The sequence below is a fragment of the Rattus rattus genome, chromosome 2, assembly GCF_011064425.1.
Source record: "Rattus rattus isolate New Zealand chromosome 2, Rrattus_CSIRO_v1, whole genome shotgun sequence".
Taxonomy (NCBI): Eukaryota; Metazoa; Chordata; class Mammalia; order Rodentia; family Muridae; genus Rattus; species Rattus rattus.
In genome coordinates this window covers 97,639,032-97,780,657 of record NC_046155.1, presented here as the reverse complement: position 1 = coordinate 97,780,657, position 141,626 = coordinate 97,639,032, and the positions used below count along the sequence as shown (strand labels likewise).

At 50.1% G+C, this 141,626-nt stretch overlaps 3 protein-coding genes, 2 non-coding genes and 1 pseudogene across 10 annotated transcripts; 4 read left to right on the top strand and 2 right to left on the bottom strand.

Annotated features, from left to right (window-relative positions):
* The first annotated feature begins 6,125 nt into the window (after positions 1-6,125).
* LOC116893149 lies at positions 6,126-6,787 on the top strand (annotated as a pseudogene).
* An 18,953-nt stretch (positions 6,788-25,740) lies between these two features.
* Rps3 (ribosomal protein S3) lies at positions 25,741-31,042 on the top strand. The gene is made up of 7 exons (XM_032893020.1): positions 25,741-25,817; positions 26,745-26,875; positions 27,087-27,180; positions 27,666-27,760; positions 29,832-30,019; positions 30,426-30,622; positions 30,966-31,042. The coding sequence occupies exons 1-6, from the start codon at positions 25,788-25,790 to the stop codon at positions 30,617-30,619; spliced, it is 732 nt and encodes a 243-aa protein (XP_032748911.1). The 5' UTR covers positions 25,741-25,787; the 3' UTR covers positions 30,620-30,622; positions 30,966-31,042.
* LOC116894921 lies at positions 26,502-26,649 on the top strand. Its single transcript, XR_004387120.1, has one exon. It is a non-coding gene; the product is annotated as a small nucleolar RNA SNORD15 (small nucleolar RNA).
* Positions 30,187-30,331, top strand: LOC116894919. The gene has a single exon (XR_004387119.1). It is a non-coding gene; the product is annotated as a small nucleolar RNA SNORD15 (small nucleolar RNA).
* Positions 31,043-35,656: 4,614 nt separating the features above from the next.
* Positions 35,657-41,576, bottom strand: Klhl35 (kelch like family member 35). 2 transcript variants are annotated; one of them, XM_032893018.1, is made up of 7 exons: positions 41,364-41,576; positions 40,393-41,250; positions 39,138-39,322; positions 38,477-38,595; positions 37,631-37,819; positions 36,687-36,875; positions 35,657-35,966 (listed from the first exon to the last, which is right to left on the bottom strand). In XM_032893018.1, exons 1-7 carry the CDS (start codon positions 41,408-41,410, stop codon positions 35,778-35,780), a joined length of 1,776 nt encoding a protein of 591 aa, XP_032748909.1. In that variant the 5' UTR covers positions 41,411-41,576; the 3' UTR covers positions 35,657-35,777. The 2 variants fall into 2 exon arrangements, with proteins under 2 accessions (XP_032748909.1, XP_032748908.1); XM_032893017.1 differs by having other exon boundaries at positions 40,393-41,576.
* A 6,964-nt stretch (positions 41,577-48,540) lies between these two features.
* On the bottom strand, positions 48,541-129,709 carry Gdpd5 (glycerophosphodiester phosphodiesterase domain containing 5). Of its 5 annotated transcripts, XM_032893013.1 has the most exons (19): positions 128,931-129,709; positions 123,818-123,903; positions 98,674-98,755; positions 85,545-85,721; positions 72,079-72,182; positions 68,738-68,831; positions 68,051-68,110; positions 61,728-61,826; positions 61,366-61,459; positions 60,865-61,010; positions 58,176-58,258; positions 56,662-56,812; positions 55,815-56,033; positions 55,184-55,341; positions 54,747-54,894; positions 52,904-52,986; positions 52,433-52,447; positions 50,576-50,688; positions 48,541-49,488 (listed from the first exon to the last, which is right to left on the bottom strand). In XM_032893013.1, the coding sequence occupies exons 4-19, from the start codon at positions 85,659-85,661 to the stop codon at positions 49,340-49,342; spliced, it is 1,833 nt and encodes a 610-aa protein (XP_032748904.1). In that variant the 5' UTR covers positions 85,662-85,721; positions 98,674-98,755; positions 123,818-123,903; positions 128,931-129,709; the 3' UTR covers positions 48,541-49,339. The 5 variants fall into 5 exon arrangements, with proteins under 5 accessions (XP_032748904.1, XP_032748907.1, XP_032748903.1 ...); XM_032893016.1 differs by lacking the exon at positions 52,433-52,447; XM_032893012.1 differs by lacking the exon at positions 123,818-123,903.
* Between the last annotated feature and the right edge of the window lie 11,917 nt (positions 129,710-141,626).

Here is a 141,626-nt window from a genome sequence, read left to right as displayed (position 1 = left end):
AGGTATGAGTTTGAGGCCAGCATGGTCTACATAGCATGTTCCAGGCCAACAGGGGCTATATGGTAAGAGTATGTGTGTTTGTGTTGAGTGTGTTTATGTGTACATTGTGGGTGGATATGTTGTGTTGTGTTGTGTATGGTGTGTGGGTGTTATGTGTGTGTTGTGTATATGTTTGTATGGTATGGTGTACGTACATTCATGTGTGTGTGTGCGTGTGTGTGTGTAGTGTATAGATGTGTTGCTGAGTGGGGTGTGTGTATGTGTGTGTTGTATATAGATGTATTGTTGAGTGTGTATGTGGTGTGTGTGTGTGTGTGTGTGTGTGTGTGTGGTGTATAGATGTGTTGCTAAGTGGGGTGTGTGTGCACGTGTATGTTATATATAGATGTATTGTTGAGTGTGTATGTGTGTATGTGTGTGTGTGTGCATGTGTGTCTGTGTGTGTGTGTATGTGCATGTGTGATGTTATTGGGGATACAGCTTAGTATCAGAGCATTTGCCTAATGCGTGATGCCTTGCGTTCAACCTGTAGTACCAGAAGGAAAAAAAAGCACAATGTAAGAGCCTTGCTTGGTGGTCTGTGCCTTTAATCCAACACTTAGGAAGTAAAGGCAGAAAGCTCAGGGACTCAAGGTCATCCTCAGATACATAGCTGTTGGGGTACATTGTGTGAAGGTGTGTCTCAATTGTTAATTCTGTAACAACACGGAGCTAATGTGGGCAGGATCTTAGTACATTCATCCTTTCCCACTAGCCTAGAGGCAATCTAGAAGTATATGGTTGTCTGTAATAAATGAAGAGCTAATGGCCAATGGCTGGGCAGGAAGTGGAAGTCAGAAGTTACCGGTGTGGGAGAAGGAGAGAGAGGCAGAGACAGAGAGACAGAGACAGAGACTGAGAGATGCTAAGAGAAGAAGTCAGACACGGGTGATTTTCCAGTGGGCGGGGACATGAACAGACAGACCGAAGCAGAGCAAAGAGGTTGAGCTAGTCACACTGTGGGTTGTAGGCTAGTCAGTCAGGTTAAGCTAGATAGCTTGCTGGGAGACTGCCCCAGCTAAAAGGCCTAAGCTTTAAAATATTTAAAGGTCTCTGTGTCACTACTTATACCATTGGTGGGTCCGAGATAGCCCCTTTATATTTAGTATATCCGCGTTGGGCACACAAATTTCAAGCTTCTGTAGGAGAGATTCAGGTTTGGGGCCTGGAAAGAGTACCCAGGCATGGAAGCAGCAGGCAGGGGACAGTTTCCTAGCAACAGTATGCTGCTCTGTGGCTGCTGCAGAGAATGCTCTGTGAGCGGCAGGGCTGAAGCTCTGCTGGCCCCGAGAACTGCCAAGGGGTGGGCGGTGAAGCTGAGAGGCGGCTACAGCTGAGCCACTGGCACAGCTGGGCAGCGGCTGGCTGGTTCTCACGGGCAAACGGGGCTTTAGAGGCTCGGCACTCACAGCTTTTGGAAGTACTGCCCTACAGCTGGCCACGTGGACTAGCAGACAGCAGCTTTGGCCCAGAGCTGGGCAGAAGGCAGAGCCAATGTGAGCATTCACCCCAACCGTGAGCCAAGAGGGCAGAGCCCACCACCATCCCCTGTTAGCCTGAGGAACCCCTGCCACCATGCAGAAAGAGTTTCTTCCCACAGCCACGTGTGACTGAGAAGTCATCATAATCAATGCTTGAAGATAGCAGTCCCTAAAACACAGAGTTAGAGAAACTTAGATACAGTGATAAATATATAAGTTGGGAAGTAGAAAAAGAGAGATAAATAAAAATGTTTTGACATGTGCTTAGGTGCTGAAGAAGGGAAAGAAATTGAGTGTATGAAAAAATATTAAGTTTAAAAATAATAAAGTGAGTCTCCAAACGAAGGAAAGAGAATGAAAAATAGGGTAAAATATGGTGTGTGCGTGTGCGTGTGCGTGTGTGTGTGTGTGTGTAAGAAACTGAATGTAGACAGTCATAGAAAGAAATATGAAAATAATAAATGGAGTCTCCCAAGGGTAGAGAAAGAAAAACAGGTAGAATTGTTTTATAAGTGTGCATAGTCACTGAAAAGGGAAACAAAGTATAAGCAGTCATAGAAACAATATCATGTTAAATAATAAAGTGAAGTCTCTAAAGGAAGGAGCAAGTTAGAGATGAAAAAACTATTATCTGTGTTAAACTATGGAAAACGCCGGGCAGAGGGCGCTTTGACTCCTACAGTTTATCAACCTTGAAATAATTATAATTTGTTTGGTAACAATTATACCTTTCCATGTCCTCTCTAAGATCAGAGTAAAGCACCCTTAGACAAGGAGAGAATGGAGAGATGGAATGTTAATTGTAAGCAGTAGGAAGAGAGGAAGGAAAAGGGCTCTGCCTAATAGAAGGCAAAAGGAAAAAAAAATTGATGGCAGCTGGCGCTCAGAGCTCTGGCTGCAAGATGCCTGTCAGCTCCTTCTGCTAAGGGCCCACCAGCACAGAGCAGCAACGTCTGAATTCCAAGGATGAAGGGTGGGCAGGGGTTTGCTGCTGCAGCATGAGAGAACACAACCGGCCCAGAACTTGAGATTTCCATGTTTCATTGTGTTGGGCCTTGCCTCCGAAGGTAGAAGTCTTCCATGTCTGGACAGCTCTCTTGATTTCAGTACAAGATGGAGGACTCCCTTTTCTTACCTGAGGCTTCCTCTTCTCTGCCCGATCTGGGGAGCCTGACCCCATGTCCTATAACCTTAGTGAAATTACAGATTTGACTTCCTCTCTCCCAATAAGAACCTATCCAGCAAGCATCTGTAATTCCTAGAATGCAAATGAGGCACTCCTCATACCCAAACTCCAGACAGTGGTACACACCAAGCCTGGAACTTCTATCCCCTTCCCCAAAACTAGATAGCCCTTGATTGAGCTGCCCCTCTAAAGCTGATCCTTGATGTCTATTTCCCCCATACTCACAGGCTGTCCAAACATTGCTCTCTTCATTTATCCTCACAGACCAACGGCCCCCAGGGAGAAGGGAGGTCTGCATCTTTGCTTGACTTTTGTTTGAATGGTTTTTGTTTTTTCTAATAGTAGGAATAAGTCAATATCAAAGGTCCCTTCATGGGCGAAAAATTCAGGGTGAGCTAACTTCTAGAACAAAACCAAACACAAACAAGGCATAAAGTACTTAGCCAATGTTGTTTAAATTTCCAGAAGTATTAGTCTGTCTTGGGGTTTCCATTGCTGTGAACAGACACCATGACCAAGGCAACTCTTATAAGAACAACATTTTATTGGGGCTGGCTTACAGGTTCAGAGGGTCAGTCCATTATCATCCAGGCAGACCATGAGGCTGGAGGAGCCAAAAGTTCTACATCTTGATCCAAAGGTAGACAGGAGAAGACTGGCTCCCACATAGCTGGGAGGAGGGTCTCAAAGCCAATCTCCACAGTGACACACTTCCCAAAGCCACACCTACTCCAACAAGGCCACACCTCCTAATAGTGCCACTTCTTGGGCCAAATATATACAAACCACAACATAAGAGTTGTTTTAGCTAGAGAAACTGCTAAATTATAGCAGCCTACATACTTTAAGGATTTATTGACCTCATAATGGAGGTCAGAAAATGTGCTGCATTGGAGAAGAGGATTTGCTCTTGTTTCAACAGGAAGCAAAAAGCTGTGGATTCCTTCGAAGTTAATGAAGATTAAATTTCATCAGGGCAGACCTCCTGAAAATCTTGGCTGCTGATGTGGAAGAAGAGACCCAGAAAAGCAATGAACAGGTGGCATGAATACTGATCCCCTTACCTAAGCAGCAGCCAATGAATATTTTTTGGCTACCTAATCCTCCTGACTTATTATTTTATGCCATCCTTTCATAATGCATGAATGGAGATTTATATTTACAGGTTGGTTATGCAGTCCAAACAAACATAGAGCAAAGAATCATCGTTAGCTGATTTGTGTGCACCCCACATTCCGCATATGTGCTAATGCTGCAATTTCCCTGTGCTATTACCTTTAAAGGTTTGTGCTATTTCAGAGCAAAAGGATCAGATGCCAATGAAGAATAAACAAGTAGCCCATGTGGTCCAACATCACAAACTGCCTCAATTTCTGTTTTTGAAGTGAAAGTTTCTGGAAAGGGGAATAACAATCGAAATGTAAATAAGAAATACTCAAGTTAATAAATATGGGGGGGAAAAAAGAAAGTTTCTGGTTGTCTCATATGAGGCAGACTTAATGGTGCTTTGCTCAGGCAAGACCTGTGGGAGGACTCATGATGTTTGGAGAGATTAGAAATAGGTCTCAATGGAGTATAATGGGGCACTTGCATAGCTAGCCTTGCAATGCTTCCTTGGTCTTGAGTCTTTGCTGATCTTCACTTCATTGAGAGAGGCACGGCAGAGAACTTCTCCTGGCATCCTGGCTGGTTCTGGTCCCTCCCATTGACTTGTGCTAATTTGGTGGAGGCCTGGTGGTTTCTGCTGGATCATGCTGCTGCTGCTTGGTGTCTGGTGACACTTTGGAACTGGACTGCTGGTATCCTGACAAACAGAAATTGGAATTTCCCCAAAGAACTCCTTCTAAACAGGTCCACATCCCCTTGTCCTACTTACCATCTTTTCTCTCCCATCTGGATGGTGGGCTATAAGGGGGTGGGGGTGGGGCAAAGCATTTGATAAAACTTATTAAAGTAGGTTTTTAAAAAATCTAAGCCTGTATGTTTCCTCAAAAAATGCATCCAGGACAACTTCAAAGCAGCTAGCTCAGATGATCCAGCCTCACAGACTGCTTCAGTCAGCTCTGCACTTTACTATTCCATGGAGCTTGGACAGTGGAAACAGCTAGTTCTCCCAGGACATGACCATTATCCCTATATGTCTCCAAAAGATGCCTTCAGCTCCAGATAGCAGAAAAGAGTCTGAAGAACACAACACACTCATTCCCGAGAGGTGGGGTAGGTGGGTTTTGGTCATTTGGTGGGTTATGGGTGTTTGACATTGTGTAGGGAGATCGGTTACAAGTTGTTGTTGGGGGTTGGGGATTTAGCTCAGTGGTAGAGCGCTTGCCTGGGAAGCGCAAGGCCCTGGGTTCGGTCCCCAGCTCCAAAAAAAAAAAAAAAAAAAAAAAAAACAAGTTGTTGGTCATGGTGTTGGGGAGGGATGACAAACTAAAGAAGGTTAGATTCAGGGTTTTCTCTTCCTCTTTCTCCTCTCTATCCTTCTTTCCTATTTAGTGTTAGGAGGAAAGGGGAATGAAGGGGCAAAAGAGGGGATGAAGGGATGATAGCAAAAAGAAATGTGGATAGTTGTATATTTCTTAGACTAAAAAAAGCACCTAGTTTCAAATATTTTATGGGGTTAAGGATTTTTAAATATTAGTAGGAATTTTGCCAAGAACCAGCCTCAGTCTGCAGAGGAGCTCTAAGGGAAGGGATTTCTGAGACTAGTGAAAACAAATGACTCCAAGTCAAATTATGGGTCCAAGTTGGTGGTGACCCATGCTCTGCTCAAGACTGCTTTCCAGGCTGCTTTCTCCCTGATCTGCTTTCTTTGGAGATCTCCAAACAGCTTTCTCTCTATGTTCTGCTCAAGACAGTTCTCCAAACAGTTCTCTCTCGCTATTCTAAAAAATTCTCTGGATAGCTCATTGCAGATCATAAGCCCAGTCTTTAATTTTACATATCAATGCAGTCATTTACTCCTGGTTCCCTTTTGATTATGCTATGAATCAGCATCCCATGACCCAGCCCTTTTATTCTTAGGAGACAGCAAGCACAAAGGTCTTTTTGTTTGTTTGTTTGTTTGTTTGGTTGGTTGGTTTGGTTTGGTTTTAACATTGCAAAAGAATTCAGAGATCTGCCTGCCTCTGCTAGGCAAGGTAGCAGCTAGTGTTCTCATGCTAACTGTGCTACCCAAAAAATCCTGTTTACAATGTCCAGCATGTAGGCTAGGGAAGCCTGCCCCGAGTTGCCTCTGATTGGGAAATAAAGTTGCCAATGGCCAATGGCTGGGCACCATGAAAGAGGCAGGACTTTTAGGATGCCCAGGTGGGCAAGGAACATGGGGAGAGGAAGAAGGGATTCCACCATGAGAGGGGTGTAGGATGGATTGCTCCACGACCGGGAAGCAGAGAGATCAGAATTAAAGGCCCACTGACATGTATGGATCCAGGGAAGCAGCCCCAGGGGCCAGTCCTCGCTTGGGTCTGGAGAACCAAAACTCCATATCTCTTTCCAGTGCCTGCAGTGAAGATGCCCACCAATCCCCAGCAGCCAAGCCCTCCAATGCCAAGAACCCACGAGTCTTCTTTGACATGGACATCGGTGGGGAGTGAGTTAGAAGAACTGATTTAGAATTGTTTGCAGACATTGTTCCCAAAACTGCAGAAAAATTTCATGCACTGTGAAAATTTTGAGAAAAGGCACTGGATCCACAACTGGGAGACCTCTCCATTTTAAAGGATGTCCTTTCTACCAAATTATTAAGAAGTTTATGATTCAGGGTGGGGTGGAAACTTCTCAAATCAGAATGAGACAGGTGGAGAAAATATTTATGGGGAACAATTTGAAGATGAGAACTTTCATCGTAAGCATGACCAGGAGGGTTTGCTGAGCATGGCAAATGCAGGCCCCAATTCAAATGGTTCTCAGCTCTTCATCACCACAGTGACAACTCCTCATGTGGATGGGAAACGTGTGGTATTTGGTCAAGTAATAAAAGGACAAGGTGTGGCAAGGATGCTTGAAAATGTAGAAGTGGATGGTGAGAAACCTGCCAAACTCTGTTCTTGCAGAATGTGGAGATGAAAGAAGGGGATGACTGGGGAAGATTCCCCAAAGATGGCTCTGGGGACAGTCATCCAGATTTCCCCAAGGATGCAGACACAGATTTAGAATTGTTTACAATGCTCCAAACCAACCAACCAACCAACCAAACAAACAAAAAGACCGTTGTGCTTGCTGTCTCCCTAAGAATAAAAAGGGGCTGGGGCTGGGGATTTAGCTCAGTGGTAGGCGCTTACCTAGGAAGCATAAGGCCCTGGGTTCAGTCCCCAGCTCGGAAAAAAAAAAAAAAAAAAAAAAAAAAAGAACCAAAAAAAAAAAAAAAAAAAAAAAAAAAAAGAATAAAGGGCTGGGTCATGGGATGCTGATTCATAGCATAATCAAAAGGGAACCAGGAGTAAATGACTGCATTGATATGTAAAATTAAAGACTGGGCTTATGATCTGCATTGTTTACATAGTAGTGCTGACATAAAATAAAATTTTATTAATGTCCTAAGACTTAAAAAACCATTGGAAATACTTTTTTCAAGTCCTAGGACTAGGAGGTGGCTATTAAAAAATATGAGAAGGTTTTAAGGTTTTAAGGATAGTTCAAAGGCTGTTATTGAGAAAGCAGATCTATCCAGATTGCAACCTATAGACTTAAGTCGTGTGCTGAATATTGGTGCTTGAAAATTGAAGATGTCAAGTTGTCAGGGGGCAATTGACAGTAGCTTGGAGGCCCTTGCAATGGACGCTTCAAATACTAAAGCACTACAGGGAAAAGCACAAGGACGCAAGGATTAAAAGAATGTGAACGGGGTTGGGGATTTAGCTCAGTGGTAGAGCGCTTGCCTAGGAAGCGCAAGGCCCTGGGTTCAGTCCCCAGCTCCGGAAAAAACAAAAAACAAAACAAAAAAAACCCCAAAAGAATGTGAACAAGCAGTGGGTAATCTTAAGAAGGTGCAGGAGAGGGGGCTGGAGAGATGGCTCAGCAGTTAAGAGCACGGACTGCTCTTCCAGAGGTCATGAGTTCAAATCCCAGCAACTACATGGTGGCTCACAACCATCTGTAACGAGATCCGATGCCCTCTTCTGGTGTGTCTGAAGACAGTGACAGTGTACTCATCATATATAAAATGAATAAATAAAATCTTTAAAAAAAAAACAAAAAGAAGGTGCAGGAGATAACCCAGGAGATAAAGCTATCTAGGCAGAATTGCTTAAAGCTAAACAAATGATAAAGACACAGAAAGATAAAGAGAAGGCAGGGTATGCAAATTAATAAGGATTAAAGTTTCCTTATCTATTATACATTGATTATATAAAGGACAATGCATATTACGGTCTACATGATCCCTGATGTGTTTCCCTTGATCTTTGTCATTGTTTACATAGTAGTGCTGACATAGGTTCCTTCTTCTTCTTCTTTTTTTTTTTTCTTTTTTTTTCGGAGCTGGGGACCGAACCCAGGGCCTTGCGCTTGCTAGGCAAGCGCTCTACCACTGAGCTAAATCCCCAACCCCATAGGTTCCTTCTTAATAAAGTGTTATGAAATACAGCGAATCTCGTTTGAAAATGTTTCTGTCTGCATTTTTACCAAGAGTAGTATCTGGTCAATGTTTGAACTCTAAGTCTCACTAAATTTTAGGTTTTGTGGACCATTTAGACCAGTAGTTCTCAACCTGTGGGTCCATTGGTAAATATATTTTTTTTAAAAATTATTTATTTATCATATATAAGTACACTGTAGCTGTCTTCAGACACACCAGAAGAGGGCATCAGATCCCATTACATATGGTTGTGAGCCACCATGTGGCTGCTGGGATCTGAACTCAGGACCTTTGGAAGAGCAGTCAGTGCTCTTAACCACTGAGCCATCTCTCCAGCCCCAGATATTTTTACATTACGTTTGGAAAAGTAACAAAATTACAGTTACAAAGTAGCAACAAAAATAAATTAATGTTTGGGGTCACCACATGAAGAACTGTACTAAAAGGTTGTAGCCCTAGGAAGGTTGAGAACCACTGATGTAACATGTCACAAGTATATGTATAAACCAGGGGGCCTGGCTATGTCTCAATAAAACTGTAAGCGTTGAAAACAAATATATAGATTTAGAAGATGTTAACTCAGGAGTACTGGAGAGGAGTGTATGTTGCCTGTGGGGAGGTTTAGAAGTGCCTAGCCATTGAGCTGGTTAGGCATGTTAAAAATTAAGCTGACGTATGTGTGTGTGTTTCATTAGTGAATCCAGAGAGCTCTAGCAGGTAGCTAGAAGCTTGATCAGCCAACAGGAGCTCTAAGTAAATTAACCATTCACTGCTACAAAGCACAGAGGATAAACTACCTGGTAGGACCTTGCCCTGAAATTACCATTTCAACCATACCTAAGCCTAGCCTTGCTCTGTCCCAGGCTGACCCTGAACTCAGGAACCTGCCTGCCCTTGGAGGCATAAACAAAAAATTTAGCTGGGTGGGATCTCCCTCAATCCCTACTCCTTAAATCTCTTTAATTTCCTTCCTTATGATCTTTCTGACAAACTTGCTCCTAGTGCACCTACCTATGTTTCTTTAGATCTGTGAAGTTCCTTACACAATTCATATTGCATCTTTATCATTTGAATAGTTGAGAAATTATATATATATTTTTTAACTCAGGTTTTCAGAGTTCTTTTCAACAGCCTTAAGGGTTGTCCTCAAGGTCCCAGCATTTACCATTTTGCTGAGACATCAGCCATACCTATGCCTCCCCAACTCTTGCCATCTCTGATTATCATGAAGTCATTAACATTAACAGGGAGGACATTCCTTGGAGGAAGACTGTGGAAATATCCACACTATCATACAAACAAGCCTTATGCCCACAGCAGCCATTGTGGAAGCCCATGCTCTATTTGCCTTATCCCAGGGGTGGGAGTCATGCCATTCCACCACTACAAAGACCATGCTGGACTCCGCAAAATTTAAGGTCATATGTATGTCTATACATATATATGTTTCAACTCTTTTTTTTAAGGTATTGTACTTATGCAACTCATTTAAAATTTTAATGCAAAGTTCCAGTCCTATGAGAGTTACTTCTGTAAACTGTTTAGATTAATTTAAAAAATGCAATTAGTAGTCAGTCACCTATAAATAATTAAACTTGTAGTACTGTGAGGTACTATTTTAGTTAATTACAGAAATAAGCTTTATTTAGCTTCTTGTATATGTTTTCAAAACAGGAAATAAACAGTTACAAACAAGCAACATTTGTCTATTTAGATATACTTTAGACAGACAGATGGTCCTCAAACACTTCAGAGATCTGAAGAATATGGCATTTAAGATGTTTTAATAATAAACGCCTTTTCTGACAGAGAGACATATCAGCTCCTGGCAGCACCCCTAATCTACTCTGAAGAAGATTATGGGCACTGAAGAACCTCCACCTGGAGTTTGCTTCAATTGTGGCAAGGCAGGACACTGAGCAAAATAAACATTAGCCTTACCTTGATTGCTGACAGCAGGCTGTCCAAGTTGTGGACTAGCAGGACACTGGGAAGTTGATTGAACCACTTTGCAGAGACAAGGTAAGGCAGTCCCCTAAAATTACCGCTTTGCAGATAAGTCTATCAAATCTTCTGGGCCTGATGGCCAAAGATGGATGCCCCACAAATCGAGAGGAATCTTGAGTGACTATCCAGGCAGCCAGTAGTCATTCCTTAGTTTTGGAAGCTGTTTGCTCTGCTCTTCCTGTTTACTCAGGTAATTTTTATCCTTCTCAGGTCTCTGACGGGGTTGAGGACTAGGTAGTTAAAGTCTTACAGTTTTCCTTGTTATCAGGTGCAAGACAGAAAACTCACAAAAGTGTAGGTTTGTAAATACATAAAAGCTTAAGTTGTGAAGGATCTATGAAAGTGTTTTAGGGGTAAGAAGATAGTTTAAAGGTGGTAAATGCAAGTTACAAAGGTGGAAGAAAGTGAAAGTTTAAGTTATAAGAAGATGCTTCAAGGCTAATGAAGGTTGGAAGTCTAAGAAGGTGTTTTAAGGATGGCAAACGCAAATTGTGAAAGTTAGAGGATGTGGAAGCTTGAATGATGACAGAAAGTGATTTAAACTTTGTTCTCACCGAGATGGGGTAAATAGTAGATACTTTCTCCAAGGTTGCCAGATACAAATGGACTGGACTCTGTGAACGTAACTCTTACCTGATAGTACTCATACCTGTTCTCATTGTGTATAGCTTGTTGGTGTCAGAGATAAAGCTATTGCTTGGATTAAAAGGGGGAGATGTAGGGGTGTAGTGTGCGAAGGTGTGTCTCTACGCAGTCAATTATTAATTCTATAACAACAGAGAGCTAAATGTCGGCAGAATCTTGGCATAGCCTAGGGGTGATCTGGAATTGTATCTGATTGTCTGTGATAAAGATCTGAAGGCAATAGCTGAGCAGGAAGTGGAGGGTGGAATGACAGAGAGAGAGAGAAAGAGAGAGAGAGAGAGAGAGAGAGAGAGAGAGAGAGAGAGAGAGAGAGAGAGAGACTGAGTTTCACATCAGCAGACACAGAGATGAACCAATGGATCAGACCAGAGAAGGGGGTAGAGCTAGCCAGGTGGTGGGTTGTGGCCTAGTCAGGAAGGTATAAGCTAGAAAATATTAAAAGCCAAGCCCCTGTGTCATTATTTAGACTGATCCCAGGTCTGAGATTAGTCCCACTATCCCCAGCAAGTTCAAGACCTTCTTGGGTTATAGGACCCCTATTCCAAGCAAACAAACAAACCCAACAGAGTCAGGAATGGTGGCATATGTCTGGAATCCTGATGCTCTGGATACTAAGGCAGGAGGCACTTGATCATGAGGCCGGAGCTGCGGGCAGTGATGTCGCAGTGGATACCTTTTTCTAATTTCCTTACTTTTCTTTTCTTTCCCTATATTTCCTAAGAACCGGTTTTTTTTTTTTTTTTTATTTTTTTTTTTTTTTTTTTTTTTCGGAGCTGGGGACCGAACCCAGGGCCTTGTGCTTCCTAGGCAAGCACTCTACCACTGATCTAAATCCCCAACCCCAAGAACCCGTTTTTAAGTACATCTAAGTTTGCAAGCCTGTAAGTATACAAACAATAAATGCATATGTTTGTGTTGTGTAACTAATAAGTGTGTGTTTAAAAATTAAAGAGACTGGAAGTGAGAGACCAGCGTCAATGTTACAGCACTTAACATTTCTGTTGAATATAGTTCTGACCCATTACTCAGACTCCCAGACTCCACCCACCTGCGCCTCCCAAGTACTGTGATGAAAGGCTTGTGCCACTGTACTCAGCTGTTGTATTTACCTCAGTATGAGTGTGTGGGAGGCTCCTGGAATCCTCACAAGACCTCTCTCCACAGCAAATACACCTAATAGTTCTTACCTGATTCCCACTCGGGGCTCTAGGCCTTCCTTCCTCTTCACTCTCGGCTGTGGCAAGAGACAGCCTCAGTCAGGCTTTTCAACCTTTCTCCTGCTTTCAGGACCGCGCTGAGGCTTCTGCCCTGTGCTCTGCTGCCCCCAAGCGGCTGCTCTTCCATCAACCCTCCAATGACAGCTATCCTCGTTAGTGGGGTTGTACCCAATTCTTGAAACACTTTGAGGTCCCAAACCATCGATCCTAGCTCTTTCCAATCCTTTGATTTTGCTTGATTCGGAGTGTAGAGACTGTGGTACCCTCCTGCCATCGCAGCACGTCCGAGGTGGAAGTAAGCAGATGAGGAGTTCAAGGTCATCCTCCGCTACACCGAGAGTTTGAGGCCAAAACAAGACAAAAATTCAGTCTACAGAAGGAACCTAGGTCATTTCTTGGTCCCTGCTTACTGTCCTTTTGCTTATTGCTGGCATGATTAAGATGCATGCATCTTTTAAATTTCTCTATCATGGTTTCTGGTTGATGGAAAGTTATTATTTACATCTGAATTTATGGAGTTAGAACTTGGGTCCTGGAAGGTAATTTCCTGTTTTTGGCAATGTTATACTATTACCATGTTATGTTCATAGCATGGTAACAGGTTTGATCTCACCACAAAGACATAATGGAGGTTGTATATGAGAATTACAACCTTCTTTGTGCCAGCACTGAGAATCAAACCTCCATCCTCACAGATTAGTGCTCTACCACTGAGTTACATCCACAATTCTTGGATTATAGAATGTCTACCACATATTTAGCACAGGGCCCAGTACATTGCAAACTCCCAATAAACTGTAGCCATTACTCTGTGAAACTGTTACTTGCATAGGCATCATTTGAGGGTGCTCTTCATCCCGTGCTAGGACTCTGTGTCAGAAGCTTCACGTTAGTCAACAAATGGAGTAGAATGAACTAAATTTCAATCTGTCCGTGGCTGGGAATATGCCCAGCTGGTTGGGAATCTTCCTGGAAATTTGCCAAACCTGGGTGAACTCAGCCAACCAGGGCAATGGGAGCAAATGGGACAGGTCATGGATCAACTCTACGGGGACCCCCAACTTTCCAAGAATACATGAAGATATCCCCAGGGCTGTGTGGAAATATAGATGAGGTGACATAAAACGGCCAGCTCTTTAAGGAAAATGGATCTGTATATTTTAAGTACATTACGATCAGTATCAAATTCCAACAGCATTATTATTCGTGTGGATACGGGGTATTTAAAAGAGTGTCCGATGGCGCTACTTTATGCTGAGAAGTATAGCCTTTGCAGATTTATTTAAACTTATGGTGAAAAGCTGTATGTAGCTTGGGCACAAGAGTCGAAAGTCCTCTCGGGGTATGGTGGCACACATCTTTAGTCCCAGCACTCATGAGACACAGGCAAGTGGATCTCTGAGAGTTTGAGGCCAACCTGGTCTACATAGTGAGTTCTAGGCCAGTGAGGGCTACCTAGTGAGACCTTGTCTTCAAAGGAGGAAATAGTAGTAGTAGTAGTAGTAGTAGTAGTAGTAGTAGTAGTAGTAGTAGTAATAGTAGTAGTAGTAGTAAAATTTCCAGCCCTCACCTTTTTGTAGAGAGAATGTGAACAGAACTTTTTGAGGGTAGAACTACATGCTGTCCCCCCAAGAGGGGAATTGGTGGGTTGCAGGTACAACCTGTTCCTCCCAAATATCAAGGTTTCTGAGGCGTGAAACTGCTCAGTGAGTAGAGGTGCCTCCCACTATAGTTCCAAGGAAGTGTACGTATGTGAACCCCAAAAGACCACCCCAGGGTCTTTATTCCAGCTAGCTTGGGCTTAACTCACCACTGACCTGCAGGACGGTTCCGGTGGAGAAAGCCCTGAACATTCATCGAGACGAGGTTTTATAGAAAGCAGAAAGTGAGGAGTGAGTGTTTCTAGCCTGGCAAACATCTAATTGCAGTGCTATTGTGGCCTTTAGCATAATTGGCTGGTGCTGGGAACCAAACCATAACCTTAACTTCTGATTTTTTCCTAATGGGTGACTGTAGGGCAGGGGTAGGCTTGTAACCTAGAGGTACAGATTTGTTGGGGGAAATAACCTGGAGACTGGTGCTAGACGAAGGTTTGTTGAGGGAGATTAACCTGGAAACACAGGTCTTGTTGGGGCTAGCCTAGGAACAGGAGCTATGCTTGGGTTTTGTTGGAAACTAATGCTAGGTTCTGGCCCTGAGTTCAAACTTAGGTCAGGTTCTCCAAGATAGAGTCTGAACCCACCATTTGGTCTCTCACCACCAACCCTCACGACCTCAATCCCATGAATCCAACATGGTAGAGATGAAGAACGGATTCTCGAAGGTTGGCCTGAGCATGAAGCTGGCATGCACATACACATGTGCACACGCAATAATAGATACGTAAGTAGTATTTTAAAAAGCTTTCCAAGGCCCGTGTGTCACCTTACAATCCCTCCAGAATAAGTGAGGATTGTTGCAATGCATTTGCAAAAGTAGTGATGGAACTTCATTCAAAGCAAAGCGACGGAACATGTCAGGTACAGGGCCAAAGTGACAGTTGACCCATGAGTGAGAACACCCAAGGGCTTAGGTCATTTTCTGAGGCTTCTTTTAATGAAGTCTAAAGAAGGTGTGGTAGTGGCAGTCTGCTGTTTCACAAGGCCAACAAGCCCATCATCCGTCTCTCCAGTGGAGTCCAAGGCCGGGTGGATGTTCCTCGGAGGCAGGATTTTCAAGACTGAGGGGTCAGTCTGGAGAATCCAATTCTGTGGTCCTAATGGCATCTCTCTAAGAAAGAGCCCTCTGCCTGCACCAGGCCAGCGCCTATCCTTTCCATGACTTGGTTCCCCTTGGAGTCCTAGGTCTGATCCCCTGAAACTAGAGCTACACAAGGTTAAGAAGCTTGACAGGGGTGCTGGGAACTGAACCTTGGTTCTCTTCAAGAGCAGCGCATGCTCTTAACAACCAAGGTGTCACCCAGCCCCTGTTCTTTTTCATGGGCATATTTTATTGTTTTGAATGAGAGAAGGAGAGCTACTTCACTGCTCAGAGTATCTGTCCCTTTGCTCTTCTTCATCCTGCTCATCCTGCCCATGTTCCCTGACTGTGTTCTCACAGATATGCCTCCTCTGGGCTTCAGCTGAAGGATCAGATCCTGTGACATTTTTTAAAGGTTTATTAATTTATTTGTTTGTTTTTTTTTCAGGACAAGGTTTCTCTGTGTAACAGGCCTGGCTATCCTGGAACTCGTTTTGTAGACCTGGCTGGCCTTGGGCTCACAGAGATCCACCTGCCTCCTCTGCCTCTGCCTCTTGAGTGCTGGAATTAAAGGTGTGTGCTACCATGCTTGGCTCTAAAGGTTTGTGTGCGTGTGCTGTGCGTGTGCATGCCAGCTCATACACAAGGACCAGCCTTGGCTTGGACAGGAGTTCCTGAGAGGAGTGTTTGAGAACTTCAGAAAATGACTGGAAGTCAATTAGGGGTACAAGCTGTGTTCTGCTTGAGACAGCTTTCTCTGGAGATCTTCAGACAGCTCATTCAGATAGCTTAGTTCTGGCAGACTAAAGTCCAGTCTTATTTACACATCAATTCAGTCTTTACTCCAGGTTCCCTTTTGATTATCCCATGAATCAGCATTCCATGACTATAGCCCCTTGATTCTTAGAAAGAGACAGCATTTTATTTTATTTTATTTTATTTTATTTATTTTGGCATTGGAAATGAATTCAGAGATCTGCTTGCCTGTGTAAGCACAAACAATAAGCTAACTGAATAGGATCCTGTCCTGAGATCACCATTCTTACCACACCTGGGCCCAAAGTAGCTCTGGCCCAGGCTGACCTTGAACTCAGGAATCTGTCTGCCTTTGTATCTTTTTGACAAGCTGGCTCATTAGAAGCCCCTCATACAATTCATATTGCATCCTTATATTTTGCATAGTTGAGAAATTATATATTTTTCATGAACTCATGTTTTCAGAGTTCTTTCCACAGCTTTAAAGGCTGTCCTGAAGGTCACGGCACTTACCATTTTCTGTTCCCTAAGGAGGAACAGAAGTTTACATATACATATACATGTACATACTCGTGTGTGTGTGTGTGTGTGTGTGTGTGTGTGCCTGTATGTGTATTATACGAACAAGCCTCATACCCAGCAACCATCAATGCTTGTGAAGACCCATGCCCTGCTGGCTCTGCTCCAGGGGCAGGAAACTGTATCATGCCATCCCTTCCAGGCAATGCAGGACTTACATTATGTAGGTATGTGGACCCTCTGAGGCCAGAGGAGGGTGGATGTTGGGTCGGCTCAAGCTGGAATTACATGAAGTTGTGGGCTACCTGATATAAGCATATCATGGGGATGAATTCAGGTCCTCTAGAAGAGCAGTATGAGTCCTTAACTGCTGAGGCTGGGCTGTCGTTCCAGCCCCTGTAACAACTTTTTGATGTACCCTTAGAGTCATATTGTCTTTATGGTGTCACTTGGGATGCTTACCACACTTATTTACATATCTCCCCAGCAACAGATCCTGGAAGGCAGAGGCTGTGTGTGGTTAACCACTGATCCCAGTACCTATCTCAAATAGAAATAATAATTCTAACTAATGTCCTAAACTATTACTACATTCCATATGCTAAGCAACTAGCTTGTATTAATTCATGCAATCTCACAATGATGTGTGATATCACATCAACACTGTCATCTGATTTTCTGGTTGAGGAGACTGAGGCAGAGGAAACTCATGACACAGAACTGGAGCCAGAAGTACATGTAAATGTGTCTGTTAGGACTTGGGTAAGCAAAAGAAGCTAGAGTTTCTCAAAAGTCCTTCTCAAAATAAATATTATTATTAACATTTTAAGAATGTCATCAAATTTGGATATTATCATCCCATTCCCAATGCCCAACTCTCTCTCTCTCTCTCTCTCTCTCTCTCTCTCTCTCTCTCTCTCTCTCTCTCTCTCCCCCCTCCTTCCCTCCCTCCTCCTCCTCCCCCTCCTCCTCCCTCCCTCCCTCACTTACTCCTTCCCCCCTAGCCAATCTTTGTTGTTCTAATTCTCTTGGTTATGTGGCCTGCCCTGGTCCATGGCTCACCTACCAGAGGTGAAAGAAATAGCATCCTCCTTCATGCTGGTGAGGTTGTTGTATGACTTGAGCTTATGTAGGCCTTCCACATGTGTGACACCCCTATTCACATGTGTAGCTGCTCTGCTGTGCCTGGAAAACACTGTTTCTGGATGAAAAAGGAGGGAGAGAGAGAGAGAGAGAGAGAGAGAGAGAGAGAGAGAGAGAGAGAGAGGAGAGAGAGAGAGAAATGGGACAGTGGACTGTGCCAGGAAACTTGGTAAGGTTGGGAGGGTTCAGAGTCCCCAGCACCCAGGCACCTACCTACTCGAGATGGTAGGAGGCTCCCTGCTCCTGTTCCCTACCAGATTCCTGGCCTGGAACACAGGGCACACTTTCCACATAGGAAACGCTACCTGTAATCACGTAGATCAGAACGGAGTTCTCCATGCTAATGAGGTACCTAGAGGCCCTGAGGGTTTAGCCAATAATCACCCCTTCTTGGATACTCTTCCCTACAAAAAGCATTTAATCTCTGGTCCACCCTAAGGAGGTGGTATGCACCCATTTTTTTTATGATGAACAATCAATAAACAGTTTGGAAACAAGAACTGTCTCTTTGATCAAGAACCACCGTGGGGAGCATGGGAAAAGTCTTCACCTACAGAGCTGCACCATCTCAATCTCCCATAGAAGGCCCCTCTGTACTCCCAGACAACTGCCACTAAGCTAAGGACTTGCCAAGCCTGAGCTACCACTGAGTGTCCCTCACTCTCCCCGATGCCCCCACTCCACCCCGGGCTCCTCCTCAGCCCGTGAGCCTCCTCTGTTCTCTGCTCCTCAGAGACTTAAGAGACTTACAAAGATGGCTGGATGTCCAGGAGTCCGAGAAGCCCAGCCTCTGTTCCTCATCACAGGCTCTTGGACCCCGCCCCTCTGTTTCCAACTCCTCCTCGGTTTCCAGCAGCCACTGGATGCCTGGGAGTCAGGGAACCCCAGCTTTGACCTCCCGCATCTTAGGCTGCGTTTTCTCACCCCTGAGCAGTGTACAGAGCTTTCCCCAAGCCCAGCCCCCACAGTGGTTCAGGATAAATGTACTCTAGCATCTCCACATCCTGCCTGCCCACAGCCATTCCCACCCCCCAGCGGTAGGACAGAATGCAAAACCACAGAAGAAAAGGACTGAGTGTTCCCAGGTATGGTGGAAGACAAAGTTTATTGTAGATAAAAGGGAGAGCATAGGAAGAGACAGGGACATTTGGGAGAGTTCATAGTGGACATGACCCTGTCTGAGCTGGGCCATGTGAGAAGAGCGGGGAGGGAAAAGAAGAGGGAAGAGGAGGACTAGGTATAGTGGCCAAGAATGCAAAAGTACAAGGATTTGAGACCTGGTAGTTATCTATCACCTCCAGTCTTACACCTCACCCCCACCTCTTCTGATGTGTGTGTGTGTGTGTGTGTGTGTGTGTGTGTGTGTGTGTGAGGGTACTGGGATTATAGCCATGTGTCACCTAGTCCTTTGGAAGGCATTCTAGATGGCCCCAGGCAAGGTTTAAATCCATATCCATTAAACCAAATCTATTTAAATCCAAGGATTTAAATTGACTGTGTGCCCTGGCTTCCTGCCAATTTGGTTCTGAAAACTGAACAAGGCCAAGGGACTGACATCACTGAATTTACCTTTACTTATTCACTGGGTTGGCCAAACTTCAATTCATAAAAGAGAAGAGGAGTGGGTATGGGGAAGGGCTCTGGTAGTCTCATCTCTCCAACTCCAAGGCTCAGTGAATGGTCCTGGATTCCCCTTAGTCAGCTTCCGTTTCTTCTACAGTGGCTTGTCTGGACCAAGGCGAGATCCCAGGAATTCAACCAAGCAAAAAACTCAGTTTTCCATATGGTGTAAACAAGATTGATATTTTTAACTTTATTGTGGTTGTTGTTGTTAGTGGTGGTGGTAGTGTGTGTGTGTGTGTGTGTGTGTGTGTGTGTGTGTGAGAGAGAGAGAGAGAGAGAGAGAGAGAGAGAGAGAGAGAGAGAGAGAGGGAGAGAGAGGATGATGTCACAGGTGAGGCAGGCACAAGATAGAAGGAGGCCTGTCATTGGCTGAGAAAGAAGGATGGGCGGGAGAGAAGTTTGAAGGAAGAGGGGGAGACTGGGACAGAGAGGTAGAGACAGGAGAGAGGAAGGAGAGGGAGAAGCCGTGGCAGGACGATGGAGGCTGACGTAAAGATCTTGCTCTGTGTATTTACAGGTTGTTATTAATGGTCTCAAGGAATGGATGGTACCGGGCTTTGTATGTTTAAGTGGGCAATTATATCTTACCAATTGGGTCAAATATTATTGTGTTGTGTGTTCTTTTATGTGACGGTTTGAGTGTATGAAAGTGTGTGGCGGCAAGAGACACTGGGCCGCTGAGGAGTTGGGATGTGTTTCCACCAAGATATCTAGCAGACATCTTGGGACACATGAAAGGACCAAGTAAGGTAAAAGACAACCCATTTTTTTATTTTTATATTTTTACAACAACAGAGAGAGGGAGAGAGAGAGAGAGAGAGAGAGAGAGAGAGAGAGAGAGAGAGGGAGGAGGAGGAGGAGGAGGAGGAGGAGGAGGAGGAGGAGGAGGAGGAGGAGGAGGAGGAGGAGGAGAGTTTTGTTGAGGCAATTCTTTTCTCCCATGTTTCTGTAGGCTCCAGGGTTTGAACCCAGGTTCTAAGGACTGTGCTGTAAGTGCCTTTACTAGCTGAGCCATCTTGCCAACTGCACATGACTGGTTTCTGCTATTATTGTTTGGTTCGGTTTTGATGTTCCTCAGAGCCAGGCTTGGTGGTGTTTGTCAATAATCCCTGCACTGGAGAGATGGAAGTAAAAGGCTCACGAGAGAGAAAACCAGGATGTATGTACTTAGTTGGGCTAAAAGGCATCGAAGGGCTACATTTCTGTGAATACTCTCAGTCTTCCCTGCAAAGAGGCAACAACGATTTACACCCCACTGACAGCATGAGCAAGTCCCTTCCCTCACTCTTGCCCACCCCAGAGCTTAGTTTTACCATAAGTAAGGAACTCAGAAGTGTCAGTCTTTTAGCAACGATAAACACAATATCTTTTACATTTATTCCATGGTCTTCTTTTATTCATGTGCAGAGACTCAAATTGAGACTCTGAGCAAGTGACGATCAATTTTAGTGTAATCAATGATTATCTATGATGTCATGATGTCTGGTTGTGGTATTAGGTGCTCTCCTGGGGACAGATGATCCTTCCATGATTCAGGTCTTCCTCCAGGTTAGGCAAACACCCCTGGTTCTTTAGTTGAACCTCAGATAAAATAGTGCATTTCTCAGGGTTCTCTAGAGTCATAGAACTTATGGAAGGTCTCTATATATTAAGGGAATTTATTGGACTAACTTACAGACTGAAGTCCAGCTAACCCAACAGGTACCTGTCAATAGGAAGTTTAAAAACCTAGTAGTTTTGCAGTTCCACGAAGCTAGGTGTTTCAGCTGCTTTTCTTTATAAGCTGGAATCCTGGAGAAGTTCCAACAGATGTGCTGGTAAGTATGTTCAGGCAGGTGAGGAAGAAAGAGCCTCCTTCTTCCTTTGTCCTTATGCAGGCCTCAAGCAGAATGTATGACTCAGATTAAAGGTGTGTACTACCTTTCCTGGTCCTAAGCTTTTCATGGCCACTATGCCTCAAGATCTGGATCACAGGTGTGCCCTCCATATTTGGATTGTAGTTCATTCCAGATGTAGTCAAGTTGACAACCAGGGACAGCCAACACAAGTAGTTCGCTTATTCAGGAGTCTTGCACAGAGCAATGCAGGAGCAAAACACGTTTGAACACTGTCTGGGCTGGTCTTATGCCAACTCGGCACACAAACCAGAGTTTTCTGAAAGGAGGGGACCTCAATTGAGAAGATGCCTCCATAAGATCCAGGCTGTAAAACATTTTTAAAAATTAGTGATCGATGTGGGAGGGCCCATCCCTGGGCTGGTGATCCTTGGTTCTATGAGCAATCCATGAGAAGCAAGCATCATGGCCTCTGCATTAGCTCCAGCCTCCAGGAGCTCCTGGTCTGGTTGAGTTCTGGCCCTGAAAGTGTAAGCAAATAAAGCTTTCCCTCCCCTACTCGCTTTTGGTCATGGTGTTTCATCACACTGATAGAAACCTTAAGACAAACACTTAGTTCTGCTCTGGTCACCTCATGAAAGCTCCAGTGGTAGGATGAGGCCACACAGGATGCTGCAGAAACATCTAGAAGAGGCACAGACTAGAAAAGGGTGTGTCATGGTGATCATGGGAGCAATGAGGGAGAAAAGCCAGAATGAGGGAAGATCCCCATAGGGTGAGAGAGAATGAGAGAAGAGCAAGTCCTCAAGAAACAGTGGACACGAGCCAGAACACAGAAGAGAGGTTGTTCTTGCCTGGATCATCTATTTGGGAAGGGGACAAGGGACTAATTAGGAAGGAGGTTGGCTGCTAAGAATAAGGAGTGAGTATTTGGGGTTCAAGTCTGTCTGTCTGTCTTCTTCTTCTTCTTCTTCTTCTTCTTCTTCTTCTTCTTCTTCTTCCTCTTCCTCTTCCTCCTCCTCCTCCTCCTCCTCTTCCTCCTCTTCTTCCTCTCTCTCTCTTCTCTCTCTCTCTCTCAATGTATATGAGTATACTGTAGCTGTCTTCATACACATCAGAATAGGGCATCCAATCCCATTACAGATGGTTGTGAGCCACCATGTGGTTGCTGGGAATTGAAATCAGGACCTCTGGAAGAACAGTCAGTGCTCTTAACCGCTGAGCCATTTCTCCAGCCTCCCGCCTCCTCTATTGTTTTGTTTTATTTTGTTTTTGAGGCAATGTCTCATGCAGTCCTGTCTGGCCTTGAATTCAACAGGTAGCCAAGGATGATCTTGAACTCCTGGCTTCACCGCCCAAATGTTAAATTGTTGTGGGGAATTTTTCTGGGATAAGCCCCCTGACACCAATGAGAGCGGAAGAGAGAGGCCACCAGATGGACAGAAGCCAGGAGAGATCCTGAAAGGCTTTGGTTCCCAGGTCCACTTTGCATTCTCCTTTTATACCTTAAAACACAAGGTCTTTACAACACAAGGTGGGGGCAGGAACGCAAGCAAGATTTCACAGAAGCGTACTTGACAGTTAGCAAGTGAAGCACAATGACCAATTGCTTCACCTGTTCCTCCACATCATTCCGTTCCAAGTTGCAAGTGAAGTCATGCTCAGCAAATAGACAGTGCAAGCAGTGCTCTAAGTAAGTCACTAAGTAAATCTCTAAACACATATCTAATAACGGGTCTTTTCTACCTTATGCTACTTCAAGATTACAGGCATGATCTACCTTGCCCAGTTCAGAGGTTCAACTTTCGACCAGGATTATATTAGAGGGCTCCACTTTGCCTCCTGTCAGTCAGAAGGTGGGCAAGCCCCTCCCACATTCTCCTGCCACTGTAGTGTCCTGTTCAAAAAATGGAGCACTCATATAAAATGGGCCACACAAGACTGTTACCTCAGCATCAGAGGTGGAGACAGGCAGGTCTTAGAAGATTGATGGCCAGTCGGCCCAACTGAAATGAAGAGCCTACATTTGGTGGTACATGCTTTTAATCACAGCAATCAGGAGGCCAACAGAGGTGGGTCACAGTTGAGTTCAACTCCAGCCTCCACCTACATACTGAGGCCCTGTCCCAAATAATGATTGTACTAATAACGTGGAGTACAGTAGAGGAAAGCATTGGTGCCTCCACATGTGCACACACCTGCAGACACTCATGCACATACACCCTCCCACTGTACATAAACAAGTGAGTTATAAAGATTAGGCTAAGGTTGTTTTGGGTTTCTGGGACCATTGCAGGTGTGAATAAAGGAAGAGTGTATCAGACCGTGAACCCCTGGAATTTACCTAGGACTGAAACCGGCCACTGTGGCCTCAGCACGCAAGGTCAGGTGGCCTCCAGCAGTATTGACATCCAGAGTATCAACGGAGAAGTCACACTAGCCATCAGCAGAGTCATTTTTAAATTTTTATTTACTTTTATTTCATGCACGCTGGTGTTTTGCTTGCATGTATGGGTGTGTAAGGGTGTCAGGTCACCTGAAAATGGAGTTACAGTTGTAAGCTGACATGTAAGACTGGGAATCGAACCTGGGTCCTTTGGTAGACAAGCCAGTGTTCCTAACCACTAAGCCATCTCTCCAGCCCTGGGTCTTCAGTGAGAGGTATCATTGAATTTTCTGAGCTGGAAGGACAGATGTTTGAGGAACATAGAGAAATGGCAAACAGGAAGAAGAAGATCTCCACAAGGGTGTTCACAGGCACCCACCAACTCCAGACGTCTTCAATTCCACTCAACCTCAATTTTGTTGTCACAATTAGGACCCTGACTCTCTTGTCTCTTTGGCTCTTCTATTTTTCCTCCTCCTCTCTGGTCTCTTTGCTCAGCTCTCACAGAACATTCATTTTTCAACAATTTTTTTTTTTTTTGGTTTTTTTTTTCCGGAGCTGGGGACCCGGAACCCAGGGCCTTTGCGCTTCCTAGGCAAGCGCTCTATCACTGAGCTAAATCCCCAACCCCATTTTTCAACAATTTTATTTTACTTTTTTTTTCCCTCTGTTGGCAGCACTGTGATGTGAGGAGCTCATGGTCATGCCTAGAGCACTACCATCAGGGCAGCTGGTACAGGTCTTCAGACACAAGGAGATAGTTATATAAGAAGACAGCCATAGCTGTGGTGCACTACAAATGGAGAAACATCTTCGTCAGGTGACAGAACAACTTGACTCCATCCTATGATTAGAAGCCCTCTTGTAACAAGGTCAAAATAAGTTCATTCCTGTTTTTTGTAAAACTTGGGTTTGACCCTGTCGTCAACCCATTTTCTGGAATTTGACATGTTCCATACTCTATACCCTGATTCCACCCTGATAAGATGTTCTGCTAAGTTCCTGCGTAGCCAACATTCCTCTAGGAAATGACACCTAGTCTTGCAAATTTTGAACTATATAAATTCCACTTCTATGTTTGATGCTATTCTTTAAAACCCCACTTTAGGGAGCAGCCCTGTCTAATAGAAAATAAAGCTTGCTTGTCTCAAAGAATTTAATTAATGGTTTTTACTTTTGTTCGGTGGGATTAATACAGGGTGAATCAGAGTCCTCTGGAGATGACTGAGCCACAAACACTGTAGTACAAGTTACACCGGCAGGTTCTGCTTCTGGGCAATGAACGATTTGCTAATGTGGACATCAGGGTTCGTGTGAAGGGGAGGTCCTGTGGCTTAGGTTTATACTATTCAACAGTCTGTCCCTGAAGCCCTGCTGGTTTATTACTTTGACAGGTCCCTGCTGGTATCCCACCCTGTTGCGAGTCCAAAACGTTCATAGGTCCGAGTGGACGTGCTCACTACCAGAAACCCTACAAAAAACCCATCTCATGGATCAGGGTTTACCTTTGTAATAAAGATCGTAGGATTTTAATATTTTATTTTATTTATTTATTTATTTATTTATTTATTTATTTATTTATTTATTTTTTGGTTCTTTTTTTCAGAGCTGGGGACCGAACCCAGGGCCTTGCGCTTCCTAGGCAAGTGCTCTACCACTGAGCTAAATCCCCAACCCCGGATTTTAATATTTTAAAAAAGACATGTGTGTAAGCTGGAGAGATGGCTCAGTGGTTAAGAGCACCGACTGCTCTTCCAGAGGTTCTGAGTTCAATTCCCAGCAACCACATGGTGGCTCACAACCATCTGTAATGAGATCTGATGCCCTCTTCTGGTGTGTGTGAAGACAGTAGTGTACTTATATATAATAAACAAATCTAAAAAAAAATATTGAAAAAAAAAGACGTATGTGTGTGTGTGTGTGTGTGTGTGTATGCGCGCGTACGCGTGTGTGTTATGCTTATATATACGAATATACGTCCATGGTTTTTGACAGTCTGTAACTTACTGTGCCATCCCCTAAATACATTTCAATGAAAGTTTTCATTAGCATGGATGTGAAGGCAGCTAAAATCTGTTATATTTGTTAGTGTGTGCTTATGCTTGTGGTTTGCATCTCTAGTCTCAAGGTTTTTCTGTTCAAAGTTTTTTTATTTATTTACATATTTATTTTTGAGTCGAAAGCTCTTACAGCCCAAGCTGGGCTCGAATTCGCTACATATAGTCAATGATGACTTTAAACTTGTTGTGAGGGTTGGGGATTTAGCTCAGTGGTAGAGCGCTTGCCTAGCAAGTGCAAGGCCCTGGGTTCGGTCCTCAGCTCCGGAAAAAAAAAAAAAACTTGTTGTGATCCTCTACCTCTTTAGTGCTGGAATCACAGGTGTGCTCCACCATTCTACGTACATTGATCATTTCCAGACCAGAATTAAATATGCACTTCCCGTTCGGCCCACATTACAGGTTGCTAGGTTACACTTTTTTCCTTCCTTTACGACTCTGTAGACGCAAAACTTCACTTCCCAGGAACACTTGCAAGTGTGTCCGTCGCGTAGCGTCGCGTCATTGTTCCCGCCCTATATACCTACTTCCGCCCGCGAGCCACTTCCTTTCCTTTCAGCGGCGCGCGGCAGCAAGATGGCGGTGCAGATTTCCAAGAAGAGGAAGGTAAGCGTCTGGGTTCTGTCCGGGAATCCGCCGCGTGTTCTAAAGGTGCCCGGGAGGCCCATGGCTCCGTGGTCGGTCCTGAGGAGCGGCTGGGCCCTTCGGTCTCTGCGAGCCGCGGATGGCCGTAGATTGTGTGCTGGGCCGGAGCCGGGCGAGTGCAGTGTGTCTGGGGAAGGGAGGGACAAACTCGAGTTCTGGACCGACACGAATACCGGGCGTCTCCAGTTCCGGACTAGACAGCTTTGAGCGTTTCTTGGTCTGCATAACTAGTGATCCTGTGGCACAATTAGAGGGCCTGCGCCATCAGATCTAATCCAGTTTCTTTGGTAAGTGAAGTTTAGCAGTCCCTTGTTCTCTTATCCTTGTCATCCTGCAAGTGGCCATAGTTGAAAGCCTATTGACTTGGCTTGTTCACTCGGGACCTGAAGCAGCAACGTCCCCTGGCTTTTTCGTTTTTTAAAATCATTCCATGGGGGGAAAAATGCACAAATTGTCAGGTTTAGAAGTAGATGGCCTGTCGTGTTTGTACTTAAGCACACAAATGGTAAAGCTGTTGTCCACAGTGTTGTTTGGAGTTAGGATTCCCAGGTACAACTTACACAGCCCCAGCTGTGCAGAAAGAACTGTAAATGTGCTACTTGGGGACAGAGTTTGTCTTTTGCGTGTAGATTATGCGGTAAAGCCCTTCGATGAAGAGGTGATGACGAGTCTGACTAGGAGGTATTTTTCTTTGCCCAGGATGCCTCACTGCACTGCGTTCTGTGGCACAGTTGAGAGCACTGTGGTCAAAGAAACTTCCTAAAGATGACCAAGAGGCATTTGTCTGAGAAGGGTTGCTGCACTCCTGCAGGGCCATTGGGCTTGCTCTGGCTAATGAGAACTCTGAGCCCTGTTTAACTTCAGAGTTAACTTGTTTCTTTGGTTTAGTTTGTAGCTGATGGCATCTTCAAAGCTGAACTGAATGAGTTTCTCACTCGGGAGCTGGCTGAAGATGGCTACTCTGGAGTTGAAGTCCGAGTTACGCCGACCAGAACAGAAATCATTATTTTAGCCACCAGGTAAAAATACCATTGACTGGTTATCCCCTGTAAGTACTGTATGTATTAAGATGCTATGTAGACCAGGGCCAACCAAGTAGTAAACAGTGTCTTGGTGAGTGTAGCTACTTTTTAAAAATTGCATTTGAAAAGATTTCCATTTAATGTGTGTACTGATCTTGTAGTAGATGGCAGGTGGGATTTTGAGTAAATTATAACTTCCCGTCTACAGAACACAGAATGTTCTTGGGGAGAAGGGTCGTCGGATCAGAGAGCTGACTGCAGTTGTCCAGAAGCGGTTTGGCTTCCCTGAAGGCAGCGTAGAGGTGAGTTCCCCTGCTTTATTTACCGGGATTTTAGACTGAAGATGTGGCTTCTGCTATAGATTGGTACTTCTGAGAACCTGACATAGAGCTCACACACAAAGAAAACCTGACATGGCAGGTGGATTGGTGCTCAGCCAGTTTCCTTAAAAGCAGAGTGGTTGCCATGCGTGGCGGGGGCACATCTTTATCCTGGCACGCAGAAGGCAGGATGAGGGTAGTGCAGAGCTAGTCAGGGCTGCCCTGTGAGACCCTGTCTTAAACCAGAGACAGTATGATTAAGCGCGTGGGGATATTCTGGTGAAGTATTTTACATTCCATTTGGGTGCACAGGTGGGTTTGCTGTCCTTACTGTGTTGTGGGGAGCCAGCATAGAAGGGCAACTCAGCTGCCTTGTGTGGGGAGTGGGAATACTTTAGTATCTAAGGGATATCGCAGTGGCTTAACTGAAGATTGGTGAGTGATGGAAATGTACTTTTTCTTTAAAGCTCTATGCAGAAAAAGTGGCCACAAGAGGTCTGTGTGCCATTGCCCAGGCAGAGTCTCTACGCTACAAACTCTTAGGAGGGCTTGCAGTTCGAAGGTAAGTGTCCTGAGACTTGGTGGCCATGCCCTTTTGTGGATCAGTGTGTGTCTGACATTTTTGTTGGCAAATAACTTCATTGACAGAGTCATCTTTTTGCTGGTGTAATAGGGTAGTCCATGGACTGGAGGGATGGCTCAGCGGTTAAGAGCACTGACTGCTCTTCCAGAGGTCCTGAGTTCAATTCCCAGCAACCACATGGTGGCTCACAACCATCTGTAATGGGATCTGATGCTCTCTTCTGCTGTATCTGAAGAGAGTGACAGGGTACTCACTTATATAAAGTAAATCTTTTAAAAAAAAAAGACGAATTTTAAAAATAATAGGGTAGTCCATGCCCCCACTGAACCGCTAGGCTAACTAGACTGGTAGGCTGGTGACACATGTATCTATGCTAAAGTTGGAAGACTTTGATTTGGGAGGACCAGCCTGGGCTACAGGATAGACCCCTAAAGAATGGTCAGTGCTATGATGGGATACTTTGGATATGTTGAGAATGAAAGAATAAATAGAATCCTACAGGGAGGGACATCTGCTTTTTGAGGTTTAGCGAGGACTCTGGATGGGTGAGCAGTAAAGCCTCCTTCCTCTCTGCCTGTGAGGGAGGACATCTGGGTGCAGCTTTAGTGCTTCCGGACAGCACAGGTTTCCAAACAAGCTAGAAGTCATGTGACTCTGGTAGTGCGTCCACGGTGGGGACTTTAAAGAGCCGTTCTGATGGGAAAGCCTCCAAACGAGACAGTTATATCAGTGATTGGCTAGGTGCCATTGCCTACCCCTACTCAGTGCTGAGGGTGGAAAGTCAGCAACTCAAATAGAGGCTAGTCTGGGGGGAAGCTTTGTCTCAAAAAACAAAACAACTTTTCCTGTAAGTTGTATAACACTGAGGAATGATGCAAAGATCGTCTAAGGGTTGGGACCCCTGCCTCAACTGTAAGGTTATGTTTTTAAAAATTATACAGTCAGGTTGGAGAGATGGCTCAGTGGTTAAGAGCACAGACTGCTCTTCCAGAGGTCCTAGTTCAATTCCCAGCAACCACATGGTGGCTCACAACCATCTGTAATGGGATCTGATGCCCTCTCCTATCTGAAGACAGCTACAGTGTACTTGTATATAATATATCTTTAAAAAATCATACAATCTTTGCTTTGGTTATAAGGATTAGATGTTGAAAAGGCCAATTTGCTTCTTTGTCATTGAGTCAGGATTTCACTATAGTCCTAGATGATGGCCTCCAAATCAGAGATTGCCTGCTGAAATGTCTGCCACTACCATACCTCCTGGTTCTAACAGTATTGTGTTTCTCTGTATGACTTGCCCTTGAACTCAGATCCTCCTTCCTCTGCCTCCCTAGTGCTGGGATTAAAGGTGTGGGCCATCGCGCCTAGCTTTCTAGTGTTTCATAGGCTAAAGGATTTTTTGGAGGTGGTGGTGCACTATTAGTGCTTAATTTGCTGGTGGGATGGATTCTGGAGTCAGAGGAACATTTCCATGACCTGCACTGAGGGGCTTTTCGTGTGCTTCAAAACTAAGGTGGTACCTGGTTGCCCACTCCTGCCAAGTGTGGCATATGATATTGCACACTCTTAATCCAGGACTCCAAGACAGGCTGGTGGATCTCTGCAAGTTCCAGACCAGCCAGGACTATGTAGTGAGACCTCGTCTTCAAAAAACCTATTCTGACAGCCTGAGTTTAGGTCTGTAAGAAGGGAACATGGCTCCACAGTTGTCTTCTGGCCTCTGTGCACTCACACATCCCGTGCATACTGCATGGTAATAGATTAACTAATATGAGCTGTGGAAACATACTTATGTTGGAGCTTGGCCAGCGCAGATAACTGACTTGGAGAAGGACCTGGGCATGGGGGTGTAAAAAAATTTAGAGGTGATTCTAATGTGCAGGTCAAGGCTGAAAGTTATGTGGTCAGTGGACTGCGTTTTGGTATAACTTGTGGTTTCTTCTGTCTACCATTGGAGAGTTATTACTGTGAAAACCAAACCTGGGGGTGGGGTGGGGTTGGTAGACAGGTTGTGTTCTTGGTAATAACAGATGAATCCCTTCTTCCAAAGGGCCTGCTATGGTGTGCTTCGGTTCATTATGGAAAGTGGGGCCAAGGGCTGTGAGGTTGTGGTGTCTGGGAAGCTCCGAGGACAGAGGGCCAAGTCCATGAAGTTTGTGGATGGTCTGATGATTCACAGCGGAGACCCTGTTAACTACTATGTTGACACTGCTGTGCGCCATGTGCTCCTCAGACAGGGTAAGTAGCTGTGCACGGAAGGGGTCCGGGTAGCTAAGAATGCCTAGGGCAGAGATTAGCATTTCTACAGACTTTCCTTCAGTTAACGCTACTGTGGAAGGAGTTATGTATGGATTGGCTTCTGGAGCAGGGAAAAGTTGCATTCTTAAGCCGTAGCCTTCTGTGCCCTTCGGTGATGACACGATGACGAGTCAGAAAGGCCACGTCTTGCTCTTGGGCCCTTTCAGTGCCATGTTCTGTGGTGCTGTAAGTGCGTCCCTTGGCAAAAGTGTCCTGCATACTGATTGATTTAGAGGCATTTGTCTGAGAAGGGAACAGAGCTCAGTGCTTTTGAACAGATGCTGCTCTCCCCGCTGTCCTCTTGTGGGGGAAAGCCCAGTTCAGTCCTAACCCTGGTGTCTTTTAGGCGTGCTGGGCATCAAAGTGAAGATCATGCTGCCCTGGGACCCAAGTGGTAAGATTGGTCCCAAGAAGCCTCTGCCTGATCATGTGAGCATTGTGGAACCTAAAGATGAAGTCTTGCCCACCACCCCCATCTCAGAACAGAAGGGTGGGAAGCCAGAGCCACCCGCCATGCCTCAGCCAGTGCCTACGGCATGACAGGTACGTCTGCAGAGACCTTCCTGGGCCAGACTTTTTACTGGGTTTCCTCTGATGTTTCAGTGTGTAAATAGGGTTCTTTTAACTTAATGTGGGAGAATGCAAGTTGGGATGTGGTATCTGACCCACAAGTCTGTCAGTGGGCAAACACCCACTTGCTTCATTGCCTTTGCTCAAGAGTTTCCAGCTCCTCTTCTGGGCATTCTGCCCTTCAGCAGCCTTATAAAGGTATCAGGCCTTCATGCTGGTTTCTGTTAAAGGCAAACTGAGGGGGGGTGTGGCCATGTAGTAAATGAAGGTGCTCAGATGCGTTTTTCTTACCATTGTTTATTTTATTTGGTTTCAGGGTCTTGGCAGCTGCATCTGGAGGCTGGATGTTGTCTTGTAAAGACGTTTAATAAAATCTTGAACAAAGACACAAGGCCTGACTGGATTGTGTCCAGTGTTCAGCTGACTCTGTTATGGTGGCCTGTGGAGCAGTGCTTGTTCTGTTGGTTTAAGCTGTAGGGCTTGAGCAGAGCTGACCAGAGAAGTCATGGGTCCATGAAGTTGGTGGCTACAGGGCAGCATCCTGACCGTGTTGAACAACCGAGGGTTAGAAGAACAGTTTGGTTTGGTGCTCGTAATGGAACCCAGGTCCTTGGACATAGTACATATTTATAAGTAAGATGGCTATGTCTCCGACCTGGAGTGGTCTTTTTTTCTAAAATGAAAGAAGATAGCTTAGGGTAAAAGGTACTTTCTATGAAAGCCTGTGTACTGTCGCATTATACCCTGCACGTAGGGAGTAAATTGGCCTCTGTTTTGCCATGCTATCCTGTTTTAGTCTCAGCATCCCAAAATAAAAAGGGAATTTCTGATGCCATTTGAGTTTGGAAGTTTGAGATGTAAAACCTGTTGTTAGGATCCATATATTCTAAATCCGATACTTAGATATTGTTTTGGAAAATTCAGAAATCTGTGGCTTGTTTGCTGTTATGTGTTTTGTGGGAAATTAATGTTAATGTGGGAATCCTGTGTTGTTTGAGAGCATTAATGAAGCTGTCAAGGGCCGGGGTATAGCCTGGCTGGTGCCCAAAGGCCAGCCTTCATGAGCCACCGATGCTCTTTATTTCACTGTCTTTACCAGTGTAGCTCTGCATGGGGTAAGGGCTTAAGTTATTCATGTTGGGTGCACCCTGACTATGTCCACAACCCATTAGCCAACTCGTTACAGATGTGTCTTTTTTAGATTTGTCTATAAGTACACTGTAGCTGTCTTCACACACACCAGAAGAGGGCATCAGGTACCATTACAGATGGTTGTGAGCCACCATGTGGTTGCTGGGACCTCAGGGCCTCTGGAAGAGCAGTCAGTGCTCTTAAAGGCTGAGCCATCTCTCCAGCCCCAGATGTACCTTTAAAAAAAAAAAAAAGTTGTACTATGTAGCTCTGGCTGGCTTCTGCTTCAGGTATTGTGAATAGGGTGTCCAAACCATAAACCATTCATGAATATTTGGCCAATTACTGACATCTGAGGTCTCTAGTTATTTTTACTGGGCTCTGGCTAAGTGCTTGAGAGACCTCATGAGAACAATTGGTTGCTCTTCCAGAGGACCCAGGTTGGATCCCCACACATCTGTTAACTCCTAGGACTGAAAGCTCTAGTCTCTGGTTCTGACAGCCTCTTCTGACTTCAGCAGACACACAGACAATGCAATCATAAACTTAGAGCAGAGGGAGGCTGCAAGCAACTCCTCAGGGCCAGTCTGTCCAGGACGCAGAGTGGCACAGTGACTAGTGTCCACGGGGTGTCAGCTTCTGAAACTGTTAGCCCCACTCTTCCTTTTAGGCCACAAAAGCAAGGCCTTTTGAACTGATGGTCTGGTACATCAGTCGTATGTATTCTGTGCTGCTCTCCCAGTAGGTGGCACTGTATACCAGCATTGCTGTAGAGCACCAAGGAAGATCTTAGTGGATTTGCCCCTCTGGCCAACAGGAATCTCAGGGCTGGGAAGGAAAAACCAAAAACAGGACTTGAACTTGGAAATAAGGTTGCTGGCAGCATGAGCTCAATACTGAAGTGTTTTAGGCACTTTGTTAGAGGTGGTGCTGGTGAGGCTTTTGGTTTGGAGATAGGATTACATTCCTGGCTGGTCCAGAACTCAACACCTACCTGTGATTGTTTCTTAGGACTATTAGGATTTGATGGTAAAATCAGCTTATCTGATTTTCACCAAAGCCATAGTCTGAATGAGGTGGCATTGTAACCCTAGGTCACAAATAATATTGAGTATCTCTATAACAGACAATTCCATCCTCTCTGTCTAAGGGGATGTACTGAGGGTTTACCACAAAATCTTCATTTCCAGGCAGAGAATTAGCATCGGACCCAAGGCTGGGAATGTCTTTGCTGCTCTCAAGCCCTCCCTTGTAATTACAAATAAAACTGCAGTGGTAGCTATGAAACACGAACATCTTGGCTGTTTAAACTGGGGCAACTGTCCATTGGGGTTGGAGGGGACACGGCTATAATGGATATATCCTGGCTTCTGGTAAGCTACCAGTGCTTCTAACAGCCCTCTGTGTAGATAAGGGTATGGCTGTTGCCTGGGATACCTCAGCATCCTGCCTCATGAATACGGAGGATTTTCTTTTTGTCCATTTCCCCCACCAACCTACCAGGAAAAAATAACACTGGGTGCAGTGAACAAACCCTCATCCCCTCACTGGTTTTTGTTGGGTGCCTTGAGGCGGGCTCTGCATGGTTCAGGTTTGCCCGGGTCTCACTACATAGTCTAGAACTAATGTCCTAAGTGAGCAGCACTCATGCAATTAAATGCTCATGAGCTGGACAATAGGTTCCAGATTTCAAGTCTGCAATAGGCTCTTAGCCCCATGGCTCTCAGCCTGTGGGGTCATGACCTTGGGAACAAACAATCCTTTCACGGGGATTGTGTATCAGATATCTACAGTAGGGTTCATAAGGGTAGAAACGCTAAAGTTTCATAAAATAGTTTTATGGATGGGGTCACCATGAGCTCAAAGCGTTAGGGTTGAGAACCAGACTTCTAGCTGCCTGCTCTGCTTTGGAACTCATTAGTTGTGGAAAACATTGGTAGCTCCTAACTTCGTCAAAGACTTTGTTCTACAATTGAAACATAAGTTTGTAAACATCAGTTACAATTACTATAGCTTTACGAATTCTGCACCTCAGTGATAAAGGATGCCACTTTCGCATCCTTGAGGTCCTGGCTTCCGTCTCTAGTAAAAATAGTGCCAGAAGCTTAATTCCCTCCAGTCACCTCTTTGCAGAGGACAAGGGTCTCAGGTTGTCAGGTGGCAGTACATCTTTACCCACTAAGCCATCCTGGGTTTTCTTTGTCTTAAATTGTTCTTACCTACTGAAGACCTTGCCAGTGTGATTCATTTGGCTAGCATGGGGCTGAAGTGCTGCTCTTTTCCCCTACATTCGTTTTATCTGATAGATGAGTGAGATTTCCTGTCAGTTTTCCTGCTACAGTGGGTAAAAAGATTGTGAATCCCACCCGATGTATCCAGGTTAATGAAGGATGTGCAATCCTGAGAAATGAAGCAGGGAAGAGGCAGGGTGCTGTGATGGCCTCATTGTTCATATCCTAGGCTGTCCCAGTCTTGCATGTTGTTGTCTCACTTGCCTGTGTCCAGGCAGACACAGTATGCACAGAATCGTATCACAGAGTGAGTGGAAACGGGGTGACTGCTTGGTCCTCAGGAGGTGTCTATCCAGGGGAGACATCCACATCCTTTAGAAGAGCTTACACCCTGGATGGGCTCCTATTGTTTCTGGGTAGACATGTGATAGGTGCCAGTGCTTTGTCCTGTGTCCTCTTGGGTTGGGAACAGGCAGGATTTGTTCCCCCACTCCCCATCCCACCGCTCCTCTGCTGTCATTATCAGCTGTGTCCAGATGGTCACAGTTCCCTAATCCATGCTATTGGGAGCTCAGCTGGGACCATAGCCTTTGTGCCTGGCTGTGACAGGGCAACCCCAGCTGGAGAGACCCTGCAGACATGACCCTCGGGCACTGAGGATGGGAGAGACTGGAAAACAAACAGGCTCTTCAAAAGGCAATCTGAGTGCAAATGAGTGTCTGCAGCTGGGGCTGGCCATCACCCAGGAGGACTGCAGCCTCAGCGTCTCCAGTGTTTCCCCTTTCTCCCATCCAGCAGTCTCTGTTCTGGAGGCCAGGGCCATGTGGAGTGTATTGTGGCATCAGAGTTGTGCCTCACATTGATGCTGGGGATCTAGCCAATCCAGGTACACCCCGGCCTGTGGCTGTGGTGCTTTCTAACCTGAAACTGCTGAACCTGGAGGGGTGGCTCAGTGGCTAAAGGCTCTTGCTGCTAATCCTGATGATTTGGGTTCAGTCCCTGGATCCCACATGTTAGGAAAGAACTAATTACCACAATTTGTTCTCTGACCTCCACACAGGTACCATGACACAAGTTTTATTATCTACAGTAACAAAAGTAAACGGGGTAATAGGTGTGCTAAAGGTTGAATGTAAGTGTTCCTCCAAAATCAATGTTAGGACCTAATATCCAGTGTCAGCACTGAAATGGGGGCTGGTGACACGGCTCAGCTGGAGTGTTTGCCATGCCTGCCTAATCCCCAGAGCTTACGTAAAGGTGGAAGGAGAAAACTGACTCCACAAAGTTGTCCTCTGACCTCTGTATGTACTTCATAGCACATGTGCACACACATAGAAATGGGACCCTTGGGGAGATGAATAAGTCACCTTATGGTCCTTAAGTCCTTTTGGGAGGTTGAAGGAAATGTCTTCTGCCAAGTGAGAATAAAGGAAAATTCTACTTCTAAAGCAGAGCCTTCTCCAGACAGAATCTGATGGCACCTTGCTCTTGGCCTCTCCAATGTCTAGAACTGTTCATATAGTCATATAGTGGTCTAAGGTGAGTATGGCTGCTTGAGTGGCCTAGGAGTCCTGGCAAGCTGCAAAAGCAGGGAGAGGAAGCTGGGGATCCTTCTCTGGGCAAAGCAGGCATGAGCTGGATCACACAGCTTTTGAAAAAGGTTTTATTTCTGTAAGAGGGGAAATAAGTTAAAGGGCTGTTCACATGGAGGTTCCAGCAGGGGGGGCAAGTGCCATGCCTCCTGGCTGAGGCTGTCCCAGTCTGAGTCATCTGCTCAGGCTCTGGACGATGGTGACACAGCCATGAGAGCTGGTGCAGCGCTGCAGGGACGGCTGGGCCTCCACCTGCCCACTGCCAGGGTCAAAGGTGAAGACACTATTGGTGCTTTCTCCATGTTCGTCGCGCCCACCAAGGATGTGGACCTTCCCATCACACACCGTCACGCCACAGCTCTCCTGAGTAACAGACAGACAGTTAACTGGGATGCACCAGGGACTTCTGCTATGTGGCTGAGCCTTGCCCTACACACTGACCAGGCAATCTGGATGGCAGGGAGACAAGTCGACTGCTTTATGTCTCATCTGTGCAGTTTGGAGAGTAACTGCCCTCTGGTGAATATGGCATACCCTGTATTTGGTCTTAGCCAGAAAGCTAAAGCTATGCTTGGAGATCATACCCATTCCTGGAAGACTGAATACACGGGAACAGTACCACCATCCTACAGTCTTCAGGGAAGCTGGAAACATCAGCTTTGAATCATCCAGGGCCCAAACTGACAGGAACCACCAATTACACCTAATACATAGTTTCTTTGGAGTCCTGGGGCAACAGGTGGGTGCAGGGGCTGTGGGAGTCACTGAAGTCACTTAGCAAGTCCCTTGCCCACTCTTTGCTAATTGATACCTTTGGGACAGACTCCCCTACTCAGTTGCAGCATTTGAATTCTACGAACTGTCTTACTACAACTCAATTGATGGCCCTGGGCCAACCTCTTTAAGGCCATTCTCATCTGAAATGACAGGTGTTTGTCACTGGGAGGACAACCAAGGGGATTAAGTGAAACCATTTACAGTGGAGGCACACAGGACTTCAAACCTGGGAGCTCCAGAGCCTTGGGAGTGGGTCTGTACCCCTGACTGGGCCAGTGCAGGAGCTTGCCAGGGAGCCCCACTTACCACAGGGCTGGGCAGGTCAGCTGCCTCTCTCCAGACATCCGAGCCAGGGTCATAGGTGAAAATTTTGCTCATGAGGCCTCCCACCACATAAATGGTGTCTCCCAGGGAGACAGCCTCAAGACACCGCTGCAAGAAAGGTGCCGGTGACCGCAGACTCCACTGGTCCTCCTTGGGGTCAAAGCACTGCACCTGCAGGAGGGAAGACAGTGGTGAAGGAGCCTCACCCGAACTTCCTGCTTCTTGGCACAGCACCCTAATTTTTATCCTGCTACGATCGGCTTATACAGTGCTGAGGATCAAACCCAGAGCTTCCTACCTTCTACCACCCCAGCTTTTAATAGATCATCATCTTTCTAATAGAGGAAAAGCTTTTTAACTAGGTCTACCTCTTCCTAATATTTAAAAAATATTGTTTTTGTGTTTCTGTGTGTCTAAAGGGTGACTGCCGAGGCCAGAAGAACCTGGAGCTAAGTGAGAGGCAGTTGTGAGCCACTTGACACGAGTGCTCTCGTCCTTTGCAAGAGCAGCCAGCACTCTTAACCGCTGAGCCACCCCTGCAGCCCTGATCTTTTCGTTTTTAAAATCTATGAAACCCATATGTATGGTACTGATCGAAAGAGTCCAGGCGTTCTGCAGACTCGCTGAGTAACCTAAGAGTGCTCCTCCCTCTCCCGGTTTTTTTGAGACAGGGTTTCTCTGTGTGGTGGCTGCCCTGGAAATTTGCTCTGTAGGCAAGGCTGGCCTCGAACTCACATTCACCTGCTTCTGCCTCCCCAGTGACAGGATTAAAGGTATGTGCTTGGCTGAGGTGAAAATTCCTCGAGTGCTGACAGGATTTAGAAAATAGATCTGCTCACACCAGTGCCCAGATCTAGCCTGCACACAGTAGGCTACGTTGTTTCCTGCAGCCTCTCCTGTCCCCTAACCACAAAGCCTGAGCCCACCTTGTCAGTATTGACACCGTCCTGCCCGGCGCCTCCAATCACGTAGAGCTGGCCAGCGCAGGGCGCCACGGCTGCAGAGCTCACGGCCTCCGGCAGGGGCGCTGTGGCCGCCCAGGTGTTGGAGAACGGGTCATAGCGCTCCACGCTGCGCAGGCGTCTCAGGCCATCGAAGCCACCCACTGCAAAGAGCTGAGGGCGAGGACAGAGGCCAGAGCCCCTCGTTCAGGGCTACAGACGACTCCAACACCCCCACTGCTTCAGTCTGTGAGCCCACCAAGGGCGTCCCAGCACAGCTACTGCCTGGCTACTTCCTCTCTCCCTAGTTCAGGAGCCCTTCCCAGTTCAATGCAGGTGACAGGAAGCTGGCGTCTGAAGGAAGAGGATTTCAGCTGCAAATGATGCTTAGTGACAACCCGAGTGGTTACTAAGGGTTCACCATCGATCACTTCCTGTTTTTGAATGCAGAATGATATTTACAAAGATAATGATATTTACAATGATGTTTATTTTGTGGGAGAGTCAAGATTCAAAACCTTGTCTGTTTGGTACCTACGCTTAACTAAACTTTTTGACACTGTATTCCTCAGTGTTGGTTATTTTTCTGGTAGGGGTGGTGATGTCGAGACAGGGTCTTGCTCTGTAGCCCTGACTGGCCTAAAACTCATGACCCTCTTGCCTCAGCCTCCCAAGTACTGAGATTATAGGTGATAAGCCCATCTGCAGTGATGATGTTAACCCTATTATGGGATCCTAAGCAAGTCTTTACCCTTTGGGATCCTCCAATCCCTCCTACCCCAGACCCTCTCTGCCTTGGATCCTAGAGCAGCAGCCACAGCATGTGCCTACCTGTCCCTGCAGGGCCACCATCTTGTGCCTCCACCTGCCCTTGTGCATTGAGGCAACCTTGATCCAGGTGTTCAGATGGGAGCTAAACATCCAGACATCACGGCTGTTGATGTGACCTCCTATGGAGAAAGCGGCAGCTGTCCTTCCCTTGCCCTCTTACTAACACCCAATGCCCCCAAAGAACCATAAACACTCCTGAATCCAAAGGACAGGTCTGAGATCCAGGGAGGGGGAGGTAATGTTCATCAGGTGCCTGGCTGTGATACACCTTGTGTTCAGGGAAGCAAAGAAGCAGTGTCACCAAGACAGCCATTGTGGATGTGTGCTGGGCCAAAGAAAGCAGAATGTGCACAGTTACGGAGTGGAAGGGGGCCCAGCCATCTTCCTTTCCTAAAGCTTTACTCATTCCCATCCCATCTCTCTGAGGTCTTGGATTATTATACTGTCTCCATATAGGGAAAGAATGGTCCACTGAATACCAGGTGACCTTCTGTCAGAGCAAAGACTAAGGCCTCTGGCCTTAGCATCAACACTCCCATCGTGACTAGGCTTTGCTGGACCACACAGTTTTAGCCACTAACCAGCCCCCATCTCCTCATTGGAGGGACAAATGAGGAGGTGGGTGGGAAAGTAGAGGCTGCTATCTCACTTGTACACTCACCAGAAACGTAAATGTCATTTCGAAGTGCACAGGAGGCAAATTCTGAGCGCGTATAGCCAGGCAGGCTAGGCAGTGGGGTCCAGCGCTGACTTTCTGGGTGGTAAGCATCCGCAAAAGGCAGTTTCAGGAGCCCCTTTCGGTCACACCCGCCAATGACCACGATCACTTCAGCTAAGTCCATGAACCTGGGGTGGGGATAAACCCAATACCGCTAGATCCACACCTACGCTGCTGCTCTCATGCGTCCCCCCACCGTGCCCCCCAAACAAACGGTGCTGGGGTACTGAACTGGAGTGCTAGTGCGCTTTGCCTCTAAGCTATATCCCTAGCACATGGGTATGTTTTTGTTTTTGTTTTTGTTTTTCCTGTAGCCTCTGTTCTTAAATTCCCTATCCTGTTTCTGCTTACTCAGTACTGGATTTACAGGCCTCCTGCACCAAGCCCAGTTCCTTTATGCTGTTTTGATCACAGCAGACAATGCTGCTGCTTTTCTGCCCACTGCGGCAGCTGCTACTGGATCTCACCACTTCCATCCCGACTCTGGTTACTGATAGGAAGAAGTCACTAAATCTTACCCCACTCTGCTTGCCTCTAAGTTAGTTGGGGGGGGGGCTTTTCCTTTCCTTCAGATGGTTGTTAGGATTATTGTCCCTTTTACAGAGGAGAAAACTGAGGCTTATGGATTATGGCCTCTCAAAGTCATGCTTAGTTTTGAATATGAATCCTCTGTCCCCAGCGGCTAATGTACTGTATCCTTTCCCTAGCCACCTCCTAATAGGGAATTGCAATGAGCAAGATAAGGCAGGCTTTCGCCAAAGCTCTCCACCACTGACCCTTTGGGCTCCTGGCCCCATCAGGTTATCCAAACTCTCTGGCTAGTGCTTTCCTAATCCATCTTGTGTGTCCGACCTCATACTCAGCATTAGAGACAGCACAGTCCCTATCTTCAGTCCTTTGGGTACGAAGGGCCATTGTAGACTATAGTCTCTGGGTCTGGCATCGCACGGGTGGAGTGGGTGTTTCATATGACTTTGTATGTTTAGTTGTCTTACTAGCCTGTGGGTCCCCAGAGAACAGATCCCTACAGGACCTGTTTGTGAGACTGGCAGATGGGGCATGGAATGGAATGCATTCCTCCTTCACAGGCGCCGGGTCTTATGAAGCGGCGACATTTCAAGATGGGTAGTGAAGGAACCAGTGCTGGGAAGACACGAGGCCTCGTTGGGGCGCAATGCAAGCAATCAGGAGGCCATACCTCCGCGGCCGGGCCCGCAGAGCGCCTGCCTCGGGGCCCAGGATGAAGCAGGCACGGGCCTCAAGCAGCAGTGGGCGGCAGTCGCCGCAGGCCTGCAGCAGCTCATCCGCCTCCACCTTCTCCAGGAAGTAGGCGGGCGCCAGCAGCGGCAGGCGCACGTGCTCCAGGAGGCGACGAAGCTGCCCGCGGCGGGCCGGCGCATCGTGGCGCACCCAGCGCATGGCCGCTTCGAACACGGCCTCCTCGCGTGCCACGCGCAGCGCGGGGTCGGCCAGCAGCGCCGCTACCTCGTCGGGCGCGAGCTCCAAGAAGTCGGCATGGCGCGTCACCTCCACGAAGGCCTGGCGCAGCACGCGGCCGCAGCGCTCGGCCAGGGAGGCAAGGGAGAAAGCGGCGGCGACTCGGCGAAGGGACAGGCTGTTAGCGGCGCGCAGGCGGCCCTCGAGGAAGCGCGCGCACGCCTCGCGCAGCCCGGCCACGCCCAGCCGCTCGGCCAGCGCAAGCACGGCGGCCGCCTCGTCCTCGGCGCGCAGCCGCACGCCCGCGCCGTACACGTAGTCGAGCACCACAGCCAGTGCTGCCGCCGTCCCCGGCGTCTCCGGCCCTACCGGGACCACGGCCGCCGCGCGCTCTGGCAGGCCGGCCGCGAACAGGCCGCGGAAGTGGGCGCTGGCCGCGCTGAGCGCCGCGCGGTGGCACGGGAAGTCGCGGCCTCCGGCGCGCAACACCACATCGGTGAGGGTGCCGCTCCGGCGGTACGCGTTGAGCGTCTGCAGGATGCGCTGCGCGTGGCAGGACGCGGTACACGGGGCCTCCATGCCCGCCTCCGACTCCTCGCGCCCCGGGGACTCCCTCATCCTGCGGGGAGAGAACACAGACAGCCTGTGAAGATGGGCCTGCTGGTGGACATCCCGAACATTTAGGCTTTCCCTAACTAGTTCATTCACCATTCACTTCCGGTGCACTCACACCATGCACCTACCAACCCCACCACCCCATCTAGACTCCTGATGGCCATGAGCCAGCCCTGCCTTCTGTGTCCAGTCTTCCTCTCCAATAGAAGCCATATTGCCTTTTTCTGTTCAAGTTTGGTAAGCTTTTTCCTGCCAGGCTCTGCAGGAAACAGATGGCAGACTCAAGATAATTTGAGTAGAGTTAAAGAGAGGGGGTGGAATGATTTATACAAATCTAGACTATGCAGTGTTTAGGGATGCCAACAAGGATTGAGTAGTGTCACACGGCTACCACCGACAGGAAGACTACTCCCAAATTCTGAATGGGGAACTTCAGGAAGTTGGCTGGAACCTGGGCAAAATGTCTGTAGAGAGATGGTTTCTTTGCACGAGCTGTAGTCTCTGATTAAGGGATTCAGGGTACCCTAGACGTGTGTGTGTGTGTGTGTGTGTGTGTGTGTGTGTGTGTGTGTGTGTGTGTGTGTGTGTGTGTGTGTGTGTTTTCCTCTCACTTAAGTGTTACCTTTAGATCTCCTGTAGGTACTTCCCCTTGACCAAACTCTGTTCTATTTAGACAGCACAGTAGTATACCAATACTTACTCAAGGTCCAGTGCATGTGTTACTTAAACTGGTGTTTATTAAAATTGGTGTGTGTGTGTGTGTGTGTGTGTGTGTGTGTGTGTGTGTGTGTGTGTGTGTGTCCTGAACAGTCATAATCCCTGCCTTTCTGGAGCTCAGAGCTTGGGCAGAGGTCCTTTGAGAGAACTCAGGAGAATTGGGGGGAGCTCAGAAAGAATAGTAAACACAGTTGGAAAGAGATTCCTAGATGGGCAGTATTAGCTGTGTAAAAGCAAGAGAGTGAGACATGTTTCTAGTTTCCAGTGGAAAGATCCAGGCTCTAGGGACCACGTGGGCTATAATCCTCCTTTAGTCTGGAGTGATCTCACCAGGGCAAGTCACTGGCTCCAATTCTTAAAAAATCATAATACCTAGCCACAGAACTGTAACTATTAGATGGGGCATGTAAAAGTGCTGGGTTTGTAGTATGTCCCAGTCATTTGCTTACCTTTTCACAGCATGGGGTGTGGGTAAGTTGACCCCCAGAGGAGTTTGTTGTGAGGAGGCAGTCTGGAGGGAGCCTGCCCCTCAGATGTTTGCTGTGAGGGTCAATGAGATTGCAGGCCATTCACCCTGGTTAGGATTTGGTCCTTCCTTAAGAACACAGAGCCATGTGTGTTCTTGTGTTGGCATGTTCTGAAGATTGGCCGTGCTCTCCTTCCTGTGGGAACTTACTCCGAGGCTCATCTCTGTCTCTGCCTCGTTCCTCTCCCTACATTGTCCCATCTGCAGATCAGCCTGCCTTTCATAGCTTATGCAGGACCATGCAGTGCACCCCCTGCCTCAGAGTCACAAGAAATTAGCTCCCAGTGGACAATGATTGTTGCCCATAAAGAGGTTACCAGCCCCAACTGACCATGCACTGGGCTATTAAGTCTCTCCTCTCTGTAGCTCTCACCAGGGGGGAGGTGTTTCCTCAGGGAACACAGGGATCTACAGAGGGGAACGAGACAGGCCATCAGAGTGCAGCAGGGTTGTCCTTAGCTAGCACAGGACACAGCTACTCTCTAGGCTGAGCCCTGAGAAGGTAGGTCTCAGCATAAGGAATCTGCCTGCTAGTGTGATCCTTAAGTTCACCTCCTAGCAACTGCCGATACTTGCTCATTCTACTGCCACCTTTTCTGTCCCAGGCTGAGGGAACTGTGGGCACACGGTAGTGGAGACTCAGTTTCCACCATGGAGTCCTATAGTCTGGGAGCCCAAGGACACACGGGAAGTCAGGGATTCCGTCAGCATTCTCCCATCTCACAGAGTCACGGACTGAGATTCAGCCTGGGAAGCTGTCCCAGTGAGCACGATCCTGCACCTCCTCCCGACACACGCACACACCTCCACCCCCACATACACATTGACAGCACAGGCTCACACTTCGGGGGGATGCTCCCCAGAGCAAGACAGCCCTTTTGCCAAACCCTAAGGTACTTGGCTCTTACCTGGCCACACCCTCTTCCTGGGACTGGGAACTGCTGCTCTGGCGGAGACAGGAGACCGCTCCTGCCTGTGCCCACCGCTTACTTGCTGGCTTTGCCCGCTAGCCTAGCAGCCCGAGCTGATTTTATTCTTGCTTGCCTAGACTCCCACTTGGGCTCAGCTGTGGGAGGACAAAGGGTCTGTCTGGACGCCAGGGGGGAGGGGAGGAGAGGGAGCCGGAGGAGATGGGCACTGGGCTTTTGTTTCACTCTTGGGCCAGTCTTGGAAGGGAGGAGTGTGGATAAGCATGGAATTGACTGCGTGTTGTGGTGGGCTGGGGTGTTTTGAGGACTGGGGGTGACTGGCGAGGGTTTCTATGGTCTGTGTATGGGGTATCTGCCTCGGGTAGATGGGGTGGTCGTCAGTGTGTAGGTGTTTCTAGAACTTGTATGCGTGTGAGTACGTGGAACACAGTAACTGTAGTCCTGGGATGCTTAGGCTCTGTGGACATGTGACTACGTGACTTCGGATGTAACCAAGAATGTGGCTGCCATTGCTGTGGATTCGGTTTTCCCTCCTGCCTCTTTGTGATCAGCTCATACATGTTCCTGCCTCACAGCATGCCTGTCATTGTATCTGTGACTGGTCATTTACATGCCAGGAGCGTGTGCGCGCGCGCGCGCGCGCGCGTGTGTGTGTGTGTGTGTGTGTGTGTGTGTGTGTGTGTAATGAGTATAAGGCGCCTGTGTGAGAAGATACTCATGCAGATGTGACCAGGATCATTGTGCTGTTGTGGGGTCGGAGTGGAGTAGTGTGGGCCTCACGGAAAGGACACCGTGGAAGGACATTTTGGCACTGAGCAGATTGAGTTGGATGGAAAAGAGAATGATGGGACAGCTCTGAGTCCACCTGACTTTCCGGAGCTGGACGACATTTGGAGGTTGGCGTGTCGCTGCCTCTGGGAAGGACTGCAGGGCTTGTTGTTACAGGAGCACAGCAACTGGGGTGGGGGTGGGGGGAGATGGCTTCCAAGAGAGCCTGTCCTGTTGTGTCAGGACAGTGTCATCAGCAGGAGGGTAATGGTGAGTCTACTGTTTGTGTGGGGTTGCCTCTGTGTGTTAGAGCCTGATATTGCCAGGCTCAGGGAGGCTGATGGAAGATGGGAGGTATTATGGTTTGGTATAGAGTGTCCCCAGAAAGGCTTTGAGATGGCTCAGAGATAAAAACACCTGCTTCTATGCCTGAGGAGATCTGAGATCCGCATGGTCGAAGGAGAGAACTCACTCACACACATGCTTGTAGCACACAGGTGCCCAATGAGCAGGAGACAGAAGCAGGTGGATCTCTGCAAGTTCTGGGACAGCCTGGTCTACATAGTGAATTCTGGGATAGCCAGTGCTACACAGTGAGCCCCTGATTCTAAAAGAATTTTTTTTTTTTTAATCTTTAAACCTCTACAAGTTGGGGCTTTGGTCCCTAGGCTGGTGGTGCTATGGAGAATTGATTGAGCACCTTCCTAATGGGTTCATCCATTAACGGATTAATAATTTGATGGTATTACTGTGAAGTGGCAGAGAGTAGAAGTCGGGGTCTAGTTGGTTGGCCCCATATTTTCTTGATCTCTGTCTCCTGCCCACCACAGAGTATGCCATTTTTTTCTGCCACACGCTCCCTGCCACCATGGTATTCTTCCTAGAAGCAACAGTTAAGTTACCAAGTATTGAAAAATAAATCTTACTTCTTCTTACGTTGTTTTACTCTGGTACTTTGTTCCAGTAGTAAAAATCTAACTAATAAATCATGTATTCCGAATCCTGGCTGAGGTCTGTCTACCGACCCTGCTCATGTTGACTAGTTTATGTCAACTTGACACAAGCAAAAGTCACTTGGGAAGAGAGACACTCAACCGAGAAAATATCCCCACGTAATTGGCCCGTGGTACATTTTCCTAAATTGGTGAATGATGTGGGAAGTCCCATCCCACAGGGGTTGAGGGAAGGGCAGGTGGTCCTGAGTTGTATAAGTAATCAAACGGAGCAAACCATGAGGAGCAAGCCAGTCAGCATTGTTCTTCCACGGTCTCTGCTTCAGCTACTGCCTCCTGGTCCTGTCATGACCTCTGTCCTGACCTCCCCCAGTGACCCAAGAGATGTAAGGCGGAATAGCCCTTTCTTCCCCAAAGTTGCTCTTGGTCGTGGTGTTTATCACAGTAGAAAAGTAACTAGGACACCGTTCCGGGAAATGGTAGACTGCCCTTATACTGGGGGAGGGGAAGAACCTTTCAATATAGCCATGAAAGGGTGTCATTGGGGCCAGGGAAGTGGCTTAGCACGGAAAGGCGCTTGCTGCCAAATCCCATAGCTTAAGGTCAACCCGGGGTGGGGGTGTGTGGCTGTCATAGGTAGTTCCAGTTATTAACCTGATACAAACCCAGGGTCACCTGGGAAGATGGAGCCTCAACTGAAGGATTGCTTTGTGACTGGCTTCTGGCTTGTGGCCATTTCTGTTTGTGTGTGTGTGAGTGTGAGTGTGTGTGTGTGTGTGTGTGTGTGTGTGTGTGTTGTTTGTTTTATTGATAATTGATGTAAGAAGATTCAACTTATCATGGGCAGTGCCATACTAGACAGGTGGTCCTGGGCTTCGTAAGAGGCGTGTGAGAGGGGTTGGGGATTTAGCTCAGTGGTAGAGCGCTCGCCTAGCAAGCTCAAGGCCCTGGGTTCGGTCCTCAGTTCTGGGGGGATGGGAGGAGAGGGGATAGATAGAGGTGTGTGAGCGAGCCAGAGGGAGGCAAACCAGTAAGGTGTTCCTCCATGGTCTCTGCTTCAGCTCCTGCCTTGAGCCCCTGCTGTTCTGGAAGAACTAAGTCTCATGAGCTGCCCATCTGTTCTGTGACACATACACACAGACATACACATGAACATTTAATAAAAACATGTAAAAGGATGTGAGTGCTTGGAGACCTTTACACTTGGGAAGGAGCTGAGGGTTCACAGAGGGCTTGCAGGAGATAGGGGGGTCATCTGAACAGGAAAGGCACTAGCGAGGAAGGAGTGAGGCACAGGAGTGTCCAGAAGGTAAAAGAGACTTTTCTGGGCAGTGAGGTGTCCTCTATAGTCAAGGGGATCTACCGGGGGCTTTAGCAGAGTAGAGTTTTCAGTAACCCCTAAGTTTGGGAAGAGAAGCCAGGGTGCAGCATGAGCTGAAGGCCCATTGGAAAATGGAGATAGAACTGCCATTCATTTTCGGTGACAGGGAGGTGGCCTGACCATCATTGGGCAGGAAAGGATTGCAGAATCACGTTCCGATGATGATGGGATGCAGCTGGTGATTCTGAACGGGTGATTCTGCACCCTTCTTTATCCACGTTCCCGAAGATTGCAAGGTGTCTCAGGTGCACCAGCATGGCCAGGAGCCTTGAACACCCTGTCCAGTTGGCCCAGGGGAGTTGACTGGACAGGGAGAGGATTCCACGAAAATGTGTTATCTTTTCTGAATGGCTTTCCACAGGCTGGACAGTAGCCGTGAAATCATATGGGTAGGACTGTGCACCCAGTGTCCAGGGTCAAGCAGGGATGATCTCTTCCACAGAAGATCTTGTTAGATGTTCAGTAGTGAGAGAAATGGTGGGCAAATCTCCCCAGACTCTGAAGGGGCCGTGTAGAGAGGCTAATGGGGGACCACTGAAGGTCTGAATTTAGAAGGGGTTCGTTTCCTTCCTCCCAAGAAAGTGACCTCAAGTCTTTCATATATCAAGAATTCACTCTAGAACATCCACATTTGGAGGTGAGACAGTATACTGTCTCTTCAGTGGCATTAACTAGTGCAGAGGTTCAGCCTTCTTCTTCCCCTCAGGATGCACTCAAGACCATGCAGATTTGGGCAGAGCCTCAAGAGTTAAAGGCTTTCCCTGTTTTCCACTGCTGACTCTGCCCACAGAGGGCAGAAGGCAGAGCTGGGAACACTGAAAGGTGGGAGGGGACACGGACACCTGTGTTCCCTGGGCCGTGTTTGACTTCTAGCCCAGGTTCCCTCTCTCATGCTAAGCAAGGGTCTGAGCCTGCCTCAGCCAGACCCACAGACAAATCCCACCAAGGGGAAGAGGCGTCCCGGCACTCAGGACTTGTCCTCCATGTCTCCACAAAGAACCCCCAACCCAGGCTCTGCAGCCTTCACTCTGCTTCGCCGTTCCTAGATGGTTACAAGAGGTGCATGCAGGCTGGATGTGAAGCCCTCCCCTCTCTCCCCTCCCTCTCAGTAGAATCGAAGGTTTTTGTTTCCTTTTCTTTTGTTGTTTCGCTTTTTATTAAGAGCCAGGAATGATGGAACACACTAGGGAATCAGAGGAAGGCAGATCTCTGTTCAAGGCTAGTCTGGTCTACATGATGAATTCCAGGACAGCCTGGGCTATACAGAGAGTCCCTGACTCAAAAAATAAATTATTTTATGTGGAGTGTTTGGCCTGTACTGTGTCCATACCATGTGTGTGCAATGAAGGCCAGTTGCAGGCAGCTGTGTGTGTTCTGGCGTTGGGTACTGAACTGTGGTTCTTAACTGCTGAGCCATCTCCCCATCCCACTGGAGTTTATTTTTCTAGAAAGACATTTTGGGGCCGAAGGGATGGCTCAGTGGTTAAAGACCTTGGCTGCTGTTCTAGAGGACCCGAGTTCGGTTCCTAGCACCTCTATCAAGTGGCTCACCACTGCTTGTACCTCCAGCTCCAGGAGATCAACACACTCTTCCAGGCTCTGAGGGTGCTCCTCATGAGTATGCATACCCACAAATACAAATACAATTTCTTAAAATTCAAAAAGATAATTAAAAAAAATCACGTGCCACCACCCCACACCCTGAAAGACATTTTTAAGCATGAGAGTTAAGAGTGTGGATGTGGGCTTCTTAAAGAGTAGCCCTGGCTTTGCCTATGTGACTTTGGATGGTCACATTGGCATCCTGCCTCCCATAATGCAAGGGTGTTCATTGGTTTTACAATCCAAGGGCTGCTGAGGTCCTGGAATCATGGCGGATCAAGGGTAGGACTCAGATATCCAGTCGTTTTTACTTTCATCTGTGAAATGGCTCATCCTCAAAACCCAGGGCCAACACCTGACCCCAACCCCCGCTTGCTGGTTCCCCAAACTGCCACTGACAATTCAGAGACAACACACATCACGATGGCAGATTTAATTGTTTTTGCCCTTAGGTTCCTTCTACTATAGGCAACTTTGGCCAGAGGCCCATGCTTGACTGAGCCCAGAGCGCTTTGCCCAGGTGGCCCATTGCCCTGTGGCCCCTGCGGTGGGAACCTGAGGTCATATCAGTCTGTCGTTCACCTGGTCCTCAAGGCTTCTTCTGCCCCTGCTGGACAACTGGGTGTGAGGCAGAACAGCCCTGAGCATGTGGTTCTGGTCATCTTTAGCTGCTTCTCAGGGACAGAGAGGCCAGGGGTGGAGGGAAGCTAGTTGGGAGGAACATGTCTCCACCGCAGCCACTGGTTTCTCCTGAGATGAACTTCCTTGTGCTTTGAGATAGGTGCCAAGAGTAGAGCCCCCAGGCAGGCAGGGGTGAGAACAGTTAGTCATCTCACAGCACAGACAGATAAATAGGTGTGGGCACAGGGAGACATCCACGTCCTCCACTTGCATGGGCACATGGCACAGCCCAGTGACTCACCAAACCTTCCAGGCTGGGAGGCCAAGATGACTGAGTGGAGAGCAGGCCCTCACTTCCTGGATGAAAAGCCCCAGGCCTGCAGGGGCATCTGAGAGGCTGGAGTCCTGGTCCAGCCTCAGTGGAGAGGGCTCCCCTGGTCCCCACCACTCATGCAAGAGAGGCTGGAACAGACAAAAGAGCTGGGAGCACGCAAGTGGGTGCCAGCTCCCAGGCACCCGCGGTGCCGTTTCTGTCGTCAGTCCTTCCTCTCTTCTAGATTCTACCTTGGGTACAAGTTGGGTAGACAGATCTTCAGCTAATGGCCACCCTGCTCTGTGAAGGTCTTGGCACAGCTGCCAGCACTTCGAGGGCCCATGGGGGTGACTGTGCTGTTGGCATAGGTGTCGTAACTGCTGTCTGAACATACGGAGAGCTCATCAGAGACTTCCACACCATCACTGATCTCTGTTGGGCCAGAGGAGACAGAAAGTGAGTGAGGAAGACTGGCTCTGAGGACAGGGGGGCAGGCAGAGGGAAGGAAGGCATTCAGAGACAGATGTAACCACTGGTTCCAGTTAGCATTGAATCCGTGGGCACTGAGCCTGCCGTTCGGGGGCCTCCTTGGTCCCTCCTAGGTTCTTAGTCCTCTGCCCTCTGGAACTCCTGTCAGAAAACTAATGCACCCTCCGGTGCCTGTTACCCGGTGTTTACTTCCCCCCAGGCATTTGCACATGCTGGCTTCTCTCTGTTGAGTGTCTTCTCCCCCCAGCATCAGCTCTTTTCCTAAAATCTGGCTCAAGCCTCCCAGTCCCTGGTACGTCAGCCTACTAGACACCTCCTCAATTCCCCAGGCTAGGCTGGGACCTCCTATTTCAACCCAGGCTGGTTCATCCAGCCCTCTCACAGTCTGCAAGGGCAGGGGCCTGAGCAGAGCCCCTCAAGGACACCTGTGTCCTAGTTCTGGGAGCTGACTGGGCAGAGCCAAGGTTCTGGAAGGTGGTTCTGTGGAACGCTGCTTGGCTCCTTGTCCTGGACAAGCAGTGCAGCCTTGGGGCACACCCGTTTCCACAGGAGCACTCTTCTGCCTAACCAAGCTGTTACTCAGGCACCTCTAGCCATCCTTCACACCCCAGCTACATCACCACCCCAAACCTTCCTTGCCGCCCCAGGGAGCTCTGAGCACACTTTCTGACTCAGTTCTCCCTCGAGGAGCTGCAGTGACACCCAGTTTTGTACACTTCTTTACAGCTACCTTCATAGACTGGTAATGTCACTGAAAAGAGCACAGTTGTCACTTGTGGAAGTCATGCGTGAACCAAGGAAAGGCGTTGGGCTTTTAAACAGGGTTTAAAAGATCTGTGTAGGGCTACCCCACACTCCAGCTTGTCACGTTTGCTCACCAACCAAGGGCTAATGCTGCACCCCAGGATCTGGAGTTGTGTGATGTGGATACTCGTATGTGCGTGGGTGTGAACCTCGAGAGAGGATACATCCACCTGTCCTTGTATGTTACATGTGTGCCACTTAATCCGGGGCCCACGCAGGCTGTCACCTGAGAAGATGAGTTTCTCTTTCATGATGCTGACATCCCGGCTGGTCCGGCGTACGGCGGCACTCAGCATGATCTGCTCTGGGTTGTAACTCCGTATACCACCCAGGCGCCACCTGCAGAGACGGCCCAGTGGGCATTAGGTCCTCCTCAGCCTCCCAGGAGCAGAGACCCTGCCCGTTTCCAGAGCCTCTCCTGATGTGGCCTGAGAGACTCATGATACAAATGGGGAAACTGAGGCCCACAGATGGGTAGTCTACATTCTAGCCTTGGCTCTCCTGCCTCTCTTCCCCCTCCTTCACCAGCCACCCTGGCCCTGAAAGGCAGTGTTATATGTTATGCCCTGGGCTCTCTTTGGATGGGACAGTCTTGGGATGAAGGAGCTTGGCAGATGTGACTCTGATGACCTCCTATAAACCAACTAACACAACAGGCTGAGCTAAACCAGACGGGGCCGAAGAAGTCAGTGATGGTGAGGTTGTTAGGACTGGTCCTCACAGGTCCACAGACAAAGATGTTAGAGGAACATGGTTTGTAGTTATTTGCTTAGAAACAAGCACCCCTGATTCCCCAGAGATGGATCCCTGCTGTGGCTGGAGGCAACTAAGACTCCATATAAAACTCATTGTGAGGTTATAGATGGGGCTGACATAGCAGAAATGGACAGACAGGGTATTAGGACAGGCAGACAGTGGGGGAAGCAGGAGGCTGGAGGGGAAGGCACTGTGCCTTGGCTGGGCCAGTGCTTGGCCAATTCTTGAGGGCAGTGCTTGTTCCTCTGGCTCCTTGGCCAGCCCTCAGCACCAGCCCCAATGCCGGGCATGTCGTGAGGTTAGGCAAGTGTTTGTTGAATCAATGAATGAAAGGATGAGGCCCACAGAGAAAGTATCTGTCTCCTGATTTATCTCCATGGCCCCTCTCCTCTCTCTGGCTATTCCTGACCCTCCTCTGCTGGGGCTGGGGCTGATGGGCTTGGTACCCTGTGGACTCTGCAAGTGGAAAAAGGATGCATGAGCTCAACTTCCTGCCCAGAGCTCAGTCCTGTAGTCAGGGTCCAGGTTCTCTTAGGCTCAGACCTAGAAGCTGGTCAACAAAGCTGCCTGACCCAGCAGGTCTTAAGATACCTGACCATCCCTAATACTAAGGTCTCATCTAAGAATTCATGTTAGAACCCACTGGGGGAAAGTATCAGGCCAGGGTCTCTACAGCCAGGCACATCCGGGTCAGGAAAGCCACCGGGGGTCGAGGGTGGGATCAGTCTCCCCAGGGGAAAGGAGAAAGGAGCGAGGGTTTGGATGTAGATAGCAAAAAGGACCAGCTGTAGGAGAGACACAGAGAAACAGCCTCTGGGAAGGGAGTCCCAAGAGACAGGAGCCAATGGAGCAGGAGAGAAACAGAAATTGCGCTGGTGGCAAAGGGCCCCCTGAGTGCTGGACTTGGGAACACGAGAGCCCTCTCCCCAGGGGATACACTGAGGTGGAGGGAAACTGGGTCAACACCCACCAAGAAAACCCTGGTCTACACCTGCAGACACTGCAGTAGGGACCGAAAAGTACAGCACACATAGCCAGACAGGAAGAAGAAATCCTGGCACTCAGGAGGCTGAGGCAGGAGGATCAAAGGTGGGAGGACAGCTTGGGCTACAAGGTGAGACTTTGTATCAAAGGAAAAAAAAAAGAAAGAAAAAGAAGGAGTGGAAAGGAAGGCGGAGGGGGACGGGAAGGGGGGCCTGGGCTTCAGGCAGAACCGGGCAAGGGTGACCCAGGCTTAGGGCTCAGTGCACAGCAGCTTTTCAGACAGACCTGGAAAGGGAGTGGCCAGAGGGGAGAGAGGAGCAGGAGGGGAGCACACCAGAATTACCTGATCAAGTGATAGCTGTGAGATGCCAGAGTGCAGCAGAGAGGGGGAGGGGAGAGAGGAGGGACATGCGCCATCAGAGCAGGATGGGACAGAGAGAGAACGTCAGTCAAGAGCCAACCCCAGCCCCTTGGTTCCTGGTTGCCTAGGGCCCCAGGCTGGCCCATTATCTTCCCCTCCCCAGACCACCCATTCCACCCATGACAGCCTCATGCCAGCTGCTTAAAGGGTGTGAGGGGTTTCAGCTGGCAGAGTAGCACTCCGCCCTGCTAGGAGTGAACCCATGTGCTGGTTCACGGTGGGCAGAATGGCCACAGAGCGGGCAACATCCACCAGATACCACACAGCAGATCAGAGCACGGTTTGGCTCTGAGCCCTGAGCTGGGAGCTCATTCTAGAGGCCATCCGGCTTCTGCTGAGGGTGGAGCTGGGCCTGCTGGGGTAGGCAGGTTATGGAGGTTGGGGTCTACTCACTTCTGGAGCACGAAGATGCCGATGATGAGGCTGAAGGAGATCAGGTCGGCAGTGACCCACATGAGGCAGTACTCGTCTGGGGGCTGTGGAGAGATGACCCAAGAGCGGCTTCCAGTCACAGCTCATCTATAACAAGGGGCCACATACTGGGGAACCTCTTACGAGGATGGGCAAAAGGGGGAGGCTCCTCACTGTTTTATTTCACAAGAGTGGGCTCTGGGCATAGTGGGTTGTGTGTGTGTGTGTGTGTGTGTGTGTGTGTGTGTGTGTGTGTGTGTGTATGTATATGTATGTATATATGTATGTGTATGTAAACATATATGCATTCGTGCCTGTATGTGTGTGTGTTTGAGTATGTGTGTGCATCATTGAGTGTGTGTGTGTGTGTATGAGTGCATGTATGTGTGTATGTGTGTGTATGCGAATATGGATGCATTGATACATGTATGAGTATGTATGTGTGTATGTGTGTGTATATATGTGTATGTGTGTATATGTGTATGTGTGTATTTATGTGTGTGTGTTTGTGTATGTGTGTGTTTGTGTATGTGTGTGTTTGTGTGTATGTGTATGTGTGTGTATGTGTGTGTATGTGTGTTTGTGTGTATGTGTGTGTTTGTGTATGTGTGTGTATGTGTGTGTATGTGTGTGTATTTATGTGCATGTGTGTGCTTGTGTATGTGTGTATATATGTGTATTTATGTGTATGTGTGTGTTTGTGTATGTGTGTGTATGAGTGTGTGTATATGTATATGTATGTATATGTGTATGTGTGTATTTATGTGTATGTTTGTGTATGTGTGTGTATATGTGTATGTGTGTATTTATGGGTATGTGTGTATTCAGTGTAGAGGGGTATGATGAAACTCAGGTGTGTATAAGCCTACAGAAGCTCAAGGCAAATGCCAAATGATGATTCATGTCATGTAAGATACCATGTGCCAAGCAGACAGACATATGACCCTACAATTAGGTCTGGGGCACCTGTGTGAGGCAGTAGGACACTGATCACAAGGCCTGGGGGGAAGACGAAAGCCCACATATGTAGCTCAGTATCCTTAGACTAATAGGGGGGCACTTTCTTCTCTCCATCAACTCCTGGGCCCGGACACTTCTGCACTCTTCTGCTCCTGCTATTGCTTATTTCGTGTCACCTTAGAGGAGGTGTTTAAGGACCATGGGCAGATGGAAGCTGGAAAGCAGGGTCTTTCAGGCCTGGCAGGGGGCATGATAAGTTGTGGCATGAGTCTGAAGCTCACGGTCTCCATAGCCTCTCCATGACTACGGCCCTCTTCTGGCCTTGCACACGCCTCTCTTCCATGAAACCCTCAGTAACGTAGCTGACTTACCAACACTGCAACCCTCTTAGCTATGGAGCCTTCTACCTGTCTTTGTGTCCTTGGGGACATGGCAAGGAGCCTCTGCTTCATTCCCAGGGTTATCTCAGGGGCAGGAACGGGAGCTCAGCTGGTCTCAGATGCCCCAAGACTGATCCCCACACACTCCTCACAGGCCTCTGAGTAGACCTGCCCTGTCCTCCAACCTCTTCCTGGAAATCTTAGGAGGAACCTGTGACCCAGGATAGCTTCTTGAGAATCCTAGGCAATGTGATCTTTCCTGTGGGTCAGGCCCAGGGTCCCTAGCACTTCAATGCAGACCCCAGAAGCTTTGACAATTCCATTCTGTCTTAGCCTACTCCTCTGCCCCCCACCCACATACATACACCATGGATGCCACCAACCCCTGATGCCCCAGATTCTCTCTGGGGAGAACCCTACAGGTAACTGATAGCCCTCCTCATCATAGCCCTGTATGTCCCCAGGTCTCACGATCTCCAACTCACCATGATCCAGAGTGGAGAAGGCACCCGAGAAAGGGTATGGGAGTTGTCGGAAGTGACAGAGGGGACCCCGGCACACCACAGCAGGGAGAAGAGCCACGGAGCATTGACAGTGTAGAGGTTTACACTCAGGTTCCAGGATGCATAGTCCCTGGGCAGGGGACAGAGGTTTTTAGTTGCTGTGTTGTGGGACTCTGGAGGAGCACCCCCTGATAGCCAGACACCTTCATAGCCACCCCGGGAGGAAAGTATCTTTGTGTCCAGGGGTTTATACTCAGGCAAGCCCAGCTCTGCTCAGTGCTTCTCACTTCCAAACCCTGTGTGCCCAGGCTCCCTGTGTACTCTGCCCTGTGCCCACATGGGCTAAGTGAAGGGTTGAGCTGGGAGATACACAGTCCCTCCCTCCTCCAGGGCCACTTTAGGTGGCACAGGGCAGGCACCTGAGCTCCTGGTGGGACACCTGAGTATAGCGGAGGTTGAGCTTCTGGATGTGACCTCTCCGTAGGCTGGCGATGGCTTCTTTAGACCCAGATGTTTGCTGGAAGCCAGGAGCCATCTTCCGTACCAAAGGCCTCTGCCTGTTAAACAGCCACATGACCTGCCGGCAGGAGACAGGGTGGTCAGGCCAGTCAGACCTCTCATCTCCAGATTCAGGGAGAGGGACCCTAGATCTGCTAAACCCTTCAAGGATCAAAGAGGGGACTGTCTGTAGCAATGGAGCCCGTAGAGAACAACTCGGACAGCCTGCCTGGTCAAGACAAGATAAACAAGCCCACACTCCCCTCCTCTGACCACAGACAATAGCACCTAGAGAACTGTGTGTCACAGAGTGGCATCGGGTTCCCAAACGGTCACACCACAGTGATTTGGGCCAGATCCCACTCAGGTAACCAGAGAACATGGGCCACCACCCTCCTCTGAGAGATTCAAAGGATCTGTTGTCCCCACAATGGGCCAGTCAGGAAAATAAGGTGCACACAGCCATGTTTCGCCAACAGGGAAACTGAAGTCTGGGAAAGGGAACAGGTCTTGTTGCAGGGGGCTAAGCCAGGGTCCTCCACTGGACTTCACCTGGTGCTGTGGGAAGCCTGAACGGAGCACGGCCTCCAGTGTGATGTTGAGGAAGCTGCCGCGGTACGGGTGATCACGGGGTGGGTCCCGAAGGTTGAGCAGCAAAGTAGCGTTGCCTTTGGCTAGCTCCAGGAGCTCTGCCAGGCTGCAGATGGACTGGTTCTCAACCTCCCTGTGGTCAGAGGGTGACAGGGAGCTGGCTGTCCAGAAGGGGTCAGTCTGGCAGAAACAGGGACATACACATGCTATCATTAGTTCTTCAGAGCTTTCAAACGCCTTCCTGGCAATGGGGCAGGGAGACCCAGGGCTGACAGTGACCGCAATTATGTTGGGAAATTGATCACTGTGGCCCAGCAGGCGTCTTAGGGGTGCCTAACATTTGCCTCTATGACCCCCTCTCTGCCCCAGCCCCTCCCTTGCTTCCCAAGTGAATCCTTTGCTTAGAGCCAGCCCAGCGTGGCCTTGAGTCCATTCTGTAGTCAAAGATGACCTTGAATTGTTCCTCTTTACCTCTATCTCAATTGCTGGGATTATGCTACCCCATTAGGTTTATGTGGGGCTAGGGGATAATCCCAGGGCACGCCCGGCAAGCATTCTGCTAATGGAGCTATATCCCCAGCCCTCTATCTACAGCTTCAAGCCTATTAAGGGTCAGCATCCTGGAGAGAGAAAGCCAAACACCAGAGACCCCAAACAAGCAGCAACAGCTACGGGGTCCAGACGTACGAGCCCCGAGGGGGTCACTGGCTAGCCTAGTTAGGGTCATCTGAGCTGAAGGCCACCTGCCTCCTTCTTTAGGAGCCTTCAATGTCTCCCATGCCTAGGGCAGGCCCAGGTACAGGCAAACCTTGAGGAACCATTGGCCGGCATTGAGCCTCTGCAGAGCAGTCCAGTTGAGCATGGCAGCAGGCCTTCGGGCAAGCTCCGGGAACACCTGCTCCACATTGGTGGTCCGCCTCAGGGTAGTGTCATGCATGAGAAAGGGCACACCATCCAGGCTGCAGGAGAGGGCCATTGTCACCATCCACTCGGAGATGTCACCTGGCCCCCCATCACCACCCCCCTACTCCCCACTCTCAAAGGACACAGCTGCTCTGTTCCCATCTCAGCTACAGACTCCCCCCCCCAGACCCCCCCGGGGGGCCAGTGGGGACCTCAAAGGGTTCAAGGGACAAATCTTTGACTCTCTATGGAGGTCAAGTGGGGAAGACTGCTGAGGTGGGGAGGGCTGGGGAAAGTGGGTCTGTGCACTTAGCAACAATAGAAGGTAAGTACTGCTTTGCTTGATAATGGGGAAACTGAGGCTAAGCAGGAAGCATTTAGCCCAAGGTTCAAGGCCACTGTATGGTGGAACCTGGCCTTGAGCCAAGTCCTTGAAATGCCACATTGATAACAGTGCCAGCACAGGCCCCTCAGACAAAGTCCACACACTTCCCTCGTCCTTATCAGCCCACCAGGCTGGCCACAGCTCACAGAGCTCCTCGGTGTAGAGTAATAAAGGGTTCCCTCCCTCCCAGATCCTCAAGGCATTTTATCAGCTCCTTCAGAGCGGTGCGGGGCGTATAATCTATGCTGTCTACACCAAGAGTGGTAACCTCGTGCATGTGGTAAAGCTATATATTGTACACCCCGTGGAGTAGTATTTGGTGACCCTGGCTTCTCTTCTCCTCGGGGTAACTTTTGAAAGGTAGGGATGGTTTTCCCCCGGCGACATTCATACTAACACATATGCTGTATCTAGAGATGGAAATGTGCACTTCACTTCCATATGGTTTTTATTTTTAAGTTTTTTGTTCATTTTTGTTTTGTTTTGAGATGGGGTTTCTCTGTGTAGCCTTGGCTGTCCTGGAACTCACAGAGATTTGCCTGCCTGTCTCCAGAGTGCTGGGGTTAAAGGCATGAGCCACCACTGCCCGGCTTCTTCTATCTAGCAGCCATTGCATTGCTCCGTCCCTGCCTGCTTCACTTAGCACTCTACCCGGCAGAGACTCGCAGATGTAATTTTCTTTCCACTGTGTCTGTGGCAGGGTTCTAGGTCCCTACACCTAACCCTACCTGAACAAGAGTCTGTTCTCTCTGCTCTGGAGTCTGGCACAAACCTCATTTGCACTAAAAGGTGTCTGGCCTGTTGTGGACCATCCAAACTTCCACCCACCCCACCCCCATCACCAAGGCAGGGACAGGTTTTTTTTTTTTTTTTAAAGCCTACAGCACCCGGTATTCCCAGGCGGTCTCCCATCCAAGTACTAACCAGGCCCGACCCTGCTTAGCTTCCGAGCAGGGACAGGTTTTATAAGGAGACCCATATGCAGAGGTGGGGTGGGGTTGGGGATGGCCGCCACCCTTCTCCACCATGCTAACCTGATGGTGATGTCAGCTTGCAGCCCGTACAGCTTCTGCTCCAGGGCCTTCCGGAAGGACATCAGCGTGTGCTCTGGAGCCAGCTGGAGAGGAACGACAAGTGAGGGCAGAGCTAGGGTCCGGTGGATGACCCTTCCCCAGACAGTGGGAAGTCTCTCCTGCTGGGAGGTCTGCCTCTCATTCTGGCTCCTTTGTGGAGTTGCTATGGGAACCCCGGCACCCACATAGCTGCTTCAAGGTCCCATTTTTTCATTTGTTATGATATGTATACTTCACAGAGGTTTGGAGGGGTGAAGAGGCAGGCAGTGTGTTGAGTACGGACTCACATGAATGCCTGACACAGCTAGGACTTAGCAAATTATAACTCTGACCATATTGCCCTAGCCGTATTATAGGCACTGAATGAGACCCTGGAAGCAAATAGCCTTTTCCACAGGCCTGCGGCCCTGGGAAGCCTTAGGCAGAGACTGAGTGCTTGGTCCCTTCTGGATTAATCTCAGAGCCCAGGCCAGGTGGAGATTCTGGAGGGGGAGGAGAGAGCATGGGGTTGCTGTGATATGGTAGTTCCATCTCTATAGCAGTGACAACATTCTCTCCATCACCACACTGGTCCACGGACTAAAGTTCATGTCTGACGCCCAACTTAATACGCTTGCAACCCTACAGCAGACCACCACCCAGAAGGCTGGTTCCAGCCACTGTGCTGCATGAGCCTGCCTTGTAACCCAGGGTGAATCCTCCCTCCTAAAGACCCACCTCCCCTTTTGACCTCTGAGGATATGGGATCACTGTTCTCTGGGGGTATTTAAGTGGGCAGTGAGTTGCGAGTCCTTTGGTGCCGTGCAGAGTAAAGTGCCATACCTCTTCCTACCACTAGAGGTCAGGGCCAAACCAGAGATTGGATTTAGACCAGGCAACTCGAAAGGCTGACAATGATTTGAGAAGCCCTCAGGAACACACATTTGGTGACCCTGGACACAATTATTCACAGTGACATGGAGAGAGTACTGGCTCCCCCCTTCCCCCGCTGCCAAAACAGCACTAAAACATTTGCAAGATGGCTTAGTAGGTAAAGGTTCTTGCTGCCAAACCTGACAACCTGAGTTTAATTCCCAGGACTGCATGCATGGTAGGAGGAAACTGACACCTACAGAGTGTCTGCTGGTTCTCCACACGTGTCCTGAGATGTAGGTTTCAAAATGCCACATTTAAAAAAAAAGCTTTTGAGACTTGTTTGTTGTTGTTTAAAGTTGACTTCACAGGAGAAAAGAGCAGAGTAGTGATCAACAGAGGCTAGGAGTGGGAGGGCTGGTTACCAGGTAGAGATGATGGGCAATGTGAATGGGTTCTAGCATTCTACAGCAATAGGGTGGCTGTGGTAACTTCTTGTGCATTTTGAAACAGGCAGAGGAGAGGACTCTGGATGTTTCCACCACGATGAAGCAGTGTGTGAGGTGACAGGTGAATCACTCTGGTGTGAGGATAATGCGTTGTACACACATTTGAGAACAACACTGAGACCTGCAAATGTGCACCATTATCCTGTGTCAGGTTAAAAAAAAAAACATAAAATGAACACCACGACCAGGCACGGTGGCACGCACCTGTAACCTTAACGCTCCCGAGGGCCAGACAGATGCTTTGTGAGTTCCAGGCTATTCTGGGCTGCACACTGAGACCCTGCCTCAAAGACGGGACGACAGATATAATGAGCAAGCCACCACAGAATGGAGCAGCCAGACGCACAGCTTGAGAGGCTGCCTAGAGACAGCTTCATCAACAGAAAAATAGCACAGAGGAGACGGGGGAGGGGCTGTCACAGACAAAGTGGCACTCGGGAGACATGTGTCAGGCAGATGGGCTACATGAGGTCATTTGGATCGTGATTTTAAAAGTCTGCTCGACCAAAAGATATTTTTGGAGACAAAAGAAAATAACTATGATATTAGGTCATATTAGATAATTATTAATTTGGGGGCTGGGGAGACGGCTCTGGCTGCTCTTCCAGTAGACCTGGGTTTGATTCCCAGCACCTGCATGGCAGTTCACAACCATCTGTAATTCCATTCAGTCCCAGGGGATCTGACGCCCTTTTTTGGCCTCCCCGGTGTCAGGCAAAGCAACCATACACATAAAAGTGAAAATAGTTTTAAACATTGTCAATTTGGTGTTATAATTATCACTGTGTATCTGTGTGTGTACGTGTGTATATGTACATATGTGTGTACATGTGTATATGTGTGTGTACATGTGTATGTGTGTGTACTGTGTGTGTATGTGTGTGTATGTGTGTGTATATGTGTGTACGTGTATGTGCATGTGTGTGTGAGTATGAACACACATGCTTCAGTGCACATGCAGAACTCACAGGACATCCTCTCCTTTGTCTTTATTTCGGTTGCAGGGATTAAACTCAGCGTGCCAGGCTCTCATGGCAAGTGCTTTCCCTGCAGAGCCATCTCCCCAGCCTGCTGTTTGTGTTTTTTAAGTCCTTATGTTCTAATCATGGTGGCATATGCCTGGGATCCCAGCACTCAGGAGGCAGAGGCAGGAAGGCTGGTGGTGGTTTAAACCCCAGCTTGTCTCAACCAGGAAGTCCTTCTGTGCTGGCACAGACAGGACATTCACTTCCCACGGGCTCCTCTCCTGCAACGGCTGTTGCCCAATTCCACCCTCCGGGGGTACTTACCATGGGAGCCCCTCGGTGGCCGATGAGGGCAGGTTTGGGGCCCAGGTCTTTTTTCTCCATGATGCAGGGAGAGGAGATGGTGAGAGGGATCAGGTAGAAGGTGAAGACCACGGCGAAGAAGGTACAAAGAATTGTAAGCTGAGAGGCTGCAGACACGGGCAGTAGGAACATCCCATGAGCCACTGTGTGTCTCTCACCAGGCCCAACCATGCCTAGCCAGCCAGACTGGAATCAGGACTTGGTGTTCTGTGGAGTGGCCCTCGCTCTGACAGGAAGTGAACCCCACTTACAACCTATGCATACATGTACATGAAGACATGGGAACCCAGGGCAAGAATCCAGAGCATCCTTTGGTAGCATCAACGAATGGCCTGGAGCCAGCCCCTGATGAGACCCCACCTCACACCCAGACCACCCAAGTAGAGCCCCAGTGGGGACAGTCTAAGCTTGCCTTGGGATTCATGGAGGTCAGGACAGGTGGGCCCTCTAGGGGGTACTCACAAGAGCGCTCTGCACGGGCGAACTGTCCGGCCACGATCCAAGAGAGCGCAGTGATGGCCACCAGGGCCCCTATATGCAGGAATGGTGCTGTGCCCTGGGTGTGAAGAGAGGCAGGAGGGACCAGGGACTCAAAGGCAGGTTCAGACCCTCAGGTCACCAGCATGCTGCTGACCATCTCTACCTACAAGACAGGCAGTCAATCCTATGTCCATTTGCCAGTTGAGGACACTGGGAAGCCTGCTATGCAGACCCCTGCCTGTTCCTCTGCACCTTGGTGCAGAAAAAGAGGAGTGATAAAGGCTCTGCCTGTCGTGAGGGTCCTGGGGGAGGCAACATCCCTGTCCCTCGCCCACCTTACTCACCTGCAGGGAGATCAGCAGCACCTCCCACTCATCCTCCCATAGCTGGGCCACTGCAGACATGGCCACCACCGTGGAGGCCAGGATGACCACCAGCCCCATCTGGAGAGGAAAGTACCAGACAAAGGGTCAGGGCAAGAATAAGGGGAACCTCTGTCTGGGAAGAGGAAGAGGAGAAAGAAAGCAGAAATGCACACAGGCCGGGCAGTGGCAGGACAGTGCCTTTAATCCCAGCACTTGGGAGGTAGAGGCTGGTGGATCTCTGTGAGTTCGAGGCTAGCCTGGTCTATAGAGTGATTTCCAGGATAGCCAGGGCTATACAGAGAAACCCTGTCTCAAAACAAAACAAACAACAGAAAAGCAGAAACAAAAAAGGATGAGGAGGAAGAGCAGGAAGAGGAAGGGAAGAGAATGTGGGATGAGCTGAAGGCAGTGTGGATGGTGAGAGGCCAGCCAGAGACAGAGGCCGGAAGGTAGGCAGATCTCAGAGGAAAGAGACATGGAGAAAGAGAGGGGAAGATGGAGACAAGATGAGAGGAGAGTGGAAAAGAAAGGGCCTCTACCAGGGCAGGAGCCTGTGAACTCTGCAGTGGGAGGGGCTGGGCTCACACCAGAGGCTACTATAGCAAGAACCCTCACTGAGGCAAGCTCAGCTCACGCTGTTGTCTGCTGAACTGGCTGTCTAGGTCTCCTGCATTTGGCTGCTTTGCCTTGACATCAGGTCTGGTGTAGCCTTGGTCTCCGGATCCCTCTGCTGCTTCCCTAGGGCTAGGATTACAGATGTGCATTAGCAAGCCCAGGTTATACTATGCTGGGGACTGAACCCAGAGTTTTGTCCATGCTAGATAGACACTACCAACCGAGTTACATCCCCAGCCCAGCTCCTAATACATTCCACTGGAAGTGTGGGGCACAGCTGTGGTGAGCATTGAGGTGCCTTCAGGGACAAAGATCTGTGGTGACCGGCACCCAAAACCCCAAACTAAGTAAGACTAAGCCAGGGTTCCCTGCTTCAGTCCTCTCTGGAGTCCTAGAATTTTCATGGTCCAGGTTCCTCCCTCATTAACAAAGGCCCCTATCTGTGGTGGTATGAGATGGGGTGGTGGTGGGGTAAGGGGGGACTCTGAGGAGCTCTTTCTGAAGACATCTTATTACAATAGGAGGCCGATAGCGGAAGTCCTTGCAATAAAACTGATTCCCCATAATCCTAATACAATTAAAATTCCATCACAGTTTTATAGTCGCTGCCGTGGTACTCATCATGCAGGCTAGCATTATTGAAATGTTCAGGAAGGGACTCTTCCCCACGGTATCATTCAGCTACAGGAATAGCAAAGGCTTGCAACATTGTGACCCCTCCCAAACCTAATGTGGGAGGATCCATCTGAAGGCCTGGGGTAGATCTGGTGTAGCCTTGGCATTTCTGTTCTTCTGGGCTATGACTCACGGTGGCAAGGGAGGAATCCACTCATTCATTCATTCATTCATACATTCATTTTTGCCTATGTGCTGAGAGACCCAAGGAGAGTTGGAATCCAGCCCTGTAGATTGGTCAGCCTCTGGGCAGAGAGCCTTGAGTCTCTATACCTGAGTCACACCCTGGGTCAAACCCTGCTGTACCGGAGGAGGGTAATACCCTCAGGGAACAGCCCTGGGCAGGGATATAGGGATGGTGATGGATGCCTTCCAGGAAGGGGTTTGAGGCATAAATGAGAACATGCATGTAAGGTGCTTTGCACAGTGGCTGTCACCAAAAGGAAGTGAATAGGAGATTCAAGTGCTGCCATTTTGAATAATTATAACTGAAAGGGGGACAGAGAGGAAAAGGACACCAAGTACTCAATAAATGTTGCTTAATGCTATTATGATAAACATGGCATCTGGCATTCTGGAAGTTCTCAATGTGCCTTCCTTTTCTTTCTTTCCTTCCTTCCTTCCTTCCTTCCTTTCCTCCTCCCTTCCTTCCTTTCCTCCTCCTCCTCTTCCTCCTCCTTCTTTTTTTTTGGACAGGATTTCTCCATGTAGCCCTGGCTGTCCTGAACTTGCTCTGTAGACCAGGCTGGCCTCCAACTCAGAAATCCTCCTGCCTCTTCCCCCCAAGTGCTGGGATACCACTGCTGCTGGTCAAATGTGCCTTTTTAGAGCGCAGCTAGAAAGACAGAAACTGGTGCCAGAAAGAACTGTCATGCGCACCAGCGTCTGCAGAACAGGCTGGGTTGACAGTCAGTGCTGCTGAAGTGTCCATGGGGCTCAGAAGGACCTAGTCCAGCTCATCTGCACCTCCTGTGGCCGGGAAGAACCGGCTTCTTTCTGGGCTTCAGCCTGGGTAGTTGATAGAACCCTCCTGGGTATAAACCTTGAACCCCAACTGCTGCCTCCCTGGGGTGGGGGAATTAGGAGCACAGGCAGGAGCAGGGTAGAGTGCCCAGAGCACAGCATCCCTCAGAAGAGGCATTTGAGATGGCTCTGAGTGGTGGCTGGGCACAAAAGTCATTTTACAGAGGGGCCTTCTGTTTGCCACAAAGCAGTTCCCTAAAATGCCGGACTTCCCCCACCTCCCAGGCTCCTCACAGGCCAGAGCTCTGGGCCACAGTACTCACCTCCCTGCCCATTCCCAAGCCTTTCTGCTGTCCCCTCCTTGGGACTCAGGGGAACCAGGGACTCTAAATACAGACCAGGATTAAAATGTCCCATAAAACTGACATCTTCAAAGCAATATGACCCTGGCAAAAGACCAGAGGGATAAATGAAAGCACGTTCAGAAAGCGATCCGAAGGCATTAAAGGAGCATAAAGGCATCTCTGATGCAGAGGGGAGACCGCTGGGGACACTGGGAAGCATCTGTGAGCCTGGGAAGATCGTACCGGCCCCAAAATAACTTCCAAAAGATTAATGAACATTTAATTGTCAAGGGATTGATAGCAATGCTATCAATGCTGATTATTGTGATATAATCAAATGATATCATAAAATATCCTCACAGCATCTTGGAGTGAGGACCCTTCTAAGTCTGACCCAAATCCAAGGGCCATAAAGAGATGATAGATAGACTCAAGGGTTGTTTGTTTATATCCTGAAACTCGTTTGTAGACCAGGTTGGCCTCAAACACATGGCGGTCCACCTGCCTCTGCCTCCTGAGTGCTGGCGTTGAAGGAGTAATAATTGTACCCAGACAGATATAAGTATATTATTTTCAGAATTTAAAAAAAAACCCTACAGCACAAACACAATAAACAAAATCAAAAGATGAAGGATGAACTGGGTAAAATTATCTGCAATTCATCAACCAAAGGGTCAGCTTCGCAAATCTACAAAGAGCTCCCGCAAATTAATAAGCAGACCCCACAGCAAAAGGACAGGAGACACAAAACTCTGGTGACTTGGGTCTGTGAAAACTGAGCCCAGAGGAAGTGCAGGCTGGGAGTACTTAGGGGAACCTCTGACCTTTTGGGTGGGTCTTTCCCAAGGGATCGGCTCCCACCTGAGGGCAAGGGGACCTGCTGGCACAACCATACACTGCCCAGGGAACGTGGTTGGCGCCATGTGCCAAAGGGCATTTGTCAAGATCAAGATTATGGAAGTATACCTTCTTGTTGGACATGCTGGCACAGGTCTATAATGTATGCTCTCAGGAGGCTGAGGCAGGAGGATGATGAGTTTAGAAAAAGCCGAGAGTAGTGATCTACACCCTTGATCCTAGTATTCAGGAGGCAGAGGCAGAGGGATCTGCCCGTGTGTTCTGTAGAGTGGGTTCTAAGAGGCTACATAGTGAGACCTTCCCTCAAAACAACAATAAAAGAAGAGAACAAGTGATCTTTTCTCCTGGATCACAGCTACGCGGCCCCAGAAAAGGACTGAAAACAAGTAGATTTCTAACAGGAGCTGGGCTGATGACTCGGGAATGAGGGGGTGACAAAAGCAAGTGTCAGGCATCAGTGGCCATGGCCTTACTGTGTCCAAGAAGACACTCCTGGCACTTTTTTTTTTTTTTTTTTGGTTCTTTTTTTTTTTGAGCTGGGGATCGAACCCAGGGCCTTGCGCCTCCTAGGCAAGCGCCTACCACTGAGCTAAATCCCCAACCCCATTCCTGGCACTTTTTAAAAAGGGCACGGGTGAGGTAACCGTGTGTGTACAAAGAAAGGGAGAGGGCTGGAGAGATTGCTCCCCTGCGGGGGACCTCAGAACTGGAATTCCAGCTCTAGAGAACCTCACACCCCCTCCTGGCCTCTGGAGGCGTTGCATACATGTGTTATACGTAAATAATTGCAGGCAAAACACCTGTGCTCATAAGATGAATTTAAAGAAAAGGAGAGACCGGTGAGATGGCTTAGCATGTGAAAGTGCTCGGTGCTAAGCCTGATGATCTGAGTTTGAGCCCCAGGACCCACATGGTGGCAGAAAAAAACCTGACTCTCAAAAGATGTGATTTGACCTCCACATATGTGCTGTGGTATGTGCATGCACACGCACTCGAGCGCAGACAGACAGACAGACACACACACACATACATACCACTCTCAAGTAATTAAAATAAAAAGGGAGTGTATCTAGGAAAAATTTCATCGAGTATGATTTTTCATGTCTGAATTTTTGGTCGCATAAAAAAATGAATTAAGATAAGGCAAGCAGACAGAAATAACCAGGATTCCTTAAATACAGCTGTAGAATTTCCAGGCCCTGTTCTAATACCCAGAGCCTTGAAGCCAGGCCAGCATGGAAACAGATCCAGATTGGATCATCTGTGTTTGGCAGGCCCTTCTGCCTCTGAGATCTCACAGGACAGTGTGGAAGGAAGAGAAAGGGCCTGGAGCGGGAAGCAGGTTAGCTGAGGGACTCTCGGCATGGACCCTCCTGATCTGGCTGGCTCTGTAGCACTGCAGGCATCTCCCTTAGGATCAAGCACGTGTGACCTGACCTGCTGAGAGCCAGGCACAGCTCCAGGAGGTGACCACAGCGTGTGTGCCCCATCCCCAGATACCAACTGACTCCCTCTTTCAAGTGTCAACTATGTATCTGAGAGAAGAAAGCACCTCCCAGAGGGGCTGAGGAAGTCCCAGAGCAGCCCTCAGTAGGGAATCGTGAGCAGGGACTGTTCTCTTCGTCCCTGCAAGACTTCAGTCACCGAGGCATGGCTCCCAAGGTGCCCCCCACAACTCCATTCCACACGCCTAACTCAAGTTCATCTGCGCCTTCTCTCCCTCTGTCTCCCTGCTAACTGGGTCAGTCTCATGGGTCCTGCATGTTTCCAGACATTCTGCCTCTTCTTAGAATGTGTGTCTACTCCTAGCCATGCTGTAGAGAAAGAGATGACACTCCCCACTACACACACACACACACACACACACACACACACACACACACACACACACATATAATCCTCCACACCCCCTGGAGCTCCTGAAAGAGGACGGCTCTACCTTGGCCAGGACTGGCCCAGTTCTACCTACACTCAGGATAGGAATGTGTGTGTGTGTGTGTGTGTGTGTGTGTGTGTGTGTATGTGTGTGTGTGTGTGTGTGTGTGTGTGAGAGAGAGAGAGAAAGAGAGAGAGAGAGAGAGAGAGAGAGAGAGAGAGAGAGAGAGAGAGAGAAATGAACATTGCGAAGAGGGAGAAGCCATCAGTGCCAGTGTAGTCTTCAAGGATCACCAAATTAGAGTGGGTTGGGATCAGGCACTTGATAGAAACTGATAACACAAATGTTGTAAAATACATCTAGGAGGGGAGGCTGCCGGGGCTGAGGAGAAATCCCTGCTTTGGGACATAGGCTGAACTGAGAGAGTTCAAATACAGGAAAGGGGCTCAAAGAGAAAGAGCAAATGAGGGCCAGTGCGAGGGGGTAAAAGCCAAGGAAAGGTGGCCATGCCAAGGGTCGGAATGGCATCTCCCACAGCAGAAGCTGAGGTGACTGTCCCATGGTGGTAGCAGAAAGTCCTCAGAACCAGACCAGGACAGTCTGGGCCATTCCAGGCACCATCACCAGAACTCACTAAAGACAGTAGAGAAGGTGGGAGCCAAGGCAGAGCTCGTGCTGTTGAGTGAGTGAGCAGGGCAGAACCCTGGGCCTCCCACTCACCCTGTGAGAGAGACCGTAGGCATGTTCACTAACCTCTCTGGTTTTCACCCCCGCAGAGCAGGGTGGTGGCAGTGCCTACCTTGTAGGGCTGTAAGTTTAAAGGGGTGAATGCAAACTGGGCAGGATGAAGAGTTCAGTGGAATACCAGAGCAGTTACAGAGGTGTCCTAGAGGAGGGACCACCCAGGCTACCCTCTGCTTCCAGGCCTCTGTCGTCCCCCCCCCCCACTCCTCGGAGCGGCCTTCCGTTACCTTGTGTATCCAGTGCAGGTTCATCTGCTGCCCCACAGCGATGTGACATAGTGCCAGGACCTGAAGAGAGGCCCAGGGGGCCAGTCAAGCCACGTGTGCCTGGAAAGCTCGCTAGCTCCCCAGAACCCTGCTCCATGCTCCTGCCCTTGGTCTGACCCTAGGCTGGCAGCACACCCTCCCCACAGGCACCAGGAATGTCCAGCCCAGCCCCGTCCAGGCCTGGCTTCCTTCCATATTACTCCAGGCCTCAAGCCTCCTCTTCTGGGAATTCCCCTGTGAAAGGTCCCTGGGTTTGGTGGCACAAAAACTGCCCAACTTAACACTTCGGCTTGTTGGGAGATTTCCAGGCCTCAGCGATCGGAAGCAGATCTGAGCCCTGTCCCCGAGGAGCTCCCGGTGCATTGTGCTCAACCTGAGTCTCTCACTGTGGAGGACACTGGGGGTAGGCAGCCTAATCAGTTTCTGGAAGATGCCTGAAGTAGATGCCAAAAGCCAGAATGGGTCCTCTGGCCTGGGGGGTGGGAAGGGGCTTCCAAAGGAACAGCCAAAGGAGACCTCCTCCTTCCAAACAACATCCAAGGGGTCCAGGCAGGACAATGTCCCTACCTCCCATAGACCAGTAGAGACCAAGCCTGCCCCTCCTGGGAGCAGACCCACATGAGCCCAAGGGAGCCCCTCCACCCATACCAGGAGGCCTGCAATGTATGTGAAGGCCGCAGCTGTGGTCACCAGGATGGGCACAGACCAGTCGCTCCAGTAGCCCATGCGGTTGTAGAGGTACCTGGTGGGAGAAGGGCAGAAGTCAGATCTCCGCTGAGCCACTGCCCAGCCAAGGATCCAGGGCAGTCTTAGCTCTCAGGAAGCTACAGGCAGGGAACCACAAACAGCCCTCCCTGCCTTCTATTGGCAATCAGTGTATCCGTTCTCGACAGTCATGCCTACTTCTGGTGGGCACTCAGAAAGCAAGAAGCAGAAGAGCCCAGAGTCACCATTCTGAAGGCCATGGCACTTCCTTCCCATTGAACCCCACACTGCACCTTTATACGTGTGTGAACAGCGGATCTGGGATAACCACCCCAGGGCTGCTCTCCACCCCTGCCATCCTCAGGAGCATGGCCAGCACAGCTCTGAGGGATGGACACACTCTGCCATCTAATCCCCACACTGCCTCTCGCTGGCTCATAGGACCTTGTGGAGGTGACAGGCATTACAGATCCCAAGGTGCCCTTGACTGTGCCGTTCATCTCAAGTTCAATGGCGAAGTGTGGAGATGGGGAGCCTTAGAAGTGATGAGCTGGGCCACTCTAGGCCGCTCACCTGTAGGATGGAGATAATAGAATGCCCTTCATGGGGCTTCAGGGAGTGGAGGGAGGGACGCTTGCGACAAGGACATAGCGAACTCTTCCTAACACGAGCATTCACTGGAACCAGTAAAAAAAAACGCTGAGAAAATGTGATTTTTTTTAAAAAGCAGCATGTGGTCTTCTTGCACTCGTGCCATATATAGCAGCTTCCCATTAATGGCGCTTCCTAGCTTGCAGTGATTCACTGTATAAGCTAACAGAGATGAGAAGATGGCTACGTCTCTTTGCATTTCTATGTCCTTGGTTGTGTTGCTATAAACAAATTGGCGGGGCAGAGAGAGCAAACTTTACTGGTCCTGGAGGCTGCAGCTTAGCTACTCCCCAGAAAGATGGCTCACTCTCACATAACCTCCTTGTGTTAGTGGGGAAAGAGCCTCAAACGGTGAATTAACTCACTCGACGTATTAGAGTCTGAGCCAGTGCCAGGACACTTAGTGGCAGCCTTCTTGGAGCGGGGAGGTGATATCAGGAAGTCTCCATGAGGCATCTGCCTCCCCATCCTCTCCCAGGGCCTTGCTCTGAACCTGTGGGGAGGCCCACTCCTCAGAGGGTCACAGAGTAGGCTCACCTTCTTGTATGACTTGGGAAACTGAGGCCCAAAGAAGGCAGGGGATTGGCCCTGGAGCTACCCCCAAAAGATCTTCTGTTCCCAATGGCCACATGGAGCAGGGACACCTCCAGGATAAACACACAGTGGCCTACCAGGTGTGTCCAACCTGCAGCCCATGGGTCATATCCGTGAACTTTTGTAAAACATCGTCTGAGTTTTGTTTGGGTGTTTTTATGATTTCGTTTGCAATCCCAGTGTACTCTCCGGCATAAATTCTGCAGATTGTCCTGTCATCTCAATGGCAAATGGCTGGACACTCCAGGCCCACATGGTAGTTCTCTTTGCCTATCCCCATTCAGTGCCCGCTGTGGATCTTGCTTACATCCTTTGTGTGTGTGTGTGTGTGTGTGTGTGTGTGTGTGTGTGTGTGTGCGCACTTCAGATTCCCAAGAAGCAGACATTGGCCTCTGTGGCTGACTTCAAGGCAGGGTGGACACTCACCTGTTGAATTTCCCCAGTGACAGGGAGCTATCGAGGGTCAGATGTCTTTCTCCATCACTGATCCATCACTAACTTGCTGTGTGACCTCACAAAGGTTCTTTTACCCTCCTGGGACCCTCATTTCCCCAGACTGCCCTTGACACATGTTCTTGACACCGACCGGCTGTATGATCATGGGTGAGCATCCCTTCTTGAACCCCAGTTCGCCCATATATTACAAGGTATGTGCATCTGTCTAGGAGTTGCCACTGAGGCCGGCAAGCACTGTTCTCATGCATCCAGAGTCTTACCCATGCTTTAGGCACTTACAAAGACGCATGATTGACCTGTGATATTTAATAGAGACCAGGACCCAGCTCCGGCACGTGAGTGGGCCTGGCTCATCTTGCTGGACTACAGCGCAGATGGAGGCAGCAGTGTGTCCTTTACTGTGTCCATTAACGACAGCGGTCCAGGCAGAGTGTGACAGTTCATATTGTCAATCTAGAATCACCTAGGAGGTGAACCCCTGAGGGAGCTTCTAGATTGGGTTAAATGGGGGTGGGGAGACCCATCCTAAACGTGGGTGGTGCTATCCCATGGGCTGGGGTCCTGGATTGACTACAAAGGAGGAGTCAAGATGAACCCCAGTGTTCATCTTCCTGGCACAACATAAGCAGCGGCCTCGAGCTCCTGTACCAATGACGGTGACAGGTTGTACTCTGGAGCCATAATAAGCCCTTCTTTTCTGAAGTTGCTCATGTCAAGTATTTTGTCACAGCAATGGGAAAGTAACTAACAGGCAGGAAGGTGGGCAGCAGGCTTCATGTCCCTTTAATAGAGTCCCAGGATCCTAGCAGAATCCTTGAACAGCACGGGAAGCTGTGGGTCAGCGGCTCCCCCTCCTGGAGACTCAGCCTCCTGGGAAGCAGCCCTGTGTCCTGCCCCAACTCAGCCCCCATGTCCTGGTAAGGACCTGCCGAGGCTGGAGTTATCCTACCACAGAGGGAGAACGAAACCCAGAGAATACCAGAGGCTTGCTCCCTAGCCCTGACTCCCCACGCTGAAGTTTTCAAAATCTGTCAGTGGAAGACTTCTCCAGAACACAGAGGGTCTTCCTCCCAGCCCATGCCTTTCATTGGTCAACAAAAGCTGACTAAGGAGATTCGAGGGAGGGCCCCGCCCTTGGACCTGCAGTGCCCCGTAAGGAGCACAGCTGAATCAGACAGCTGCTTGCATGAGCCAGGGAGCCTAGGCTAGGGACCGCCTCTTCTGCCCAGGCTTTGGTCTTTCTGGGCCTTGGAGCTCTTGTCTACAAAGGGGGCTGGTGACCTTCCACCTCAGGCTGATGCTGCCCTGCCTTCTGCTCCTACTCCTCACAGCCTGTACCTGCAGAGGATCACCATGTCTCCTTGTAAACTAGCTCAGGCTAGTTCCCATGTCTCCTCCTCCAGAAAGCCCTCCTGAAATCTCAGGGGCACAGAGCTCTCCCTGGTTTACCAGACTGTGACAGGCCCTTCAGATACACAAGAGCAGGGCTCCGATGGGCCTTGTTCAAGGCCCTAGGGTAGAACTCTCTCAGGGCCGAGCTGGCAAGGAGGCTCCAACTTGAGCCCTGGGACTCCCCCACTCACCAGTTGAACTCATCGTAGTCGTTGTGGACTCCCCACCAGAAGTAGAGCCAGGTGAGCGTGAGGCTGAAGGTGCAGACAAGGAGCAGGAACCACAGGCGTTCCCACTACAAGAGCAGAGCAGAGGGTGGCGTCAGTCACATCGGGCAGTTCTCTCCCTGCCCTCCCTCCCTGAAGCCTCAACTGCCAGGGGCTGAGGCTCAAAGAGGTCCAAACCTGCCCAGTGTCACAGAGCCAGGTTACAGAAGAGTGGACAGCCAGGAACAGATAGGGGTCCATGAGGGAGCTGCAGGCTAAGGTCTTTCTGCTGCATCTGGAGGCCTGCCACTGTGTCTTAGCCTCTTATCTGGGGAGCTGTTCCCTGAAAACCTCTCACAGAGTCTCCTGCAGCCCAGACCAGCCTTGAACTCCTGATGTAGCTGAAAATGGCCCCTTGACCTCCACATCTACATGCTGGGATTATAGGCATGTACCCCTAGGCCCAGTTATTTTTAAGGTTTATTTTATGACTACGCGAGCATGTGAGCATGTGTGTGTGTGTGTGTGCGCGCGCAGCTCTGGAAGCCAGAGGCATTAGGGATCCATCTGGAGCTGGAGTTCTAGGCATCTTTGAGATGCCCAACATGGATGCTGGGAATCAAACTCAGGTCCTCTGCTAGAGCAGTGTGTGCTCGTTACCCCTGAGCCAGCTCTCCTGCCAGCCAAGAAGTCTTTAAGGCAGTGCTGAGTATCGAACCCAGGGCTTTGTGCATGCTAGGCAAGCACTATCAACTGAGGAACACCCCAGCCCTTTCCTCTCTCGCCCTCCATCCTTTTAGGCCCACACAGTAGGCACAGCTTCCCACTTCTACCCCATGCTACTGACAGAAACACTGATGTCCGTAAGACCAGCCAGCCTGCCAGAGCCACTCAGCTAGGTAGCAGGCTAGGAGCAGTGAGTTCTCTGACTGGATGAGGTGTAGTGACTGCCTTCTCCCTCTGGGGCTGGGGCTTTGGGGCTGAGCTGGGGTGGGGGTGGGGGTCACACTTTTTTTACTCCAGCGGAAGTGGGTCAGTGGCCATGCAGCTTCCCCGGAGCCTGGGCTCAGAAGCTGCAAGTGCACCTAGCCCTAGGTTTTCCCCTCTTCCCTCTCTCTGTTGATCTCAGCAGCACACACTGGGGCAGATCATCTTGCTGTACCCTGAGAGAAGCTGCTGAGGTCAACAGAGATGATTTGCAAATGAGATGAGAGAACTCAAATTAGTCAGCCAGGAGTGCTGAGTCTCCAGCACAGAGCAGCCAGCCTGGCAAAAGGGTAAAGAAATCCAATTGGCTAACTTCCTCCTGTTCCTCACCATTCAGGCCTTCCTTCTGTGTGTGACCCCTGACCCCCAGCTTCACCTCTTCAACTGAGAAGGACCACAGGCTTGGCTTGCTACCCCAAGTTCCTATTTCCTATGGAGGACCTATGGAGTTGGGTCACATGCCGCCCCCTCTGGGAAGCCTTCCTGGATTCAGTTCCACTCCCTCAAACCTATTGTGCTCCTCAGTACAAATGCTTGTCTTTTCTAAATCCACCATGTGCCCCCAGAGCATGTGGGATCTGTTAGTATTGATGACTAGGAAAGAGGGTGCCAGGGGAGAAAAGACATTCCCTAGCTTCCTGGAATCCTTCCATCCCGCATCAGTAGCTAAATATTGTGTTTGGAGCCAGACTACATGGGAATCTCAAATCTCCATCTACCACTGACAGGCTGTGCATCCCTGGACAGTTTACTTAACCTCTCTGTGCTCTCTGTGTGCACATGAATGACATACAACAACAGCACTTACATCACAGGGTTGAAATGAAGGGCTCCTGGCCACCACGCAGAAGAGGTTCTCAACCCAGAAAAGCCATGGCTCAGTACACACTGACATCCTCCTGCCAGCATGAGTCACTCAAGTTGGTGACCCATGCTTGAGTGAGCAGTTGCCACCACTCATAGTCATGTGCAGAACCAGGCTGCTTGGCCTAACCCTGCTCTGCCTGTGACAGTGACAGTTCTCGAAAGCCTAGTCTCCTGCAGGTTCAGAGGTGGGATAGTCTGACCCACTGCAGGTTCAGGGATGGGATAGCCTGGTCTGCTGCAAGTTCAGGAGTGGGATAGCCTGGTCCACTCCAGGTTCAGAGGTGGGATAGCCTGGCCCACTGAAGGTTCAGAGGTGGGATAGCCTGGTCCACTGCAGGTTCAGAGGTGGGATAGCCTGGTCTACTGCAGGTTCAGAGGTGGGATAGCCTGGTCTGCTGCAAGTTCAGGAGTGTGATAGCCTGGTCCACTCCAGGTTCAGAGGTGGGATATCCTGGCCCACTGAAGGTTCAGGGGTGGGATAGCCTGGTCTGCTGCAAGTTCAGGAGTGGGATAACCTGGTACACTGCAGGTTCAGAGGTGGGATAGCCAGGTCCGCTGTAGGTCCAGGAGTGTGATAGCCTGGTCCATTCCAGGTTCAGGGATGGGATAGCATCTCAGAGAAAAGTCTGCCTGTGTCTGCCCCACCTGGCCATGGGCCAGCATAGCCCCAGACTAGTAGAGAGAGAGAGAGAGAGAGAGAGCCCTCGCTAGGACCAAGGCAGGACACTTGTCTTCCTGTGAGGACTGGATCTCGGGGCTGTCCAGATGGATGTCATAGTAAAGGAGCAGAGTGAGTGGTACTCAGTCCTCCTCCCCACATTCTGGCCCACATGCTGCATGAGAGACTGCACCTCCTCCATCCCCCACCAGGCCCAGGGCCAGTCCTTCTGAGAGTTTGCCTACTTGCTCATGGAAGACCTGTTTCTTGCAGTCTCACTGACATCTGACTCCCACTCAGTATGGCATATACCTCCCTATCATGTTAGCACGGACTCCCACTGGCCTCAGTTCCACGGCCTCCAGCTGGGAACTGACGAGGTTAGAGCCAGTAATAGGTAGGCAAGGCACCTGGGCAAGGTGGGAAGGGCAGGACCTCGGAAACCAGGAACTAGGAACCTCATTTTCAGAAGCTAGGGCTGGGAAACCTAGTGATTAAGGTCCTTTAGAAGCTGGAGGTCATTAGGCCACAGGCAGCTGATGGAGGGGAGGAAGAGAAAGGCACATGGTTGTACCAAGAACAATCAGAGGAAAAAACTGAAAAGCAAGGATTGGGAGAAAGAGGACGAGGAAGGAAGGTGAGGAGCGGGAGAGGAAGTGGCTTTCCACTGATAAAAGAGGTTCCCAGGGGCACTAATGGGCTTGGTCCGGGAGAAATGCCTGGGCATGCTCTCTGCCCATTAGCAAATGGGTCTGGCTCAGTTCCTGTGATGTGTAGAGGGCCTGCTGCCTCACCGGTCTCAGAGGCCACGCCAGTGGACCTTGAGGCCCTGGCCCTCTGCCTCTCCACATTTATAGGAATGTGCCGGAGCATGTGATGATTCAGAAAGGGAAAGATCATCGAACCACCTACGGGTGAGCTACTGAGCCCTACCATTCGAGGCAGTTACCACGCAAGTGTAGTTTATCATGACAGTCATCTGTCAGACGGCAGTCAAGGCTTCAACATGGGCAAGAGGTCACCAAGCAGGGGAGGAACGTGGACCCCAGGAGTTTTGAGATGCTCCCCTGAACCTGTCCTACCACTCTGGGACTCTGTATGGCAACCCCCTGCCGAGGTTCTGTTCACCCTTCTCTTTCTGTAGGCTGTACCTCCAGGCCTAACCTCTGGCTCCTCGGGGACACCATTGTGTTCCTGAAATACCGGACAGCAACCTCCCACCTCTGAACAGCCTGTGCTGGCCCTTGGCACCCGGCAACCTGCCCTCCAGCTGCACGTAGCTGCAGAGATAGGAAGGGTGTCTGGGCTCCAGCTCTGTAGTTTAGACTGTGGGTTTTACCCTCAGAGCCTGGAGTCCTCACATACAGGCTGGGAATGCGAAACCTTACCTTGGAAGGGTGCCGTTGAGTAAGCTAAGCAGCTTCCAGTGGCCCACGGTAGGGGTAAGAAAAGGGAAGGCTCACCGACTAGGTTGTGTATTTCTTGGGGAGTGCTGGAAAGAAGTGTGGTCTGGGTCCCCAGGGCCTACCTGCACACCAGGACACAAAGTGGTACTCTGAGGAAAGCCAGGAAAGGACGGACTGGAGACTGAGACTTGAGGAGATTGGGTTCAGACTAGCAGACTACTCGCCTCAGGCCCAGGGGCCCACTGAGGGAAAGAAACCATGTTTCCTTCTGAGCCCGGGCAGCTGGGGCTGCACTAGGGGACCACCCCTTTGCTGATTGGTAGTTCCAATGATCCCACAATGGCAGGTAGCAGCATCTGGGCTGGGAGAGAGCCCAGGCCTGGTCAGGCAGTATCTTGTATCCCCGCTCCATGGGATGGATGCTGATGGCTGATAACTGACAGAGGATCCCTAAAGTTCCAGCCCTACAGCCTCGTCTCACCTCCTCCCAGTCTTGCCCTGGCCTTCCAGGACCTGAGACCCTTTGTGGCAGTCAGGGCTACAGGACTAATTTCACCAAAGGTCATGGTTCCTCCTCCCTAGCTCCTGTAAATGGTTATCCTCCTTGCCTGAGTCCTGTCCCCACCTTTGACTCCCACACCAGAGCACTCTCCCATGCTTGCAGAAGAGTTCAGTAGCAGCCAAGCTCTGATAGTCCCCAAGCCCAGCTGGACACAGGAAGCATGGGCACTAGATGGGGTGGGGCAACTCTGCTACTGTTGGCTTCCACTCACTGTCAGCTCCTGTGTACCCCCAACTGCCACGGGGATGCATACAGCCGCCCATCACTGCTGGTGTAGTCAAACAGAGCAAAGTCCACCTGGCTTCTGAAGTCTATGATCTCACAGTGCTTGACAGGAGGTGTAGGCCCCACACCGGCAACATGGAAGACTCAGACTCATACGCACTACAGCCTGAGATGTCACCCTCAGCTCCTGCTTCCTGTATACTGCCCCCCAGACCGAGGCAGGGTAGGAAGTCAACCTACTTCAGCTCAGGCAGCCTCAGCCTGACCAGCAGTTGGACTCAGACACTCAGTCATGCTGGGTTTGAATCCTGGGATGGTCAGAGCTGAGTAGCCTTGGAGACATCCAACCTCTTTGAATGCCAGCTTTCTGCTCTTAGAATGAGGGCAGGTATAGTGTGTCACACAGGGCACTGAGAGCTCTCCTGCAGCGTGGCACTGGCCAGGCAAGGGAGCTGTCCCCTTAAGTCCCTCTCTCCTGCCTCCCTACCTCCATCCAGGGGAGCTCCACTTAGGTGGAAACCATGCAACCCATCCAGCCAAAGGGGTCAAACAATACTGGGGTTAAATGGGGGGAGGGAGAGAGAGAGAGAGATAGACACACACACACACACACACACACACACACAGACTGAGGGGAGGGGGATGGGGAGACGCGAAGAGAGAGAGAGAGAGAGAGAGAGAGAGAGAGAGAGAGAGAGAGAGAGAGAGAGAGAGAGAGAGAGAGAGAATACCACGTATCACAGCTGGGCTTTAATTCCAGCCCTTCTACCCACCGGCTGGGTGGCCGTGGGCCAGGCATTCAGCACCTCAACCCTCAGCTTCCTCCCTTTTCATGGGGATGACGTCATCACGAGCTCACAGGAAAGCTGTCCCAGTGATTACACATGTAAGCTGTAAGTCGCCAGATCCACCATGGTTCCTATAATTACCATGCGCGTCTGACAGCCCTTTAATTATGTGAAGACAGCGATGAAGTCTTCACCCTCCCGAGCTCTACACCGAGCCTTCCTCTAGCTGCTGAGGACAGCAAGCCCATTGCCTGCACCTGGCCCAGGCTGGGCACCATAGGCAGCCAGACAAAGAGATGAGGCCTGGCTCAGCAGGCTTTGGACTATGGGCCCAGGAGCAGGCTGAAGGGGCAGGAGGCTGACCGTGACAAGACCCTGGCATGCGGCTGTTCAGCCCCTGCCTCACACACAGGCTTCAGCCTTCACGTTGGGAGACAGAGGCCTGCGGGACTCTTCCTAGCATTGGGGATCCAGCTCTCGACCTCCTCCTCCCACAGTGCCTCAGAGCAGATGGAATCGTCTCGGGAAACTGAGGCTTAGACAGGGAGAGTGGCAGGCCTAAGGTCACAAAGAACAAGCACCAGGTCAGCCAGAACTGGCAACCAGGCCTGAGTCCTCTGTGGTCCTCAACTGTCTCAATGAAACAAGGACCAGGACGTGTAACTAACCTTGTCTGGCCACAGAGCAGCCGGTGAAAAGAATTTGGATTTCACCATCTCTAAAGAAATGGAGACACTAAGAAGCAAGGTAAAGAATGGCCCAGAAGCATGACCGTGGGGCTAGGACACCAGCAAGGGACTGCAGAGCAGTGAAGAACATGGCACACGGGGTTGGGACGCAGGGACATGCACTCTGAAAAGCTCCCTACCTCACACCCCACTCCAAGCCCCACCCCCACCAATGCTCTCTTCCTGTCACTCCTCTCAGGGCTGCAGAGCCTTTCTTTCCCTGTGGAGACCCAGAAGTCTGCAGCAGTGACCAGGGACACTCCGGTCCTGGGCATGAGTGAGAGCAAGAACTGCCTAAAAGCACAGAGGACAGTGGGTTTTACTGTCTGCTCTGGGAGAAGGACACAGAGGGCTTCCTGGAGGAGGAAAGAGGGCTGGAAGGGAAGGGCTTGCTGTGAGGACAGGGCTGGGGAGCCTCCATCTTGGCAGGAAGGAGCAGGTGATGCAGACATGGAGCCGTCGGGTCTCATTCAGGGAAATGATGTCTCCTCTTAATGGTCATTTATTTTCATTTAAAAAAATTATTGCTGGGCATGGTGGTCCATGCTTTTAATCCCAGCACTTGGGAGGCAGAGGCAGGTGGATCTCTTGAGTTCTAGGACAGCCAAGGCTACACAGAGAAATCCCATCTCAAAAAAACAACCAACCAACACACACACACACACACACACACACACACACACACACACACACACACACACAAATGCATGCACATGTGCTCAGATGCTATGGTACGTATGTGGAAGTCAGAGGATGATTTCGGCAGTTGGCTCTCTCCTTCCACTGTAGGTTGCAGACTTGGACTAAGGTCACCAGGCTTGGATGACAAGTGCCAGCACCTGCTGGCTATCTCACTCACCTCCTCTTATTTTTTAAGCTAAGGATGACTCTGAACTTCTGATCTCCTGACTCTACCTCGCACGCACGTGCTGGGATTACATGGTGTTAGAAGCGTGAACATCAAATTCATCAAGGCTGGCACATGCCAGGCAAGCACTCTTCCTACCGAACTACACCTCAGACCCCCAATTTAAATTTCCACATAGTCAGGTCTACCTACCCCTTTTACTTTCTTCAGTGCCGCCTCTGTGCTTGAGGAAAGCATTTGAGCGCAGACACTACACTTAAGCCATAGTTACAGCAGGGAATCACGGCCGGCTGTACCTTCAGCTCGGAGCCCCACCCACCCTCCAAGAGGGTCTCCAGAGCCTGCCTAGAGCAGAAAGCCTCAAGCGTCTCTCCATTTACATCTTTACAGACCGTCTGACTTTCTCAACAATTTTCTCCGTGCTTTCTAGATAGAAGAAAAGTTTAAGAGTAGGGAAGACACATTTCAATCTGTCTGGAATCTATTCTGGTGTGTGACTTGGCCTTGAGCAGACTTTCCTTTGGCTTAGCTGCCCCCAGTGTGTGGTTCAGCTCTGCTTGGGAGTCCCAGAGCCATGCACATCTCAGCATCCAGTGACACTCTTGTCCCATGCTCAACTCACCGTCCCATGCTCAACACCAAATGAGGGATGGGGGTATGTGGGCTGGGAAGGGGCAGGGGTTCCCGGGAGGCAGAGATGGGCATGCCCTGGCAGGATTATGCTGGCTCTGGCCCAGGAGATTTGGGGGAGGGGCAGCCAGGCAGGGCTGAGATAGACAACAGCATTAGGACAGAGTTGGGAGGGGATTATTAGAATCCCACTGCCAGCCAGTTCCTGGCAGCCTAAGCGGCTGGATTTATTTCTCCAGGCTACAGAAGGCTGGGCAATTAGGCCTCTGTCTGTCTTCGCTTCTGCCAGGGCGCCCTCAGAGCAGCTCATTAGGTGGGAGGAGGGTCAGCTTGCAACTCCTCTTTCCTCCGGCCACCCCTCGGGCACAGAGGAGCTGGAGGACCCTCAGGCCCACCCGGTTTTCAGAGCCATGCTGGAATAGTTCACATGGCCTTCCTAAGGGGTGGTCCAGCCTCTATCTACTCAGGCCCAGGGGCTGCGAGTCCCCTTCCCAGAGGTCTTCTCCTGGCCTCTTCCTCACACCCCTCCACTGTAGAAGGAAAGGATGAGGCCCAGAGGACCATTCCTAATCCTTCAGGGTCTGTCCCTGTAGCCACCAAAAGGTGAATGTCATCATGGGACACCTGTAGGAAGGGCACACTTTTTTCAAGGTTAGAGCAGGGTCTCTCCTTCCATGGATAGGAGGCCCATGGGTACCTGACACCTAATACCCCATTTAACTGGCAAGCAAGCTGAGGCTGAGAGACCTGGGGCTTGCCTGAGGGCCTGGGCAGTATCAGAAGGAAGGACAGAGTTGGAGACATAGATGTCTGGCCAGGACTGCCCGTTTGTGTGTAGCTGGATCTAACCATAACCTGGAATCTGTTTTAAGGGGCTTCATTACCAAGCCAACCCTGCGGTCTTTCTTCCCCTACAAAAACCCATCCAAGACTCAAACCACAGGCTGCCAGGACAGGAAACTGGGAAATTCCCCTCGTCCACCTGTAGAACGAGCCAATCTCAGCTTCTAGGGTGGCCTGGGAAGACCCAAGGCTTGAGTCAGCATCCTCCCCTTCCAACCACAGCCAGAACCCAGAGAGGCAGCCTGGAATACAGCAGGCCCTCTATCATAGGTGTGTCTTCCTTCTCCAGACCCTGGCACTCAAGAGTTTAGAGGTTCCACCCCAACAGCGGTCAGCAAAACGCCAGGCACACCCCCCCTCCCCACCCCAGGCAACATCCTCAGTCACCATCCACTATCCAAGCCGTTGTCTATCCTCTTAGCACCACCTTGCCAAGCCTGAGTCAGGCCTTGAGTCCACTGGGAGGCCCAGAAACCTGGTCCTTATGGCCAGCAGTGGGCCAAAGGCTTGTGGTTGTGAGAGCCACATGATGGGGGAGGAGAGTGACAGCTTGGTTTGGTGAAAAGTTCTCAGTTAAGTGAAGGGAGAGAGGTGGGGGTTGGACAGTGGGAGCCATACCTCTGTGGCGAGAGGACGAGGTACTCAGGATAGAGAGAACCGCTTGGTGTGGTCAGCATGGTTTGTGTGGAAGGGGGAGGGAGAGAAGCACTCATCCACCCCAGGAGGGAGGCCCCTGGGACTGAGGACACTGACTGGTCTGTCCGTTCCCAAAGGCTCACTCACACCCTTACAGTACAGTCTGCCATCTCTAGAGTGGCCTCCAGCTTCCTGGACTAAGAGTTATGGTATGAGAGGGACTCTTTCCAAGGCCCTGCTGGGGTCAGCCTGTGATTGGACCTTCAAAGTGTCTGTGACATCCCTTCCCTTGCCTACACTTCTGCACATGTGCGTGTGTGTACGAGCACATGTGGGCATGCAAGTACGTCACCTCACCAAACTCTTCTGGCTCCCTGGCTCTCCTCTCAAGGGCTGTCGGGTGCTCTGTACAATTTAACACCTGGGACCTTCGCATAGCTTGGCCCAAGGCTAAGGCCTGGGCTGCTCAGCACAGCTGCGGGCTCAGGCCTCCCTGTAACCTATTTTCCCTTCCCCAGATGAGGTGCAATGCCTTTCAGCTCCCAAACATGAGTCAGTAGCAACAGACACCTTGCCCCATACACTTACCACACACTCCCAGCATTCCCGGGACCTGGCTTTGATTTTCCTGGATGTCTATTCATATCTGCCCTCTGACCTTTCCCAGACTGGGCTCTCTTTCAAGGGAGGAGGAGAGAACCAGGTCGGACACAACTGTGATCTGTGAGCATGTACCAGAATAGGTTTGTTGATCGAATACATAAATGCCTAGCACACTGGAGGTGGAAGAGGGGAGAAGATACAGGCTGGGGCGGGGGGGGGGGCGTGAGCAGGGGGTGTACACTGTGCCAGTGGCCCCTCGGTGTGAATCAATCATTCCTATTGGAGCCCCATTTACAAGCTGGGAGGGGTCAATTAAGGTCATAACAAGCTTTTAAAAAGCAAGTGCAGCACAGATGTGCAAGACAGCTGATTAGCATACTCTGCTGGTTGGTGCCTAGCTGGGAAGTTCCTCCAGGCCTCTGACCTAAATCCCTCTCAGTATGGAAGTTGGTTTTGACACTGCTGCCTTCAGGGAACCCAGGGACTTATGGGGCTGGTGGGGGGAAGGGGGCATTGCCAGAGGTGGGAGGGCCAGGGACAACCAGAACAGTACTGTGTCACTGAGTCCTTAATTGGCAGTATTAAAATAATGACTCGCAAACAACAGCCAATTAATTATTCCCAGTTATAAAAAGCTCTGCTTCCCTTCCCTCAGCCTCACTGCTCCACACCCTCAGCTGGGGGCAGGAGAGGCCAGTCCATCTTCTAGCTCCCTGCTTCCTGCTTCCATATGGTGCGCGCTGTGAACAAAGGCTTTGGGAGTGGTACCGAGGCCGACGTGGGTGGGCGGAGAGTGGCCTTCGTGGAGGAGTTCTTTTCCAAGCTCTGGGATCTTGCTCATACCCAGGGACTGCTTGGAAGCCAGTCAGGCCTGACGAGACTGCCACTGGGGATCCCAGCCTGGCATCGGAGAACCACCCCGCCTCGCCCAGGACCCCCGCTCCTCAGTCACAACTTCCTGACTCTGCTCCTGGCCCCATTCTCCGTGAGCTCTCATTATCTAAGCGCCAAGGCAAGCTGTCTTTGTGTGCCTCCAGCCCCCAGCAACCACGGCTGCAGACCTATTGTGACCTCCCGCACAGCTGCTCTGTGTCTGAATTTCTCCATCTGTGAAATGGGTGCACAATTAAATGTGGCCAGCAGGGGCGTTGGAACAATTAACCAGGCATTGTTTGTAAATAATTTGCTCCCCGAATGCTAGTGGGTGGCTCTACAATGTTAACTCTTACCATGACTATCTGCCTTATTTCCTAGTTCCAAGGATGAGAGGGGCGCGGCTCAGCCACTCACTGTCTCCCATTGCAAGGTGAGATATGGAGTGGGGGGGAACCCTTGCAGAGGCCTCTCCTCCCTGCTTCCAAGTCAGCAATAGCCTCTACTTGTACCTGTAGCCCCAGGTTCTACACTGGGTGCTTTGGGTTTGTTTTGAGGCCAGGCCTCAAGTAACTCAGGCTGGCCTGGAACTCTCTGAGTGGCTGAGAATGACCTTGAACTTCTGATCTGTCCGCTTCTACTCCTGAGTGGTGGGACCACACACACAAGCCGTGTACCCCCATGCCTGGTTTATCCAGTGCTGGGAAGCAGACCCAGGGCAAGCACCCTACCGGCTGCCCGAGTCCACAGACCTCTGTGCCCTTTACTGCTCCTGGCAAGAGCGCTCAGCATAGCCTCATCACTGCTGCCAACTGTGGCAGAAGAGGATCGGGAGAGAGGAGGGAGAAGGAAAGAACATTCACTTGAATAGGAGAGGAAGCAGGCTATGCGCCTCAGAGGCTCAACATCAGCTGACTTTGGGGTCCCCTGAGGTGAGCTCAGCCATCTGCAGAAAGGGAACAGACTGAAGTCTCAGCCACTCCTTCAGTCTCAGTTCCATACCCAGCAACCCAGACCCCGGTGTCCCTACAACCTGAACCACCAAGGCTCCTACTCACGACCTCGCCTGCCTTCTCCACCCCTCAGCTCACCGCAGTCAAGCCCCTTCCCGTCCTGACTCATGGCCTAGGAAGGCTACCTGGCCGGTGGCCTTTCTATTAGGAGTTTGGCCATTCCTCAACTGCTTCCCACCCCCAGGTCTGCTTGTTACCACTGGATGACCTTGCTCTAGCCCCTGGCTTCTGCTTCTCCATGTCCCCTATATGCAACAGGAGTGGAGCCTGTCAGCACAGCACTGACCCACAGAGCAGACAGGATACCAGTCACAGGGAGGCCGGGTCAAAGAGGCCTGCTGTCTGAGGCGGGCAGACTGCTATGGAGCAGAGTGAATGGCCCATAACGCTGAAGTCACTGATCCGACCGCTTCCCACTCAGTGAGGGAGCAGCTGGAACGACCTGTCCTAACGTCTTCTCACAGGTGGCACCATGCTGATCCCTCACCAACCCTGCCTCTCTCTCACATATTGGCCCATGAGAGGATATGTTACCATCTCTCCCTCGCAGGTGCGCAGCGTACAGTCACTGGCTACTAGTAGAGGAGGCACCCGTGACCCTTCGTCTGTCAGCTCTGGTCTGTGTCTCTCCCTGACAGATAAATCCCGTCTACTCAAGAGAGAATGACCACACCACGTAGTGCCCAGGATGCCAGTCCGACTGTGGCTACAGTGGGAGGTGGGCTCCATCCCAGCACTGCCAGGCCACTCAGTGGCCTTGGCTATGTCCCTTCCTCTTCCTCACCCCTGCTTTGTTTAGTCATGTTCCTGTGCTGGGAGTGGGGACACCGTAAGGAATCTGCTCTGGGTTCACTCTGATAGCCCATGCTTCTCTTGGAGGTCATAGCCTAGGCCCCTAACAGTTTTGCCCACACTCCATCCCTCTCCAGCCCCGAGGAGAGCAGGCAGGTAGCAAGTACCTGTCCTCCCCATGCCTGGCTGAGCCTCCGACCTCAGCTCAGCTGCTCTATCCTTGGCCCTACAGCCTGCTTGGGGCTGGTGAATTCAGAGGCTAGCCTCTTTGTTCAGACAAGCAGGAGGGAGGAGAAAAGCTGTTCTCCAGGCAGCAAAGCCTTTAGATAAACACCACAGAGGAATTGGGTTCTTTCAGAGAAGAAACCAGATCCACCGGCTGATAGCGCCCTGGGGACAGGAGTGCAGTTCAGTCTGGCCAGGAAGCCAGTACTAAGGCCTCTTTATCCAGCTTAGCACCTGCTGCTGGCCCTGGCAAACCAGTAACTCAGGTGACTGGGACCTGGTCCCAGGCAATGGCCCCATCAGCACCCAGGCTCCAGGATGGCCAGACCCCACCTCCTCTCCCTCCTGACATCCATACCTAGCCTTTCAAACCTATAAGAACTGTGAATATTTTTCTTGAGGTGACCCCTCTTGGGCACACACACACACACACACACACACACACACACACACACACACACACACTCCTTCCTGTGCAGGCCCCTGGAGTGGCTGTCCCCACCACCACCAGTAGACAGTTAATAAGTATCTACATTCACACAGACAAGCACCTTCCTATCTATCCCACCTGGCCAGGGGCCTCAGGAAATCACTATGACCCAACTTTTCTGAGGAAGAAACTGAACCCTGGAAGGGTAACCGGCCTGCCCAGAACAACACAGAAACAGTTGAGCCCTGATTTCCCTCGACTCCTGGGCCCATCACCGGGCTTTTGGATGCCTTTGACTCCATCCCAGGGAAGCTCACCGGAGTGGTGTCATCGTGTGAGCGTTGGTAGCGCTTCCAGCGGCAGCCATAGATGCCGGTGAGGCACGAGAGGCACAGTTGGGGCTCGTAGTACTGCAGGGGCTGGTGTCTCACCATGCTCGTGCCCGCAGCCCTGGTGCCTGGCCCTCAAGCGCCCATGGAGGCCACTGGCTGGTGCTGTAGGAAAAAGCACAGGTTGTGAGTCAGGGCAAGCATGAGGAGTTAGTCCTGCAGAAGTCACCCCAACCTAGGTCAGGGAGGTTGTCCTCTCTGGAAGCCTTTCTGGAAGTCCTCGGTCCCCAGGACGTGTCCCTGCCGACTCATCCTCTGACTTCTTCCCCTCTGGTCACACTGAGGTCTTCAGTGTTTGCTACTCTTACCTAGTGCAGTTTTGTTTCCACTTCCGTTGGAAACCTGCACAGCCCCTCTTTCTCTTTCCTTCTCTCTCAGCTCATCCTCTGAACCTAGGCTGGCCCTGGACTTATGACACCCTAACCTCCGGAGCGCTGGGTTGATGGTGTGCACCAACCTACCCGGGATGGGGTTGGGGGTTTGTAAGACTTTTCCAGATGGCCTTCTGAGGACCTGGAGCCCCTCCCCCACTCCCCAAGCTCCTTTCCCTGTTCTCAGCTTTTTTTCTCTCAGCCGCATTGTTCAATATAAGGTATCTGCTTGCTTTGTTTGTCTGCCCGCCCCACTGTAAGTTCCACAAAGACGAGGAGTTTTGTCTTTTTAATTCTCTGCTGTCTCCCCCGTAACTGGAACAGAACCTGGCAATAGCAGACTTTCAAAATAAACATTCTACAAAATCCATTATCATAAACACTGACAGGCGTGGAGGGACTGAGACTCGGCAGGTACTGGGATGTGCCACACGCGGTCATGCTTCCCTAAGTGGCAGGCACCCTGTCCTAACCAAGGCTCAGAGGAGAACAGGCAGTGCCTGCCCTGTAAGCACACCACATGAGGGCAGCTCAGGAGGGTCTGCCCCAGCACCCACAAGCAACCCAGGCCCAGGCAGCATTCAGCGTCTGGGAACTGTAGAGACCTAGGACAGTGGGAGGTACCTCGAGGGTTGAATTCCTTCTTCCAAGTGCTACTTGTCCGTTTGGACCCCACTCTACTCCCCCAGGACTCGGCCTCCCAGGGCTGGCGCTGGTCAGATGTGACCAGGGGACCCCAGCATCATTCAGGCTTCAGCCCCACTCTATGTATGTCACCAGGATGGTGGTTCCAGAGTGTGGATGAGGGGCCTGCCCTACTCTATTGCCTCAAGACTCAAAGCCGTAAGTCCCCCACCAGATCCTGAGATGACGGGGCTCAAACTTGGACTGGGCTACCAGCATCTGCAGGAAGGAAGGGTGTCCCACTTTTTATCAGAAAACACTTTGCATCTGTAAAATTCACCCTGGCGCAGCACGTGCTGTGGTGTTCAGGGTGCATTATCTTTAGTGCATCCGAGAAGCTATGTTTAGCCCCTAACCACGACTACCCAATACCATAGCACTTCTGCCATGCCAACGACCACCCCAAAGCCCACCGGCAATGGCACCCTCATTCCCCCTCACACACCCATCAGGTTTGGCAGCTACCATGCCACTTTCCGTGACTCGATTTACCAGTTCCAGACATTTCCCATCTTGGAAACCAATAGCATTTTGAACGATGCTGCTTTTATTTAGCAAAATGTCTCCAAGGTTTATCCATGTCATAGCACGCATCAAAGGCCATTTTCTTCTTTTCTGAGCCAAGGCCTCACGTAGCCCAGGTTGCTCTTGAACTTAATAAGTATCCAAGGCTAGCCAAGGACTCCTGACCAGTCTCTCAAATGCTAGAATTACAGGCATGAACCACCATTCCCAGCAAATACATAATACATATATGTGTATGTGTGTATATGTATGTATATATACCATTACGTACACATATGTGTGTGTATATATACATACATATATATGTGTGTGCGTGTGTGTATATATATATATACACATATATGTATGTGTGTGCATGTGTATGTATATATATACATAATACATAGATACATACATGTATATGTGTGTATATAATGTCTATATACACATACACAAACATACACACACATATATACATACACATACATACTATATATAATATATATACATACATATATATATATTCCACCATTCATCGGTTGTAAGACACTCTAGGCTATTACTGGCTTTTGCTTGTTTTTGTGTGGACATGTATTTTCATTTCCTTTGGATATAAACTTTGGGGGCCGATCTGTAGATTTAGTAACTCTGGTGACTGACATTTGGTACTTACTTGAAATAAATACGAAACATTTTTCCAAAGTGGCGTACCCTTTTACGTTCCCAATGCATTATCTCAGCCCTCCCCATTTTATACATTAGAAACCTGAAGTTCAGAAAGACCAAGCCCCTTATAAAGGTCACAAAGCAAAGCTAAACATTTTACCCAGGCCGTCCGGCTCCAGGGGACCTTATTCTAACCCACGGCTTGGCAACCATAGCCACTGGTTTGCCAAATCTGACCTGTTTCCTACTTTTTTTTTTTGTACAGCTTGAAATCTAAGAATGTTTTATATATTTTTAAACCACTGGGAGAATGAACTTAAAACAAGAATATCGTGTGACACATATAAAAAAAATTCTATGAAAGTCAAATCCCAGCACCCATAAATAAAGCTTTATTGAACATAGTCACGCTTGGCCTCTCTGCACGAACAGTTCATGGTTGCTTTAAGGAGAGCTGTAGGCCAAGTGGGCTGCCACAGGGGACAGCGCGTGATTGACTTCTCAGATGCCAGCCTCTCAGCGAAGGTGTCTTAGGGTTTCTGTTGCTCTGATAAGACACCATGACCAAAGGCAGCTTGGGAAGGAAAGGGATTATTCCAGTGTACAGCTCCTGGGTCACACTCCATCATCGAAGGAAGTCAGGGCAGGAATAATTAACCCAAGAGGGAATGATCCCAATCAAACCCACGCAAAACCAAACGTAAATAACGCGGTACCCAATGTCTGGGCACCACTCCCTCTCCTCTGGGTGCTTAAGGGCCTTGGCGGCAGCAGCACTTACTCAAGTCTGACACCCACAGTACACAGGCTTGTCTCCCAGGCTCAGCCTAGTTCTCTTCCACAACTGCTGTTGCCCACGACCCCAGCTTCTCCAAAATTCTGGGGATGCCAATGCAACTAGGCTGCATCTTCACCAATAACCTCTGCTGGACTTCCTGGACTCTTCCTGCTAAATGGTACCAAACCTCAACTTCTCTCTATGGCCCCTTCTCTCATGGCTCCAAAACTCAAGGCTTAGACTGTGACTAAGGCTGTACCTTCACTAATGGCTTCTCTCCAGGGACTCCAGGCTTGCCACACAGTTCTCCATGACTCCTTCATGCCTTCAAAACCTGTACCACCTAGAAGACTTTTACCCAAGTTCACCTCCCAATACAAAATACAGGCTGGTCCCCAAATATACACTCCCACATGCCCATTTTCCTAGAGACGGTGGAAATGGACGCCACGGCCCAGAAGGCAGATCACCCATGCAATCTCCAACATCTTGGGCTCCACTATCACACCAGCCACCACATCTGCCCCTGACTCCCTTCTGGGAGGCGGCACCTACCATGTAGAAAGAAGTCGTGGCCATTGACTTACTCTGTGGCGGGGCCACTCCAGGCTCTTCCCTGGGCTCCAGGCTCTGGATATGCAAAAGTGGACAACAGGCTTTGCTTTGGAGATTATGGGGCAGGCTCCATGGACTGCTAGGCTGGGGTGGAGGAGGGGCACCTCTTTGCAAAGCCCAGCAGGTGGATCCAGGAGCATGGTCAGGACTCCCCTACCCTTGACAGCTAGTCTCCCAAGTCACCTCACTCAGATCCACACCAGCATGGAAATGAGGGCTCTGTGAAAAGATAGCAGGGAAGGTGGTGTCCTACCTGGAGACTCAGTGATTCTGTGTCTGGGCTTCTCCCTGGCTTCAGGTAAATGTTTATCCTGCCATGGCTGGAGGAATCCTTCTTTTCCTCTGTGTGTCCCCAACAGAGATTATCTCATCCCCTCCCAGTTTCAGTTACCAGGTGGCCTAAGCCTGCGACCAAGGCCGCCTTGTCTCTGCCTCTGATGACAGTCAGTGGCTCTTGCCTTTTTTTTTTTTTTTTTTTTTTTTCCGAGCTGGGACCCAACCCAGGGCCTTGAGCTTCCCAGGCAAGCACTCTAACCACTGAGCTAAATCCCCAACCCCGGCTCTTGCCTTTCTGCAGGGGGGAATCTCCCAGGCCCCCGCAGACCCAGCTCTATCACACTGCCTTCTTCTCAGGCCTTCCTGCCATGCTTCCTACCCTCTAGCCAGGCCTTCTCTCTTCCTAACCTCCCTGCTGTCAAAACTGCACTAAAGCTAGGGTGCACTTTCACCAGCCCCCTGACCAGGACCTGCCCTGCCAATCCAGCCTGCCCTCTGTCCAGGCTGGTTTACTCCTCCTAACCCTGGTAGTCTCCAGAGAGCCTCCCCTGAACCCTGGCTCAGTCAGAGTTCTCTTGGACCTACAATAGCCTACGGGTCCTGCCAGTCTCTGTTGTGTGTGCACTGCTGACATGTCACATGTGTGCCTCCTTGTGTGGCAGCTGACTATCCCCATAGCCTTCCATCTCCCTAGAGACCAGCACAGAGCAGTAAGAAGAGAATGTTCCAGAAGCTTGCTGGACAGAGGAGAATCCAGTTCTGCTCTTAGAGTTGTGGCCCAGAAACTAGGCAGCTGATACTTGGGTCGGCTCTCACAGACAAGGTTCTTTCCACCTGTCCCCCAGCCTGTCACCACCCTCCCTTCCAGCAGGGCCAATGGCACTGCTCAGCAACAACGGTTTCCTCAAGCCAGCTCCTAAGATTGTTCATACCAGCCAGGTACCTGAGAAAGGCCCTGCCGAGGGCCTCTGCCAGCTTGGGAACAAGAGAGGCGTCTCCCCAGCCCAAAGTCCTGTGTTGTCTCAACACCTGACTCAACTTCTATAGCCTTCTGGTCTCACAGGGGATGTTCATGCCTCCACGAAGAAAGTAGCTGCTATGGAGCCCCAGGTACACATGCCCTAGGTATGTGGTTGTGCATGCCCACCTCCAAGGTCCTCTGCCACCCTAACCTCCCACCCGGAAGGTGCCTGACATATGTCCCCACTCCTCCCATCTATGAGGACTAGCTATCAAGCTGAGGCATAGGCCTCAGACTGTGATGGTGCCCAATCTCTTTTCTGAGAAGTGAGGGCCTGGGTCTTTGTATGGTCTCCCTCAGTAGACTTGCTACATGACTTAAATGCCTTGCTTTAATGTCATGGAACTGGAGATAGACAAATAATAGAGGAGAGTGCTCATGCCTGCGATACACAGCAGGGGTGTGAGTGACAGCTCAGTAGATAGTGTTTCTCCCGTAAGCATGAGGACCTAAGTTTGATCCCCAGAACCCACATACAAAAGCTGGGCATATGAGCCAGTGAGATCGCTCAGTGGGTAAAGGTGTTTGCCTCTGAGCCTGAGGATCTGAGTTTGACCATCAGAACCCACATGGTAAAAAGGAGAGAACTGACTCCCACCAGTTTCCCTCTGACCTCATAGGTGTGTTGAGAATCATATATGCATGTACACGTATGCGTGCACGCACACACACACACACCATATCACACACATATACCACATCACACACACCACATCTCTCACACATACATCACACACACACTATGTCACACACATCACATCACACACACATTACACATATCACAGACACACACACACCATATCACATACATGTACCGCATCACAAACACCATATCTCACAGACACACACACACACATACACACACATCATACATATCACACATACACATTACACATAAATACCACACCACACATATCACACACAGAGCGAGACAGAGGGAGGGAGAGGGAGATGGAGAGAGAGAGAGGGGAGGAAGAGAGAAGTAGAGAGGGACATGGAGGCAGAGGGGAGGGAGGGACAGAAGGAGGGGGGGGAGGGAGGAGGGAGGGAGGGAGGAGAGAGAGAGAGAGAGAGAGAGAGAGAGAGAGAGAGCCAGACAGTGTTATATGCACTTAGAATTCCAGATCTGGGAAGGTAGAGACATGCAGAACCGTGTGGCTCAATGGCCAGTCAGTCTAACCTAATTGGTGATTTGCTGGCCAAGTGAGAGACCCTGTCTCAAAAACAGGATGTTGGTACCTAAAAAAAGAGCATACACACACCCACAAGAGAGTAAAGCATGGGTACTTGATATGCAAATGTATCTTGAGAATCGAGCCTAAATATAGGAAGCCAGTTAAAAAGGACCACTTGTTTTGTGACTCTATTTATAAGGCTGGCTGAGGCAAAAAGACCGATTAATGGACACCAGGGTAGGCGGATTAGAGAGGGACAAAGCGTCTGACTGTGGGTCTGGAGCTGCTTCTGGAAGTGATGAAAATGTTCAAGAATTAGTGGTAATGTGTGATTATGAACACACAAAAACCAGTGGGTTGTGCTCTTTAAATAGGCAAGTTGTAGCCAAGTGTAATGGCGCATGACTTTAGTTCCAGTGCTCGGGAAGCAGAGGCAGGAGGATCTCTGAGTTTGAGGCCAGCCCGGTCTACATTGTAAGTTCCAGGATAGCCACATAGTGAGACACTGTCTCAAAAAACAAGCGAGGAAGCAAGCAAAAGGCAAGCTGCATCAGGCGCAGTGGCACAGGTCGTAATTACATCATTTAAGACCGTGTTCTACAAATTCCCAGGCAAAAATAAAACAAGGCTGGGCATTCTTTTTTTTTCTTTTTTCTTTTTCTTTTTTTTTTTTTTTTCGGAGCTGGGGACCGAACCCAGGGCCTTGCACTTGCTAGGCAAGTGCTCTACCACTGAGCTAAATCCCCAACCACAAGGCTGGGCATTCTTAATGCATTTTTTTTTTTTTAAAACCCCAGCACTCGGGAGCCCAAGGCGAGTAGATCTTTGTGAGTTCCAGGCTAGCCTGGTCTACATATTAATTTCCAGGCCAGGCAGGGATTTATGAATGAACCTGTCTCAAACAAACAAACAAACAAAAACCGAAACAAAACCAAAGAAACAATAATAGACAATTTGTATCTTATATCCTAAAACTGTTTCCTTTTTGTTTGCCCAGGTCTGAGAATCACTGTAACAGAAGGTTCTTGCTATACCCAGTCCCTCCACTTCTGCCCAGGCTGGGGTCTCTGGGACACTCCAGTTCTGAACACTGTCCTGTCTTCTGCTCAAATTGACTGAATTAGGTCTATGATTTGCCACCCAAACCCTTTACCAGGACACAGGTGTTCACAGTGACCCTAACTCTCAGCAGGTTTTAAGCACTGAACAGTGCGCTGCAGGAAGAGCAAGACAGCACAGGGACAACTTAACTGCTGCTTGTCACAACTGCCCATCAGGCCCGCTTGCCTGATGTACAATATGGTAGGCTTGTGAGGATGAGGATTCGTAGGTGTGTGGTGGACACAGGGGCCTGAAGAGTCGTGTGGCAAACACCACAGAGATGGTCCCCATTAGGTGATGTGTTGGGCGCTATGACGGTAAGAGCTTGCTGGGTGCTATGCTTAGTGCTGCCTATGGAACGTTGCAGATAACAGCCCTACCACAGGAGACCGAGTCTACAAACTGCCTGAGAGAAGTAGGTTAAGGATGGTGCACCACACAGTTTAATATTATTGAACAATAAAAAGAAAGGAGCAACCTGGGTATGCTGACAGAGACCTGTAATCCCAACCCTGGAGAACTACACAGTGAGACTGTCTCCGAGAAAGAACAAGCAAGCCACACAAGGACAAGCCACACTAGCAAGCGGTGGGTGACAGAAGGCTTCTCTCTGAGATATTCTAGAACAGACAAAGAAGAGACAACAGAAAGATCAGAGCTCCCCCGGGGCTCAGAGGAAGGGAGAACCAGGTGGAACACAGGGATATTAGAGCGGCCACCCTATTCTGCGTGACCCAGGAAAGCCCCACCGGTCAAATATTGGGGGATCTGAGCATGCAAATCCTCACTCTGGTTAGTAACAATGTAATGACACTCATTCATCAACTGTCCCAACTGTAACATAGTAACGCAAAATAGAGAGTAACAAAGAATATACTAAGTAAAGAGTACGAGAAGAGGAAGGTAGAGGAAAGGTATCTGGGAACTAAGATTTACAACCAACTTCTCTAAAGGCTAGAATGGATATTAATCAGGCATGTGTGTGTGTGCGCACACACTTACATGCATAGACACATACACAGTCAACGAAGCTCACACAGATAATCTCAGAAGAGTATCTGAAATCAAGGTGCTAAATACAATCTAGGTTACATTTGCTGTAGCCCCCAGATCCAGGCTACCTCTGCAGTAGCCCCTAGGGTGGGCCAGTCCTCAGTCTAGTTCTGTCTACATCCCTGTCACCACAGGAGACAGCAGCCTGTGCTTCCCAGTGCAGAGCACTATTTTGGTTGGCATCAGGGACGCCCAGGCCAGGAACTGGAAGAGGAAACCCTCCAGGGTGCCAGGGCTGGGGGTGGGGCCTGGCCTTCTCCATGGGCTGCCAGGCCCTAGGGAAGGAAGGACACTCTGGGAAACGTCTCCTCCTTGGTCTTGGCTGCATCTACTGCAGCTCAACCCAGCCAGCTCCAGCGCTGGTGGTCTGTGGTTAAGCTTGGCCACCTCCATTTTCTATGTGACCACATCTCTATCCTTGCTTTCTTACTGAGATCGTGGGAGGCAGAGACTCTCTTAGACAACCTCCAGAGGTTCGTCAGTTCCTAACGCTCTTTCTTCATCCTCAGCTTTCTCTTCATCCCCGGGGCAAAGCAGAGCTGTGGCAGCTCAGGGAGGACAGGACATCCAGCAATCAATCCTTCCTGAGAGTGAAGGGAGAGCTCCTCTGCTCCCTAGGCTAGGCTTAACCGTGAAGAACCACAGGACTGTGAGTTCTCTCGCCTGCAGGCTTTGAAAAGCCCAACCTCAGCAATGTGACACTAACCAATGCCTGCCAGCCTTGCTCTCTGCCTGAGGTGGCCCTAGGTTCCATCAGATGGCCTCCATCACCATCTTCCTGTGTGATCTCGGGTGAGATGCTCTGCCTCTCTGGATCTCAGAGACAGCCCTACGTTCTAGTTACGTGCAGTAACTAGACCTATGGCAGGAAGGAAATCCAAGCCCCCAGGCAGTGGTAGTGGGAGAACCTGGCAGGCAGCCGGAAGCTTGTGGGAGGCCTTCCAGGTTTAAAAAAAGGCCAGGTAGGCTCCACCCCTTCACACCTGCTCTCTGTTTGGGGAGAAGCCAGAGCCCTCAAAGAACTAATCATGCCATAATTAGGGTCATTAAGAATCTTCTACATGGTAATGCCAAGACCTCTTGTTTACCCAACTTTTCTGTCACCCAGAGACTACCGACTCTTCTGGGAAAGAACTGGCGGCCAAGGAAGGGCCAGGTCTTCCCATATGTGTGCACCTCCAGGCCAAGGAAGAGCCAGGCTTTCCTATATGTGTGCTTCCAGGTGAGCCAGTTTTCCCAGCTCCCAGGCATTCTTCTCTCCTGACCCTTTTGTTACTGATAAGGGTGGCTTTCTCCTGAGGCCTCAGCCTGTCCTGCCCTCAGGTTCTCAGCTCTGTTACTGGAACTTTAGAGGCTTCCACTAGGGTCTGGTGTGGCAGCTAGTCAGCTAAAGATTCATCACTATGTCCCTCCTTCCCTCAAGATGACTTCAATGTTGCAAAAGCAGCTCTGATCACAAACACAGGCACAGCTCTTTACAGTTTACAGAGAGCTTCCATGTGCGTCATCCTGGTGAGGTGTCTCACTAACTTTGCGGGTCTCACCATGATCTTCATTTCATAGACATTGTCAATGAGAGAGAGGGGAAGTCACCTGGGGCCTCAGATGCTGGGACTCACAGATTCTGGAGTGGGCAGAGGACTGTGTCTGCAGTCTTCTCCCTCAGGAAAGGGCTTGAAAGATAAAACTTCGTGTTTGGGAGACATTCAAGGCCATGGGTTTGACAGGCTCAAGTGCTTGCCTAGAAGCCTTGGATTCTCTTGGGTCCCAAAGACTGCAGGGACCTGGCTTTCTAGGTCAGCAGTTCTTAATCTGTGAAAAATATTTACATCATGATTTGTAACAGTAACAAAATGACAGTTATGAAGTAGCAGTGAAAATAATTTTTTAGTCGAGGATGACCACAGTATGAGGAAACTATATTATGGGTTTTCAGCATTAGGAAGGTTGAGAACCATTGTTTCAAGCCACAAGCATAGGACTGAAGAGTCACCAGGAGTGGCCAGCCCTGCCAGGCACATGCCTTTAATCCCAGCACTTGGGAAGCAGAGGCAGAGACAGGTAGACAGATCTATGTGAGTTCATAGCTAGCCTGATCTATGTTCCAGGCTAGCCAGTTACCTAGTGAGACGCTATCTCAACAAAAGAATGACTAGTCCTCCCCAGAGAACAGAGCTTTTCTTCACAAAACCATAGACTTCAGGCCTTGTATGCCCCAAACCAATCTCAACATCAGCACACTCAGCTGAGTATATCCCGAGCTCTCAGTAGGCCAGGATAGGAAGAACACGAGTTCAAGGCCAGCCTTACCTACATAACAAGCCCCTGTCTTAAAATAAATGAATGAATAAGTAAATGTTTTTAAAAACCACTTCCCCTAAGATGCCCACAACCATAGAATTCTAGAGCAAGCTGACTAGGATCTCAGGACCAGGAAGTCACAAAATATCAGGACCAACGAAGTCGTAGTGTTGTTCTCTCCAGTCTCTCCTCCAGGCTGATAGATGGCCCTGTGCAGCAACTAGTGCCTATGCGGGCTCCGCAGACAGCCCCGTGTGGTGGTCCTAACTCTCTGGAAACTTGGGCAGCCCCTCCAAGCCATCAAGACTGCAGGAAGGTTGTCTTAGGGAGAATTCCCACCCGCATCATGGTTCCCCTCTCTCAGGAACACTGCTAGCTTCTCCCTGAACAACCATGACCTGTAAGCATCCTGAAGACCTTTGGCTGAGTCTTGAGGGCCATTGTGTGTGTATGTGTGTGTGTGTGTGTGTGTGTGTGTATGGTCTGACTCACCACCCTCTCATCTACTCTCCTGTGGATGTTCAGGGCTTTGCTCAACAGCCTAGAGATTCAGTCACAGGCTCGGCTGGCTTTCTCATTCCTCCCTCTGGGACCCTGAGAAAGGGGACCACTGGCATGAGGTTGCGTAGGGGAGGGAAGCTAGTTCTGGCAGAGATTTGGGTCCTGTAACCTCTCTCTACCTAGTTTTTGTCCCTTAAAGGAATGGGGAGCAATGATTTGCTCACTTATGGAAACTAGCAGAGTTCTTACACACACGGCTTCTCCAGTCCAGCCCAAGATGGAGAGAGAAGCAAGTCCTCCCATTTAAGGGCAGCTCTCCTGTTTCCTTCCCTCCAGTCTACCAACTGGGAAAGTCTCCATCCCCTCCTCCTCCCGCACCAGGCAAGTCACTGACCACTTTATTACCTCTGTGCCCTGCACCTCTCCCCAGCTCCCATCCACACTAACACACGGGCCTGTGCAAGCCCTGGGATGAGCCACCCCATCCCCAAGCCACTGCCTCAGCTTTCGGGCTCACACAGACTGGGCCAAGCCCTTGAGAGCCATTACTGACCTCAGTACTTGGTCATCGGCTACTTCTGTCCAGGCTCCAGCCTCTTGTGGCCACTTGTCTGAAGCCCCAAATGTCTGCCACCCTGAACCCCACGATAGGGACACAAGACACCACAGACTTCTCCCTGCCAAGGAGTCACTGGATTGGAGGACCTGGGTGTCACCACTGGGTTAGGCATCAAGCAGATGCCTGTGTATTTTCCAATGGGAAAAACTGGTTAAATGTGCAAAACAAGGAAAGAAAAAAAAAAACAAACCAATCAGAGTTTTTTAAAATCACACAACTAGCAGGTGCAGTGGCCCACATGCATAATCTCAGCTCAGAAGGTATAGAGTTCAAGGTTAGCCTGGGTTACATGACAAGATTCTGTCTTTAAATAAATAAACCGCACAGCTACTGAGCCATTCCTGAGTCTAAGCTGAATCTGAGTAATAATAATTAGTTGTTTTCTGACTTATAGGGAAAGAATTACATTTCAAAGAAAAACAAACAAACAAAAAAACCCACCCAAAAACAAACAAACAAACAAACAACCCCAAAAACCTCAAGTTAGGCACTTTTCTCCTATAATTTTTTTCTTAAGCTTCTGATGTAGATCTGCATGCTTCTGTACCAGTCTGGTGAGGGTGACCTCAGGCTCCCCTCCCCTCCCCTCCCCTCCCCCATCATCTCCTCCCCGCCCCTCCCCCATCCTCCTCCCATTGTTACTGTCTCTCTCTCTCTTTCCCACTGCATTCTGCAAAGAGAAGCAGTCTCTCTCCGCCTAGACATGTCTCAGAACATGAGGCCTAAACCTGTCTTCACCTTGCTCAAAGGTCCAACGTTCTTTCGGTTGATTAGAGAGAGCCTTGATTACTGCTCAGGAAGAAATTCCCGGGAGTCAGCACGTCCACCTCAGGGCTCAGGGCAGTTCTGTGGCGCAGGCCTCCAGCCCGCCATTTGCCATTCATTCCCTTGACTGAAGCACAGCCTTCTCTAGGCTCTCTGTCCAGAGGAATCCTCTCTGAAGCCGTGAACCCACTAGAAGCCCCAGAGTGGAGTTCAAAGGATCAGCTAATACGAGCTATAGAGAGGCTGTGCACAGCGGCTGGAGACAAGCCTACACTGCTTAGGTTCAAAACCCAGAGTTCCTACTTAGTTAACTGGGCAAGTGACCTAATGCTTCAGTTTCCTGGTTTATAACAGGATAATGGCATCAGCCGCATGGGCTGTTACAAGGATTAAGTGAGCTACTACATCAGACAAGACCTAGAAGGCAGACCCCGTATGAGGCAAGAAACCCCTTTCCCTGGCACTGTACTTTCCTTAGCCATAATGGGACAACTGTCCTGATTCTCCTGATTCTCTTCAAAAGCTGTAGAGTTCTTTCCCCCAAGGGAGAAGCAGACATTGTTTCAGAAGCAGCCTGTTTCTACTTCCTTTCCCTCATCCCACTTCCTCCCATTCTCCTTTCTTTACCTGGAAGAAGATCCGGTGGCTAGGGGCTGCACTCCAGGGGTGTCCTGTCCTGAGAGATGGTGATGTCACTTCAGTCGAAGAGCTGAGGAGACAAGGCAGCAAACTCACTGAGCCTTCCGCTCCCACCCACCATCTTCCCTCCACACCTAGCTTGTACTGCCCCCCATGCTATGCTGAAGGTGGACCCGCTGAAGGGTAGGTAGCCCCTAGACCCAGGCGAAGTGGGGAAGCTATAAAGTTGGTAGCTGATCAAATCCTAGGCCCTAAGACAAGAACACATGGTTCCACTTCCCTTCCTGCAGACCAAACCCAGAGAACTTGCTCCTTGAACATCCATGCCCCTTGCCAGGCCCCAAGAGAAGAGGCTGCAGGTGCGGCTATGCTGGGATCTTCATGTTTCCTCACGAGCTGTGCGACCAGCTGTTCTTCCAAGAAAGCTGCCAGGGGAGGGCTGGTGGGATCTGGGGCACCACAATTATGTGCCTGGTTCTGACTCATGCATTGTCTCCCCAGCAGCTCCCACAGCCCACCACCATCCAACACCGGGGAACCATGAGGAGAGATGGGAGACTGGCTATACAAGTGGAGGGTATAGGAAGGAGCCTCAGACCAGCATTTCAAGCTTTAGAGGACATTGCCATCTTGCCTACTCAGGGACACCAAGCCTGGCAGGGCCAAGGCCTTCCTGTGCTACAAAGGGCAGCAATGGCTCAGGCCTGGGCCCCTGTCGTTTGACAGCTCTCCCCCACCCACTCAGATCTTGGAGCCAGCATGAAGTACACAGTCAGCCAGCTTCAAAGTGGGCAGGCAGGGTTGGGTCCAGAGACAGCATCTAGACACAGAAACAAATACTCCCCCGCTTCAATCCTTGGGATGTGACGTACTTTATAGTTTACAAAGCACTCTTATTGACACAGGCCTGTCAATGCAAGCCTGTAAACCTAGCTAGTCAGGAGACCAAGGCAGAAGGATCAAAAAGTTCAAGGCTTACAGAATGACTCAAGGCCAGTCAGGACAACTTAGTGAGATATCTCAAATATTTTACAAGTTAAAAGAAGACTGGTCATACAGCACTCACCAAGGCCCTGAGTCCAAAGCCCCCCACCCTCCAGAAAAAAATGGGACAAGTAAAGAAAAACATTTATTCCTTTATCTACCTCAGGGATGGATCCTGAGGCCTGAGGCAGAGGGATGTAAGCAGGGTGGCTCAGACTTGAGAGTGCCATGGTCTACCACGGGATCCTGCTGGGAGCTGCAGTTGGCCTCAGTATGTCTGGTTTGGGCCTGGGGTTCTGCATGTCCATGCCACTAATGAAGCCTGCTCACTAGCCTGTGTGTGGCAGGAACTAGCTGCTGTGTGTAAAGCACCCATGTGAAACTCATGAGATTTAAAACAGAGGCTCTGGGGGCTGGGAAGCTCAATGGGTAAAGGCATCTACTGCTGAGCCTGCTCACCTGAGTCTGATCCTGGGGACACTCAGAGTAGGAGATGACTGACTCCATAAGTTGTCTTCCTACCTTTACACACACACACACACACACACACACACACACACACACACACACACACACACTACATCACACATGCATACTACATATACACATCACACACATACTACACACACATGCACACTACACATACACACATCACATATACACATATGTCACATTATACACACACATACACACAACACATCACACACACACACACACACTATACACTGGATACATGCATTAAAATGCCACAGAATTTTCTAAAAAATAAAGCAGAGGCCCTAGGAAGTGGGCACACCCAGCAAAGTGGCAAAGTTCAAATTAATCCCCAAATACCACCCACCTTCTCATTTACTCTACAGAGACAGAGTCTTATGCAGTGGCCCAGAATGATCTCAAAATTGAAGCAATGCTTCCGCCCCTTGAGGGCTAGGACTATAGCAGCAAGTCAGCCAGGCATCCTTTCTCATTTCTCCTTTAATGTTTTTCCCGTTGTGCCATTTTGCTATGTGGAGTTTTATTTCTCATGAACATAAGTGTGTGTATGATGTATGTGTGTATGGGTGTTCATGTATGTAGGCACACATTTGTGCATGTACATGTGCATGCTTAGTTAACATGAGGCACAGTGTCTTACTTGAATCCAAACTGATGTGGCTGGTTTGGCTACCTTGCTCCAGGGGTTCTTCATCTCTGCCCCTGAGCCCTAGAGTTACAGGCAGGCCGCCATGCCCACCTGCCAGGGTCACATGGGTCCTGGGGACTCAAACTCCAGGCCTCACACTTGCACAGCAAGGGCTTTATCCCCTGAGCCACTGGCCCGGTCCTTCCACTTGATTTTACTCCACACCATGTTACTTAACTGTTTAGAGACCGGGTCTCACATGGCCCAGCTGACCTCAAGCTCCCTATGGAGTTCCGATGATCTTATACTTCTGGTCCTTCTGCCTCCATCTGTCAAGTGTGCCACCACTCACAGTGATGCAGTGTTAGGATTCGAACCCAGGACTTGGTGCGTGCTAGGAAAGCACTTTACCAACTGAGCCCCACAATCCATGATCTCCCGGGATAAACCCTTTAACACTGAGTTGTAGAAAACATCATTGACAGCAGGAGACACTGGACACACTCGGTTATGGAGGCACAGAGAGGGGCAGGGAACTCATGTGGTCACCAGAAAGTTGTTATTAGAGTCCAAGCATGGAAGAGAGAGAGTGGACCCACACCGAGGTGTCTCGACTGTCTCATAACCTCCACCAGAGCTGGCGGCTACCAGCAAAAGCAGATGAGGAATGACTGGATTCGGAGTCTGCCCTATGTCTACTTTGGTGTCCCTGGAGCCTGTGCCCACCAGGCAGACCAAGACAGAGCAGTCTCGCACCTGAAACATAGTCCACTTCCCACCACGGACCGAGCCATTGTCTCGGTCTCTGGTCACCCAGTGCGGGGCCAGGCTAGGGGCGACATGCCCAGGCCTGGTCCAGTCCCACCTTCCCTTGCCAGCACAGGGACAGTGACAGCCAGTGAGTCACTCGAAGGAAGTTATGGGCCCCAAACAGGAAGTGGCTCTTCAGTTCAAACCCCCTCCACGGCCAAAGCAGTGGGGGAGGCTGATGGCTCAAGGGGAACAGCTCGGACCCAGCAACACCTGCTAAGACGTCACTCAAGCTTCTCCTCCCTCACCAAGACCACTCAGGTCCCTGACAAACCTGAAGAACCAGAGGTGTGTCTTCCCAGACGCCTGTCGATCATCTGCTGAGAGAAATACATGCTGCTACTGCTGGTGTGCGTGCGTGTGTGTGTGTGAGCATGTACTCATCTGTGTGTGTGCCTGTGTGTGCCTGTGTGTGTGCCTGTGTGTGAGCATGTGCTCATCTGTGTGTGTGCCTGTGTGTGAGCATGTGCTCATCTGTGTGTGTGCATATGTGTGCCTGTGTGTGTGTGTGTGTGTGCTCATCTGTGTGTGCCTGTGTGTGTGAAAGTGTGTGCTCATCTGTGTGTGTGCCTGTGTGTGTGTGTGAGTGTGTGCTCACAAGTACATGTGTCTCTATGTGTGTCTGTGTATGTGTCTGTGTGTGTGCATGTGTGTGCATGTGTGTGTGTTTTCTTCCTGTTTTTTTTTTTTTTTTTTTTTTTCTCGGAGCTGGGGACCGAACCCAGTTCCGGTTGCATTTTACTCATGGGGTGGAACTGTACATGGTACCCAAGGAACATCTTACAATATCTAACAATTTCCACTGTGCTCATACAACAGGAAATGAGATCCTGGATTCGTACCCCGACCTGTGGACCCCAGGGATTAGAGCTATGCAGCACCACACTTGTCTATTTAGTCAGTTTTAGGGGTGCTACATATTAAACGTAGGGTCTCGTGCTTCCTAGGCCAGCAATCCCCCACCGAGGTTTACTTAAATTTTGGCTTGCTCCGTTACCCAGGCGTTCATTGGCCATGTGATCTTGGTCTTCAGCCTCTCATAGAGTTGCACTTGGAGGAACTAGCCAGGCTAGGGAATCTAATTTTATAATCTTGTACTAATTAGGACGTAGGTGGTTTAATTATAATAAACGTATAATGACAAGTTCTGCAAAGATAAAATAAATTTTCTTGTATTCACGTTCACCCTAGTTTACATTTTTGACAGAAATATCAAACTTCACACGTTGTGTGTGACTAGCACTGGTGGTGGAGACCAAGGCCTTGCGCATGACAGGTAAGTGCTCTGCCACTGTGCCACACGCCAGGCCGCACACTCTGTTGCCTTTGCAAGATAACTGTATCCTGTTTTTAATCCTTTAAATCCCTGCTGCCGGAAGAACACAAATCTATGAGGCCCTTGCTGAAGCGAAGAGTAATATGCTGTACGGAACGAATAGAAGTGAAAGGTCAATCTCAGAGTCCTCTCCCTAACCTCAGCAGGCCAGCAGCAAAACACGGAACACGAACATGAAGAGGCCTAATCTGAATTTAAATACTCTCATTGACGCTGGCTCTTGCCTTGCATGGGAGAGGACCTGCGTTCGATCCCCAGGACCTACATAAAGCCAGGAGTGGTAGCAGGTATCTGTTCTCATGGCTCCCCTGATGTGAGGGGAGGTGCGGTCAAGAGAATCCCCAGAGGCTCACAGGCCAGCTGTGCTGGTTGTACAAAAGTGAACTGCAAAAAGAGACAGTGTGGGGTTGGGGATTTAGCTCAGTGGTAGAGCGCTTGCCTAGCAAGCACAAGGCCCTGGGTTCGGTCCCCAGCTTGGAAAAAAAACAACAACAACAAAAAAGAGAGACTGTTTAATTAAGCAAGACACTGCTTGAAGGTGAGGACCAATATCCACGGTGTCCCCCGACCTCTGTGCACACGCACACTCATACATACATGCACACACACACACACACACACACACACACACACACAGAAAATAAATGAATACAAACACTCACTATTTTGACACTCTAAGTCATGAAACTGTCGCTTTATGCATGGAGTTCAGTTCCTACAAGGAAGACATGCTTGCCGCAGTGGGAAGGCTGACTATTTAACACCTCTAATGGGCCAGAGACATCTACACACACTGTTTCTTCACCCCAAGGCAGAAGGGATCCTACTGGCAGTAGGTGACGCTGCAACAGGCAAGCCCCAATGGTTCACCACAGAGCGAGTGGCCGACACACATTACCAGAGCTTTCCTGAGTGTCCCGTGGACTTATACACAGACTGGAGGAGCCTGGGATAATAAAGGAGAAGGCTTTTGTGTGATGCAGGAGGTGTGCTGAGGGGGGGAGTGAGAGGTCTTCTTGCTGGGGGTGGGGGTGGGGTGGGGCAAAGCTGTCCCACCTTGTCTTAGTTAGGGTTTTACTGTTGTGAACAGACACCATGACCAGGGCAAGTCTTATAAAGGTCAACATTTAATTGGGGCTGGCTTACAGGTTCAGAGACTCAGTCCATTATCATAAGGGTGGGAGCATGGCAGAGCCCACGCAGGCATGGTGCAGGAGGAGCTGAGAGCTCTACATCTTCATCTGAAGGCGGCTAATGGAAGACTGACTTCCAGGCAACTAGGGTGAGGGTCTTAAGCCCATGCCCAGTGACACACCTCCTCCAACAAGGCCACACCTCCTAGTAGTGCCACTCCCTGGGCCCAGCATATACAAACCGTCACACCCATCCTCAGCTCCTGCCAATCACAGGGCTAGACAGAATCAGAAGACTTACTCCCCTGGGCACCCCAGCGCAGCTCCTCCCACTGGCCTCTGGGGGTGCTAGACATTTTAGACTGTTTCCTCCTTGAGGCCACCACGCTAGGTCCAAACACACACACACACACACACACACACACACACACACACACACACACACACACAGAGGGGTGGGGGATGGGATGAAGGTTTCCCTAGCTTCAGGGTGGGTCCCAGCTTTGCCTCAAACTGGACATGAACCCCGCTGAGGATGAGAGCAGGCAAGATCCACGAGATCATAGATTCTCTTACAGAGGACAGTAGGTCCTCTACAGCAGGTGTGAGAGGACCTAACAAGCACAAAGCAGCATGGGGCACAGGGTGCGGTCTATCCTCACTTCCCAAGCAAAGAGAGGCCATGAATGGGGCCAGAGTAGAGCCGAGAAGGTACAGGCCAGGTGCCCGGGGAACTGGCCATAGAGCTGAAGCAGGTCCTGGTGCTCTCACCTCTATCCTTCTGCTGCGTGACCCCAGGCCAGTCACTTCACGTCTCTAGGCATCAGCAGTGACAAACAGGGATAATTAGTACCAACTAAAATCATCTGACTTTAAATAAACATCTGTCCAAGTTTGGTTAGGAACTCGAGGCAGACTCTGAGGTACAAAGAAGGAAGGAAACCTGGCCAAGGTCCCACAACAGGTAATAGAGTCGGGCCGGACTAGAACCTAAGCCTGTGCTCTTCAGGGTCAGACTCTCAGTGGCCTGAGTCAGGAGGCAAAATTGTGGGTGACATCACCTGTGATGTCACGGAGGATAGGAGTGGAGTTAGGGTGGGGACCATTGAGACCAACCCAGGCTGACCTCAGCAGTCTAAAGTAAGATTCTTGGGTTTAGTCAGAACAGGACGGAAGGACGACTTTTCTGTTTGTTTCTTCCTGAGACATGCTAACCAGCGTGAGTTCCCCAAGAAGGAAAAGCCAAAGGTAACTGAGGAGAGACCAACCAAGGTCCTCCATGGCCCTGACATAGGTGAGTGTCCATTTCGTCACTGATGTCCTCTGGGCTGGAAGGGAGTGCCACAGCCAGACTGGCAAGTTCCAAAGCTGTTGCCAGTCCTCTGGGAGCGTGGGGTCACCTCGAGGCTGGATTCGAGGAGAGCCAGGCTGGAGGAGCAGCAGGTGTGGCGATGGCCCTGCTGACTGTGATCCTGGAACTCCCTTCCTGCACCCTGCTTAGGATCTGTCACTCACAGGGCCGAGTCCTGGACAGTGAGTATCCCACAGACCTTATCTCCTAGTCTGGTCTCAGAAGTCAATCCCCGCCCCCCTTCCCAGAACTCTTTACTGGACCATGTCAACCTCCTGATGGCAGGCACCTGGCTTTGGAAGTCCAAATTACGCAGAGCTGATGGAATCCCTATACCCCAGGGCACCACTGTCCCCCAAGGCAACTCTTTACCAATACTGTCCTTGGTCCTAGAGGGTTACCACGGTGTCTGTCATTGTCTCCCAATTGCCTGTTGGACTGAGCCAGAGTCCCTGCATGGGACTGGTTGAGATCACCTCTCCTCCTCCCCTCCCCTTAACAGTTTCTGTCTCACTAAAATTCCTGAAAACCATTCTCACGTGGCTCCTACATCTGCATGTGACCTCAGACACCTAGGGGTCCATGCCATTGCAGAGCTGAGGGAACTGAGGCATAGAGGTCACCATCAGCCAGGCAATAGAATATGAACTCTATCTGAGGTCTCTTCTAATGACGGCCCAGGCCTTGGCCCCTCCGCTTCTCTCTTCCCGTGGCTTGCATCATCTGGATGAGTCGGTGTCCTCACATGCTGCTGCTGTCCCTCCTGTTCCTCTAAACTCACTTCCCTACAATTCTCTCATCGCTAGAAAGAAAAGGAAAGACCCTATGAAAGGTCCAAGGAGAATGATTCAGTCCTCAGACTCCTAGCTGGCTCTGACCCTGTTTTTTTGGTCAATCCTTGTGAATCAGGGCGGGCCTGACATTCTGGGAATGCAGGGAGACTTCAAACCAACTCCATGAAAACAAGTTGTAAAAACACTGGCCACGGCTCAAAGCTCTAGGTCGGATGATAGGTTTGGCTCCCAGGCCAGGGTTGAACAAGTTCATCAGGAGGGAACACACAGGAGGAGAGACATAGGCTAGACTTAAAGGAAGAACTTCCTAGTAATTGAGACCTAGGACCAGGGGTGGGTCTGGGTGTGGTCTCTTTGCAAACAGGCAAATCAGCATTTTGACCCTTCCAGGACCTTGTCTGAAACATCCAAAAAACAGTCTCAAGCACTGAAGAGGCCAGCCACACATATTCCCAGGCTCCTCTCCTTCCTGTGCCAGGTTCAGGAAAATCCTGGGCTTCTCCCAGCTTGCTGGATGCTGCTTTATAAACCTGAAGGCAGATGAGGGTCTGGAGGTGGGCAGTGCTTGGGCAGAATAAAGGCTGCCACCATGATCCTTCCTGGGCTTCTATATACCACACTGTCCCTACAGAAAGGGACTCCTCCAGTCACCCTCCAAGCCTGCCACTGAAGACCACAACTGGTCCTTAGGGTACCTGGACTCCCCACCCCTAGCCCACAGACAGATTCCTTCTCGCTGGGTCTGGTTCTGCTCCCCACGCCACTTCCTAGCTGTGTTCGCTAGAGTCATGGCTCAACTCCTCCTTGTAGGAAGCTCTGATTGCCCCCCACAACTTCACTATGTCTTTAGCTGTTTGCAGACAGCTTCTTCATGCCCCGCCAAGTCTAGAAACACCCAAACGAAGCAGCAGCATGTCAGAAACTCAGACTGGCTCCTGGAGGCAGCCATCTATCTGTGTCTGCTCTGACCCTTAGCCCCCAAGGACAGATGCCTCCCTCTGTCTCTTCAGGAGCCCTTTATGAGTCACACCACTTTATTGCTACTTCCCAGAGCTTCCCCACAGAAGGTGCCCTTTACACATACATCCACAGCCACACACAAATACAGACAGACAGACAGACAAAAATGCACAAGGCATGCGTGCAGGTGAATATTCCCACTGAGGAGACAAACTGGCACCAGCACATAGGTTTATGGAGCACAGAGATGGGCCTATAGGACATGAACATCCTGGAGATGGAAGAGACCTGGATCATGGTTGCTCTGAAGCCACCAGTTAGGGGGAACAGTGGAGCTGACCGGCTAGCTCATCAGCCACCCCTGAAGGGCCACCTGATCCGTCTGGACCCTGAAGGGTGAAGGAGAATCGATGAAGAGGAGAGGGCAAGGGGTACAGGCCAAGTTGGAACAAGGGAGGCTACATGGTGACTTCTGGCCCCATGGACCCTTCCGCCAAAGCAGGTCTCATCCCCTACAGTGGAACAAACTGAACAAGAAGGTAATGAACGGGGTCTGATCTATTGGAAGGGGAGAGGAGAGAGCCAGGGTACACACGTCACACACTCACAGGAACAAACATGGCATGGGCCCCATCTGCCTGTCCCCTGCTACCCTGGCCCCTCCCAAATCCTCCTGAGTTCACTTCACAAGGAGCCTCCCCACTATGGTACTGCAGGACTTCACAGCTTCTCCTGGTACCTACAGATCAAGACCGAACACCGTGTGAAAAGTTTGTCTCAGCCTGGCCTCAATTCACCTTGCTAAGTCCCGCCCTCTGTACCTGAGGGAGCCACCCACCTGGAGCTGTGTCCTTCTCTAGGGACTCCATTTAGCTCTGAATTTCCTTCCTGTGGAACATGTGTCTATGGTCTCCACTTGATGAACTCCTATAGATCCCTCAGTACCCACACGGGAAGTGCCACTGTTTGTGGGATTGGCTTCAGTAGTGGCAGCCGGGTTCCACGGTCCACAGGGCACGAGTAAATTGCATATGGTCAAAATCACGCCTGGCTATATATAGCTCCGGCTTATATGTGATGCCTAGGCATTGTTCTAGACATTTCCTGTTTTGACTCATGTAGCCCTTATGACAGGGGCAGATTGGATTTCCAGAGACATCTGCAGCAGCACAGCCCATCCCCCACAACCCTCTAAGTGTCACTCTGATATTTTCCCTCGGAGAACTAAGAACTGTGTACCCATGCTCAAGGGTGGTAGAGCCTGGAAGTGGTGGCTGAGGGGACACTTGGACCCTCTCAAGACAATGTCTCCTAAGGGAACACAGCTGTCTTTCCCCTCACTCCTGAGCATGCTCCTGCCATAAACCTTTGTAGGTGCTTTGTCTACAGCCCGCTATGGGGGGGCTCGACCAGGTATTTTAGCTTGTTTGTTTAGAGACAGAGTCTAAGTGTATGGCCCTGGCTGGCCCAGAGCTCATTAGGTAGACCAGGCTGGCCTCAAACTCACAATGATACACCTGCCTTTGTCTCCTGAGTGCTGGAATCAATCACCATACCCAGCTCTCAACTAGGCTTTTGGACAAAGGAGGCCCTGAAACTATATGAAGGCAAAGAGAAGCCCCCGTCCCAGTGGCCCAGCTCCTTGGTCCCAGTGGCCCAGCTCCTTGCTCTTCAAGTCACATGCACCAAGCCAGGAGCTGCTTGCCTGAGCCTATCTTAAACCTCCGATTTGTAAAATGAAAGGCAGTTGTTTGTTTTGTTTGTGGGAAATCACTATGTAGTCAAGGATGACTTTGAACCTCTGGTCTTCTTGCTTCCACCTCCTGGGTGCTAGAAACATACATGTGTACCACCATGGCTGGTTTTAGGAAGTGGAAGGATCAAATGCACGGCGCTAGATAGACTAGGCAAATACTCTCGAATTAAGCTATATTCCCCTAAAATGGCTTTTGTGTTAAGTCACAAAGTTTGGGGGTGATCTATGTGTAAAGTAGGAAGTCTCTCTGCTTTAAAGAAGAAAGACATAGGGCACAGAGAGTTTAAGCAACTTGCCAGAGGTCACACAGGCAGTAAGCAGCAGAGGCAGGATTTGAACCCAGGCAGCTTCAGCCCAGAGTCCACACTCTTCCTGCCACGACTATATTAAGTGCCTCCAGGTTTGACTGGTCTTCCACCCCCACCGCAGGTCTCAGGGGAGTGGTTACTGAGTGAAGAAATATGGAAGGGAAAGATGGGCAAACGAATGACAGGGTAAGAGGGAGCAGAAGCAGTGTGAGCTCCCAGGTTCAAGATGGGGACTTAGACCAGCCTGTGTGGTACAAGTGAGTCCACCCAAGCCCTTGTTGCTGGGCCAACTTCACTATCCACAACCCTGAGCGGCCATGGGGTCAGAGGTGCCTCCTCATGAGCTCACCCTGCTTCTTCCCGGTGGGATTACGCACAGGCCACAAGTTGCTGATACTCTAAGGCAGAAGTTCTCAACCTGTGGGTCACAACCCCTGCGGGGAGTAGGAGGTGTCTGAATTATCCTTTTACAGGTTTTCCAAGATACAGACATTTATCTTAAGATTCATAACGGTAGCAAAATTACAGTTATGAAGTAGCAATGGAATAATTCTATGGCTGGGGTCACCACAACACGAGGAACTGTATTAAAGGGTCACAGCATTAGGAAGGGTGAGAACCACTCACTGCTCTAAGGCCTGTGGACTTCAGGCATTGCTAGAGACCTGGATTAGATCTCAGCATGGCCATTGACCAGCTGTGTGACTTGGACAAGCTCCTGACTTTTTCTGAGCTCAACTAACAGACACAAAACCACCACTCTGGTTTCATGGGGGGTACAGGTGACATATGGATATGTCTGTAATCCACAGACAGAAGGACATGGACCCAACAGGAAATTAGATACTAGGAATGACTTCTGCCCACCACTCAGTGTGAGCTTGCTGTATGCCGGGCCTTTCTACATGCAGGTTTCTGATCTACCACTGAGCAGAGCAGTCAAAGAGGAAGGACTCAGACTCATAGCAAAGGTGACACTAAACATGAGGTCCAATTCAGGCTTGTTCAGAAGTCCCAGTCCTGTCCTAACAGTCACGATCTAGAGGCAGCCCAATTACCCATGAATGGGTGAGTGGACAAACTGCGGTATGTCCACACAATGAAATATTACTTTGCCTTTAAAAAGGAAAGCCTGACACTTGCTATATAACATGGACAAGCCAAGAAGGCATTATCCAAAGTGAAATAAGCTACTCACAAAGTGAGGTACAGGAGGATTCTATTTAATAAAGCATCTAAAGGAGCCAAGTTCATAGAAACGTAAGTAGAGAATGGTGCAAGTGAGTCTGCCCAAGCCCTTGTTGCTGGGTCAATTACTAGGGACTGGGGTAAGGGGAGGGGAAGGGGAAGGATTAGGGTTGGGGAGGGGTGGGAGAAGGGGAGTAGCAGGGAGGGTTGTCTAATGGGTATAAAGTATCAGTTTTACCTGATGAAAAGATGAATTCTGGAGATGAAGCTCAGGGGCAAAACACTTTCCTCTGTGTATTAATACAAGGCCCTGGGTTCTAAAACAACCACTCTAGGGTCTCGCTGTATAACAATGCAAATGTAGCTGCTACCATGCAGCTGTGAGTTGAAACAGCACAGATGGTGTGGTACGTAATGTGTTTCTTTTGTTTTCTTAAGACAGAGTCTCTAGAGCTGGAGAGGTGGCTCAGTGGTTAAGAGCACTGACTGCCCTTCCAGAGGTCCTGAGTTCAAATCCCAGCAACCACATGGTGGCTCACAACCATCTGTAATATACATTAAATAAATATTTTAAATAATAAAAAAAAGACAATGGTCTCTGACCCAGACTGGTCTCAACTCTCTATGGAGACAAGGATGACCTTGAACTTCTGATCCTCCTGCCTCCACATCTCTAGAGCTGAAATTACAGGCCTAAGTCTACCGTGCCTGGTTTGTTAATGTTGTGGCAAGAATTAAACCCATGGCATCATCCAGTCATGGCAAACATTCTATTAAATGAGCTACATCCCCTGCTCTCTGTGTTATGAGTTTTAAATATAAAATTAAATTTAATAAAATGCTCCCAGTTTGAGGGCAGACAGGAGCTAAGGAAGGGTACTGGGGAGGAACATTCAGGAAGACCTCAAATTCGGCACAGGAATACTTCCGTGGTCAGGATTTGGATAAACACGTATGGGCCTGGGCCCTCTGGGTTAAGGCTGGATGGACCTCTAGCTGACTCCAAGCCCTGAGGTCCCCAAGGTAATGCTCTTGAGGCTAGCAGATCTCGGTCTTCAATAAAGAAGGGATTCCTTGACTACCTACCATATGTCCTGGGCCTACTTACCATATGTCCTAGGCCCTCCTGTCCTAGGGCCTCTATCTTCCCGAGTGACTCAGGGTATCCTTACAGTTCTCAAACTGGAAATCAGTGGGTTGGAGTGGTCACTAGAGGCTTGCAGAAAGGAGAGTCTAGGACAGGGCTTGGAGGGGACAGCAGTGACCTGGTGCTTTGGTCTCATGGCCCTCCGCAAGCAGCCTCTGTCCACTTTGTGGAAGGGACACTGAGACTCAAGAGGGTTTGATTTAATTCAGACTAAATAGCCCAATGCCTGGCCCTGAGTTGTGTATGACAGGGCCTCAATTCCCAGCCTCAGGCCAGGAGTTCCACACAGGATGCCAAAAGTAGAAAAGACTCAGATATATAGCAAACCATGATTCCCTATAGTCCTAAGGATAAAATCTTCCCATCCGGGAAGCTCTGTCAAAAAGAGCTGACTCTGGTCCCTTCCCTCGCTCTCAGCAACAAAAGCACAGGGTCGGTAAGACCCTGGTTCCCAGCCCTAACTCTGCCAGGTCACGTCAGGGCACTACACCAAGGATCCTCTGTATAGTCATTGGGTAGGTTAGATGAAGCCAGGGTACCACATCCTGAGGCCAGGTTTGACATACAGTAGGCGCTCAATAATAGCCACTACCCTCAGTTCTCTCCTTTCAGACAAAAAGACATTTTTATTGATTGGTTCGCTCCACTCAAAGGCTGGTTTGTTTGTCTGCATCGTCCCAGAACACATTCCCCCAGGACACTGGGAGACTGGAGGCCCAGGGGAGAGGGAGGTGGGAGGAGCAGCCATACCGCACAGAAAAAGGAAAAAATGTCACTCATCCCCTGGGACCAGACCGTGAAACTCTTGTCAGCTGCCCCTCCACCCAGGAGAACCCAGGGTGGCCCCAGGTCCTGCTTAATAAGCTCCCCGGTGCCGGGCGGGAGCTGATGTACTCGGCTGTGCTTAGATCACCTACAACTTCTATTCTTAGCCAAACAGAACCTGCCCGGCGCCTGTCCCGCACTGCCAATCCCAGCTGGCCACTCACAGCCATGGGGCATGAGCGGCAGCTCTGTGGCCTGAATTGAGCCAGGTCTTGGGAGGGCGTCAAGGTGGCCCAGGAACCCTTGGAGGGGCCTCCCTGGACTGGGTCCAGGTTTGGATTCTATGACTTCTAAGGCTGGTTCCACATTACAGCTTTGTGCAGCCAAGGCGCTAAGATCCCACGAGCTGGTAATCTCTAGATCTGAGGGTAAAAGATAGATGGTTCTAGAAGTGTAAGGGTCTCAGAGGGCTCGGAAGATACATATCTGCTCTTCCCCAGCCATCCATGGAGGCAGAGGCTGTCATTGGTCTCATGATCCTGGGCCCCCTCGAGCAGCACGGCACAGTTGGTAGACTCCCCCCTCTCCAACCACCCCAACCTGCCAATGAACTCCCCACACCCATGACCATCCAGCACTAGACACTGCTGGGCAGGGTGACAATCAGTGTCTGTCCTCTGCCTGTAGGGCCAGCACACCCCGTCATAAGCAGCAGTGAATGGCCTGTCACAGTCCCAAAGTGGAGAAGTGGGTGGGTGGCTCGGTGCTTTTATGACACAGCCTCACTTTTGGTGACAGCTTCCTGGGACCACTTCTTCAAACACCCTGCTTACGATGGGAAAACTGGGGCAGAGACAGGAAGATGGATGGGGTGCTCAAGGTCACACAGGGGGCTGGAGGCTGAGCACAGCAGAATCCTCCCTGGGTGTCCTATGCATTGCCAATGGGCACACTTTTGCGCTAGTGCCTACCATCACGCCTTCTCTGGGCCCTTCCTTTCCATCTGCCCCAAACTGGGGCCCCTTGGGCATGGCTGTCTTCTGTCCTCTAAGTCCCCAACACAGTAACTCTACCATAAAGTCATCTGTGAGACAAACTGAGGAGCAGGGGATGGGACAGTGAGTGGGTCATGGCCTCATGCCCAAGGCTGGCTCCTGAGTGCACGTGTGGTCTGCTGAGGACTGACCCTGACACGTGTAGGGGACACTTGTCAAGCACACCAGCAGCTAATTAACCAGCTGCTCCATCAACAAACGCAAATGAGGCTTACACAGCCCATCCTCACAGCCTGGCTGTCACCAGGACCAGGATGCCAGGCATAGTTGCTGGAGCCCCTGGGCTGTACCCTGGGGCTGTGCCCCCAGGGCCTCACAACCCAGTAGCTTCTGTTTTCCCTTCAGTACAGCATATGGAGAATGTAGCATGTGGTTCCCTGTGACACAGGAACAAGGAAGAAAGGGACTCCTTAGATCACCTGGTTAGCCTGCAGGGCTGCCTGGCACCCCGAAAGTGACAGATGCTGGGGTGATTTGAAGTGACAGGTGCTAGCATACCTCTACTGTCGCTCCGTCCCAGGCCCTGTGGAAATGACCTCGTTCTTGCTGAGGAAGACCACAGATCAAGTATCTAAAGCCTCTCTGTTTCTTTGCTGACGCCTGGAATTGGCCCTTCCCTCCTCATAGGTGGCTTACCATGCCCCCTGCTTGCTTTGACCTCAGCTTGGCCTGAGATCAAGCCACTTCAGCAACCCTTTTCAATCAAGGTCAGAAAGGCAAGCTGCAAACCCAAGGGTTAGCAGGCACAAGTGTAGAACCCAGGACAGAACCCACTGTCTGGCTTTTCTAAGCCAGAAAGACAGGAGGCGGATTAGAGACGTGACTCAGTGGTAGAGTGCTGACCTAGTATGCCCAAAGCCTTGAATGCAGAAGGCCCTAGATTCCATGCACAGGACTGGGGAGGGTGTGTGTCTTTTCTCTGTAACCAGCTTAAGTTACATTGCTATGCTATTCCATCCTTTCAACTGCTGCCACCCCTAGGCCTCTCCTACCCACCAACCCAAGCGTAGGGAACATCTGGACTGTCTCTGGGGACTAGCCTTGCCAGCTGTCTGCTCTCCACTCTGCTCTGATGGGGCTAGGACACCATCTGGGAGCTGTAGGCACAAAGGCATTAGGAGGGACCCTCAGAATTCAAGAGAATGCTGGGTAGACCCGGCTCTATCCCTTGAGACCGCACCCTGTCAGGGTGCTCTGACCAAGCACACTGTGTTGCCAGGTTGCTGGTGCCTGGAGTGGGTACCCTGAGCTTTAATAAAATAAAGCAGTAGTCACCCTGGAGACCTTCTGTTGCCCTACTGACATCTTAGAAACCAGTAGGAAAAGGGGGGTGATGTTAGAATGGCTGTCCCCTTCTGTCCTTCAGGTCCTATGCTACCAGCCCCAATCCTTCACCACTGCTGGCTGCCCGGGGCCAGACCATGCCCTATATGCAGGCAGGTCCTGTGGGCCCAGCCTAAGCAGTGTGAACAGGTTGAGGAGAGTTCCCGATGCAGAGGCCAAGCCCTCATCCTCCAGCGAGGTAGCTGAGAAGAGTGGTGTCTGGTCCCTGAATCCAAGAGACAAGAGGGACAGCAAGGCATCTGTCTGTCTCTGTTCTGTGCACACTGACACACAGTACTGGCCTGTGTGAGCAACTTGTACATAATTCACAGAGACCTATTACTGTGGCCTGAATGAAACCCACACAGCAGCGGAAGTCTGGTAGGAGCCAGTGAGCCACTACCAGTGCAGAGATGATGACAAGTGAGCCAGGAGGCTGGGGGGAGGGGAGAGGTGGGAATGCCAAGTAAGTGAAACACACTATGATGATCACAGCTGGTTAGGGGTCGGGTCTGTCTGTCTGTCTGTCTGTCTGTCTACCTACCCATCTACCTATCTATCTATCTATCTATCTATCTATCTATCTATCTATCCATCTACCTCCTCCCATCCATCCATCCATCCATCCATCCATCCATCCATCCATCCATCCATCCATCTATCTATCTATCTATCTATCTATCTATCTATCTATCTATCTATCTATCCTTATTTTAGACAGGGACTCATCTATCCCAGCCTTAACTTGAAGCTAATACATAATTCTAACTTATGATCTTTCTACATCTTGAATGCTTGGATTAATTGCAGGTGTGTGCCACTGTGCCTGACCCACTGTTGGGGATTGAGCCCGGGGCTTTCCAGGCAAGCACTCTACCAACTGAGCTACACCCCAGCCCCTGAGTCAGGTTATAATATGTCTCCATGTTATCTCCCTGGATCAGCACAAATGGCTGGTGTGGGAGTCATTATTATTGTCCTCATTAAACAGAGGAAGAAACTGAAGACGAGAGAGACTGGGGAGTCTTCCATAGTTCCTACCCCAGACCAATTAGCATGCACCAAGCCTCCTTCCAGCCTGGCTCAACTCACCTCTCCAGCACCTCCCTACTTTGTCATGAGACCTGGGACCTTAGGGGAGCCATTAGAGAGGTGACAAGGGCTACCAACTGTGGAAGCAAGGCAAAAGCAAGGGTGCAGTTCACGGGTAAAGGTGAGGCCTCATCCCTCCCAGCTGGGGCAACCTGGAGGACCTCAAGACTGGAGGGAACTTGAGGATGCTCAGAACTCCTGAGAGCCTTCAGCCATCAGAAGGATTTGCCAGTGGCCTTGCCTAACCACAGTAAGAGAACCTGAGGCCCTCAGAGGAGAAGGACCTGCTTAAAGATCCAGTAGTCCACACATGCCAACTGGGCACTGGCCAAGTGCTGGGTACATCAGGATGAATTTACTTGGCCCTGATCAGCTAGGCATCCACTCAGCTGGTCCTTAGACATCCTGGTCTACCCAGCAGCCTCTCTTGTCATTTTCCTCTGCTCCCATTGTCCAGGGTCCCTTCGAGCATCCCTGCGTACTGCAACCTCCACACCTATGCTCCAGATGTTGCTTTGCTGAGAACACTGGACCCCACCCCACCCCGATCTCCCCTCTGTGGCACCTCACTATATATATATATATATATATATCCTCCACAACAAGTCCAGGCCGATGGGCCTCAGGGGGCAGCATCCTGTGCTCTCTGCCCTCCCCCTCTTCTGAGCTTCCCTTACTCCACTTGACTCCTCAGACCTCCTGCAGCAGCTGTGAACTCTGCCCAGGGTAATTGGTCCTCAATAGCTCCTAGGAGATCTGACACTAAGCAGGGCCTAGGTACAGTTCCACGGCACAGAATAAATGTGTCACCCGCCCACCCACCACCACGACCTGGAACAATTAAAAACTTGCTTCTTCCTTTTAAGGCTTGGATTTGTCTTTCTTTAAAAAACCCTTAGTGAGCTGGGAAATGAAATGGAAGATTCTTAGTCAGACGTGTCTTGGCATTTCCCGGGGCTGGCTGTGTGCCTGGCCCACAGTCGGTGCCTGAGACAGGTCCTTTTGGTGGATGAAGAATCCAAACATCTCTACCTTCCACGCATCCTGCAGCCTGAAGCTCTACCATTGTAGCCAAGTCTTGCCTCACACCAGTGTCCCCGAGATAGTCTCCGGAACACAAGCAGTCCTACGCCAAGAAATGAGCCTCTCCCTGTGGCTTCTTGTGACAACCAGGTAGGCCGACGACAACTTGCCAAGCATTTTGAAGCAGGTTCCAGGCATGGCATGACAATGCACACCTGAAATCACAATGCTTAGGAGGTAGACACAGGTTGACTGGAATTCAAGGCTAGCTCTGATTATACTGGACTATGTCTCAAAAACAAAGCATACCACAGAAGCTCACAAGTTTGGGAAGAGCTAACGGTACACTGCAACACAGGAAAAGCCAGGAAGGGTCTTAGTTACATGGTATATGTGGCACTATGGCTCTCCAGAGCCCTGTGGGGATGAATACAAGTCCCTGGCAGGACAGTGTGTGTGTGTGTGTGTGTGTGTGTGTGTGTGTGTGTGTGTGTGTGTGTCTGCGTTTGTGTTTGTGTGTGTGTGTGTGTGTGTGTGTGTGTGTGTGTGTGTGTGTGTGTGTGTGTGTGTGTGTGTGTGTGTGTGTGTGTGTGTGTGTGTGTGTGTGTGTGTGTGTGTGTGTGTGTGTGTGTGTCTCTGTGTGTCTGTGTGTCTCTCTGTGTGTGTCTGTGTGTCTGTGTGTGGTCTGTGTCTGTGTGTAGATGTGTCTGTATATGGTCTATGTGTGTCTGTGTATGGCTATGAGTGTGTCTTTGTGTGTGTGTGTGTGTGTGTATCTGTGTGTGGTCTCTGTGTATGTATGTGTCTCTATGTGTGTCTCTATGAGCGTGTCTGTGTGTGGTCTGTGTCTGTGTGTGTCTTATGTCTATGAGTTTGTCTACGTGTGTGTGTGTACCTGTGTGTGGTCTCTGTGTGTCTTTTTCTGTGTATCTCTCTGTATGTGTCTGTGTGTGGTCTGTGTATATCTGTGTTTGTATGTGTGCCTATGTGTCTGTGTGTGTTTATGTGTGTGTATGTGTGTGTATGTGTATGTCCAACCTCAGCCTCTACCACCAATCCTTGGTGACAAAGAAAAAAAAAAGGTGACACCATACAGCCTGCAAATAGAGGACAGAGGAAGGAGATGGCCAAGGATGGGCAGAGATATGAGCTAGCTGTGGGACAGAGATTTTGCCCACTGGGCTAGGCATCCATTGTTAGCAAAGTGTGGCTGAGATTCCTCCCTAGAGTGTTGTGGAGATTCAGGGTGGTAAGACAAGCAGAGGCAGAAGTCAAGTTCCAGTATTCGCTCTGTGCATCATGATTTCCCTGTCTTCTGCCAGAAGGGTGTGGCCATGCCCTGACCAAGCATAGCCACTACAGAAGTCCTCCACCAGGATAGATGGAGTCTTAGCAAGGCCGGGGCCTCCAGAGGCTGACTGGGTAGGAATGAAGGAAGGCAGGCCAATAACAGCCACTTAGTAAAGACACTCAGGCAAGCACAAGGGGGAAGACGGGTACTGGGATGCAAAGGGCAAGTTTGTGGACAGCGGGATGAAGGGATGGGGAGACTAGAGCCAGAACACAGAGTTGAGCAGATACAGTCATAGGAGCAGGCACTTGGCAAAGCTGGCAAGTTCCGTAAGGCCCATCCCTGCAAGAAGACCAACCACTCCTGCCTTGAGCAGGAAGTGAAGTAGCTCCCTATCCCAGGTTTCATACAAACTACACAAATGGTTTTACTGAGCAGAGGAAGCCTCTGAGCATGACTTGGGCCTTCCCTCTCTGGGAGATATCTTCCTGCACGTACATCACTTGGCACACTCACGCACGGGACAGTTTGAAAGTGCCTACTGTGTTCTAGGCAAGTGCTGTTTGGCCCTGTAGAGAAGAGGCCACCGCAAGCCATAACATCGCACAGAGTAGGTTCTGAGGCAGCAGGTTCACTTGAGGGCAGAAGCAAGGTTTTGTAGGAAAAATAAACAAGTCCCCACAGACTGGAAGCCTGGAGGACGAAACCACACCGCTGAGTGGCCTCAGGCAGTCGGTCACCTTTCTTTGACTCTCCACCCTTTCGTCTGGAAGGTAAAAACCACAAAAACTGCACCAGGCGCAGGACAAGCATCCTCTCACTTGGCTCACACAGCCAGCACGCGGTCTCTGCTGGGCGTGTGAGTAAAGATCGCCCCTTCCCCAGATGACCAATCTGAGGGAGTGGAAGTCAAGGTGGAAACCTGGGCAGGTCGGCTTCCAGAACCTACCCTTGTTGCCTCCCTAACAAATGTTCCTCACAGAGTGCAGCGAACTCGGAGACATCAAGCTTCTGATGCTTTGCAAGGTTACCCTGGTGTGTGTCCAAGGCAACAGGAAGGAATCTTGAGTCCCCTGTGATAGCAAACTGCTTAAGTTCCCAAGGCTTGCAGAACTGGCCTGGTCTAGAATGCCTGCATTTCTTGGCTAGGTGCCTCCCAGGGAGAGTAAGCCATACTCCTGGGGTCCCTGCAGACCCTCCCCCACTGCCCACAGAGCAGGGTTCTGCCTAATGTCCAACTCCCTAGATGGGGCCACTTGGCCTACAACCACCTGCCTATCCTGTGCTCTGCCCCTGTCAATCACCTAGAGAGTCCTGTTTGGTCTGAATGGTGGGGAGACTCTCCAGGGTCCCTCCCCAACCTCCCAGACAGATTGTGGGATCTCTAGTCAATCCTTGTACTAGCTTCTCTGAACCTCTCTCGGGCTTCCCACTTGCAGGGATTGAAGGGACTGTAGATAGTGCAGTTCTCCTGAAGGGAGCATGCACACGCACTCCAGAGCCTCTGTGAGAAGTTAGCCTGGGCAGGCCCAAGAGCACCATTGCCTGGTCTGAGGAGGGAAACATTACTCCACCCAGAATCCCATCAGGAACCCCCACCTGACCTTAAACACAAGGCCATCCCTGGAGTCTCAGCCTGAATAATGAAGTATTCAGATCCTACCCCCCCCCTCCACCTCCGACAGCCACCAGAGAACCCTCACCTACTCTATGCTCAGGTTGTCTGGGGCCCAACAATAAGAAAATGGCAATGAGGCTGAATTGCATGTCTTTACCAGGAAGACCTAATGCAGATACCCTCTAGGCCCTCTGTGGGCGAAAGAGGTTGCTAAGTAGCCTCAAGCTGCCCTTACAGTAAGACAGGCAGCCACAGGATGCAGGCTTCTAGCTTAGCCAAAGGCTCTCTCCTCTGCCCCCAGAGACGCACCTTTTGGAGTGTGAGTAGTTAAGACAATTCCCACTCAAACCCTCCATCCTGGCTCTGCTATTGACTTCTGGGACCCCAAGCTCCAGGGCGGAGACTGTCAGGCTCTGTTCCCTGCCTTGATGTAGTTACTGTTGGGCACATTAGGAGGGAGGATGGGCTCACTGCCTCTGCACAGTCTCTAGACAAGAAGAGTCCGGCTGCAGAACAATGGACTTCAGTTAGATGCAAGAAAGAACTTCCTGGAGAGGCATTAAGGGTGACATAGAGAAGGAGCTGGGTGAGGGTGGCTGTAGAACTTCCTGTGAAATATAAGACGCTGTCTTAACCATTACGTCATTGCCTTTGGACAGCCTGGATGGTAAAGGTTGCTCCACCGGACTCATGGGTATGAGGATAAGGCTCAGTCTGGCTTCCTGGTGAGCCCAGAGCCTTTCAGTTCTGCTCAAAGAGGCAGAGGTGGGACTGGATGTGAGGACAGACTCTGCAGTCCACATCCCTCCCTCCACAAGACACCCCCCCCCACTGAGCACTGACACACCGCTCCTGTCACCAATGCTTAGGTGTGAGCTATGAGTGAGTCCGTGGGAGGGACAGGATACAAGTGCTCCCTGTTGACTGGCTGCAAGGGTTCTGTGCTCTAGGTCTGTCAGGCTACGCTCTGTAGACACCATCACCATCTCATGGGGCCTCCTAGCATTCCATGCTGGGTGCCCAGCCACATCTCCTGTACTATCTCCTAGTTCTTAGCTAGGCTCCTCCCAATCCAGATTCATCCCTTTACACCCATTCCCTGCTCAGAAGTAGCCCCACATACTTCCCACATCCTCCACCAATGATGACTCTCTACCATAGCCTATAGGGTCCATATTCCCTCACTGGCCTTCAGGAGACTGGGGGCTCCTGAGCCCAGGGTAGCAAGGCCTGAATAAGGGTCAGAGACTAACGGTGGCACTTATCAGCTTTAGGGAACATTGAATATAGTCACCGAAGGGCTGGTTTTGAGCTGGGCATGCAGAGGCCTCTGTGTACTTGCCAGCAGCATCTTCATAAACTTTAGTCACTGAGAGATAAAGCAAGGCCTCTCTGGAACCCACATTCATCCCAACTTGCTGGGAGAGGCAAAGATGGAGAGGAGGTGGCCCCAGAACCCTGTCTCTGAGAGGAATGTAATAGCCAGGTGCTTTGGCATGGGGGTCCCCAGCTTACTACGCTAGCTGAGCTTGACTCCCCAACACTCTTCTTCACACAGGAAAACCATGCTCAAAGACAAAATTACTCACCCATTGTCATCTCACAGTAAGTGAGAAAGCTGAGGCTAAAAGTGCAGGTTCTGGTGTCTCTAAACCCACTGGCTTCTCTGCACTACAGACGTTAGATTGATTCTGCTGGCAATACAGGGGGTTGACTTCAGTGGGGTCACCTGCTGGTGAAGGCTCGCACAGAGGCCTCTGATGCTCCCTACACACCCTCCCCTCACTGGAAAACAAAACACCCCTCTGACATTCTCCCGTTCTCCCAGGTGGGACCAGGGCCTGGTAGGCGGGGCAGTGGGGTGTCCGGCTTGGAAAACAAGCAGGCTCAGACAAGGCTCTATTGTTATAGGGAGCCTGACACTTTGGCCACTAAAACAAAACCAAGCGACTGGAGTGCTGACTATCGTTTACGGAAAAGGGGGGACAATGGGGTGCTGGAGAGATGGCTCAGTGGTTAAGAACACTCCCTGCTCTTCCAGAGGACCCCAGCTCGATTCCTAGCCCCCCTCATGGCAGCTCATAGTCATCTACAACTCCAGTCCCAGGGGACCTGACATCCCCTTCTGACCTCTGAAGGGACTGGGCATGCGCAGACATACAAGCAGACAGAACACCCACAGGCATAAAATAAATACAATCTTTCAAAAAGAAAAACAATGGGAAGAACCCTAAGTCTAGGGACCCACCTTCCCAACCCAGCCCCCATGCCTAGAAACCAGGTACAAGCACCAGGGACTGAGTCCAGCCAGGCTCTGCTGCTGCTGCTGCTGTTGCTGTGACCTTTCACTGCACACTGGTGACATGACGTGTCAGACACACACATTCCATGCATGGCCTTATCTTAGACATAGATTATTTCTACCCCCATTCCTCAGACGAGGAAACTGAGGCTGGAAAAAGACACCAGGGGAGCAAAGTCTGTCAGACTGAGGGTCTTCCCACCTGAGACAGTGTGATCAGGAGCTGTTCCTCATGGGCAGCCCTGTGGGATGCTCCAGGCAGCATGTGAAGGCCACAGGCAGGTCTCAGATGCCTCATACTGAACCGTCCTGAAGCTCTGATTACTGAGTCCAGCCTTTGCCTCAAGAACAATGAGCCCAGGGGTTGGGGATTTAGCTCAGTGGTAGAGCGCTTGCCTAGGAAGCGCAAGGCCCTGGGTTCGGTCCCCAGCTCCAGAAAAAAAGAACCAAGAAAAAAAAAAAAAAAAAAAAAAAAAAAAACAATGAGCCCAGGCTTTCCCAAGCTGCAGAGAGTTTCCTCAGAAGGTCAGGAGCTACTGCAGCCAAACCCATCCCAGGAACCTCTTTAGGGACTGAAGGGACTTAATACTCTAACCCCATGTTTAAGGGGCAGAGTACCCTTAACCGTCACAGCCAATCTTAAGGCAGACAAGCACCAGGGTGTCCTGATCCTAGGGTGCCTCTGGGAGAATTTCTTTAGGATGCTTGGGGGCAGGGAGGACCTGACTCCCTTTAGGTAGGAAAGGGCTTTCTCTTTGAGCCTCTTGTGGGAGGTGAGATGTTTGGGGGTGGGACACCTTTTCTTCTTCTTTTGTTTTTGGTATTTTGTTGTGTTTTCATTCTTTTGAGACAGATTTCTCCACAGAGCACTGGTTGTCCTGAAACTCAACTATGTAAGCTGGTCTTGAGTTCACAGGGATCTGCTTGACTCTGTCTCCTCTGAGTGCTGGGATTAGAGTCACGGGCCCCAGGCCTAGTAGGGTATTTTTTCAGTCTACTCATTCACAAGCTGGACAGCTACAGAGGGAAAGCCAGGGACCCTCGCTGTGACTGGTTCCTCTGTGTAAGCCAGAAGATAAAACAGCTCTGAGCAAATCTGCCCCTGGCTTGGGAAAAGCTAGGCCTCTTGGGTGAGTGGCCTACACTTCCTCCTCACATGCCTTTTAGCACTCCTGTTGTGGATGGAGGGAGGACAGCCTACAGAGGTCAAAGGTCTTGGCTACCCTTAGGAAGAAAGACAGAAGCCCAGCTCAGGAGTGCTGCCTCCAAGAAACCTTCCCTGATCTCTGGGCAGCCCAGCCCTGGCCTACCTAGTGACATTCTGCACTGTCATTGCTTCTGTGTCCTCTCCCTACCAAGCTGTTCATTCATACTGCAGAGCAACTGCCCTCTGCCTGGGACCTATTCCAACACCGTCCTTGAGCACCTGTTCCCCCTCAGCCACCTGCTTGTGCTGGTGACACCACCATGGTTTACCATTCAGATTGCTCACTGTGTGCCCGGGCTGTGTGCGTGCATGCATGGTGCCAGTGACTGGACCTAGGGCCTTGTACATGTTCTCCACCTCTGAGCCATCCCTTCAGGTTGTGCCGGGCCTGTTGAGCACCTTATATAGGATCTATGTCATTCTCACAAGAGCCCTGGGAAGGAGGTGACGGACTTGTAATGAGTCCCATTTTACAGATGAGGTGACTTTCCCCAGCCATATGGGTGGGATCAGCCCAACCTCAGGAAGTCACTTTCAGCTTGGAACTTTGACACCCACACGTTTACCTGTGGTCCGTATGTTTCCTCCACAGCCCAGTCTCCAGTGGTGTCACCTGTTGTCGGTGGATGAAGAGTGTGGAAATGCTACCTCTCTGTTTAAAAAAAAAAAAAAAAAAATCTGTGCTTGTTCTGCAGCTCTTGGCTGGATCCCCAACGGCTTGTCCCAATTGGGTCACTGTTGCTGCAGTGTTTGAGAGGAGACACGTAGGTCCCCAGACATCTCAGTCCTCCTGCCTACCCCAATCCCAGTTCAAGGTTCCTCCCAGGCCAACTCTCTGCTCATGCTTACATATGTCTGCTCCCTGGGAGGGGCTGGGAGCAGCATCTCCCAGCTAAATTCACTCAAGAGCCTCCTCCAGGAAGTCCTCCCTGCCATGCCCTACCTAGCTCTTGTCACTGGGCTCAGTTAGTTTTTTACAGAGCCATTCATTCATGAGGCCAAAGAGAGAAAGGCAAGAAGGTTCACTGAGAGAGCGCCGGCCTGTGTGTCGACCTCAGCCGGTACCCACTCTCTGTATCTCACTGAGCCTCATAGATTGTTATTATCAGCTCATCTCATAGATAAGAAAACAGGCGCCAGAGTTGAAAGACTTGTGCCAGGGGCCACTTGCCTCCTCTGTCCTAGGATAACTTCCTTGTGCCAAACACAGTGACAGCTATTCAGGGGAGGGGTTCTGCAGGTTGGCCAGCAAGCAGACTGATTTATCCTCTCCCTAGGCTAGTCAGTGAACTGGGGGGTCATGGGACAGCAACAGAGGAGGGCAGGGCTCTAGCTGCTTGAGGGGAGTCCCAAGGGCTTCTGGGAAGAAGCATCACCAGGCTTAGAAGGATTCTACCAATCCTCCCCTAACCACAACAGCACAGCAAGCAAGCCATGGCCCACAAAACCCTGGCGCCCTACAGGCAGCAAAGCAAGGAGAAGCCAGCTGCCCTGCCAATGACCCCACAGTGGCCGGGCCAGCTGGCCTCTAGTCCTGCCAACCTGGCCTAGCCCCACCAGCTCTCAATCATAGCTAATGACCATGCTGCCTGCAGTCTGGGCCACCACCCTCCTTCAAGTGACCACAGTGCTCCTGGCCCAGATATCAGCCAGGCCAGAATCACAGCTGCTGTCCCACCACATCCTTCAGCCCTGTGCTGTGGCCTCTTCTTTATCCCAGGGTCATGAAGGACACTGCGGAAGACCTGAGACATGGGATGCTGGGACACTAAGAAGACACAGAGGGGCTGACTCACCGCAAGCAATAGACCTGCCAGCCAGCACAGAGCCCAGGGCCAGGGTTCCTTCCTGGACTCTTTATTCAGTCCGGCACAGCCATACCCCGGTCTAGGGAAGAAGGCTTGAGGCTAGGTTTGTCACGTGCAAAGAATGCTTTCGAGGTACAGGGTGGAGTTGAGGACAATTAAAACATCTCCTAAAAGCTGGCTAAGTGTCCATTCAGTGGCACAGAGGAGTACAGATTTCCAGTTCAAATAGATGCAGGCCTGACTCTCCGTTCCCTCATGTTTAGCTGTAAGAATTTGGGCAAGACAGAGCACCTCCATGCGTTCCAGTTTCCCGGCAAAACCAGCCGTTTTGTAGAGTTACCATGCCGGACGGTGTCTAAAATGCTTGCACACGGTGCAGCCCTTCCTAAGCAGTAAGAGCATCAGCTCTTACTAACATCGCCATGGCAATAGAAGTAAACGGATGGGCACTTCCTAAACGGTAAAAGATTATGACTTTTATCAGTAGATGCTTACTGTGATGTGTTAAACATTCACAGACGGCACTCCAGGTGGGTGGGCAATCTAGGGACATTTGAGGGTGGGATTGGTGACCCAACCCGGGCAAAGCAGATAAAGTGAGAAGGGAGGGGGCAGGGATGTGACCCAGACTGTCCCACAAGTGAAAGGGTAGATAGGTGGCCACATGTGGTGTGTTAGGTAGACAGTGATGAACGAGGAGCCTGAAGCCCCATTACTGACTGACTATGACTGCCAAGGCCACACCCAAGGCCTGGCCTGCTCTCACCATCACAGAGGGGCCCTAAACAGAACCTCTGTTTCTCTCCCACCTGTGCTCAGCCCTCTCTGAATCTGAATCTGAATCACTACCCCAGTACGACTGTCCCAGAATTCTCCTCACCCCTCCACCTACTGTACCATTTCATTCCCCAACAGACACTGACTCCCCTATGTATTCACCTGAAGCAATCCTTTACTGACTACCATGCCTGCCCGACATTTTGCTCGTGTGACCCTATTAGGGTCACCCATAATGAACTTGAGAAGTGAGCCTCACTATGCTGATTCAACAGAATTTAACGTAATGGTGGCCATGCACAGTCAGGTGTCTTGGCCTGAAGTCTCACTGTGAGCAGGTGGCACAAGCAGAATTCCCTGAAGATCTCCCTGGCCACCCCGACCCCACCCTCCCCCACCCCCAGTGCCCTTCTCCAACAATGGAATGGAATCAGAGACCTGCAGCTTGATCCTAGCTGAGCTACTTGGCTACTTTGGCTGCCCGTAGGCACCCCTACCCACCTCCTCCAACAGTAGAGAGCTAGGAGGATAATCGGTCCTTCTCTCCTCGTCCTGTTCTACACACACACACACACACACACACACACACACAGCACAACCCAGACTGAGGCACAAACAGGAGCCCGGGCCTGGCCTCTGGTGGGGCGGAAGCACAGCAGAGAGCAGCTATTTCCCTAGCCTGCCTCCCAGTGGGGGGAATGATAAATTATTCACTGTACCCTGTGCTTAGGGAGGCCAGACAATGGGCCAAAGGGAATGGACACCAGCTCCTGCCCCACAGGAAGCCACAGTGGGCGTGAGGGCTGTTAGAATCCAGGGCCCCTTCCCAGTGTGTCCAAGTAGATTACAGAAGGCTTTGTAACTATGGGAGGAAGCACAGGGAGCCTGACCTGCCCAGGAACCCGAGATAGACATGCGGTTGAAGTTTCTCAGCCTGTGACTGCCACCTGTGTGTTCTAACCTCAAACAAGTTTGAGGATTTCCCAGACTTCCTGGTCAAAACTCCAGTTTCCTTTCTTCGTAGGGAAGGAAATGGACGGTGGCCAGGCACTGTGTATCTGTAGCTCAGTTAGTCTTGGTGGGAGAGCCATTACATTCTCATAAGAAAGCTCAGAGGGTAACATGGCTGCCCCTGGATCAGGAGGCAGAGTAGCTTCTTCATCACGGCACCGACCACTGGCTGCTTAGGCTCCAGTCTGCCCCTTAGCAGACTGTATAACTTCTCCAACACTTTACAGTTGACACTCAAATAGCTCCTGAAGCAAACTCAGCAGCAGGCCTGAGTCAAAGATTTCACCTCGCAGAGCCCCAGCTTCCCACACAAGTTAGCCTCAAATAGCAAGCTCATACTGGGCAAGCTCCACGCCGTAGCACTTAACAGCTTGCCTATGGGACCCTCTCTTTCCGAGTGCTCTGACCCCATCTCCTCAGAAGGAGGCTTCCCCCGGTCTCCGACTCTGCCTCACCGAAGCTTCCCGGCTCTTTCCAGCACACGGTGAAATGAGATCACAGGTGTGAAATTAGTTCATCAAAAGGGAGCTCTGGGGGTTGGGGATTTAGCTCAGTGGTAGAGCACTTGCCTAGAAGCACAAGGCCCTGGGTTTGGTCCCCAGCTCAAAAAAAAAAAAAAAAAAAAAAAAAAAAAAAGCTCTGTGTAGATGCAAGGATTATTTTAAGGATTTGAATCCTCAGGCAGAGGTGGGGGAGGGGGAATCCCAAGCCCCTTAGACACCTTCTAGGCTGCCCCAACCCCTCCAACCCCAGGAACAGGCTTCTAGTCTTAAGACCCTACTTCATCTCCCAGGGGCTTTCCAAGGTAATTTCCCCAGACTCCAGGGAGCCCAGCCCAACAAAGGTTAACTAGTCCCAGCCAAGGCCATAGTACCCAGACCAAGGCCATATGCCTCCCCATTCCCACCCAGAACAAGAGCCCACAGAGTCCATGCCAAATGCTCTTTCACAATACTCCTGTCCTACAAAGATCCAAAGGCAGCGGGAGGAACTTCTGCCTGGGAATCAAGACACCTGGACTGTGTCCCCAGACCTGGCAGCCCTAACCTTAAAGGGAGAGGTTCTCCCCTGGGCCATTCTGCACAGAGAAACTGAAGTCAGGCTTATCCGAGCCCCAACTCCAACCACACATGCTTGCTGCTACCTCATACATGTTCACCTCAACCTCATACTGGGGTGGGGAAACACCTTAGCCACAGCTCTCCCGAAAGGTGTGAGCTGGGAAGGGAAAAGGACCCCTTGATGGATGTTTGGAGATCTCTTTCAGGTCGGCTTCTCTCTCAACCACTCACTGGCTTTAGAACCTGGGGCCACTGTGCTCCCCACAAGTCTTCAGTGTGTCCCCATTAATAATGTTGAGGGAAGGTGGGTGAGTTCTGAGGGACCATAGCTCCAGCTTCCACGTGGCTGTGGCTGGGGGACCAATATGGTGAGTCCCTTAACAGATAAAGAGTACTTCAGTAACTTGGGGACACGAACTATGTATGGGAAGCAGGTTGTTCCTCCAGCCTGGACCCCGGGAAGAGATCTTTTGGAACTGAGAAGCTCTGCCCTCAACGCAGGTTCACCTTTTCAGGGATGTGGCATGTCAATGATCCAAGACTGGCCGGTATGAAGGATCTCTTCCGCTTCGGGACCAGTGCTTGGATTTCGACGCCCCAGAGGCCCCCACCCTGACAATCTCTCGCTTGCAGGTTATCCACTTCTTTTCTTCTCCCCCACCCCTCCCTTGCTCTTTCTGTCTTTATCTTCTCCATTCTCCCCAGTCTAATCCTCAATATGGCAGAGGACCTCAACCCTGCCACACCTCAGTTTCCCCAACTGTCGGCGCCCATAACAATACACAATAGCTTTTATCTCAGGGGTAGCTCTGCGCTTTGGATAAGGAACGATTTGTGCAAGGGCGGGGCTCGGACCTGCACACAATGGGCACTCAATAAGTGCGGGCTTCTCTCTACTATCTTTTGCGCGCCCTCTCCTTAACAGTTGACTCTCCGCCGGTGTCCCCTCCACGCCCTCTGCTGACCCGAGCCCTGCCTCTAGGCTCCGGGGACTGCTCCCGGCACGCATCCGGGGCTCTCACCTGCAACCTCGGCTCTCTGGAGACTGTGGCAGGAGAAACCCCTGTGTTCGCCTTGGGGCAAGCACCTCCAAATCCTTTGCCTAGGGCGGAGAAAGGTGGCAGCTTCGGTTCGCAGCACCAGTCCAGGGGTTCAGTTCGACTGTCCTGCCAGCTTGGGACCCCTCACTGTGCGCTGGACCCGGGCGGCGCCAGTACAGTTTCAAGTCCGGAGCAGTTCGGTCCAAGGCAGCTGAAGATTTGGTTTTCCGGGAGCTGGAGGCCGGTGGGTGTCCCGGCTCCTTTACACTTAAGTCCGAGAGACCGGGCCACCTTGCGCGGACCCGGGGGCGGAGGACACTCCGGCAGAGATGGGTCAGTATGATGGGGCAGAGAACGTCCCGTCTCGGAGCTCCGGATCAAGGCCGGGGCTCGAACGTCCCAGCAGGTTCGGACCACAGGGCTGAGAAAGTACAGGCGCGGAATGCGGGGCTCGGACAAGCAGGGCAGGGCAGGGCAGGGCAGGCGGGGCGCCAGCGGCCGGAGCAAGACGAAGAAGTCTGCCCAGGTCCCGACGCGGCTTACTCTGCAAATCTGGGCGGACCTGCCCGGCAGCGGACTCCGGAGCTCCGGGGGGCCGCTCCACTTCCTCCTCTTACCGGCACCGCGCTCGCCGCTTGCTCAGCCCCGCGCCGCAGCCTCTGCTACCGCCGCTGTCACCCTAGCCGCCCACCCCCACCCGAGCTACAAACCAAGCCAAGCCGAGCCGAGCCGAGCCCTACCGAGGCAGTTCCCGAACGCCTGCGAGCCTGGCCCCGCCTCCAAGGGTGGGGCCAACAGAACCCCGCCCCTGGCCCGGCAGCAAGCAAAGGCGGGGCCAGCGGGACACTGCTAGGCCGGTCCCTGCGCGGTTGGGCAGGAAGAGCCAATAGGCGAGTAGAAAGGGGGAGGAATTTTGCTGAGCGTGGTCTGGTGCGGCTAGAGAAGGACAATGAAAGCTGAGCGTAGCTGGGGAGCCTGCTGCCTGGGGACCAGAATGGTGGGAGAGGCGCGGGGGCTTGGGTTGACTGTGACTGAGCACGAGGCCAACAGTGGGCGAGGGCGAAGCGTGAAGGAGGCGAGGGTGGGGCTGGGATGTCTCTGGATGGGGTAACCTGGGGCGTAGGTCCTCCCCGCTGCTAGGGCTCCTTGCACTGAACAACATTTGAGAGCTGTGAAAGGTTCAGATTTTAGGAAGCGGCGCATAAGAAGTTTGTACAAATAAAAAGCAGATCTGTTTCCCACACTTCCCCTTTCCCAGCGTTCGGCGGCTCAGAGAGGAAGGTTCATATCAGTTTCAAAAATAAGAGCGGAGGTGTGTAAGGACAACGCACTTCGAATCGTGACTTTTGTGGGCTGTGCACCTCCTTCCCCACCCCTCCCTACTTTTAGGTCCCAGCGTCCTGTGCCGGACACTGAACCGGAGTGAAGGGTTTTAATGTATGAATGAATGTTGTGAGCGTGCGTGGGCGGAGCTTATATCATTAATTAGCTTGGGGAGTCCTAGGATGAGGCAGCCCAGTGCAGACTCTTCTGTAAGCTTCAGATCAATCTTATGCGTGGAAACCCCTTGACACTGTTGTGGACCAGGACTGTTGGGGACACCTGATGTTTTCCAAATTGCTGGTACAGGATTCTACCCACCAACTCTGTGACATTCTTGGGCCAGACTGGCTTTGGAAGATGACTTTAGCCTCCTATGGTGATGCTCAGTCAGTCCAAGGTCATCCTTGACTACACAGTGAATCGAAACCAGTCCAGTATGAGCCTGTCTTACAGGACATAATAATACCACCTTAAAGAAACTCAAGACGCTGCAACTTGACAGGTAAGCGAGTAAGGAACCACGTGGGCAGTGGGCTTAGAAGACTGAAGGAATGGCGATCCGTTCTGGACAGAAAGGACAGCATATGCAAAGGACACCTCCAGAGATCTCTGCCTTGTATTGGTTGGTTAGCAGGTGACAGGCAAACTGAGGTCAAAAAGAGTTAGCAGGGTAACAGGAAAGGACAGTGGTCCTGAGAAATCCCCGAAGCAGTAGAGCAATAGCCAAAGTGGGAGGCAGGTAGTAGGGAGTTCAGACTTATCCAAAGGACCAAAGATCTCTTAAGATCCTCTTGAGCCCACAGCCCAGCCAGATGTTGGTGAAGTCAAGCCAGGAGGAGCTTGGAGTTTGGATTCTGTTGGCAGAGGGCTTCAGTGCACTGTCAACGTGATGGAGTTCTGTAGGAAAACAAGTGTCCTTAAAACACAGAGCCTATGAACAACAATGCCAACCAACCAGAGCTTCCAGGACTAAGCCACTACCTAAAGACTATACATGGACTGACCCTGGACTCTGACCTCATAGGTAGCAATGAATAGCCTAGTAAGATCACCAGTGGAAGGGGAAGCCCTTGGTCCTGCTAAGACTGAACCCCCAGTGAACGTGATTGTTGGGGGTAGGGCGGCAATGGGGGGAGGATGGGGAGGGGAACACCCATAAAGAAGGGGAGGGGGAGGGATTCGGGGGATGTTTGCCCGGAAACCGGGAAAGGGAATAACATTTGAAATGTAAATAAGAAATACTCAAGTTAATTAAAAAAAAAACAAAACAAAACAAAAAAAACCCACAGAGCCTAGGAGATGAGTGACAAGGTCCTGCCTGAGGACTGCAGATACCTGCGTCGACTTGGTAGTGGTGCTAAGATCCCTTAAACCTTCCACTTTGCGAAGAACCTTCTTCAGCTTTGAGTTGTCAGCGCCATGGAGCCCTGACCTCTTAGCCTGCTATTGTAGCCCCTCCTCTTTCCACCTCTTCTCTCTGCCTCTCTGTCACACCTCTTTCAGATTCACTAACAGTGTGTCATCTCCGCAGAGTTCCTCCGAGTGACTGTCCCAGCGGTCCTCTAGGGCTGACATGTATTTCTCCCTGAGTTTATTCCTGCTTCCCTGCAGGACTGAGGTGACAGTTTGAGACCCGGTGCTCACTAACTGCTGTGTCTAGAAGCTTGCCGGACACACAGTAATTGAGTCACAGATGCCATCTTCTCTGAGTTGCCACCCTGAACTCCCAGGCAGCCTTTGGTCTGGTTCACTTGCATGGGAGATTCTTTAGGAATTGCCTCACTTCCCCCACCCCTAGTGGCTGGGAGCTACTCTGTGGATGAATGTCTCCACCCACCATGGCCCTTGAGAGACCTCAGCGTTAGGAGATGAATGAATGAGGTTCTCAGAGTAGAACTGTCTCGTTGTTGGGACAGCCTCCTCAGGAGGTCAGATGAACAGAATGTCAAAAAGAAAAAAGCTTTTCAGAACACGGCTTCCTCGGTGACTCCTGAGGCCCGCAGAAGGTCAGCAAGTGGTGAACAGCGCTCAGGTCTTGAAACACCCACGTTTGCCCTCTGGCTGCCCCTATGGAGGAGAAGGAATCTTCTGATCTGGGGCAATCTGGCCTTTTGTGGCTAGGGAGGCCACAGAGTGACAGTGGATGATTGGTAGTGGCTTTGCCCCGGAGGATGTCAGTGCATGGACTGGCTTGGAAGCCATGACTGGAGGCTGACAGGAAATAGTAGCCTTCTGTGCACCCCACTGCTCCTGAGCGCCTTGTGCATCTTGCCAGAGCGAGCTGCAGAAGCTCTGCAATGTCCGTGCAGCGGGCACTTGGTGTTCTCATCCCAGATGGACACTTGCTTGCAGGCTGACAGTTATCAGTCACTTTGAATTCCTTCTCTAAATAGGCTACCTCGGTGTATAAAGCTTCTTTGCTGGATAACTTCATGCTCTGTGAGTGATGGGGAGATACCGTGCTTGGTGGCGGCAGGGGGTGGGTTGCGGGGCACAGTGAGAGTCAACAGGCAGCGGTGACCCTATCTTCATGCAGGTCACTATCTAGTGGGGGGTCTGGCTCAGCTGAGCTCACTGCGCCTGCAGATTCTTGATGCTTTCCCATCCCAGTCTCTGTCTTCACCAGCCCGTGTATGTGTCCCTTTCCACCAGAGGAATGCCCCATCCCTCAAGACTTAGTATACTGGCTTGTTGGGTGTGACTGGCTGGTTTCTCCAAGAAGCCTCTCCAGGTCTCTCTGGGCAGCACCATATTTTTACTCTGGACTCTATTGCAATGGAAGCTCTTGCCCTCTCTTGTAACTTATGCCCATGGATTAGGGCTGGTGTGAGTGTTTCCACACCCAGTTATGAGCTTCTAAGGACAAGGGATGGGACATGACCCCCTGACCCCACACTGAGGTAGTGTTTCATTCTCTCACCCTCTGCTTCCCCATGTGCCCTGCACTAAACCAAGTCATATGCCACATATTGGACACCCAGGCTGGGACAGTGACACCCTCTAGGCAGAGCCCTTGGTCCAGGACTCTCTGAACCTGTATGCCAAGTTCTCTGAGCACAGGGCCTCCTCATTTAGCTGGCTGGGGCAAAAGCTTTGCCACAGGGAGAGCATACGAGCACTGAATACCTGCAATGGTTAATATCGTCAGCCTGACCAGATTTAGAATCACCCAGGGAACTTGTCTGGGAGGGAGCTTCTTCATTGGATCTATTTTTTTTTTTAAAAAAGAAGTATTTATTGTATGTTTATGAATACACTGTAGCTGTCTTCAGACACACCAGAAGAGGGCATCAGGTCCCATTACGGATGGTTGTGATCCACCATGTGGTTGCTGGGATTTGAACTCAGGACCTCTGGGAGAATAGTCAGTGCTCTTAACCTCTGAGCCATCTCTCCAGCCCTACATTGGATTTATTAAAGTGAGAAGTCCCACCCTAAGTGTAAGCAGTGCCATCCTATAGGCTGGGGTGCCAGTTTGACTAAAGTGGAGGAAGCAAGCTGAGTGCCATCATTTGTCACTTTCGGTCCTGACCATCACTGCTATGGGACCCGCTGCCCCATGATCCTGCCTCCTTGGCTTCCCTGTCATGAGGAACTGAGCCTTGCGATGTGAACCAAAATGAACCCTTCCTTCCTTCCTTAAGTTGCTTTTTGCCACAGCAATTAAAAAAGCAACATGCAACATCTAGCGATACGCAGAGTTAAGATAATCAGGGGACCCAGGTCAAAGACATGAACAGGGAACTGTTGAGTGATGGGTAAGAAAATCGATCCACTTGTAGAAAAAGACTGAGACAAAATGGAGAAACTAAGGTTGCCTCAGGGAGCAGTTAGAGCATGGACTCTGGAGCCAGGTGGCCCAATCATCGGGAACCCCGACTCTGCCAGTGTTAACTCTGTGATGTCTCTATACTTCTGTTTCCCCGTCTGGAAGGTGAGAACTTACCTCACAGGGTATCTCAAGGGATCAAGTGAGTTAGTTTTTCTTATGTCAATAGTTGGCGAACCCCACTTAGGTTCCTGATGGATAGAATAAGGATGGAGGACCTGTGGGCTTTGGTGGGGCAGGGTTGAATATGCATCATCCTGAGGAAGTTTCACAGGATAGACAGCCCCTGTTTCTTCACCCATACACATCACAGGGCCTCTGAGGACTCCGGTCTGCTGACTCGTCACCTACCTAACCGTATATGTCCCTTGTGACCCTGCAGCTACAATCTGTATAAAGTGGGACTGTATAAGCTGGTGCCATATACCAAGAAGACTTTGTGGCTCCAGCGTGGGGAGGGGAGCTGTGGATGGTCTGGGACAATGGGTCATTCTAAGCCTCTGAGCCCTGTTGTCAGCCTCAACTTCTTGAGACTGAAGTAGAGGTGAACAAGGATGACGGATGAAAGGTTAGTGTCGGGGTTTGAATGAGAATGGGTCCCAGAGGCTCATGTATGTGAATGCTTGGGCTGTAGTTGGTGGACCTGGGAGAAGGATTAGGAGGTGTGGCCTTGGTGGAGGAGGCGTGTCCCTGGGGATGGGCTTTGAGGTTTCAAAAGCTCACACCAGGCCCAGTTTAACACATTCTCTGCTTGCAACTTGTAGATGAGATGTAAGCATTGAGTTACTGTTCCAGTGCCCTGCCTGCCTGTTCTCATGCTTCCCACCACGATGTCATGGACTCAGCCTCAGAAACTAAGCAAACTCTCCGTTAAATTCTTTCTTTTATAAGATCCCCTGGTCATGGTGCCTCTTCACAGCAAAAGAAACGTAACTAAGACAGGAAGGTCCAGGGCTGAGACATTCTGTGGATATCCGAGGCAGTGGATGATGGGAGAGAATGGATGTGAGTAAAGAGGGAGGCACAAGCAGGAGCATCCTTCCTGAGAGGTCAGCTGACGAAGGATCATAGGTTAGGGCGGAGCCAGAGCAGGAGGACAGGAAGGAGGGTACAACAGCAGACAGGAACAGGAAGCTAATCTGGCTCTGGGAAGATGATGTGCCTTGGGGCTGGAGATGAGATCATTTAAGAATGGAGAACCGCAGATGGCACAAGGACAGGTGAAGCTCTACGTGGCCCCTTGGGACTTGGGACATGGTAGGGTAAGTCTGTGTCAGGTTAATGAAAGGTGATACCTGGCCTCCTCTTCTTCTGGATTCCTGACCAGAAGTAAGGACTGTCAGCTCCTTTCCGAAGACCACAGTCTTGCCTGACTCAAGACTGGGGATCCTGACTCCAAACTGACTGGTCCTTCAACCAGCGCCCTTGCCTGCTCATCAGAACTGGTGTTACTTTGTCCCCGTCACTCTCAATTGCATGGTTGTTAGCCCTTGGACCATGAACTCCTTGTCAGATCTACTTCAGTGCCCTTAGTGTAGGCCATAGGTCACAATCTGCAGGTGTGTGCACATTTTCTGTAGAAAGCAGGAGCCTGCATTGGGCTACCTCTGCTGCCCCCTGCTGCCTGCTGCTGGTTACTGCAATATAAGCTAATTGGCGCGGGTTCTCAAACCTTTGGTTTCAGGACCACTTTCACAACTAAAACTTTTGGGAACCCCAGTGAACCACCATTTTTTGGATTTACACACACACACACACACACACACACACACGTATTGACATTTACATTATAATAAATTAAAATGGGCAAATTTTAATTTTCTGTAATTTCAGATCAAGCATAGTTGTCATTAAAAGAACATGCTTTAGGAAAGATAACTTTTTTCTCCCAAATAAAAAAGGATTGTGGGAGCTAATGAGATGGATCAGCGGATAAAGATGCTTGCTACCAAGTTTGATAGCCAGAGTTCAATTCCCAGGACCCATATGATGGAAGGAAAGAATTGCCTCCCACTAGTCGTCCTCTGACTGACACAATGCACACGATGCACACGATGCGCCCACAGACACGCGAGAAACCATAAGCAAGGAAACCCAGCAGCCCACTGCGAGTGCAATAACAATTACAAACCAGAAGCAGAGCCGTTCACAACTGTTTGCACACAGGCGTTCATAGCCTTGCTCACCTTAGGCTGAGGGTGGGAGCGAGCCAGATGAACAGGTAAGGAAAGGGGGAGCAGTGTTCATCACCAAAAGAGAAGGGGGTTTTAACACCGTGATACAACATGGATGAGCCGTGCAGACATCAGACTGAGTGAAAGCCAGACACAGGACAGACAGCAGACGATTCTATGCATTAGGCACCATAGAGCTCAGGGAGCAGGATGGGAGGTCGGTGTCTGGTTGGCACAGAGCTTCAACTTGGCAAGATGGAGACACTGCAGAAATGAGCGGTGACAATATAGCACAGTGTGTGTGTGCTTTACCTGGGTGTGGTGGCCTTGCCAGGTATGTAAACCATGCCTCCAGACACTGCAAAGGCATCTGCAAGAAGGATCTAGCTCTTTAAAAAATGAATTATTCATTTATCTTATGTATGTGAATGCACTGTAGCTGTCTTCAGACACACCAGAAGAGGGCGTCAGATCTCATTATAGTTGGTTGTGAGCCACCTGTGATTGCTGGATAACTCAGTGGTAGAGCAAGAGGGCAGTGCATGCAAGGCTCCAGGTTCCTCTGTGGCAGTACACAGGGGTGGGGAGATATATGTGTGTGTGTGTTTGTGTGCATGTGTGTGTGTGTGCACACATGCATGTGTGTGAGATGTGTGAATGTGCAAATGCACGTGTGTATGAATTCATGTGTATGTGTGAGTGTGTACGTGTGTGAACTTAGGACTTCTAGAAGAGCAGTCAGTGCTCTTAACCACTGAGCCATCTCTCCAGCCTGGTTCCGGCTCTTTAAGAATGTTTTTCTCTTATTTTTATGTGTGTGTGTATCTGTTCATGCCATGGCACATGGAAGTCGGAGGAATCAGTTATCTCTCTCCACCATGTAAATTCCAGGGATCAAACTTAAGTAGACTGTCTTGGTGGCAGATGAGCCATATAACCAGCACTCAGATTTTCTTAATAATATGAAAGTATCATTCAAAGGAAGAGATGGTGGTGCAAGCCTGTATTTTCCACATTCAGGAAGATGGCTGAAATAGCAGAATTGTAAGTTTGAAGCTAACTTGGGCTACACAGAGAGCACCTATGGCAAAAATAAACAAGCAAACAAAAAAAAAAAACAAAACAAAAAAAAAAAAACAAAAACAAAAAGAAAATATCACTTGCCAATGCCACTCTGTCACTGGGTTGTTTCTAACTATGCAAGAAGTCACCATGTGATTCACAGCCCCTCCTTCCATTTTCTTTTTATTTTATTACTATTTCAATACTATCTTTAATACATATTATATTTATCTGTCTGTCTATCTACCTATACACACTCACACATGCACACACACACACACACACACACACACACACACACACACACACCCACACACACACACCCCCTTGCTCTACCACAGAGTTACCTGCAGCTGCAGGGATATTTTGTGTATTCTGAGTGACAGCTTGGGAAGTGTCACACAGCACTTTTGCCACAGAGGATATGCTGTGACAACTGTGTTCAGGAAAGGCATCCACACAATTGCTTAAAGTGTGAGCTGAACTGGCCACCCTTTTCACAGGACATCGTTACCACTTAAAAGAAGTACTGACATTTGAGTGACAGCTATGAAGACTTGGGTGTCTGTCAGACATTTACTCAAAAATGAGAGAAGTGCAATTGGCCACATTTCCAGGTAAATCGATAGCAGTGATAAAAGTCAAGCTTTCGGGTGAAAGAAATCAGAACTTGGGGAGCCCTGTGTTACTGTCACCTCTCACAGGGTCAGCAGTGAGATGTAGGGAAGGTAATTTTTGTTTTAAGACAGTGTATTCTTCAACATCGTAGTTGATATGATAACATCACACTTGGATAACAGACATACGTGGGGCCTGGAGAGATGGCTCGGGGCTTCAGAGTGCTTGCTGTTCAAGCAGATGACCAGGGTCTCTTTCCCTGCCCTCCTTTCTGGGCAGCCCACCCAAGGTGGTAAGAGTTGTTGGTTCACCAGCTCACATCACCCTTCCTTTTCGCATTCTTGGCAGTTTACTCTGAGTGACTCCTTGGTGCCTGGTGTCACCGTAATGCTGGCACAGGGGATACATCTCTGCTTTCATTAAAGGGACTTTGTAGTAGAGGAAGGGAGAGGATGAGCACCTGCCACTCGGGAGGAAGAGGGGCTGACATTCAGGTAAACACTGAAGCAAGTGAGAGGAGCAGAGGCCTGAGGCGAAGGTGCCTGGAGTCCACTCGACTGGGAGGGAAGGAGCAACTTGTGGGAATGGAAGAGACAAAAGAGACCAGGTCATGGAGGCTGTGCTGGGAGCCTGGCTTCTTCTCAGGGTCCTGTGAGAAGGTAGTGAGGATAATTAGCTGAGGGGGGATAGCAAGGCGGTGAGGTACATCAGGCGAGGTGGGGCAGATGTGTCTTTCAGAAGTGGGGGCAGAAGAAAACCGCAGGAGTCACTCCTCAGACCACCCTCCTTGTCTTTTCAGACAGAGTCTGTCTCATGGCTTAAGTTCATTACACAGGCTGGGAACTATGGCTGCCCTATAGCCCCAGGGAACCCACCCATCCTCACCTCTCTGGCTCTGTCACTGTAGTTATGAGGAATCCTGGAACTGAACTCAGGTCTGCATAACCAGGCAAACATTTTATTGTCTGAGCTATCTCTCCAGTCCCAGGATTTCCTGATGAATTATAAAATCCTCCAGTTATAAGAAAAAAGTGGGGGGGGGATCAAAGGCACCACAATTAGCTAGTACAAGAGGAAGATGAGGGAGGCAGACAGAATTCACATTTGGAAACTTTCATTTCCAGATGACCTTTACACAGCTCAGTTAAAAAAAAATTAAAAATTAAAAAGGTTGGGCCCACCATCGGACAAACAAGACTAGGGTCAGGGGGAGTTCTGGAAACCCGGGTGTTTCAGGTATAAAAAAAAAATGTGATTGGGTGGGATTGGCAAAGCAGTATGTGTGGCCAGAGGAGAGAAAGGAACAGGCTATAGGCTTGCCTGGGGTCTGGGCAGAACAGAGCTAGCAGCAGAGGCCCAGCAGCTCCACAAGATTAAAGATCAAGTGAGAGGGACCCAGAGAAAGGGGAGAAGGGTAGCCTGAAAGGAGTAGCCAGAGGGGCCAGAGAGGGCTGGCCAGTGGCCAGTGCATGGGACAAGCATAGAGGATCCCCCTCCCCAAACCGTGGAACTAGAGTCCCAAGAGCATCTCCAACCTTGGGATGAAAGTTTAGCAGAGAGGCAGCCATGACCCCTGTCTGCTGCAAGGGTAAGAGGATCAGAAACAGGCGTACAAACCTCTCTCTTCAGAGCGGGTTTGATATAGAGTACTGGTTCTCAACCTGTGGGACTCGACCCCCTTGCTAAACCTCTATCTCCAGAAATCGTCACATTATAGTTCATAACAGTAGCAAAATTACAGTTATGGAGTGGCAACGAAAATCATTTTATGGCTGGGGGGGTGGGGGGAGGTTGCCACAACATGAGGAAGTGTATCACAGGGTCGCAGCATCAGGAAGGCTGAGAACCGCTCGCACAGAGGACAGAAGACAAGGCTTTCCTGAGCCGTGTGTCTGCTGGTGGGAGGGGTGAGATGAGAGGAGCAGTGATGAACTTCAAGAAGTGGGAGGCTGGGTCCGCACTCAGGCAGAGCAGCAGGCTGCCTCCTGGAGAGGGAGAGGCCACCTGTCCGTGCAGCAGGCCAGGGCACTGGGGCCTATGACAGTTTTTTTCCTGGTCGCTTCAGGTTTCTCTGAATCACAGAGGGAGACTCCCAGCTGTCTGAGGGTTGGCGGAGATGTGAACGGGAGGGGAAGGCAGGAGAAGACTAACCTGGAGGCAGAGAGAGAGCAAATGAGTTGAGGAGTTAGATCTAATGGTACAGGGTCCTGATAGTGACAGACGTGACTGAGCCACAACCACTTCAGCAGAGTCAGGGTATTCCCACCCAGGCTTGGGTCTAGGTGCATGGTAAGTGGCTTTCCGGTCAGGAGGAGGTCCCGGCCTGGATTTACATACTTAGGCAAAGCTAACCCTGCCTGTTCCATTGCGGCATGCATGTGTGCAGTGGACATCTAACGGCATGGCTATCTCTCTTCTTGTTTTCTTTTCAAGCCAGTCCTCCAGAAAGCTGGGACTCTCTAGGGGACCCACTTGACAGCTCTCTGTGTGGAGCTGGGCCTGATAGGCACTGCCCCTGTCCCAGAGCCTCCTCTCAGGTCCTGGGTACTCCTTACATTTGAAACGCCACAGCTGAATGTTCAACTGAGAGCCCAGATGGTCCTTCAGTTTGGGGACAGCACATGCTGACTTGGGGTACTGCAAGCAGGCAGACCCACCAGGAACGTCCCTGACTCTTCTTCTTCTTTTTTTTTTTCTTTTTTTCTTTTTTTTTCGGAGCTGGGGACCGAACCCAGGGCCTTGAGCTTGCTAGGCAAACGCTCTACCACTGAGCTAAATCCCCAATCCCGTCCCTGACTCTTCTTAGCTCCAGCTCTGTTCTGCAGCTCTCTCACTCCCTCCAGAACACTCAGGAAGTATGTGCTAGCCTCAGGCACAAAGCGACTGACTGTCTTTCTTATGTTGGGAAAAGGTCATCAAATAATAAAGGGAAAAAGAAGCCTACATTTTCTGCATACTTCTGCTGTGGTCAGGCTTTGTACTAGCAATTCTAATACTTATACCTTGCTCCTGCCACAGTGACATTTCTGATCCAACCCCCCTGCCCCCCAACACACACCCTGGGTTTATGGTCCTTCAAAACAAAGAGTGCCTTCTGCGGACTCTCTTGCAGCTATCTGTGTTCCCAGGACCAAAGCTTAACAAATGGAATGTAGGCAGAATTGCTGTTTATGACTTCTGACAAGTGCCCTGAGAGACTAGTGTGCAGTTATTCGGTTCTTTTTCTATCTGCAGTCTAGAAACTGGATGTAATGACATGGGCTCTGGCTGCCGTATTGGTTTTGGCATCCCTTGGGATAAGGGATGGATGAAACAAAGGCCCTGTATCACCTCTGCACTATCTCCAGGCTGTTTTTTAAATTTTCTTTCTTTTTTTTTAAGCAACTATGCTGACATCCTGGTATAGTTAACAACAGAGTTGGCATGAACCAGGCCCAGAATGCCAACCAGCTATTGGCTGCTGTTCTCCCAGTCGTGTAACACTTGCCTAGGTACAAGGAAACCTAGGTAGCTGCCTACAGCTGGGGCAAATTTTCTTTCTTTTAAACATATAATATATGTATATGTATATATATATGTATATATATATATTGCACACACACATACACACACACACACACACACATATATATATATACATGTATGTCTATGTGAGGGTGTCAGAAACCTTGG

Excerpts from the sequence above, each read along its gene's own strand:
- Rps3 (XM_032893020.1), top strand. The coding sequence starts at position 25,788 with ATGGCGGTGCAGATTTCCAAGAAGAGGAAG. Across the intron at positions 25,818-26,744 it reads AGATTTCCAAGAAGAGGAAG|TTTGTAGCTGATGGCATCTT; the intron begins GTAAGCGTCTGG and ends TCTTTGGTTTAG. Across the intron at positions 27,181-27,665 it reads TCCCTGAAGGCAGCGTAGAG|CTCTATGCAGAAAAAGTGGC; the intron begins GTGAGTTCCCCT and ends TTTTCTTTAAAG.
- Klhl35 (XM_032893017.1), bottom strand. The coding sequence starts at position 41,342 with ATGGTGAATGAACTAGTTAGGGAAAGCCTAAATGTTCGGGATGTCCAC. Across the intron at positions 36,876-37,630 it reads ACGGTGTCAATACTGACAAG|GTGCAGTGCTTTGACCCCAA; the intron begins GTGGGCTCAGGC and ends TCCCTCCTGCAG. Across the intron at positions 35,967-36,686 it reads CTGACCTGCCCAGCCCTGTG|GAGAGCTGTGGCGTGACGGT; the intron begins GTAAGTGGGGCT and ends TCTGTTACTCAG.
- Gdpd5 (XM_032893013.1), bottom strand. The coding sequence starts at position 85,661 with ATGGTGAGACACCAGCCCCTGCAGTACTACGAGCCCCAACTGTGCCTC. Across the intron at positions 61,460-61,727 it reads TGCTGCTGATCTCCCTGCAG|GGCACAGCACCATTCCTGCA; the intron begins GTGAGTAAGGTG and ends CTTCACACCCAG. Across the intron at positions 49,489-50,575 it reads AGAGAAACTCATCTTCTCAG|AGATCAGTGATGGTGTGGAA; the intron begins GTGACAGCCTGC and ends CTGGCCCAACAG.